At 34.7% G+C, this 144,179-nt stretch overlaps 5 protein-coding genes and 2 pseudogenes across 6 annotated transcripts in view; 1 reads left to right on the top strand and 6 right to left on the bottom strand.

The window, feature by feature from the left end:
• Positions 1 to 42,614, bottom strand: part of LOC120139779 (ferredoxin-dependent glutamate synthase, chloroplastic) — a 67,526-nt gene extending 24,912 nt beyond the window's left edge. The window contains exons 1-12 of one of the 2 annotated variants that reach the window (XM_039154913.1): positions 42,336 to 42,614; positions 41,128 to 41,440; positions 39,491 to 39,933; positions 39,249 to 39,380; positions 38,059 to 38,157; positions 37,578 to 37,648; positions 36,398 to 36,494; positions 35,933 to 36,025; positions 28,988 to 29,133; positions 11,672 to 11,831; positions 11,143 to 11,253; positions 10,817 to 11,032 (exon numbers count right to left, since the gene is read on the bottom strand). In XM_039154913.1, the coding sequence (XP_039010844.1) occupies positions 10,817 to 11,032; positions 11,143 to 11,253; positions 11,672 to 11,831; positions 28,988 to 29,133; positions 35,933 to 36,025; positions 36,398 to 36,494; positions 37,578 to 37,648; positions 38,059 to 38,157; positions 39,249 to 39,380; positions 39,491 to 39,933; positions 41,128 to 41,440; positions 42,336 to 42,614 (2,160 nt within the window). Of the gene's footprint in view, positions 1 to 10,816; positions 11,033 to 11,142; positions 11,254 to 11,671; positions 11,832 to 28,987; positions 29,134 to 35,932; positions 36,026 to 36,397; positions 36,495 to 37,577; positions 37,649 to 38,058; positions 38,158 to 39,248; positions 39,381 to 39,490; positions 39,936 to 41,127; positions 41,441 to 42,335 lie in introns of those variants that run through there. The other variant, XM_039154914.1, reaches the window with a different exon arrangement.
• A 10,772-nt stretch (positions 42,615 to 53,386) lies between these two features.
• LOC120139755 (phosphatidylinositol 4-phosphate 5-kinase 5-like) lies at positions 53,387 to 53,986 on the bottom strand. The gene is made up of 2 exons (XM_039154896.1): positions 53,853 to 53,986; positions 53,387 to 53,778 (listed from the first exon to the last, which is right to left on the bottom strand). The coding sequence occupies exons 1-2, from the start codon at positions 53,879 to 53,881 to the stop codon at positions 53,490 to 53,492; spliced, it is 318 nt and encodes a 105-aa protein (XP_039010827.1). The 5' UTR covers positions 53,882 to 53,986; the 3' UTR covers positions 53,387 to 53,489.
• A 1,531-nt stretch (positions 53,987 to 55,517) lies between these two features.
• LOC120139775 (phosphatidylinositol 4-phosphate 5-kinase 5-like) lies at positions 55,518 to 70,053 on the bottom strand. Its single transcript, XM_039154910.1, has 4 exons — positions 69,881 to 70,053; positions 69,541 to 69,808; positions 67,285 to 67,344; positions 55,518 to 55,937 (listed from the first exon to the last, which is right to left on the bottom strand). Exons 1-4 carry the CDS (start codon positions 70,051 to 70,053, stop codon positions 55,518 to 55,520), a joined length of 921 nt encoding a protein of 306 aa, XP_039010841.1.
• Positions 70,054 to 71,460: 1,407 nt separating this feature from the next.
• On the bottom strand, positions 71,461 to 75,269 carry LOC120139751 (annotated as a pseudogene).
• Positions 75,270 to 93,973: 18,704 nt separating this feature from the next.
• Positions 93,974 to 98,716, top strand: LOC120139745 (probable plastid-lipid-associated protein 12, chloroplastic). Its single transcript, XM_039154889.1, has 11 exons — positions 93,974 to 94,264; positions 94,345 to 94,398; positions 94,623 to 94,697; positions 95,302 to 95,421; positions 96,045 to 96,236; positions 96,335 to 96,418; positions 96,518 to 96,610; positions 96,805 to 96,858; positions 96,988 to 97,064; positions 98,196 to 98,303; positions 98,378 to 98,716. The coding sequence occupies exons 1-11, from the start codon at positions 94,034 to 94,036 to the stop codon at positions 98,460 to 98,462; spliced, it is 1,173 nt and encodes a 390-aa protein (XP_039010820.1). The 5' UTR covers positions 93,974 to 94,033; the 3' UTR covers positions 98,463 to 98,716.
• Positions 98,717 to 100,585: 1,869 nt separating this feature from the next.
• On the bottom strand, positions 100,586 to 118,530 carry LOC120139746 (annotated as a pseudogene).
• On the bottom strand, positions 117,566 to 118,370 carry LOC120139748 (protein EARLY RESPONSIVE TO DEHYDRATION 15-like). The gene is made up of 2 exons (XM_039154890.1): positions 117,985 to 118,370; positions 117,566 to 117,834 (listed from the first exon to the last, which is right to left on the bottom strand). The coding sequence occupies exons 1-2, from the start codon at positions 118,316 to 118,318 to the stop codon at positions 117,770 to 117,772; spliced, it is 399 nt and encodes a 132-aa protein (XP_039010821.1). The 5' UTR covers positions 118,319 to 118,370; the 3' UTR covers positions 117,566 to 117,769.
• Positions 118,531 to 144,179: the final 25,649 nt, after the last annotated feature.

Below are 144,179 nucleotides of genomic sequence, written 5' to 3'. Positions count from 1 at the left end.
GAATCCAAGCTAGAACATTGTAAGGAGTCTATTCTAAGGAGGTTAGGAGGGAGTATGTTAAAGGGAGTGAAGTTGTCTCCTGCACAGGGGTCTAAGGGTGGTTTGATTAGTATGTGGAATGAGAATATGTTCAAAGTCACCAATCAACATGTGCACAGCAGGTTTTTGGCATTGGTGGGGTATTTTTTGAATGATCAAAAGGAGTTCGTATTTATTAAGTATACGGCCCGGCTATTGAAGACGAAAAGGAGGATTTTTTTGGGGAGTTGTTGTGTTTTGTAGTTTCGTTGAATTTACCAGTTTGTATAGGGGGGATTTTAATGCGTATATTGATCCGGAAGAAAAGCTAGGGAAAGCTCAGAACTGGCATACTTTAAATATTTTCAGAACTTTTGTGCAGAGAGCTAAGCTCATTGATCTGCCCATGTCAGGAGGGTCTTTTACATGGAGTACTTTTAGAGAAGATTCAACATGGGTTAGGCTTGATCGGTTCTTGTTAAGTGACAGTTTTCTCAACTGTTTTCCTAAGATTTCACAGAGACTTCTTTCGATCTCTATGTCTGATCATAAACCGGTTTTGCTGGAAGATGTTTGTATAAATTGGGGCCCAAAACCTTTTAGATTCTTCAATTATCTTTTACAGGAGCAAGGCTTTGATGATTTTGTGGTTAATCTTGTGGCAGTTGAGAAGAATAAGAGGAATTTTGGGGGAATTTTCAGAATGCTTCAAAACGCTAAAAACCAGATTAGAAGTTGGCCTGGAATCAACAATGTTGGGCTGTCAGACTCCATTTCGGTTCTTGAAGGGAAGATAGAGAATTGGGAAAGGAAGTCGCAAGGTGGAATCTTGTCCAAAGGGGAGTGGGATCAGATGGTAGAATGTAAAAAGGAGTTGTGGAGGCTGTTAAGGAATGAGGAGAGCATCTGGTGTCAGAAGTCCAGGAGTAGGTGGATTAAGGATGGGGACAGAAATACGAGGTTCTTTCACTTGAGTGCTTTGACAAGAAATAGGATCAACACTATTCATTCATTGAAAATTAAGGGAGAATTTATCTCGGACTCAGGAAAAATTAGAAGCAGTGTGTTCAATTTCTTCAAGACGGCTTACAACACTAATTCAGCAATGGAGGTTGAGTGCCTAAATATGGATTTTGCACAACTTTCTGCAATTCAGAGTACAGCTTTGGAGGTGGAATTCTCTGAGCAAGAAGTGTGGCAAGTAATCTCTTCTTCGGATAGTGCAAAAGGCCCTAGCCCGGATGGTTTTACCATGGGTTTTTATAAGAAATATTGGGAAAATCTTAAGGAGAAGATCATGGAGTTTTTCTCTGATTTCTATCAAGGTAAGTCATGGGAGCATGGAGTCAATCATGCGTTTATAACCTTGATTCCTAAGAAAGGTACTCCCGAGAGCATTGAAGATTATAGACCCATTAGTCTTGTGGGTAGCTTGTACAAAATCCTCTCAAAAGTTCTATCAAAAAGACTTATTTCTTGTATCAAGGATATCATTAGTCCGTCTCAATTCGCTTTTATTCCGGGTTGACAATTGTTGGACTGTGCATTTTTAGCTAATGAAGGAATTGATTTTTGGAGGAAGCAAGGACTTAAAGGGGTTGTTTTCAAAGTGGATTTCAGTAGAGCTTACGATACTGTTGAATGGCAGATTCTTCAAAGGCTAATGAAAGAGATGGGGTTTGGAGAGAGGTGGTGTTCTTGGATCTTTCAATGTATCTCTACAGCTTCTATTTCGGTTCTAGTGAATGGGTCTCCTACTAAGGAGTTTTCTATTGCTAAAGGCTTGAGGCAAGGGTGTAGCCTTTCTCCTCTTTTGTTCAATTTGGTCGGGGAATTACTTCATAGGATGTTGACTAAAGCAGTGGATTTGGGTCTGTTCGAAGGTTTCTCCTTTGGTAAAAATCAAAATTCATTCTCTTTATCCCATCTTCAGTTTGCAGATGACTTAATTATTTTTTGCCGAGCATCAATTACGCAGATTCAGAATGTTAGAAGAATTTTGAGGATTTTCAGCTTAATGACGGGGCTCCATCTAAACTTAGCCAAAAGCAAACTTTTCGGAATTAATGTGGAGAGTGACATCCTTGAAGATTGGGCTAAGGAGATTGGTTGTTCTGTTGGTTCATTTCCCACGGAATACTTAGGCCTTCCTTTGGGGGCGAAAACGAATTCGGAGAAGTTATGGGATCCGGTTATTGTCAACGTTAATAAGAAATTGGCGGGTTGGAAAGGTGCTTCTTTATCTATGGCTGGTAGATTGGTATTAATAAAGTCGGTGTTGACAGGAAGTTATTCTATCATTTTTTTTAAAGACATACAAGTTGGAAAACATGAGTGAGAAAGGTAGAGAGAGAGTGAGGGAGAGTTCGAAGGGTTCTATTCGTTCGGTCAGGAGTAGGTCTTTGCTGGGAGAAATATCGTGGGTTGCATTCGTGGATAATCTTAGCAGGCGAGTGCAGAGAAGTGCTTTATGGGATCGTTTTAGTCATTATGGTAAGGTGATTAAGGTGTTCATTCCGTTTGTTAATAGGAGACCATATTACAAGGATAGTACGTTTGCCTTTGTGCATTTTGCTAGCAAAGATGATTTGCATCTAGCAATTGAAAAGATGAATAATGTCTCGATCGATGGGAGGAGAATATCGGTGTCAATTGCCAAATATCAGAAGAAAAGTATTTCGAGGAGTCTCAATCGTACTAGTGGGGCGAGGTCTTCAGATGCTGGTGTGGATGGGTTGCTCAGGAAACTACCATCTCAAGCTGCAGGTTCTGGAAAGAAGGAGATGATGAATAAGTTTCATAATGGAAGGACATACAAGGAGGCGGTTGTGGGTGCAAAGGAAGTTGAGGGCCAGTTAATGGGGAGCTTTGGAGCTAAGGAGGGGAAGAAGCAGTTAGAAGTTTTTATTCCAATGGAGGATAGATCATGGCTGAGATCGTCGTTGACAGGTATTTGTAAGCCATTATTTGAAGTTGAGTTTGTGGAAAGGGCGTTAAGGACAGAAGGAATCAATGTCAAAGTGGTTCAATGGGGTTATGCAAAAAAAGCCTGTCTGGTAGTTTTCCAGACTGCTGAGGAGAAAGCTGTAACGATGGATAACAAATGGGAGACCTTGTCCTGGTTCGAGAGGTTGGAGCACGTTATGGAAGAAGAGGGTGTGCCATTACCTTACTGTGCAGTGTCTATGATTGGTGTTCCTCTCAACTGTTGGTCAGTTCCTTTCTTCACAAGCTTGGCGTCGAAATGGGGTAAACTAGTTAAGATACAGGAACAAACTATTAACAAAGTGGATTTTAGAGTAGCTCACATGCTATTGAGGGTTGAAAGTCCCTTTGATATTCCTCCCCACGTTATTATAAATACATATGGGAGACCGTTCATGGTTAAGATTAAGGTGGAAGGAAGTGATGATTTTTTCCCGGAGTTAGAGGATATGGTTGAAGATGACGGAACAGTGGCTTCTAGGGAGAAGAATTTGCCGGACTGGAGCCAGCAGGATGTCCAGGAGGGACAGGAAGAGCAGTGGGGTGATCAGTCCTTGTCAGACTCTCAGGGTAGGGTTGAAGCATGGGTTCGGGGTGATAAACAAGGAGTTGACACGATTATCGATGGAAATTTGAAAATTATAGAAGGGACAGATCATTTGTTGGCTGTTGACTTTTGTTCTGAGGAGGTAGCAGCAGCAGGTGATGTTCCCGGTCAACAGAGAGTGTCAGAGGATTTTAATGAAGAAAGAGAAAAGGAGAGATCCGTGGAAGGTGTCACCTTGGGCCAGGATAAGGGTGTACAAGAGAATGGGCTTAATACCAGCTTGGTCAGAAGTCAAACAAGTGGGCCTGAGCAAGGGAGTTTAAGGTCGAACACTGTCCGTTTCCAGTCTGCAAAAATGTCAATTGGAGATCTGTCTGATTCAAGCTTGCAGAATCGGTCCATATCACCGGCGAGACGTTGCCATATTGGGAAATGTGCGTCAGTAAGTAACATTGAAAGAGGTTTTTATAAGAATGTTTATTCTAGGAGGTGGGAAGTTAAGAGTTGCAATGGCAGGGAGATAGTCTCCTTTGCAGAGAACGAGAATGAGGGGGTGGCAGAGGCTTTGGAGTGTTGGAATGTGTCCAAATTGTTGGGGGTGAAATTTAAAGGAGGTGAGGAAGCTTTTATGGCTAAAATGGTTCCGATGGTGAATGATCTTATTTCGAAGGAGGGTCAGTAGATGTAGCTGGGTTGTAAGGTTATGATAAATTAATAATGGTTGCGTGGTCGATGATGTCTTGGAATGTTAGAGGTTTGGGTAGAAGAGTGAAAGCTCGAGCTATTAGGAGGTTTGTTGATGAGAAGAAACCTACAATTTTATTTTTGCAAGAGTCCAAATTGGAGGTTGTCAGCCATTTGTTAGTGAGGAAAATGGGGGGGGATTTTTCTTACTGGTTCGGCAGTAGCTCCTTCCATAGGTTCTGCTGGTGGATTAATAACCTTGTGGAATCAGAAGGTATTGGTGCTGGAAGATATAGGCATTTATAGCAGATTTGTAGCAATAAAAGGGACTATGGAGGGACTTTCAGGAAGTTGTTGTTTCATTAATGTGTATGGCCCTAGTCTGGATGCAGAAAAAGAGACATTTTTCAGGGAGCTATTATCTTTTCTGGATAATGTGGATTGCCCTTTATGCTTAGGTGGTGACTTCAATGTAGTTTTGTCAAAGGAGGAAAAAGGAGCTGTGAATTCGGTGACTATGAATATTTTTAGGGATTTTGTGAGCAAGGCAAATTTGCTTGATTTGCCATTGTCAGGAGGTCGTTTTACATGGTGTAATAATAGGGAAACTCCTACGTTCGAGAGGTTGGATCGGTTTTTGGTTGACCATAGATTTGTAAGTTTGTTCCCGAAGCTTAGTCAATCATTGCAGCCGTTTAGTCAATCATAATATTATTCTGCTAGAGAACAAGGATTGCAATTGGGGCCTGAAGCCGTTTAGGTTATTTAACTATGTTATGGAGGAGGAGGGCTTTACCGAGATGATGGGTAAGGAGCTGGATAATATATGTAAAGAGGAAAAGGGGAAGTCCATGTCTAAGGTGCTTAAGCGGGTGAAGGGAGTGGTTATGAGATGGTCTGGGAAGGGGTATTTAGAGTTGCCTGGAAAAATCAAACTGTTGGAGAAAAGAATTCAAGTTATGGAGTTGGATCTGCAACAAGGCCTTCCTTCGGTGACAATGAGGTCAATAATTGAAGCAAAGAGAGATCTATGGGAGTTCCAAAAGAAAGAAGAATCGAGACTGAAATGGAGATTGGAGGGAGATAAGAACACCAGATTTTTCCATCATTCTGCCACAGTTAGAGGAAGAAATAATGGCATTAAGTCCCTTTTAGTGGGTAATGAAGTCATAGAAGATCCTACCTTAATTAGAAATTCGGTGGTAGAGTTCTTCAAGGGTCTGTTTTCTAAGGAAAATTCTTTGGAGGCTGAGGATATGAATCTGGATTTTTTAAAATTATCGGAAGGGCAAAGTTTAGCACTTGAAAAGCCATTTTCGGAAGAAGTTTGGAGAGCAATTGGTGATTCGGATAGTAACAAAGCTCCTGGCCTGGATGGTTTGAATTTAGGTTTTTTCAAGAAATTCTGGTCTAATTTGAAAGATGATATTATGTTGTTTTTTAATGAATTTTTCGAGGGGAAGGAGTGGGACTTGGAGGTGAATCATTCCTTTATTTCTCTTATTCCTAAGAAGATTAACCCGGAGGGGATGGGGGATTTTAGGCCAATTAGCCTTGTGGGAGGGCTATATAAAATTCTGTCTAAGGTCTTGGCTAGGAGGTTCAATTTGTGCATTAATGACATTATTAGTCCGTCCCAATTTGCATTTATCCAAGGGAGAAACATTCTGGATTGTTCCTTCATAGCGAATGAAGGAATCAACTTCTGGTGGAAGAAAGGGCTGAAGGGGGTGGTCTTTAAGGTGGATTTCAAGAGAGCTTACGATTCAGTTGATTGGCTGATCTTATTGAAAATATTGGGTAAAATGGGGTTTGGCGAAAAATGGCGGTCTTGGATGTTTCAGTGCATGTCTACAGCTTCTATTTCTGTTCTACTGAATGGGACTCCTACTGAGAAAATTCAAATAAAAAGAGGCCTTAGACAGGGGTGTTCGTTATCACCCTTGCTGTTTAATTTGGGTGGTGAATTGCTTCATTTGCTGCTAACTAAAGCAGTGGATTTGGGATTATTTTCAGGTTTTGAGTTGGGAACTCATGATCGTTCTTTCAAACTCTCGCATCTACAATTTGCGGATGACCTAATTATTTTTACAAAGGCCTCAATTCGGGATTTGAAGAATGTTAGAAGGGTGCTTTTGATTTACGAAGTATTGGTGGGGTTGAAGATTAATCTAGTCAAGAGCAGAATTTTTGGAATTAATATTGAGGATGATGTGCTTTGTTGATTGGTCTAAGGAAATTGGTTGTTCAGTGGGTAAATTTCCAACAGACTATTTAGGCTTGCCTCTGGGGTCTAAGAGAAATTCTATTGCAATGTGGGAGCCAATCGTGCAGAATTTCTATAAAAGGTTGTCTGGTTGGAAGGTAAATTCTCTAGCATTAGCAGGGAGGGTGGTGTTGATCAAATCTGTTTTGTGCTCTCTCCCCACTTATTTCCTTTCTTTATTTCGAATTCCAGCTTCGGTGATGCAGAAATTAAATTCTATAATGGCTGCCTTTTTATGGGGGGGGGGGGTCGACTGATAAAAGAAACATACATTGGGTGAACTGGGGATTGGTCAGCAAACCAAGAAGGTTGGGGGGCCTTGGGATCCCGAACTTAGCTATATTGAACAGAGCATTGTTGGGTAAATGGGTATGGAAGTTTGCCTCTGAAAAGGATTCATGGTGGAAGAGAGTTGTTTGCTGTGTGAATAATTTGGACCTGAACTCCAAAATTTTAGAGTTCTTTGACTGCTCGTGCATCTTGGATTTGGAGAGGAGTGATTAATAACTTCTTTTCCAATGATGAGTTTGGTGAATGCATTAGGAGTAATTTGCGGTGGAAAACGGGAAATGGCCGTTCTGTGGTATTTTGGAATGATGTTTGGTTGGGAGAAGTCCCCCTTAAAGTTCTGTTCCCTAGACTTTATGCTCTTTCAACGAATAAAGAGGGGAAAGTAGTGGAGTTTAGGGAGGAACAGGCTGCAGGATGGGTGTGGGATATTCAATTCAGAAGGAATCTGGCGGATTGGGAGATTGACCAATGGTTGCATCTGATTTTTATGCTGAATAACACCTCTTTGTCCCATGATGAGGAAGATTGCTGGATTTGGTTAGGGAACGGAGAGGGTTGTTTCTCTACTAATTCTTGTGTAAAAATTTTCCATGGCTCGGATGGTACTGAGGGGAATCAAGATGTTTGGGACAGGAAAATTTGGGTAGGGATAACCCCTCCTCGTGTTGAAACCTTCTTATGGCAAGTAGTTCATCTGAGATTGGCGGTTAAGGAGGAACTGTTAAAGCGTGGAGTGGCTGGAATTGTAGATTCCTTATGTCCGTTGTGTGGCAGATTTGGGGAAACTGTTTCTCATCTTTTTCTGCATTGTGAGGTTGCTTGGGGACTGTGGGCCAGATTTTTGAATATGTGGGATGTTGCTTGGGTGATTCCTAATAATCCCTTAGATTGTATCACTCAGTGGGATGAGCTTCTTCCGAACTCTAGTATTTGGAAAGTCATTCCAAGGGCAGTCTTGTGGACGGTGTGGAAAATCAGGAACGAGGTTATTTTTAAGAATGGGAAGCTAGATGTGGTGTTGTTCTTTATTGCTCGTTTTAGAATAGTTTCTTGGTTTGCTGCTAGTTTTGATATGCTGATTCCTTTTGACTCCCTTGTGGGTGATCTAACACTTGCTGATTTAATGGTTAGTCACAAAGCAAGATCCAATCCGTCTTGCTGGGTTCCTCCTCCAGTTGGTTTTATTAAGATTAATGTTGATGGAGCGATGGTGAAGGGGTGGAACAAAGGAGGTATAGGAGGTCTGATTAGGGACAGCAGTGGTAGGTTGATTCATTGGTTTTCTGAAAAGGTTGGGGGTGGACCTCCGATTCTGGCAGAACTTTTGGCGATTAAGAGAGGATTGTGTTTGCTTATTGATTCAGGTGAGGTTCTTAATCAGAGAATTATTTTAGAATTGGACTCTACTAACGCGCTGAAGTGGATTAAAAATCCGGAATTAAGCACCCCTTTATTCCAATCATTGGTGAAGGAGATCGTCTCTATTATGGAAGGGATGGATATTATGTTAAGGCTAATCTTGAGGGCTGCCAATTGGGAAGCGGACAGTTTAGCTAAAGATGGAATTGGTTGATTAGCTGCCTTTGTATTTGAGGAGTTGGAGTGTATGTTTCATTTTGTTTCTGCAGGTTTTTGTTCTCAGTATTATGTAATTTGTGTCTACGCTTTCCAGCTGATAGTGGTTTTTAAGTCTTATGCTTTCTGGGAAGGTTTATTTTGTTGTAAGAGTGGGTAATGTACTTCTCTTCTGTTTAATAAAATTATAGGTGCTCTTTTCCTCCTTTCATTACCCTTCATGTTACTTTCATAACATGGAGGGTAAAAAGGAGGTTTTTATGAGGCCTCATCTTCTATAAAAAAAAAAAGTCTGTGTTGTCATCCTTACCTATTTTTTACCTTTCTATTTTCAAGATGCCTTCTTCTATTTGTCAGAGGTTAAATTCATTGATGTCGGATTTTTTATGGGGGAGTAGGGGCGACAAGAAGAGAATGCACTGGGTGCGCTGGGACTATGTATGCAAGCCGTTGAGTGGAGGAGGATTGGGAGTGGTGGATCTGAAGGTTACAAATCGAGCGTTATTGGGCAAGTGGGTTTGGAAGTTTGCCAATGACAAGAATTCGATGTGGAAGAAACTATTATGCAGCAAACACAATGTGAGCTGTCATTCCATGGATATTAATAGTGCTTGCTTTCGTAAAGACTCTTGGATATGGAGGGGAATTGTGAATAACTATTTAAAGGAGGATGTCATTGGAGGTTGCCTTAGATCTCATGCTAAGCTTCAAATAGGTAATGGTAAATCTATTTCTTTTTGGAGTGATACGTGGATAGGGGATTTCCCTTTAAAACTTCGGTTTCCTAGAATATATGCCCTTTCTTCAGATAAATTGGGTAAGGTAGCTGATTTTGGGAGTTTCGATTTGTCTGGATGGGTTTGGAATATCAAGACCAGGAGGAACCTTTGTGATTGGGAGGTTGAGCAGTTCGTTGAGTTGTTGGACACCATAAAAAATATTAAACTAATGGAGCCTTTGGAAGACTGTTTGTTGTGGGTTGGTTCGGGTGATGGGCAGTTTTCTGTTAAAGCATGCAGGAATGCTTTGTCAGTTCCTCTTAAGGACTCAGTTCAGTGGGAAAAAGTCGTCTGGCAAGGTTTAGTTCCTCCTCGAGTGGAGACTTTCCTTTGGCAATTGTCACATCAAAAAGTAGCTGTGAGAGTGGAGTTGTTGAGAAGGGGGGTTGATTTAGGGGAAAACATTCTCTGCCCGTTGTGTAATCAAGGGGTTGAATCTATTCAGCATCTATTTATTCATTGTCCTGTATCCTGGGAACTATGGATGAAAATTATTGGGTATTGGGGTATTCGGCTTGCTCTGCCGCAAGACCCTCCTAATTTACTCAGTTCGTGGGCCGAATTGAGGCCTTATTCTGCTATATGGAAGTTTATTCCAGGGGCAGTTTTTTGGTCCATTTGGAAGATAAGGAATGAGATCATCTTCGACAAAGGAAAGTTGGACAGTATCTCTTTGTTTTTCACGGTTCGATTCAGAGTAGCTAAGTGGTTTGTAGCCAAGTATCCACTTCTTTCAACTCAGGTTGATTTCTTAATTGGGGACCCCTCTGTGGCTGACAACCTTTCAGACTCTAAGGTTTTGGTCAGTAGTGTGGTCTGCTGGATTCCTCCTCCACTGGATTTCTTTAAGATGAATGTGGACGGGGCGGTGAGTAGTGTGGGGATGGTGGCAGGTATTGGGGGAATTCTAAGGGACTGGAATCGGGTTATTCTGACTTCATTTTCAGTAAATGCAGGTCCTAATACTCCTATCCTAGCAGAATTGAAGGCTATCAAGAAAGGCATTGACATCTTTGTTTCATCTGTATGGGCTTCGAAGGGTAGGCTCATTATTGAAAGTGATTCAAAGACAGCAGTGGATTGGATTATAGATCAGAGTTCAGTCCCTATTTACTTGTCTAACTTTGTGAAGGAGATTGTGTCTGCTATTTCTGGAAATCAGTTCATTATCAGGTGGATTCCTAGGTGTTGTAATTGTGAGGCGGACAAGCTAGCGAAGGAGGGGATTGGCTGATTGTATTGCTTTTAGTTGGTTTGTATGTCTTGGAGGGGAGGTCTTGCAGGAGTGTATCAAGTCTTATGTATTTTTGTAGGAGTGTTTTTAAATTTTATGTAATGGTATTATCATTAATAAATTGATGTACTCTTTTCCTCCTTCTACTAGAGGGTCCTTGCCTTAGGGCAGTGGACTTCTTACAGGGAGGTTTTTAATGAGGCATCCTATTCCTATCAAAAAAAAAAAAAAGTTTGGCCAGAGATATATAAGATGAAAGGAGAAGATGTCATTCTTTGGAAAGGGAGATTACAGTAAGTTACAAGGTACCAATAATCAGAGATATGAAACAGTGTTCTTCGCTGATTACATACTCAAATCACAGTTAAACTAGTTCTCAAAGTGAAGAGCCTTTACTGATTCATAGGTTTACATGCGAGTATAAAATGGTTCAATACCAGCTCATCAGCGCGATCAGAGAGCACAAGAAGTTGGGAACCATTACGAACAGCTTCATCAGCAGCTTCACATAGTTTGTAAAGAGTCTTGTCCAATGAACCTTCAATCCCTCTACGTATATCAAAAAAAGTAGGCAAGACTTGGGCCTTTAGCTGGGGATCCTTCAGCAATGATTCAAGCTCCCCTTCATTCAGTACAGGACTAGATAAAGTGACCTGGTACGGACAACAATTTTCATAGCGGGAAATGATTAAAAATTTAACCGGTTCCAATTTGACAAGAACCAGTTGATGGCATAAAATATAAATTTTGGAAATGTACAAACCTGAGAAGCATTTTCAGGTCCAACTTCCAATATATTTCCTCGTTTTCCAATATTGACTTCAAGAGACATAACTAATCCTTCCCGAAGAGGGTCAATGGCTGGATTTGTGACCTGAATATAAAAAATTATAAAGCAAATGAATTCAAAACATCAGATACATGAAATTTGCAACTGTCAAGTGTGATTTTGCTCTTGAACCTCAGTGCAAACAACTTAATTATCTTGCATGGTAAACCTTGAGCATAAATAGTTGCTTAGAGTTCCTCAGGAATTAGTGCATAATCTTTTAATGTTAATCAAACTCAATCTTAACCATGTACTGCAGATATTCCTTTGGCGTCTTAAAATAAAGATGAATAAAAAAAATTGTCCAAAAAGGAGAAAAAACCCCCAAAGAATGCCAACTTAGAAAACAAAATATAGGTAACCAAGCATATAGCAAAATCAAACACTTAAAACACCATATCATTGTAGGATCTCTAGGCAGCAAAGTTATACGTTCATTAACATGATTAAAATTATAGCAAACCTGTGCAAAACGCTGCTTAAAATAATCATAAAGCATGTGTGGCTTTTGAGACAATATTGCCAATGGAATGTCATCACCCATGCAAAATGTTGGCTCCTTTCCTTGTGCAGCCATACTCTCAATGACCATCTGAACATCCTCACTTGAATAACCAAAAGCCCTAAGACATCACATTATAAAAAATAATAAGAATAGTTCAAATCATCAAATTTTGCATATTTAATCATAGACTAATTTATGGTCACTAGAAACCAACATATTCCAATCACACTATATTAATCTTTTTTTTTTATAGAAATGGGAGACCTCATTAAAACCCTCCTTCATAACCTATGAAATATAACTATTTCACAAGACATTGGAAGGAGGAAAATAGTGTCTCGAATTTTTAATGAATATCAAAGCCATATTACATTAAAGTTAACATCAATCACCCTATTGTTGCCACTTTCATACCTATACAAAAAAAACCCATAACTAACCTCTCAACCTACATACAACCCCACTCATCCAATTCCCTCTTTCGCCACTTATCTGCATCCCAATTGGCCCCTCTGGAAATATGCCTAACAATCACATCCCTATCCCTAATTAACAATATAATCTCTTTTGACATAAGACTCAATGAATCAGGACAACCACCCTGGTTTTTGATCCAATTTACCACAGATAGGCAATCACATTCTAAAATTAGTCTCCTGTTATTACACCATATAGATTCTATAAAAAGCAATAATCCCCTTTTAATTGCCAACAGTTCAGCTACTGCAGGAGGACCCTACCCAATAGCCTCGGAGGACTCCAACGTCAAGCCCCCTGAGTCTTTGAGAATCCCACCAATGCCCCCTTTTAACCAATCACCACTGATAGCACCATCCACGTACAATTTGAAGAAACCCACAGGAGGCGGAAACCATACAGACCGAGATAAAACCAAACTCTTATGGCTGCCACACTGATCCGCAACAGATGGGTCACCAATTAAACAATCAAAGAGGAGAAATGTTGGTGTTTAGCAGAAAACCAGGCCACCAATCTATACCTCGCAAGGAAGAAAAGATTAAGTTGATCCTTAGACCCTCCTTCAAAAACTAATTGATTCCTATACTTCCATATAGACCACATTACTGCTCTTGGAATAAATTTCCAGATTTCAAACTTCGAAACCAACCCCCACTACGCCTGAAGAAACAAAGCAGGAACAAAATGAATAGGAGATTGAATATTCTAAAAGCGCAAAAACCTGCACCATAGATCCCAGGACACAGAACAGGTGAAAAACAAATGAGAAACCGACTCTGGAAACAACCCGCATAAAGGACAGTAATTGTCCTCAATACCAGGAACCTACCTCTTCAACAACTCACACTTAACTACCAACATCTTATGCACAACATGCCAAAGGAAGGATTCCACCCTAGGAGGGACGAGACCACTCCAAACCATACTAACCCAATCCTGACCAGTCCCCAACGCCTCAGACCAGCCCTTTAGACAAGACCTCACCGAGTAAGCACCATCACCACACCCTTTCCACAACAAACAATCAACTCTCCTCTGATCAATACACACACTCTCCAATAAGTTCATCAAATTGAGCCACACATCCAATTCCCAATCTACTAGGTTTCTCCTCAATTTGATCTCCCAAACCCAAGATGACGAGCAAAACGAACCAAAGTCTGAAATTTCCCCCTTTATTAACAGATAAGACAAACATTCTAGGGAACCTATTCTTTAACGGCATCCGACCAATCCACACGTCATGCCAAAATAAAATAGACTTCCCATCCCCAACTTTCAAAGACAACAACTTTCGAGCAGACTCACCCAAAGCATCCTCTTTCAGCCAGCTTTGAACAACATTCTTCCACAACCAAGAAGCATGGCTAGGAAACTCCTTCAAGATAATATCATTACAATCCAAATTGTAATTACAACATATCATTTTTTTCCACCATGAATCTTTTTCAGAAGAGAATTTCCACACCCATTTACCCAAAAGGGCTCTATTCACTAACTGAAGATTAGATATTCCCAGCCCCCCCCCCCCCACATTCCTTTGGGGAAAAAATAGTAGACCACTTAACCCAATGCAACTTTTTCCTCTCAGCCGAACCTCCCCAAAGGAATCTAGCCATGATAGAGTTTAAATTTTTCAAAACCGATGCTGGAATTCTAAAAATTGACAGAAAATATATAGGCAGCGAACTAAGCATAGATTTGACAAGAATTGTTTTGCCAGCCAACGAAAGGGAGGAAGCTTTCCACCCAGTCAACAAAGACTGAAATCTCCTATCCACCGACTCCCACATTGCAGCCGAATTCCTCTGAGCATCTAGGGGAATTCCAAGATAATCCGTTGGGAAAGTGCCAACTGAACACCCAATAGAAGCAACCCAATCTTTTAACACCACCTCGTCCACATTAATACCATATACCTTACTTTTAACTAGGTTGATTTGAAGCCCCGTTAACATCTCGAAAATCAGCAGAACCCTCCTAACATTCTTCAATTGACCAACTGAGGCCCTACAAAAAATCAAGAGGTCATTTGCGAATTGTAAGTGAGAAAGTTCAAAAGAATGGCCAGGTTTCCCGATAGTGAATCCAGCAAACAGACCAAAATTAGCTGCTTTAGACAGAAGACGACTAAGAAGCTCTCCAACCAAATTGAATAATGGGGGGAGATGGAACAACCTTGTCAAAGCCATCTGGAAATCTTGAATTACTCCGTGGGAGAACCATTAACTAACACAGAAACCGTGGCCGACGAAATACATTGACGAACCCAAGAGCACTATTTTTCCCCAAAACCCATGAGATCCATAACTTTTAATAACAATGTCCAATCAACCGAGTCGTATGCTTTCCTGAAATCAACTTTGAAGGCAACACCAACTAAACCTTTCCTCTTCCAATACTCAATACCTTCATTTGTTATGAACGAACAGTCCAAAATCTGCCTACCCGAGATAAATGTGAACTGGGAAGGCCCAATTAATAACTCCATGCACCCTCTAGGTCTCCTAGCTAACGTTTTAGATAAGATTTTGTAAAGTCCCCCAACAAGACTGATTGGGCGAAAATCCTCAATGCATTCAGGACCCAACTTCTTAGGGATCAATGTGATAAAAGAGTGATTAATCCCTCTTTCCCACTATTTTCCAGCAAAGAAATCACTACAAAACCTCATTACTTCATCCTTCAGGTTCAGCCAAAATTTTTTAAGATAACTCAATTTCAACCTATTTGGCCCCGAAGGTTTGTTAGGATCAAACTCTGACACTATTCCCCATATTTCTTCCTCTGAAAATAGTACTTCCAATCGTTGAGCAATGTCTGGACTAAGTTTGGTAAAACCAACGTTTATCTCCTCTGCCTCTAGTATTTTTCGAATTATAAGCCGCTTTAAAGAAATCAAGGATGTGGGCTCCAATAACGCTCTGATCCGAACACTGCTCCCCATTAATCTTCAGGGAGAAGATAGAATTGACCCTAACTCTACTGGATGCACACTGATGAAAGAACCTGGAATTTCGGTCCCTTTCCAATAACCATTTACACCTCGACTTCTTATGCCAAATTCGTTCCTACCTATGGTAGAGCCTCCATAATTCATTTTTAGCCTTCACGATCGAGTCAAAAGAGACAGAATGCGATCCCTACTGCAAAGCCAAGTCCATCTCATGAATGGATTTCTCAAGAGCCGAGATTTTCCCTGGTAGTTCAGAGTGTCTATTTCCGGACCAAACTTTAACAACTGCCTTAACTCCTTTCAACAGGTATGTTATTCCTCTTCGTCTCCTCCCCATCTTCAATTCACCAATTTTTGCTTTTACCATTTCTTGGAAACTTTCTTCCTCCATCAGGTAATTGAATAGTTTAAAAGATCTAAAAACGTTTTGTCAACAAGAAACCTATCCAGCCTCACCACCGATTGCTCCGCTCTATTATTCCCCCAAGTGAAAGTATCACCACTCAATGGAAGATCAATCAAATTCGCGATCTGAACAAATTCAGAGAACACCCTAATTGAGTGAGTGTTTTGAGACCTAACTACTTTTTCTTCCGAATTCAAATAAACATTGAAATCCCCACCAACACAGATAGGCCAAACAGCTTGATCAATAAACGAGTATAGCTCATCAAAAAAACCTTCCTTTTCCGCTTCAATGGAAGGATCATACACGTTGACAAACCAGCACTTAGAGCCCGATTCTTTAAATTTCCCTGATAACGCAACAAATCTGTTAACGACAAACTGATCCAGTACTTCAATCTTTTAATCGTCCCATAGACTTAACAACCCACCTGCAGACCCCACTGACGAAACCACAACACATCCTTGCAATAACCTCCCTCTTAATCTCCTCAGCAAAGACGGATTCACCAATTGGACTTTGGTTTCCTGCAAAAAAACCACCAAAGGCTTCTTTTCTACGATCTTACGCTTAACCGCCCTCACCTTTTCCTTTCTCCCCAAGCCTCGAACATTCCAGGAAAGACACGAAAACTTTAACATAAATAAAATTAAAAAACAAATACCTCTACAGGACGAGACAGGGACTAACGTCCATCCCCCTCCTTAACCCCTCTTCCTGATTGTGCAAAGTTCTTCGCAATTGCTTTCTTTCCTCCCCTAAAGGTTATACCTAACTAACTTACCTCCCAAGTAGCGTTGACTTCCTCATCAACCTCCAGTAATGGCAACGTCCTGTCCCCGCCACCGAACAACACCTATCCCGTTTTCCCCCAGACCTCTTGTATACTCTCTCAAACCTCTTTTCTTTGCTGATGCCATTGACCACTAGCCGAAACATTACACTCGAAATGAAAAGCATCCCTTCCCAATTTTCTATCATCTGATTGCACCGGCAGAGAAAACACAGCTTCAGACTCCTCCCCTACTCCATTCAGACCTAACTTTTGTTTAGTCTTACCTATAACACCTTCTTTGATCAACATGTCTCTAACCTCCAGACCCTCCGAGCCATCTCCCACAAGTATCGTTGGGCTATGATCCAGAGATCCACCTTCATCCCTAATCACACCATAATTTATTGAGTACCGGCCTAGCAGGGTGTATAAACCCGATTCTCCTTCTTGTTACTTCAATAGAATTATCATCGGAACATCCCTTTTTTGGTGAACTCCTTGGTTCCATCTTGGTCAACATCCGTCATATTCCTTACAAAAAAAGTATCCTCAGTAGCCGACGTTGCCTCCAATCGGGATCTCAAAAGCATTTTCTCTGTCGATCTCGACTTAACCTGTCCTCGGCTACCACCATCGGTCACTGGTTGCTTCCGATTCCCACCAGACCCATCATTGACAGTTTCCTTCGCAACACCGTAGGAAACCGAAGGCCTATGATGATTCGTTTGGTTAAAATCGACGTTAGTTTTTTTATCCGGTTGTGATTTGCGAACCCGTTGTTGCCTCCTAGTCGCCATCTTTGAATCGGATCTCTCGGGAATAGCCATTAACCAAAGTCTGACCTCTCCTTTGGCTAATCCCAAAGTTGAGAATACATTGTATGACCCCCGGGAGCAACCTAACTCGGCTCCGAGACGATCCAGCGATTGTCATAGGAGATCGAAACATTCTAAGCCGTCCGATTTATGGAGAAGTCAACTGGGTTATTGGAGTTGAAGTGAGTCAACCAAGGTTGTGAGAATTGCAAAAATTAATCAGAAATTCAAACAACGTGCTGCAGTTACAATCCGCTGTACAACACCCCTTGAACGAAATGGGACTGAACGAGAGAAAAAAATCAGAAAATCTCAAACACCCACGGCAACGTCTAAGAAAACTGGCACGTCTAAACCACCCACCAGTTGGGTTTTAGACGCTATGAACCAGTTTGGACGATGATGCCATCGGTCGTTCTAATAGGCGCAAAACAACTGAGGAGAAGCGACGGGATCCAACCTCAGTCGATGTTGTTCAAGGGAGATTCACGGAAAATAATAAGGAAACTCGACACTAGGATAAGGGGTTTTGGTCGTGATTCTACGTTGAGCTCGATGATAAGTCGTCGTCGAAAACGGACAACCGTAGGCGGCGGCGACGACGGTAGTGAACAACGTTTAGATTTGCGTCGATTGAATGATCTTATCTCAAATCTAAGCCCAGATTTGGAAACCCCAAGAGCAGACGATCATAACTGAGAAAAAGGCGACTAATGGGGGTCGGAGTGTGGCGGTGAACGGCAGACGGTGTTCAAACAGACTTTTGAATTTTAACTCTCACCAACATGGATGAGGTTTTCAATGAAAGAAAATTTTGAAATCGTCTGGAAGAGAGAAGCGGGTGCTTCTCTCACTAGAAGTCAAAAAATGCGGCTCTTGACTTTTCCATCCCCACATTTCTCAATATTCTCATGTATTGTTGTATTATGTATAAAAGAGATCCATATTTTTTTTATAGAAATAGGTCTCATTAAAAACCTCCCTCTTAGTTGTCTCTTGTGGAATAGGCAACTAGCGGAAGGAGGAGAAGAGTACCTCATCTTATTGATAAACCATAATTAGATAAGATTACAACTTACATAATAAACTTCCCGAAATAAAATACAAACCAAAACAACCATAAAGCTCTAAACATCAACCAATCCTCTCCTTAACTAACTTGTCTGCCTCCCAATTGCAGCTCCTAGGAATCCATCTAACAATAATACCCCTAGCATAAACTAAGGCCCCAATTTCCCCAACCAAAGTACAGAAAAACGTTGGGGCAGAAAATGGCATCAAAATCCAATCAACTGTTGTTTTACAATCACTCTCTAGGATTAGTCTTCCCTTCAATGCCCATTCAGAAGAAAGGAATAAATCAATTCCTTGTTTAATAGCTTTCAGCTCGGTTAACGTAGGAGGACCAGGTCCCACAGCAATAGAAAATGTGGTTAAAGTAGAACAATTCGAATCTTTCAAAACTCATCCAATTCCACCCTGCAGCCCATCACCTCTTACCGCTCTATCAACATTGAATTTAAAGAAATCAAAAGGAGGCGGAGACCAACAGAGAACCTTCTTCTTTTTATAGGATTTAATAGATAATCTGTCTACAGGCGATGGATCCCCTACTAGTAAGTCAACCTGAATATTAGCATGAGGGAATTTAGCTAAAAACCATTTAGCCAACCTAAATCTAGAAATGAAGAACAGAGATGAAGTGTCTAATTTCTAGTTTTCAAACACCACTGAATTCTAGCTTTCCATAAAGACCATAAAACAACTCCTGTAATAAACTTCCAAATAGTAGAATACTCCCTTAGATAAGACCAAGAACAAACTAGGGAAGAAGGTTCTTGTGGCAAAACTGAAGATATATCCCAAAACCTTAAAAATCTATTCCACAACTCCTCTGTAACCGAGCAAGATATAAAAAGATGTTGAATTGTTTCCTCATACTTATGACATAAAGGACATAGAACATCTTCCAGAGTAACCCCTCTTTTCTTTAGTTCCACTCTAATCGCTAATTTCCTGTGAGTAATCTGCCATAGAAATGTTTCCACTCTAGGAGACATTCCAGATCACACCCACTTCTTCCACTGAAAAGTACCTCCAGTTCTGCTAGAAATAGTCATTCTACAAGATTTTACCGAAAACAAACCGTCACCTTTCCCCGACCACGCAAGAAAATCATCCACAGATTCAGTCAGGACCATGTTATCAATCAAAAGCATTAAAGAAATCCACAGATCCAATTCCCAGTCACAAAGATTCCTCCTTAGCGGAATGTTTCACACCCAACCATTATTTTCAAAGCCACCATATTCAGCCACTTTTCCCCTTTTATTAGTCGAAAGAGCAAAAATCCTAGGAAATTGAATCTTTAAAGAAGATCCATTGACCCAAACATCATTTCAAAAATCAATTGAACTACCGTTCCCCACTTGGATCTTCGAATTGGACCTCAAGCACTCCCCTATCTCATCCTTTTTCTCATAGTTCTTCAGAATACCTCTCCATAACCAAGAATCTTGAGGAGAAACAGCCTTGCATATTGACAGAAATAAATTACTGACATTATGCTTACAGCAAATTAATTTTTTCCACCGAGAGTCTTTCTCATTTGCATACTTCCAAACCCATTTCCCAAGCAAAACTCTATTAACCAAACTCAAGTCCAAGACTCCCAAGCCACCCTCTTCAAATGGTTGACATACCGTACTCCAATGAACCCAATGAACCCGTTTCTTGGTTGTTTCTTCACCCCACAGGAATCTAGCCATTACTGAGTTTAGTTTCTAGTTTACCTTAAACGGAATTTTGAAAATAGAGAGGTAGAAAATAGGTAAAGAAGACAACACCGATTTCACCAACACTAATCTTCCAGCCATCGATAAAGCGGCAGCTTTTCAACCTGCTAATTTGATGTAAACTTTCTGTAATACTGGCTCCCATAACAACTCTAAATTTTTCTTTGCTCCTATTGGTAAACCAAGATAAGCCATAGGAAAAGATCCCACCCCACAGCATGCTTCGAGTGCATATCCTTTTAAAATATCCTCTGCCATATTAACACCAAACAGTTTACTCTTAGACAGATTAAGGTGTAACCCTGATATTAAGCTGAACACCCTCAATACTCTCTTGATATTAAGAATTTGGGTTAAAGAGTCTCTGCAGAATAGGATTAGATCATCTGCAAACTGGAGATGTGTCAAATTAAAAAGATTCTCTTCCTTACCGATACTGAACCCTTCGAAAAGACCAAAATCAGCAGCTTTACTCAACATTAAATTTAAGAGCTCACCAACAATATTAAATAGGAGAGGGGACAAACTACAACCTTGCCTCAACCCCTTGCCCATCTAAAATTCTTCTGTTGGAGAACCATTAACTAGAACCGATATTGAAGCAGAAGAAATACAATAATCAATCCAAGAAATCCATTTGTCTCCAAAACATATTACCTTCAATAATCTCAAAATAATTGGCCATTCCACTTAATCATAGGCTCTACAAAAATTCACTTTGAAAACAATTCCTTTCTTTCCTTTTTTCCCTCCAATAATCTATTGATTCATTGGCCATAAAAGCACAATCAAGAAGCTGCCTACCTGGAATAAAGGCGAACAGCGAAGGGCTGATCAAACCTTTAATAACAGAAACCAGCCTTCTCGATAAGATTTTGGAGATTATTTTTGTATAAGCTGCCAACTAGACTTATTGGTCTGTAGTCTTCAATACCTTTAGGATTTAGTTTCTTAGGAACCAATGTAATAAAAGCATGATTTACCCCATGCTCCCAACTCCCCCCTCTGTGAAAATCATCTACAAACTTCATAAGATGATCATTCAGGATAGGCCAAATTTTTTTAAAAAACCCATGGTGAAACTGTCTGGACCCGGGGTTTTGGAACTGTCCGAATGAAACACTGTTTCCTAAACTTCTTGTTCTGAAAATTTTACCTTAAGACCATTTTTCTGCTCCTCTGATAATTTCACAAAATTAAGATTAATATCCTCTACCTATAGCGTAGCTTTTGTACTGTAATTCTCCTTAAAATAATCAAAGACAGTTTTTCAGCTTATCCGGATCAGAAATTTCTTCATCAGCCACTTTTAATGCCGAAATTGAATTCATTTTGCTTCTATTAATTGTTGTTAAGTGGAAAAACTTCGTATTCCTATCCCCTTCCTTGATCCACTTCAGTCTTGATCTCTGTAACCAAATACTCTCTTCCCTTCTGTGCAACTTCCACAATTCGTTCCTGGACAGAATCAACATATCCCGTTCTTGAATGGAAATCCCTCCTTATAACTTCAATTCCAGACCATTTATCTTGCCTTCTAATTCTGAAATATCTTCAGAAATCCTCCTTTGATTCCTATAGGGCCTTTTCCTGATCTTCTGTTTTGTTCCTTGAAGTAAAGTATATAGTCCCCTTCGACCATTAGCCTTCTTCACTTTAGACAATGAATTTTCAACCAACTCAACATACCCATCTTCCTCTAACAAGTAGTTGAATAATCGAACAGGCTTAAGTCCCCAATTGTTGCATTCTACTAACACCACTGGATTATGGTCCGAAAGTGATTTGGGTAACATTTTCTGGATCACATTTGGAAATTGATTTAGGAAGTAACCACTAATAATAAACCGATCAAGCCTTACCCAAGTAGGAGACTCTCTATTGTTGCACCAAGTATATCTTCCTCCAACTAACGGTAAATCCATAAGATTAAAATGTTGAACAAAGGATCTAAACACATCCATGGAATGCCAATTTTGTGATACACCACATTTCTCCTCTGTATCCAAATACGCATTAAAATCCCCCCTATGCAAACTGGCAGATTTAAACTCTGTACAAAACACATCAGTTCCCTGAAAAACTCCTTATCCGTCTCTACTGACGGACCATACACATTTATTAAAACACATTCAAAGTTAAACATCTTGAACTTCCCTGATAATGCTATGTATTTGTTCTGATTATGTTCCGCACTGACCTCAAAAAAATTCTCATTCCACAAACATATCAATCCACCTGCAGAACCATTGCTGGATGAAAGATACGACCTTTCAATAGATTACCCCCTAACTTCCTCCATAGACCACTAATACAAACATTCAGTTTTGACTCCTGTAAAAATAGAATGAACGACTTCTCTCTATTAACAAGTTTGGCCACTGCTCTGATTTTCTCTCTTCTTCCAAGACCTTTAATATTCCATGTGATTTCTTTTAACTTTGACATTTGAATTGAATATCATAAACTCCAAAACAAACCAATAGAAACCATCAGGATCTCCTTGAAGACCCCTTCATCTCCATCTTAAATATCTCCTCCTCTAATAATTACTGCCCCCTTTAAAGGTAATCCCCAACAAGTCACAGACCTCCCTAGTAGCAGCAGCTTCATATAGACCTCCCTAAATCTGGAAATGACTCCCTGACTAGTTCCAACGAATCCCTGACCAGTTCCAACGAATCCCTGACCATACTTCTAAACACCCTTCTATAGACTATCATAAAAGCTAATAGACACTTCAGTATTCGAGCATACACTAACTGAGCGACGTGGAGCAATTCTCAAATTTCTCTGATTAATAAGACTTTTTGACCTAGGAATACACTGAACCTGATGTTTGGTTGGAACTAGATGAATCACCTTTGCTTTAATATGACCATCCCTCTAAAGTCCTGAAGTGCTTCCCTCTTGATTCCCATAATTCCTATTCCTTACACTCGAACTTGAGAAGCTTTCCTCATTGAAGCTACACAAATTATCCTCCGTGACCTTCTTCATTTTCTTTAAACCTTCCGATTGATCAACTGAAAATTTACCCCTCTACATCCTTATGAATCTGTAAATTGGAAACGAGATCCCCATCCAGACTTCTCGTACCAACAGCCTTTTCTATATTCATTTCAGCACCTTGTTCACTTAGAACACTTCCTTCTCCCCCTGTGAATTATCTTCCACCACCTTATCCTCCCCCTCATCAGCAACAAGCATATGATTTGCAGAACTGACATTGGGTTGCAAAATAAACTTATCCCCAACCCATTTTAAATTATATGCAGGCCCACGAGGAACCATTTTCTTAATTGATGAAAAAGCAACCTCATTGTCTTCTGATTTGACTATGTCCACCAGGTCAAATGTATCTCTCAATCCCAGGCCCACGTGATTACCCTTCTGGTTTGTCCTAATTTCCAAGAAACCTGACAACCCACAATCAGAATTATCTACTGTTGACTTACTCGATTGGACATGTCCCCCACTGACTCCATTCACTCCACTGTTCTGCCCATAATTCAACCAAGAAATGAATTTAAGCCTAGCATCCTCTGTGACGTCCTCCGTATCTGCTGCCAAAGTAGGACGTCTTCAATCCCCCTCCTCAGACAAGACATAACCACTGTTCCTTTTTTTTGAAAATTTCTCCATCTTCCTCCCCGCTTCTTCTGGTTTATTCAAAATAGACCCCAATGAGATCTTAACTTTGAACGATCTGCCATAAGAGCCTATCATCACCGTATCAGGAACATCAAAAGGACTTTCCACCCTGAGCAGAACTTTCGCCGACGAGAGGTCTGATCTTCTCTCTGAATCCTCATTAAAACATAAAAACTGACCCCACTTCCCAGTAAGTTTTCTCATGAATGCCTCATTCCAACACAGTAGAGGCAATCCAAATAACTCTATCTGGCAAAGGGCCAACGAAACTCCATCCTTGTTCAGAACTGGGGCCAACCAGTCTAAGCATAAGAACAACTCTTTCTTTTTATTCATCCATACCTATGAGAACTCCTCCACCGAATTGAAAGTAATGATGCACGCATTCCATGCGTAACCCCATCTTACAACCTAAACTTCCATACCCTCTATCTCCAAAGCTTCCTTCAACGAGTCATGGTCAAAAGAAGATTTCATTATCCCTGTTAATGATCGTTTAACCCATTCCGAGTTATCTGATGGAATATGCATCTCCCAAACGTTTCTCACACCAGGTGCATTCTGCTTGTTACCCGCCAAGTTTGCCCCTGACACTGGTTCTCTTCTCAAATTATATTCAAAATTCACCACATCCTTATACGATCTACCAGCCCTCATGCTTCTCAACGACTCAGCATTCCTCCTAGTTTTTGAAATATCCCTTTCCCCTGACTTGATCTCCAACATCCTCTTCCCCTCCGCAGTTTCCCTCCTTTTAACCTTTTGATACTTAGCAATCCCTACTGAGACTCTTCTCCCATCAATCCACTTCCCATTCACGAATTGGATTGCCTTATTTCTACTTTCCTCACCAGCAAATTGGACAAATGCAAAAGTGTAATACTTATAATTTGGTTTTTCTAAAAAACGGGGGATGATAATCCTCAGAATCTGACCATAAGGACTAAAATAATCCCTTAACACCCCTCTTGAAACACTCTTACTAAGATTATCAATGAACACTGTCCATTCCTCATCAACGACATTGGACTTTTTCAAATTTACTCTCGCTCTCTCTCTACCTATCGCACTCATTCTCTCTATTTTTTTCAGCAAGAGATCCATATTTAAAACTATACTCGGTGGAAGAGTGAGAATTTGTATTAAATAAGAGAGAAGCACATCTTTTCGTGTTACTAACCCTGTATTTTGCCTTATAATATTGTCAGAAGCAGTTGGGTAGTAGTAGTAGATAGGTCTTATGAATCTTTGCAATCTACATAGAAGTTTATCTTTAAAATCCTATTAGAAGTTAGCTTCTCAGTCTATTTAAACTCTTGTAATCTCCTACTTCATGAATCATATTTTTTCTTGTGGTAACTCCATTATTCTTTCCTTCTCCCTTGATTTATTTTCTTAGATTAAACATGGTATCAGATTAGGTTTTGTTCCTGGTCAAAAAATTCTTTTTTCATCCATTGAAACATGTTGGCACATCCTATTAGTTCAACCGAGATAACCAGCCCTATTACGCATGAACATGTTGTCGACAATGTTGCTGTTACAGCGAGTTGCAGAATTTTCACCCAAGCTATATACTAAATGGGAAAAACTACTTGAAGTGGTCCCAGTTGGTTCATACCTTTCTCAAAGGCAGGGGAAATTAAGCCACTTACTTGAAGATAATCTTAGATGACTTAAGAATAAAGTGGGAGGTACATGAGAGGCTTTTCTGTGATAATAAATCAACTATCAATATTATTTTTTATAGGAATTGAAGGCCTCGTTAAAAACCTCCTTCATGATTAAAGGAGCTTGTAAAGAAACTCCTTAATCAGCGGGAGGAGGAAAAGAGTGCCTTAAGATTTCATTAAGCATTAGAAAAAACAAAATACAACCAGAGAGCCACCCCCAACATAAACAGAACACCACAAACAACCGAAAACACCCCTAAACAACAACACTGACTCAGCTTAATCCAAATTAGCTACAACAACAACCTCAAAAAAGACTGACCAGACTAAAAGCCTAAACTTGGCCCGAAAGAGCCACAAAAGCCAAAAGTATCAACTGACTCAAACCATAGAAGCCAAATTAACACAAAAGCCATGAGTTTCCACATGATAAGAATACAGAAAAGCAAGCAACGAAAACACTCTATCCGCCTTTATGCCACTTATAACTCGTCTTGTCGACTGAGACCATCCGAACCTCCAACTCCAATAACAATAATCATATGCGAATCACCTGAAACTTCCACTACTTCCCCTGCTATAATTTTCCGAAATCAAAAACATTACTGAGCCTTTAGACTCAAAACCCAATTCTTTCCCGAACTGTAAGGAATCGTTCGCTTCCTTCTTTTGAGTCTGCCCCAATGCTGGAAAGTCAGAATCATATAGGAATCTGCCTTCAAGTTCAGACAATTCTTCCTCGTGTTGCACCTTCTTCTGATTAAACTTGCTTCGGCAGTATCTAGTCTTTGGGGAACCGAATAATTCTTTTGAACTGTTTGGAGAGAACTATACTTATAGTTTTTCCCCTCCTTTGCTCTTTGGATCTGCCTGGAATTGTGCGTGAAAAAACCGTCCCTCAATTGTGATGACAAGCACAGGCTCTAGTCCAAAACCTCACCTGCTATCCCTGATTTGGTTGTTCCATCCATCCGGTCCACCATAACCCCATCCTGTTGGACTTCCTCGCCCTTGGATTTTCTGATAGCATAATTATTTGTAAGGCCCATATTATTCACATCCTCCACCACCTTTGACTTTAAACGACCATCCAAGATGGGCACATCAATTAAATAATCCTTCCTTCCCTCAATAGCACGTGCTGACATACAACTTTTCCTGTTGTCATTTTCTACCTCTCTCCGCATGATCCAGCACAGTCTCATGTTCCACCACTTCCTCGATTTTCGATTGAACCATCCCCTGACCAGCAATAATATTCCTCAGACCCATAATTATTTCCTCCCCTATGTTCCCTTCCTCCTCTTCCTCACCCAACAAGTTGTTGCCTCTAGATCTATTCCCCATACAACATAATAGAGTGTCTTCTTCCTCAGAACACCTATCGGAATTCTTCTCCTCCGATGAGTGCACGCGTCTGCCTACTTCTTCAGCACATACCTCCAACTCGGGAGACTTTACTGGCGAGACATTGACGAGCTCCCCCACCAAGGATAACGGGGAGGCAACTGCCTTATCCAACAAAGACGAGTCTACCCAGACAGAATCTGGACTGAAACAAGGATCAAACTCAGAAACATAAACTGTAAAGATCAATTCCCCGACTTTCAACTCAACGGTTTCTTCCACTCGTGCTTGGCAGTTCGTAATAATCTGAAACAAAGCCCTATCAAACGAACCTGGATTTAATGTACCTTCCTCAATGGAGATAAGTTCTCCCCATTTGTCTGCAATATTTCTGAAGGTGGAATGACTCCACAGAAACGGTGGTATCCCTTTGCACGATAGCCAAGCCCGACGGCTGCTGCTCTGAAAATTTTTCGACCACACTTCCACTTTGTCAAAACAGTTATTCAAAGCCCCAATCTGATTCTTAAGAGTATAATCCCTACTCTCTTCATCTTCAAAAATGATTAAAATAGCTAACCCGCTTAACCTAATAATTTTCGGACCTAATATGCCTTCCTTGTGCATAACAGTAGCCAACTCTTTCATTTTTATAAACTTTCTGCACCAACCTACCAAGCTATCTTTGAGAGTTAAGAGTTTATCCTTGTCAACACAACCAACAATGGGAGCCTCTGAAAGCCTAACATCCTCCACTATACTCTTGGCCTCGACTAGTTTTGGACCATAAAACTTCTTTCTCCAGAAAGCATCACGAGGTTGAAATCTCGCCATGAAAACTCTATCTTCATTACCTTGAATCCTAGATCTATCAGCACCTTTGATAGCCTTCCTCGCGTCCTGCAATCTGGAGAAGCGAACAAAGCCAAACCTACTTCCTCCCTGCTTCTTTTGTTGGGGATGAAAGAATCAACCACCTCACCATAATTATCGAATATTACCCAAAGACCTTGATGATGAAGAAATTCTGGAATATTGAAGATGATCACCGTAACGCAATTATTCCCAACAGATCTTTTCACCTTACCCGCCATAAGCAATAGTGTATGAGATTCAAAGAAAGAAAATTTTGAAATCGCCTAACCTAGAGAGAAGCAGGAGCTTCTCCCACTAGAGTTACTATCAATATTATTCATAATCCTGTTCAACATGATCGAACATAGCATATTGAAATTGATAGACATTCCATTAAGGAAAAATTGGACAATGGTCTAATTTGTACTCTATTCATCTCTACCAAGGATCAATTGGCAGATGTGCTCACGAAGAAGCAGACAAACAAGGTTTTTCAAGTAATTCTAAACAAACTGAGAATGACAAATATTCACTCACCAGCTTGAGGGGGAGTGTCAGAAGCAGTTGTGTAATAGTAGCAGTAGTAGTCTCATTTTTTAGGACTCTTTATGAAAAGAAAGATAAGTTCTGCAAGTCTTTGTAATTTAGATAGAAGTTTATCTTTTAGGTCCTATTAGAAGTCAGCTACTCGGTCTATTTAAACTCTTGTAATCTCTTACTTCAGAAATCAATTTTTTTCTTGCATTTACTCCATTATTCTTTCCTTCTCTCTAGATTAATATTTCTTACATTACAGCACATATTCTCCGATTTTTATTGTTATTAAGTCACCATCCAGAATCCGCATTATAACATATGACCATAAAGAAATCTGGAATTAAATATTTGAAGTTTTGTCAGCAATGAAATATAATCACTTAATGCAAATGCAAAAGTAATTTTTCTTCTCTATGTACCAGTGTAAATCTCGGAACCGGTATATTGTTAAATTAATGTGATTTTCTTGAGGATCAATGGGATGCTAACATATCCATGAGGTACCAGACTTATCCACTATGGTAAAAGAGTGAGCAAGAAGCACATATAACTAAATAGACCCAATAGGCTTTTTTCTATATGACACCAAATCCATGCCAATCTAATTACTTTACTGAAGCCTTTAGAAATTTTAGATCTCAGTAAACAAACTTCAATCAGCAAAAAAAAGAAATGCATCCCTTTTAGAATGATAATGTTTCCTTAGATATGAGCTTGCTTTTAACTAACAAGAACATAACTTATTTTAGCGTGCAAAATTGTAGAAGCGATGTTCCAAATCAAAAGAAAATCACCACTGGCCACGTAAGACATATCAATCAAGAATCAAACAAATCCAAATAAAGCTCTCATAAAATGATTAGTAGCTAGAGATGCTAAAGGGCTAAGAACATTAAAGGAAATAAAAGCAGTCTCATTTGCATTTATCACAGCGCCACCATGAACACAACTCAAAGTGTCTGATGGAAGTTGAATACTTACTGTTGGCGTCTTAAAGTCGTTTCACTGTCCAAAACTGTTGTGGAGAGGAAATTTACTGGCTTCAAGGGTCGCATGTTCTCACTAACCCATTTTCCATATGGATTTGCTGCAGCTACTCGCTTTTTGACCTCGGTATTCTCATATACCTATAAATTATAGAACTTAAGATGTAAGCTAGAAGAATAATAGAAAAATTACCCAACCGCCGATTGGCACTGTTATGTATTTTATTTTCTGTTATTTTAACTATTCTGGAAAAAGATAACAGAAAACATGTCTACCAAACAGATTCCTTTTCCAAAGAGAGAGGAAAAAAAGTCTCAAATTCTTTGAAGCTAGAATTTTTTGCTTTCCTTGTTTTTGAAGATAATATTTTTGCTTCTAGCACTTAAACAAGTGATTGGTGTCTATGTATTAAGAAATATAAACATATTCAAATAAATATTATAAATGAAATTAATTAATTTGTTAAACAATATACTAAATTTAACATAAAAATGATAATGTATTTTAATTATTTAGCTAAAATTAAATACTACAAAAATTAAACAAGTGATTGGTACTTATGTATTAAGAAATATAAACCTATGTATCAAGGAAATTTGTGCAGTGGTGGTGAATAAAAATGTAATTGTAATGTATATTCAGAGATGTTGCAACTTGTAATTGGAAGGCTGACGAGCTTGCAAAATCGGGAATTGGGTAACTGTTTGTAGTTCAGCCTACTAATTTGCTGTGTATAGGATGTTTGGGTTGTTTTGTAAGGGGGGCAAGTCTTGCTAATTTAGGGATATGGTTTTTGATGAGATGTCAGCAGATTGTTGGTCATTTTTTAGGTTGTATTTTGGTTGTGTATGGTTGTAATGAACTCTTGATGTACTTGGTATTTAAGGAATAAAATTTTGAGGTACTTTTTTCCTCCTTCCAATGTCCGTTAAGCTATTTTCATAGCTTGATGGGTATTTTTTTTATAAGAATAGAAGGCCTCATTAAAAAAACCCTTCATGATTAATGGAACTCTTAGAAAAGCTCCTTAATCAGCGTAAGGAGAAAAAGAGTGCCTTAGAATTTCATTAATAACAAAAAGTGTTTAGCAATTACAACACCCAAACACACGTACATAGAAATTAGAAAACCAGAAAACAACCCTAAATCATAACACTAACAACATTAAATCAACCTATTCCAGCCTTAGTTAGGGCATTAGCCTCATGGTTAGTTGTCCTATCAACCCATCTAACAACACGTCAAAAACTTTAAGCCTATCAACAATATCTTTTACAATAGAAACATAAACATCTGGACATGAATCAACATTCTTAACCCAGTCCACTGCCACCTTGCTATCACTCTCAATAATCAAACGATCCTTGATCATCCCTCGAAAAGAGACAAAGAACAATAAACCCTTTTGAATAGCTTTAAGCTCCATCAAGGTAGGAGGCCTCGGACCAGAAGACTCCTTGAAAGAACCTAAGATTGAACCAAAATCATCTTTTAAAACTCCACCTAACCCACTTCTCTTCCAGTCTCTGGTAGTAGCAGCATTAACATTCAATTTGATAAAGCCTTTGGGAGGATGAGACCAAAGGATCTTAGATACAATCGGTTTTAAAAATGAGGAACAAGAATCCCCTAAGGAATGATCAGAAATGAGTGAATCCTTAGGAATAGACATATCCTTATGCTTAGCTAAGAACCATGAAGCAAGCCTAAACCTTGCTAAGAAGAATAATTCGGCCTAATCTAACTTCCCCCCTTCGAACACAATAGAATTCCTTATTTTCCAAGTGGTCCAGAGGACAACCCTTGGAATAAATGACCAGATAGCAGAGTTGGTCTTCAAATCATTCCATGCTAGGAGAAAGCTTTTAGCATTTGCATGAAAAACATAATTGAGCCTCCAAAACTTCATAAATTTATTCCATAAAGACCACACAACAAAACAAGTAAAAAATAAATGAGAGGAAAACTCTTCCACCATCTTGTAAAGAGGACATAAATCATCTTCAATACCCTGAGCTCCTCTTTTAACCAGTTCTATCTTTACTGTCAGCTTCTGATGAACAACCTGTCATACGAATGACTCCACTCTTGGAGGAAGCAGACCCCTCCAAATTACATTTTTTCCAAAAATAGACCTCCTCCGAACCCGAAGAACACAATTTAACACAAGAACTAACAGAATACACCCCATCCCCAGTGCCTTTCCATATCAGAACATCATTAGATTCTATAAATAGGGAGAAGTTCGAAATGACTGCCATCAAATTAGACCACTTTTCAAATTCCCAATCATTCAAATTTTTCTCAATTGAACATCCCAAAACCAACTCATAGATCTATATTCACCAAATTCAAATAATTTGCAATACTTGTTTGAGGAAACAGAAAACAGTCTGGGAAAAATGACCAAAAGAGGATAATCCATAGCCCAAACATCTTGCCAAAACCGAATAAACTTTCCATCACCAACTTAAAAACTACACATGCTTCTAAACTTAGAACCAATAGGGTCTTCATTGAAATGGTTATTTACCACAGATCTCCAAATCCAAGAAGCTATAGGAGGAACCTTGTTGTCAAACTGTAATAAAGATGAATCAATGTTATATTTACTACATATAATTTTCCTCCAAATAGAGTTTCTGTCATTTGCAAACCTCCAAGACCATTTCCCTACAAGTGCTCTATTCATCGAGTTAATATTTAGAACACCTAGGCCACCCTCATACTTTGATTTACACACAGTGGACCAATTAACCCAATGTATCTTGCTTTTACCATTACCCCCTACCATAAGAAATTTGACATAATTGAATTGAGGGTTTTGTAAACCGAGGCTAGAATTTTAAACAATGACAAGAAATAAGTTGGAAGCGAGCATAGGACCAACTTAACCAGTACCGACCTCCCTGCTAAAGAAAGAGAGGAGGCCTTCTAACCAGCAAGTTTGTTGTAGAAATTTTTAACCACTGGATCCCAAAGAGCTGAAGAATTCCTATTAGCACCAAGAGGAAGTCCTAGGTAATCTGAAGGAAAGCACCCAACAGAACATCAAATAGTCCTTGCCCACTCCTGAACTTCCTCTTCATTCAAATTAATACCAAACAGTTTGCTTTTCTTTAGATTCAACTGTAGTCCAGACATAACTTCAAACACTCTAAGAACCCTCTTCAAATTCAAAATTTGCATCTTCGAAGCTCCACAAAAGATGATAAGATCATCAGCAAATTGCAAATGTGTTAAATTAAGAGACCCCTCCTCCCTACCTATAACCAATCCAGAAAATAATCCCTCTGAAACTGCCTTTAGTAATAATAAATTAAGAAATTCCCCTACTAAATTGAACAACAATGGCGATAAAGAACAACCCTGGCGAAGACCCTTTGCCATTGGGAATTCCTCAGAAGGAACCCATTAACCAATACTGAAACGGTAGTTGTCGTAACACATTTCCTAATCCAACCACTCCATCTAGAACCAAAACCCATCTTCTCCATTACTTTGAACATAATAGGTCAATCAACTGTATCATAAGCCTTTTTGAAGTCAACCTTAAAAACGCATCCCTTGAGTCCTTTTTTCCTCCAAAAATATATTCCTTCATTAGCAATAAGAGAACAGTCCAAGATTTGACGACCGGGGATGAAAGCAAGTAGCTTGATGGGTATGAAGGGAGGTTTTAACGAGGCCTCTCATTTTTATAAAAAAAATATTATAAATGAAATTAATTAATTTGCTAAACAATATATTAAATTTAACATAAAAATGATAATGTATTTTAATTATTTAGCTAAAATTAAATACTACAAAAATTAAAAAGGTAAACTAGAAACAAACTGGAAAAAAAATAAAGTAAATAACAATACTTCAAGACTATAATATTATATTACATATTATTTAAATGATCTCTCTATATGGTAGCAATGAAGAATAGTATCAAGTATTATTATTTAAATATATGCTAACATTATAATATATCCTCTGATATAGTTGAATACTTTCTTTTATTATTAATTAAACTAAATTAAATTTAATACTAAATAAAATTATTTAATAATATCATTTTAGGTTATATTAAAATAATGTATAATATAGAATTAATTTTAAATATGAAACATCATTTTTTTTTATAGGAATTGCAGGCCTCGTTAAAAACCTCCTTCATGATTAAAGGAGCTTATAGAGAAGCTCCTTAATCAGCGGAAGGAGGAAAAGAGTACCTTAAGATTTTATTAACCATAGAAAGAACACGATACAACTAGGGAGCCACCCCCAATATGAACAAAACACCAAAAACAACCACCAACAATCCTACCAGAACCAGCCTAATCCAACAAAGCAACAACAACAGCCTAAAAAAGACTGGCCAAACAAAAAACCTAAACGAGGCCCGATAGGCACTCAATCAAACAAAACAACCAGAAAAAAGCCAAGGGTGACAGCTGACTAAAACCATAAAAGCCAACTTCTAACTCAAAGGCCACGGAGCTTTCACATGAAAAGAAAACAAAAAAAACACGCATATGGCCGCCTTTCCACCACATCACCACGTCTTGTTAGCTAAAGACCATCCGAACTTCCAGCTCCAGACAAAAAGCATGGTGTAGATCACCTGAACCTTCTACTCCTTCCCCCGCCATCGTCTTCCGACAATAGATACACTACTGCGCCATTAGACTCACAACCCAAATCTTTCCCAAAAGGCAAGGAATTGAACGTATCCTTCTGTTGAGACTGCCCCAATGCTGGAAAATCAGATTCATAAGTGAATCTGCCATCAAAAACAGACACCTCTTCCTCCCAATGCACCTTACTCTGATGGCTCTTGCTTCGGGAACCCCTATACTTTCTTTTAGGAGCTGTAAAATTCCCTTGAAAAAAATGTTTAGCTCTAAATTTGTTGCCAGAACAGCCCTCGTGAATCCCTTCCTCCACCTCCCTTATCTCAACCCGACCATCCAATATGGGGAAATCATTAAAATAATCCTTTGAGCCTACAAAAGCACATGCAAACTCACTATTTTTCCTAAAGGCAACTTCATTATCCCTCTCCACGTGAACCAACAGATCCACTTTATCCTTTAGGCTCACATCTTCCAATTCCTTTGACACTAAGAGACCATCATGTATGGGAGAATTAATTAAAAAATCCTTACTCTCCACAAAACCACGTGCAGGCAAACAAGTGTCCTTAAAGACATCCACTGCTTCTCTCTCTGCATGCACCAGCAATGTCTTGTGTTCCCCCACTCCCTCCATTTGGGAAAGAACCATCCTCTGACCCCCAATGTCGCTCCTCGGACCCATCATCAAAGCCTCTCCTATGTTCATGACCTCCACACCCTCACCCGACAGGATGCTGCCTCTAGCACTAGTCCCCAAACAGCAGAAAAAATTTTCTTCATTCTCATAACACCTCACGGCCGACTGCACCTCCGAAGAGTGAATGGAACTTCCAGCTTCTTCAGAACCCTCTTCCAGCTCAGGAAACTTAACTGGAAAGGCACCAACGAGCTCCCTTACCTTGGATAACGGGGATACGACTGCCTCTTCAAAAGAAGACGACTCTACCCACTTAATAAAAATTATGCACCATCCTAACAAGCTGTCTTTGAGAGTTGAGAATTTACTGTCGTCAACAGAACCAGCAATGGGAGCCACCATGTGACTAACATCCTTCCTTACATTGTTTCCCTCGACTGAATAAGGACCAGAGAACTTCTTCCTCCAGAAAACATCACGAGGAAGATATCTCGCCATGAATACTCTAATTTTGTTGCCTTGAATCCAAGATCTATCAACACAGTTGATAGCCTTCCTCGCGACCTCCAGTCTGGTGAAACGAACAAAACCAAACCTACTTCCTCCCTTGCTTCTTTTATTGGGGATGAAATCCACCACCTCGCCATATTTATCGAAAAATAACCAAAGACCTTTGTAATGAAAACTCTCTGGAATGTTGAAAATGATCACAGTGACAGTTTTTCCCAACCGGAACTCTCACCTTACTCGCCATTAAGACAAATGATAAGGAATGAAAATAGAAAAACTTATCTAAAACACCTGATTTTTAGAGAGAAGGAGGAGCTTCTCTCACTAAGTACTCCAAAATAGAGTTCTTCGCTTCTATATGAAACAACATCATTTAATATTATTAGATATGTTACATAAAAAATATTATACAATTTATTAAATATTAATTATTTTAAATTTTACTATGAGATAATCTAAAATTGCTATTAAAGTATTTTGGTATAATAATTAATTTCTCTAAAGACTAAAATAAATTGTATTATTGAATATAATTTCAGTATATTAATTCACATTACTATTCTAAATTAAGTATTACATCTTTACACTAATTAACTAATCACATATCTAACATTACATTCTATTATAACATTATTTGAAAGTTATTAAAGTGAAAGATTCAAGATTACTACAAAAGTATCAAATAATATGCTTAATAATAAGATACTTTTCCTTAATAAATAATAATATAAATGTTATTATCATATAATTGTTTAAATCTTACATAGCAAATTGAATTATTACATTTTAAAAAATATGTATTTCAAAAAGCATGACAAAATTACAAACATGTTTGATGTTTACAAATTTTTTGAAACAAAACAAGTTCTTTTAAAAAAATTACAATTATCAAATAACCCCATAGAATGCTCACATATACATATATTTTGGGGGGGGGGAACTAAATAATTTCTTGAAAATAAATTATAGGATGCAAAAACATACCATATCCCAGTATGACATATAGGTTGATTTTAAAAGACAAAAGGCATATTTCAAAATAAACCAAACAATTTTTTAATAGTTAATAATTAACTGACCAATTACCACTATAATCATTATGAACACACTTTCAATGCAAAAGTTGGTCATACACCATATCAAACCACAATAAGTTGCAATACAAACCTGACCACTTAATAAATCAGCAGTTATCATCATGCCGGGACCTAAACGACCCTTCATAATAACTTTTGAATCATCCACCGGTAGAACACCAACCTAATAAAAGAATAAACATTGGTCAATGTTCTTATACAGTGATCCAAAACCATAATTTAAATGCATAAATCATCAACAAGGTAGGAAGCTAATTATATACGTGTCAATTTAATATGTAACAAGATATTATAAACTACGTGGAGCAAGAAGAAAAAAATAATGAAAGTTGAGTTTATTGGACATTTAAAATAGCTCAGACATGCCTCAGATGCAAGTCACTAAGGATCAAAACACACCTGTGTCGAGTTCAGAAAAAAATAATGAAAGTTGAGTTCAACACATGCCTCAGATGCAAATCAACCTAATATACTATAAACTATTGCTTAAAAGATCAATCATAAAGAATAGCAGTCACCAAGGATCAAAACACACCTCAGATGCAACATATACAACATTGTCAATTGTCCTCCAATACCTAGCAGGGCGAAGTCCATTCCGATCAAGATATGCCCCAACGGTTTTTCCATCACTGAACCACATGAATTAAAATAGTAAGTATCAGAAATTGGAACAAAAATGGGGGGAAAGGTGAGAGGAAAGTGCAAATAAGTAACATAAAATGCATATGGATTTATGAGCCAAAGGTTTAACCCAAACTGTACAGTTGAATTTAACAATCTGATCTCATCAAAAACACATTTCTTTCTTGAAAATAAATTAGGAACTCTAATTACTATTTATCTATCATTTTCTTTGTTCTACTGGATAGACACCAAAAGAGAAGTATATTACAGATCAACATAAACAGCAAATCCACTTAACATGGTAGACCATAATATCAGAAGTGTGTTTTTTTTTTGGATAAAAATATGGAAGGCCTCGTTAAAAACCCCCTTCATAACCTTCAAACTACATCTGTAGCTTGACGGACATTGGAAGGAGGAAAAGAGTGCCTCAAATTTATTACTGAAATACTTATAACAATACCAGTACAATACAGCCAATATCCACAACAATACATAACCCGACCAACACATAAAACACCCAATACAACGACCACCATAAAAACAAAGACTAAACAAAAATACCCCCCTACGGGACAATATCAACCAATTCCAGCCTTAGCCAGCCCATCCGCCTCCCAATTGGCGGATCTCAAAGTGTTAACCACAATCCTTAACACAGAGGTCAGATTAACCAGTCTTTAAAGTTTGAGGTATTTAATTTTCCCATTAAAATAAAAGAGGACATATATAGCTATCACTCAATTCAAAATATGTTTCATTCCATCAAAGGAATACAATGTTCATGATCCACCAGCTATTAAGTGTAATCATAGAGATACAAGTCAATGATTGTTAACAGCAACGACAGAATACATATGCATAAATGCGAGCGAGCATACACAAACATGTATCTATGTATGTATCCATGCCATTCCACCAAAATCATGCATTTCATAAAATATGCTGTTGACACAAGACCAAACTGCTTTACTTGTTCGAGACTTCTAGTTAATTTAAAAGATTAAGACCCACTATAATTACTAGGAGACATTGGCAATAAGACTAGAAATCCCCTAAAAGGGTATACAAGTCCCTGAAAGCATTACCTAAACAGGAGCAAGGCAGGCCCATCCCAAGCTTCCATCTGACCCTTGTAATAGTCATAAAAGTCTACAACCTAAGGTAAAACAATTAACTTAGTATTGTCTGCATATTTAATCCGCTAGTAATGAGAAATAGGATAATTAGAGACATGTTACAAATGGGATAAAAACACTATCAAAAATTGACTGTGAAAGCACCAAAAGGAAAAAAAGAATGAAACAGTATAGGATATTGGTGGGGCAAAATTAAGAGTTGTAAAATCAAGAGGAATCATTAAACTGACAAAAAAATGATATATACTTGATTAGCTATCTGATTTACTTATGCTAAAAAGTAATCTGGAATCGAAACAACCTGGCTAAAACTCAGAATTTATTATACTTAGCCAAAGAGAAGAAATTTTGTTTACTGAAGAATAATAACATTGCCCCCCATAGCAGAATTTATAAGCAACTTGAATAATCAGCAGTCTCAAGCAAATACCTCAGGATATTTAGCTGTCAATGTGGGATGATTCTTGTATGCCTCTGGGACAAGAATCATGAGAGCTTCATCTGGACTACGGCCACTTCGTATCAATAACTGGACAAAATAAAGAGAATCATTTCAAACTCTCCAACAGCTCATGCACGAAAGTGATTATAAGCATGTGGGAAACATGGTTTTGCAAAAAAATTATGATGGCTCAAATGCAGAAGCATACTTTTGGCACATCCTAGTGAATGTATCGATATATAATACCACTAGGAAATGGTTATTACTCCACGAAAGCTGAAGCAATGAAAACATTAGTTCCATTATGTACCTCATCCAAATTCTCCCCATAATTACACTTTTAGACCATCAAACTCCCAGCGTAGTATATAGTAATTGAATGAAAAGGTTTGCTTAGTGGACAACCAAGGCTGAAATAAAAGCTAATATAGAACCCATTTTGCAACACTTCTAGGCCCATGGTTCTATACAACACTGAAAAGGCCTTTGCTAAAATGCAAACTGCAAGACATTCTATCACATCAAACTGAGAAAAATAATTTCACCACTTTACCCTCATATGAGCACTTTAGGAGATAAAAATTATCCATAACGGTTTTGAGTCAAGTAAGGATTTGGCTTAATCAAAAGTTTATTGCTGAAGGATCATTTCTAGCCTTTTAACATTTGCACACAAGAACCTATTCCCTCCACAAAGACGCATAGTCTTATCTTCCCCAATACAGCCCAATCACAAACAAGGAAATAGTAATGCAATTCTATCAGTATATATTTAACTGATGGAAAATTTTCATTTGTTGTATTTCCAATAAGTAAATGTCACCCTTATTAAAAGAAATTACCAGCTTGTGCCAGCAGTCAAACTAAGAATCAGATTTCACAACTACAACATATTAGGTAAAACAAAAGGAAATCCTATTTTTTATGGTAAAAAGAAGGTCAAGGCCTAAGGGAATTAGGAAGGTGAGTTTGCATGTGCTGGAGATCGAACCATCAGAGCTTAGCTCTAGGTTAACCAATCATGATACAGTATAATTCCAATAGTATACTACAGCATTGCAGGAATCCACCTCCTGAGATAGGTGGGTGAACCATCAGAGATTAGCTCTAGGTTCACCAATCATGACAGTATAATTCCAATAGAATACTATGACATTAATCAAGTTTATAGCTCATACTTCAGCTGTACTATCAAGATTTGCCGAGTCAGATGCCTTTGGGTTACCAAAAGGGCGAATTTCATTTTCCCTTCCACGCCAAACAGGGGCCTTCAAAGAGGTTTCACGAGATTGCATCCAATTCAAGTTCCCCTGCATATGTTTCAGAGTAGAACACAGAGAATAAACCTTGTTCATCAATCATATTTTTCATAATGGAAATAATATTTTTAGACAAACATGAAATTTATAGAGAAACTAACTTGTACGGTATTGATCTCTCCGTTATGACCAAGAAACCTCATTGGTTGAGCAAGAGGCCATCTAGGACTAGTATTTGTACTATACCTTCGGTGATAAATGGCAAATGGAGACTTATAGAGTTCATTCTGAAGGTCAGAATAAAATAACCCAAGAACTTCTGAACGAAGCATGCCTTTGTAAACAATGGTTTGATTGGACAAAGAACAGAAATAAAGATCACTTCCCCAAGTCTCTGAGGCAGTTGCTCTTTCAATTAGTTTTCGGCAGATGTATAGTTCCCGTTCAATGTCATCGATGTTCTCTTCCTTGACAACTCTAACAAATATCTGTTGTATATTGGGCATGGCTTCTTTCGCATAAAAACCAACCACTGATGTATTTACAGGAACAGACCTCCATCCAAGCACCTCGAGACCCTCTTGTCTAAAAATATTTACAATAACTACAGAAGCAATAAGAACTAGTCAAAAACTAGAATAGATTAAATGAAACAGAAATTAGAATATATTGTACAGATTTGAGAAAATCTATCTCCACGCGATTAACACTCTCTGTATGTGATGGAAACCCACAAAGGCTACAAAACTAGAGGTAATAAATAAGTACATAGGAAGATATGTCATATGTGTTTGCAAAAGCTATTAAGTGATTAAACTGTGTTTTGATACCTCTTTGAAGATGTTTAATCAATTTGGAACTAAATCTTACATCCAATTAAACTGATCTATCACTCCACTTCATCTTAACAAAGCCATAATGATGGCTAACAGAATAATATGGTTAGGAAATGAGTAGCTCTTTAGTTCAAAATTAAATAAGAACCGACATATGAGGAAATTGAAAGAAAAGAAAAATGAGTTTAAATCTCTTAAACATGTGGATTACAAATATTAAAGGAATTTAGTTCTACATCTATTTCATTGGTTTCATTTTTAGTTGGGTACCAATTCTTTATCTTAATTCCAAAACAAATGCAGCAACAAAAGCTTGATCACAACAATTAAATTTACAAAATTCAACCATAACTGAAATTCGAGTTTCTCAAATGTTCACATGGGTTCTCAAAGAAAAATATCTAATTTGAATTACACATTAATGGTCCATCAAAAGCTTGATCATATTAATCCTCGTTGGAAGTAAAGGGGAAAAGTCAAAACTAGTTTCTTCTTCCCTTCTTATAAAGTTTCCTTTAATTTCTACTCAAAACCTTACACAGTCAAAATTCTAGATGAATACACACCTGCTAAACCCTTAGAATACAGCACCCACTACCACTGAATACTGATATCTGTTTTGTAATTTTCATGCCATGATCAAATTAGTTCAATATATAACTTTTATCTCAGAACTTGTGTCCATACTCCAAATCATAATAAGTTCTAGCCCACATTTGGAAACTAATGGCTCTACAACATCCCAAGAAGTCCTAGTAGCTCTCATCGTAATCCTTGATCCTTATTTATCATAACTAAATCCCAATTGGGCTATTTTATATCTACATGAAAGATCAAAAGCTTCACTCATATCTGAATAATATTCAAAATTAAAGTATCAATACAATCCGTTCATACATGTGCCCCAATTCTAGGAAACATAGAAAAACAAACCAGCTGATGTAATTAAGGTCAATAATTACCTTTTTTGGCTTCTTCTATAAGGCTATTGTCTTTGGGAAGAAAAATCATCCCAACACCAGTGTGCAACTTATCAAAGGATGCCATTCCTTGATTTTCAGCCCAGTTGTCAAATAGATCCCAAGGAATTGAAGTCATCAATCCTGAACCATCGCCAGAATCATTATCTGCTCCACAACCCCCACGATGCTCCATGCAACCAAGAGCTATAAGGGCATCCTTAACAACTCCGTGTGATGCTTTCTTTTCCAAATTGGCAATGAATCCAACACCACAAGCTCCTCTTTCTGATATTATGTCCTCTAAATTTGCAACCTAAACAAAATTCAGATCATAAGGAGAGAAAAGAGATCACATGAAAACAAAAGGTTTTCCATACCATCTTGAAACAAAACCAAGAGAAAATATCAAAAACAAATACAAAGTAAAAGAGATTATAAACAAATAAAACTTCAAATCACAGGGATCATGTATTTCTTCAGGCAGTAACTAGGGGAGAAAATAACAACTCTATGATAGTATAATCATATCGGATGAGGCAATAAGTGGTGGAAGATGTAACATCACTCTTTCACCCTCATACCTCGAGTATACATATCATAAGGTATACCAAACCTAAACATGATCCTAGATACTCAAAAAATGAGTCATTCCACCCATGACACAGAGTATTGGTTACAACAACATAAGCAACAAGTAGTGGTTAATAGTCCAGTACTCCTCCTACGGTATAGGAAACTTTGTCAACCATCAGCAAATGAACACTCTGGAAATCATATTGAACGATGAAAGATGAAGAAAACCTTCTATAGGACACATTGACGTCCATTGTAACTACTGAAACTCGAGCCTTAAGAAAGGACTTCAAATAGTAAGCATCGTATGTTTATTACAGTATAACTCGTGCTACTTAATTCTATGAAATCACGTAGACTTTAGACGACAATAGTACATAGTATTACATGAAAAACTAAAAACTGAGTACTACTTTGATTTAACTCCTCATTAACAATAAGCGGTTTGAATTGTTAATTTTCCAATTAACTTTACTTTCAAGGGGTAAGAAAATGATCAAGTAATTCGTATGAGAAAACAAACATTTTTAAGAAAAGGTAAAGCCTTTGGTTCACTCGTAGCCACGCAGTTGTTGGGTTTAAGTCAAAACAAGAAAACAGCAGAAAATAAGATTGATAGAGAGTGGAAATTCCACCTTGGGTTGAGGAGCGGATAATCGATGATCAGAATCGGTAGCAGTAGTAGTCGGAAGATGATGGAGAACGGCCCCGACAGAATTGTTTGCGGAAGCGGAGGTTGAGAAGTGGCGGATAGAGCGAGTGTTGAGGGAGAGGTGGAGTCTCCGCCTGGGAGTAGTGGGTTTGGATTTATTAGAGTAGAAGCCGAGGAAGTCGACGAGGAGAAAGCCATTGTCGGCGGGGAAGAGGGGAGTCTTTCGGTGAAGAAGAGGAGATAGGGAATGAAGGTTAGCCATGATTGTGGGGATGGGGCGGATAGAGGAATATAAATATTTACGTGGATTTGAATGAAAGAAAAAAAAAGGGAAGAATTGAAGGATAAACAAAAACCAAAATGGGTGGAGCAGCCAAGCCACCCGCTTCTCCACTTCCCTCCTGTCTACTTCCTGCTTTCCTTCCGCTTCTCATTCATGCTTACGTCATTCATTTTGACTTTCTGTGGTAATCCTCTGTTACTCGCCACACCTTACTATCACTTTTTTTTTGGTTTTTATTATTTAATTATGTTTTAAAAATTATATTTAATTGGTTTTATTTTAATCACTGATTATTAAAAAATTAACAGTGATGCAGATGCATATGTATATGTAGAGATATAATTTTTTTCAAAACTAATTTTGCATATTAATTAATATACTTATTAATATTGTTATTATTATTATTATTATTATTTTATTAACAGTATTTTATTTTACATTTTGTAGGCCCAATATATTATAAACCCGAAGTCCAACAAAGCCCAAAATCCATTTAGCCTACCAGGAATCAATGCAGCCCGCTTAGCAACAAAGCCCACCTGGTTTCAAGCCCAGAACGAAGCTCGCATGAGCCCAAACCCGGCTAGGGTTTTCACCCTTAGCATCAGTCGTCGCTCATCATCAGCCGTTGGATCTATGGGAGATCCAATTGTTTGCATGCATCATCAGCTAGGGTTTCTGGACCCTCTCCACTATCGCTGCTCATTCCTGACCGTTGGATTTGTGTTTGATCCAACGGCCCAAATGAGATAGAGCCATAGGGTTTCAACATAACCCTATCTTCTACCATTCAACCGCCATCATTGCTACCTCCTATTGCACTATCGACTGCCGCAGTCTGCTCCTGTCGCCATCGTCGTTTCAACCTGTCATCAACATATCAGTCAGATCACTATTAGGCCAAGAAAATAGTAAAAAAATCCTAAATATTTTTTTACTTGTATAAAGACAAAATAAAGTCAAATCTGAGGCTATCAACTCAAAATAGGTCACTCATATTCTAACTCAAAATAGGTCACTCGTATTCTATCTTCTCGGTAGCAGCACAAGTCATCATCAACCATCAACATGCAAGAAGATTAAGAAGAGAGAGAGGCGATTCGAAAAAAAGAGGAAAAAAGACAGAGAGAATTCGAACAAGGCCAAAAAATAAGGGGGAAAAGAGAGAAAAGTGAACCAAAAAAACTTTCGAACAAAAAAATACCTTTTAAATATATCTAACCATTGGAAGCCTCACTGGAACCAAGAAATCCACCACCTAAGGTAAAACTTTTTCCTTTTTTTAGATTTTTAGGGTTTTGGATGTGGTTAATTTTAGGATTTTGGGTGTTCAAGGGATTGGGTTTCAAAGGAAAAAGAGAGAAAAGAGCAAAGGGTTTTCTTTGGTTTGGTTTCCCATGCCATCACCACTGATTTACGACAACTGTGAATTTCAAATTTTTCCCCACGACGAAGAAAGGAGGAGAAGAGAGTTTAGAGCTTTTTTCTCTCTCTCTCTCTCTCCCATGGCCTAAAAAGAAAATGAAAAATGAGAGTGGGTAACCGATTTTGGCTTAGGTTTTATCCATATATATTGTGCACAAAATGACGTAGTTTCGGGGGGTAAACGAGTATTTTGGGAGTTTTTTTAACCTCATTCGGACCTCTTGTGTTTTGTAATCTTCCATTTTGGCCATTAAATAAAGATTATTGCATGTTTTGTTTCAAGCTTTAACTTTTGCCATGTTCATGTTTTAGTCACTACCTATCCATTGTTTATTTTGTATAAATGCCTATTGTAACAACTAAATTATGGATTTAATACATTTCAGTCCTCATAAATTTGTTTAAACTCTTGGATGTTGATTTAGCATAGTTTTATTTTGGTCACTATTTTGTATGGATGCCTTTAGGTAGAATTGTTATTTACCCTCCATGTTTCTGGTTTAGTCTATTTTAGTCCTTAATATTATTTATGGTCTATTTTTGTTTCCAGTACCTTTATTGTTTAGTCTGTTCGATTATGGCTCTTGTTTGTTATTGGTATTGTTGTTTGGTCCTTCAAGTCATTGTTAATATCATTTTGGTCCTTTGAATCACCAAATATGCCTAGTTTATGTTGTTTGTATTCTAATATGTAATATTTCCTTGTTTTTATTCTAGTCATTTATGTATATAGATAAATATTTTGTATATTATGGTTTTATATTAAGTAGATATCATTAGCCCTTTTTGTAATAGATATTTCTTTTTTATATATATATATTTCAATTCATATTTATTTTTCATCATACTCGTGTATTTATTGATATTTTACTCGAACATTTTCGAGAACACTTATTTGTAGAATGGGAATGGAAAGCATTGCTTGATCGAAGTAGTGTAATCTGATACGACGTTCGAACGAAATATAAACTTGAAGAACTCGAGCTTTTATATATATATATATATATATATATATATATATATATTTATTAAAATGATAATAATACTTTTATTTTTATTTTATGTTTTATAATATATTATTTTTATTTTTATCTTTATTTTTTATTTTGTTTTATTTAATTTTAGTATTGACGATGTATGTTTTTGAAAAACCATAAATTATTTCATGCAAATTTTGATATTAATATAACATTTTAAATAATTTAAAGATATAATATTCTTTTACAGATAAGAAATATGTGAGATAGTTTTCCCGATGGAGGATTGCAAATCTCTATATTTCTTTTTAAGACAAAGAATTTTCTTTAATAATTGATTCAGAATAAATTATTCAATGTTCAATAAAATGATCGTACTTTAAATATTGATTTAAATTTATGATGTCCACCATTTATGACAACGTGTAAGCGATTAGTACCAATATTTTTTGACGTTGTGGGGGTGCTTATACTTCCCCATACGTAATCGATTCCCAAACCTTTTAAAAATAAATTTTTGGTAACGCAAACCAATTTGTGTCTTTAAAATGATTTTTTTAAAATTGTTTTAAAAGGCGTTTTTAGGTATTCGACCTACCTAACCCAAAAGGTCGATAGCGGCTCCAATTCGTGATAATTTATTCAACATCCCAATTTTCTTAATAAAGTCATGATTTTTTTAAAACAATTTTTTTTTAAAAATGGTTATGACAGGTTGATGACTCTGCTGGGGACTTTAGAGAGTCAAGTTGTCAGTCGCTTATACATTGTTGTTGTGGTGGAAATCATGAGTTTGAGTCTTTAGATAATTTATGATCCATTTATTGAAGTTTTTTTAATTTCTTTATTTCTTTAAATCATCGTACTAAAGTTTTAATTTATGTTTTAAACTTTGTCAATGTTTTTTTCAAGTTTTTTCATTTTCCTTTTGAGTTAAAGGTTTGTACGTTTCTCCTCACACACATCACGAGCATTTACATGACATGAGCTCTAGACCCGAGCTTCGTTCCAAGTAAGTCAGGGTGAATGCTTTACTCTTGTAAGAATTTATTCTTCATATGAGTTTTAGTAAATAACCACTAAGATACATATGCCTTATACCTTCGTAGGGATTTATTCCTCGTATGGGTATAAGGAAGTGAATCCCTTCGAATTGAACTCAGTCTGTTTATGCCTATAATGGGTTAGCATTGAGGGTTTGGTAGCCTAAGGGGGTACCAACAACAAGGACAATTCGAGTATCTTTTCTAGCTAGAGCTGATACCATGCATGCATTGAACCATAGAACTGTTACCCTAGGTATAACTATACCGAACCTTTGTCCGTCAATAGGTGCCAATGTAACACCCCCAACCCGTACCCGACCCGGATACGAGTCCGAGGTGTCACATTGACTTTTCAAACTTTGACTCATGAAAAAAACTCGAGAAAATTTAAAACTTTCATTAAAGTCACAGCGGTTTGTTTAACTCAATCAATTAGTACATGTCAACTATATTCAATATACACAATACATCTAATTCAAGACATCTTTTCTGATCTGATCTTCGGTAAGAAGTAACTGACCGATCTTGCTCCTTTTCACTTTTCTTCTAGCTTTTCAGAACCTACGTGTGAAACACTCACGCGCTAAGTCGATGACTTAGTGAGGCATAAAAAACATATAACCACTACTAATGCATTCATAATCTATACTTATTATATCATACAAAATCATACATTCTGTCATGCAACCACTATCCACTTGTACACACACAACATTCACATATTCTTATAACAGGTTTCATAGCACAAAACATGTAAATCATATGTAAGGTATTTATTATTATCTCTTTATTAGTCTTATTTTCGTTCTTTATCTTTTTGTCATATGTTCTTGCATCAATTCCTCTTAACTAAGCTATATACACATCATCATATCATATATATCACTTCACACCATAAAGATTACAAACCAATCACATACTATCATGCAAGGTTCTTTTATATTATTTCCTTTATTAGCCCATGTACACATGTGAGAACCATAGATATGTGAGTCTATAGAGGTTGTGCACTAATGTTGTCACCACAGCTCGTATAATTGCACCGAAGTACCACGTAGAATTGCACCGGAGTGCCGCGTAGAATTGCACCGTAGTGCCATATAATAATGTCCATAAGGACCACATATCATTCCTTAAGAATCATATACATATACTAGGGATCAAGTATGTGTCTCACAAGACTTCACACATGTTCCAAAGAATATATATATATCCCGAAGGACTGCGTAGACCCTCGACTCTTGGCATGCCAACTATACCTCTAGCTCTCAAGACACATAACATGGGCATTTTCTTTTATACTTATCATTTCACATAACACATAGTTCACTTTCACATATCGCATAGCTTATATAACTTTTCGTGTCATTTTACATTTCTTGACACCTTGCTTACATTCTATTATTATGACTTTTCATAATTACATATACACAATCTTATAGTTCATTCGCATGGCTCATCATAAATTTTCATAAGATCGCACCCATTCACGTAGTTTATTTCCATATAATTCACCTGTACCTATTTGGTTTCTCATATAATCTCAGAGTCTTATAATATTTCATACGGCCTCATACATCACATCACCTATATACATACTCAAATACTTATAGTTATATAGTACTTAAATTATTCCTATTCACATCATTCATGGTCATATTTATAAACATGCATTTTATATTCTATATGCATATAATCACTTTATATCCAAATCTCCTAAGTGATATATTATTCTCAGTTCCTTTTATAGTTCAGTCTTATCTAGTTTTCCTCCATTCTCCATAAATCTTATAACTCTAATGCACAATTTCCCATAATTGATCATATCATTACTTACTTGTCTCATTTATATTTTTATTATTTATATAACCTTTACACATGTTTACCTAATTCAGTTTCACATACTTATCGCATATGCAAGTCTTTTAATAATTTATCATCAAAAGCTCCTATAACATCTTCCTATAGCTTCATAGATCTTTACTATATAATTGGTCTTACATATCCCTATAACCAGTTCTATCAATATCTCCTAATATATATATATCTATTAATCTCATATTGTTCTATAGGTCAATGTTATTTAACTTATCTCACATTTTATTAAATCCCTTAAGTTGATTCCACCAATTTCCTTATATCTAAATCAGGTAATTTATATCTTGTTCCATATTTTATGTCACTTTCTCTTGTTAACACATAAGTCGTGGTTACCTTACATAATTTGTGATTCTATAACTTATATCACATGTTCATATAACAATTTTCCTATAATACATAAATAATTGTCATATAACTCATATCATATAAATTCATACCACATAACATATAATACGAACAAAACATATTCACACAATATCAAACATAATCATACTTCTACTCCTACAATCATATTGGAAACAGACTTGTCGCGAGTCCAATTTCCATATTCAATACGTATATTATAATAATATGCACTCACATGGCCTCACTAGTCAATACCGATCTCTTATCTTTTTCCTTGATCGATCTTACTTGCCAAATATTATGGAATTGCTTTACGCTTAGAATCTACATAAATGTACATTTTAAGGCAACACCTTGTAATTGGATACTAGCAACTTACACGAACCTATTAAACCAATATTCACAACTTTCCTTTAGGGGGAATCGGTTCCCTCCTATGGGGGTATCGGTTCCCCCATGACATTCTGTAAATTCTGGTTCGTTTGAGGGGGTATCGGTTCCCCTTGAATGGGTATCGATTCCCCTAGCCCAGAAATCACATTTTGAGCTCGAAAATCACTTCATTTTCAGTTCCACACTTCCTATTTCATTTCCTTTAATATTCTTAACTCAAATATACATACTTAAACTAATAAATTTTCATTCAATATCTCTTTAACTTAAAAAATCCACTCCTCCACATAGCATTCAAGAATCATACCAATTTTTCCATGTTACCCAAACTTAATTCTAACACTTCTAGCTTCTTATTCTCATAGATGACAAGTCAAATTCAACTTCCAATTTGAGTAATGAACTCTATTTCAAAATTTCATTCAAAAACTCTTAATCTTTAATCTCTCCTAATTCCACCATCCTTTGTTTTTAAGATGATTTAAGCTTACCTAAAGCTTAATTATCATCCAATAATCATAACCAAATCCTAAATTCAGCTAAATATCAACTAACAAGAGATCTTACCTTTGCTTATGGCTTCACGGTGGAAAAGAAGAGAATGAAGAAGAGAAGTCTGGAACTCTCTCATATTTCCCACGCTTTATAATACTCAAAAAGGGAAGATAAAAAAATCTTTCCCATGAAAAGACCATTTTACCCCTTTAGTTCATCCATCTTTACTATTTAATCCAATATTAAAATTCTTTACTTAACTCCCAAGACTTTTAATTTATTTCTAAATTGAGCACAAAACTTTTAAAATTTGCAATTTAGTCACTGACCCTGATTTAGGATGTTACAGCCAAAATAGGTGTGCACGAAGGAGAAACCTACTCTAACATTTTTATTTATTTATTTATTTATTTATTTATTTTCGAATGGGTGGAATAGATTTAATCTTTTCGAATAGAAACATGCGATTTAGAAATTATATGCGGCTAGGTTCTAATTGCTAAATAAATATACAAGGATAAAAAACATGTTTGGGTAGGACCCATTTTGATAAATTTTAATTGGGCAGATAACATGGAGATAGGTTCAATATATTTACTGTCTTATATTTTTGCTAAATTTACACATCTGTTTCGACTAACTGTTTTGTTTGTTTTGTTTTGTTTTATTATTTTTCATTTTTCATACTGTATGTGCATAACATTAGAAAAAGGCGATTGATCTGTGAGTGTCGATAAAGTTGAAAGACTTTCACGATGGAGAAAAGTTTCCTAAACAAAGAAGATAATCATGTGGATGTACAAAAATTGGTCCGAAGCAAAGCAAAAAGAGCGAGGATATAGTCTACCAAGGCACTATGTGTCAGAACTGTCTGATTACACACCGACTTCCATAAAGCAAAATGAGCTTCAAGGGTTGAAAATGATATGGGAAGGTTGGAATTTTGCTGAGAAGCAGGTATTTCAACAAGTTTATGGAGACATATTCCATCTGATGTATGTAAATGTAGACCTGATCCTGGTTCGAAGCGTGATACAATTCTGGAATCCAGCTTATAGTTGCTTCACATTCAATCGGGATGACATGACTCCAACACCGGAAGAATACCACTTTTTGTTAAATTTGCCGAACGTTAAAGTTGACAAGATCTATTCCTGGTCAATAAAAGGACCATCATTTAAATCAAAACTCGCAAAGATTTCAGGTACAAGTGACAAGTGGGTGAATGATCGCCTGCAGTGAAAGGGAGAAAGTGAAGGTGTAAGCGATTATGTACCAATATTTCTGAGCACTGTAGGAGTGCTTATCATTCCCCACGTGTAATAGATTCCCGATCCTTTTAAAAATAAATTTCTGGTAACGCAGACCAATTTGTGTCTTTAAAATGATTTTTTTGGAAATTGTTTTAAAAGACGTTTTTAGGTATTCGACCTACCTAACCCAAAGGTCGATGGCGGCTCCAATTCGTGATAATTAATTCAACATCCTAATTTTCTAAATAAAGTCATGATTATTTTTTAAAACAAAAGTTTTTAAAAAATGGTTATAACAGTATCACTATAAGGTAATGTCACATCATCATTAAAAAATTAAATATCACGTCAACAATTTTATTACTTTTTAAATTACGGTGACCAAAATGAAACCAAAACGTAACGTTGGATATGATTTAAAAATAATAATAATAAGATGATCAAAACAAAATAAAAATTATGATTGAGGTACTAAACAAATAACTTACCATAATTTTAAAATTATTTTATTTATATGTATTATTAGTTTATCATGTTGTCTAGCTTTTCGGATTCTTACCGTAGAATCTTTCACGGATAATTTTTAATGTCTTTATGATTTAATGCATGTAAAAGTGTTTCAATAAAAATACAAAAAATAAATGTACATGTAGATACAAAATGTGTTAATTTTAAAAGTAATCGCCATAAGACAGCTTTCATTAGACAACAAGGTTTCAAAAGGTTTTATTTCACCGTAAGATATGAAATTTAGAATTAAATTGCATTAAAACAAAGCTCAAAGGTGCAATTATAATATTTTAAAGCAATTTAATGTAATTGATAACCAAATTAAATTTACAAAGAAACTTGGAGTGACTGCAGCAATGATTTCCCCCAAAGAAGTAAAAATGCACGGACCTTGACATTGGATTGACCCGACCCGTCGAGATGATATTTAACCCAAAAAATTGATTATTATTATTTTTATTTATTTCATCATGCTCCCCTCTCTAAAAAAAAGCTAAAGTGCGTGAGCTTCTCTATAGAATACTGGTCAATCATCGTCGTTCGTCGTCGATACTCATCATTGTTCACCATTGTCACCTGTGATCATTTGGGCCCAAAATTCACGTAGTGCCTTGTCTCACTGCTCGGATATGAATCCAACCTCAGTTTCACAAGGGGATGCCTAGAACAGTGTAGATCTACGTTTGAAAGTTTTATTGACCTCTCGTTGATCTCCCTTCTCCGTTGTTGGATCAGCCTAGTCTCGAAATATGTGGTTCCCCCACCACTATGAAGCCCTCCATTGTTTGGGTTATCGAATGAGATTTCTGGTCACCAGAAATTGTTGCACACTAAAAGGAATGGTCCTCTATTTTTTTAGGGTTTACCTTATATTCATTTTATAATTTTCGTTGTCTGCCCCTCTAATCCCCTTTATCTTTTGTTTTTAGGGTTTCTCTCTTATCCCTTTAAACATTGCGTTTTGAAGATATTTTTTTATTAAAATGGGTATTTTTCAAAGATTTTTTTTGTATTTGTGGAGATGTACAAAATTTGCGCAAGTAATTCCTAGCAAGGGAGGACTTTCTCTGAAATGACCGACGACGTGGAGCTCTTGGAGGAGGAGAACCACTAGAGTGTCAGCGCGTCTTCTCACATACGCCAGCTGTGAATAGCTAGCATGGATCCTTCTGAAAGGCGACGTTTACTTGGTCTTGGATCTCTAGGGTTTCTTGATGCATTTAGAGTTGGGGCCTTTTGGACTTGTATAGGCATTTGGGTGTGGGTTTTAGTCTAATGCTTGAGTCATTGGTAATCGGATTTATAAACAAATGAATAAATAAATAAATAAATAAATAAATAAGATATTTATTTATTTTTAAAGGTATCCGAAATAGGTTGAAACAGGTAAAAGGAGACAAAAATGATGGTTTAGAATAGGGATGGCAAACGGGTACAGTTTCGTGGATTCCGCACCGCATCCGCTCCAATTGGAGCGGGGATGGGTATAATTTTAGTGGGTAGTGGGCGGGTGTGGATTTATAAAGTGATACCCGTCGTGGGTGGTGGGCGGGTAATGGGTTTGAGATATTACCCGCCCCATATCCAGCCCGCATCCGCCCGCCCCACATCCGCCCGCCCAGCTAAATATCTATTAAATTTTGGACCATTATGAATTTAGGTGTAATTTTCGAGACTAATTTATAAATTTTAATATTGTATAATATATAACATATAATTTATCCAAATATTAAGGATATTTAGTCTTTAATCTGGTCTTTAATTAGGGAAATATTCGGCTCTTTGATTAAACCCATAATCCCACTAACCACGTTACTTTCCATGTTCTTTAGCCCATGTTGCCTATCCAAACACAAATTAGCCGTACTATAAGCATTAACATCAAAAGCAGCAGTTTCCATGTTCTTTAGCCCCTCAAAACCCATATTAGGCGCACTATGAGCATTAACATCGAAAGCAACACAACAATCCAGCTCTGCGACTACATGCTCCGTACAATCTGTCTCCATAACATTTGTAGAGCTACTCCTCTGACAAATTGAAGCATGCACTGCTACCCCATCACGAACTGTCTGGGAACCAACTCCAACATCCCATTAGATTGCTGTCAGACGGGTCTAGATGGGTATGTCGCTAGTGGGTAGTGGGTGTGGGGATGGATTTGAAAATGTACCGGCGTGGGCGGGTGGTGGATTGAAAAATATTAGGTGGGTATGGGGATGGGGGAAGGGGTATCCGTACCTGACCCGCCCGTTTGCCATCCCTAGTTTAGAAGAGGATGTGATAAAAATAGGGTTTGCAAATGGAAATTTGCTTGAACTTTTCTAGCTAAAATGCAATCTGCATGTTCACTGAAGTACACAACATTCCCATAAATGTATCTAATTGGTACTTTAGAATTACACTACATAATAGATCAACTACAACAAATGTTTTGTGATAAATAAGCATTACCTTAAAGCTTATAGCTAACTCAATCCATAGACTCATGGAAGACATCATTTTGTTCATGTTCACAGCTGAAAACTGCTAAGTGTCTTCATCAAAAACTTTAAAAATGAAGTCCCGAAATCGTCTTGAGTACTGCTTCGGATCCACAGCTGATATTGAAGTAGGGTCATACTGAATGGATTTATATGCATGCTCAAGCTTTTTGGTTATGTCATAATCTTGAAGTATGACGATGATGCCAAAGAAAATCACAACTTCGTAAAACTCCCCCGTCCGTTCTCCGACGAGTTGTAGTTCAAACTCCGGTTTCCTTATCGTTCTTTCGGCTCTTGCTGGCATGTTAATACCTAGCTTGATGCTAGCCCACCTGCAATGTTCCTGATTTACGATTAAAACATGCCTTGAATACATAGAAATACAAAAGCAACAATCATCTTTTACCTCTTAGGGTCTAGAAGAAGTTGGTCCATATCAGTTCTGGGAATATGATGAGCTGCATCATTCTGTGACTTGCCTGAAAAGATGAAAATATGTATTTCACCTCTTAGGGTTTAGAAGAATAAACTTTGTCATTAATCTTAAGAAGAGAAGAAAGATAACCGGATGAAGATCGTCTCTTGAAAGGAACTAGCTCTCCGTTTGGTGATGTTTCTCTAAAATGAAGACCTACTAAAAGACTATAGTCCATTGTTCTTTCTTGTTCAAGAAACTCACAGTCCCTGTCGATTTGCCTGTGAAGAGGGTACGTATATGAATATTGTCGGTATAATTTAGATAAATACAGTACAAGTGGGATTGTATTTACCAACAAAACTCTTGAAACCAAGATTTTTTCAGTTTGAATATGAAATTGAGATCAAGATCCTTAAGTATAGTGATGTTATCGATCTCAGACTCGGCCTTATCTGTTATGCGTCCTAAAGAAGACCCTTTCAAGTCAAATCGTCTGTGAATTGTATAGTCGGAGCGTAAGAGGTTCCCCATAATAATGAATCGTACCTGGATCGTTCACCCTATCATCTGCTAAAACTTTTTAGAAGAGAAAAAAATAAGGCACAATGACAAAATTAGTCCTTAATGTTTGCACAAATGGTCATTCTGGTTCCTATTTTCTTTGGAGCATTTTAACCCCAATGTTTCATTTTTTTTCAAAATAACCCATTTTAGATGGAAACTGTTAGTTAACTAATAGTCAGCGTAGGTTGCTAATATGTCATTTTCATATGTGTTTAATTACTGATGTGATATATGTCACGACATTCAAAATGATGACGTGTCATATGCCAGATTATCCAAAATGATTTTGTGACATGTGTCACATCACCTAACGTATAACTTGACATGTACTATATCACCTAAATTTATGATGTGATATATATCACATCATCTGAAGTGATGACATGATATATATTACGCAATCAATTAAATACGTGTGAAAATATCACATCAGCAACATGTATTGTCCGTTAATCAATTAACGGTTTCAATCTAATGTGAGCTATTTTGACCAAAAATGAAATATTGGGGCTAAAATATTCCAAAAAAAAATAGTAAGAGCCAAAGTAACCATTTGAGTAAAAGTTAGGGCCTAATTTTGACATTATGCCAAAAAATATTAATAGTTACTAACCTTTTTTGAGCTGGGCCATTGAGTTTTACACAGTGCAAGCCGTAATATTTTATTACCAAAGTATTGTCAAAGGATCTGCAATGGTTAAAATAGGCTGAAAGCATCCTTAAAAACACCTGTAAAACAAATCAATAAAGTTGCAGACTTTGGGTTTCAACTTTTAAACTATTAAAAGGGGACGAGGAAACAAAAACTCACTTTCGTTTTAGACTTCTTCATTGTTTTGATCATGTATCGATCATCATTGGTGAGATAAAAGAAGCTATCACTTTTACCAGGGGAAGATAGTTCCCTAAGTGCATCGTTCCCACAAATGGATATCATGTAATCTGCAGGGTCTACCTTGAACAATTTCCTCAAACTCCTTTTACACAGATGATAATGTGAATTTACTTAGCATGAAATAATCTCTTTAAACTAATTATGCATAATGATTGTATAATATCTAACCTGAATACTACTGGAGAATAATTCTTTCATCTGAACTCACAAGATTGATGTGGTGGAGTGTATTTACTGCCTTCAGGAGGAAACCTGGTCCAGATTTTCTCCTTGGGGTCAAAAGCTGAAGCCTTGAGATCAAAACCAATGGCTGGTGCAGGTCTTCCTACAGAATGCCTGATCCCCAGTTGCAGATTGAGCATGAGTTCATAGTTCCTATGACCTTTGTATATTGACTCCCCCTGTCTTTTTCCTAGTTTAGGTACTTTCAAAGGCAACCCAAGGTTGAACTTTGGGTTTGTATCATCATACAACTCGTAATCCAAATCTCTTAAATTATTTCCATCACCATCATGTAGATGCTCGTTTTTGTCCGGGGCTAGGTCGCAGTAGACCCGAAGCAGAGTAGTTGGAGGCCCAAACCAATGACCCGGAAAAGCAGCCAACGTGAAACCCTGGAAAACCAAAAAAATAGTTATCATGAATTAACCACTAGAAACTATAAATGGTGGTTTTAATTTTCAATTAACCAATAAAGAAAAGGGAGTTTTTTAGGGTGATGAAAAAAAAGGGGATGGCTATTACGAAAAGGAGGGGGACCAGACATAGAAAAAAAATGAGCACAGAGTAAAAAAGAGGGGACCAGACATAGAAAAAAAGAGAGCACAGAGTAAAAAAGAGGGAACCAGACATAGAAAAAGGAGAGCACAGAGTAAAAACGAGGGAGAATAGACATACAGAAAAGGGAGGATTTAGAACGAGAGAAAGCAAAGACCATTGTAACAGAGAAAGAGAACAAAGATCAGATTTATTTTATTTTATTTACACACCAGAACAAATAGAAAATGGAAACTGTGTAAACAACGTTCAGGGATTCAGAGATCAAGCAGTGTAATCGGGGCCTTCCCTATCTTTTTTCGAAAGCAATATAAGCAATTTGTAAGCAAGTTATTTTTCTTTTTCTTTTTCGAAATATCCATTCATGCTATGTGTGGTTCTTTATTTTTCTTTCGAAACCAATAAAATAACAGAGAAAGGAATTAGAAAAGTACCTTGGTTATGAATGACAGTAGAGCCTCAGCGATTCCATCTTAGGCATTCGGGATTTAATTGTTAGGATTAAGGATCCGTGGTTAGCATTATTAAGCCAAATAAATCCTAAATTAAACAACCTACAAGAAAATAAATTAGAGGTATGAGGGGATTTCGGGTTACCTTCGTCGGGTTTTCGTTGGAGTCGAGATCATCGGAGTAGAAATTATGGGTCGATTTGGTGAGTCTTAGTTTCAGGTTTGTGGTCTAGAGAGAAAAACAAGGAGTTAGATTAATTTGGGGCTTTACCCGGTGGTTGAACAGTGGTCGTTTGGTGTGTAGAAAACATGGTAGAGAGATGGAGAGGGTTCAAGGGTTGAGCGGCGTTGTGCGTGGCCGAGGGAGAGATGAAGAGTGGAGATAAGGGGATGGAGTTAAACACTATGCGCCTGTTCCACGTGAATGAGGTTTAGTTTTAAGTTTTATTTGTTTAGGATTTATATTAAATATGTTGGGTTTTTGCGTAAGGTTACAGTAGGGTTAGTATTTGGTTTCCATATTAAATGTTTAGGATAAAATTAGGTTTTAGTCTTCTTATTTTGGCATGTTTGTATTTCAGTCACTTGTAAGTCTATATTCGAATTTTAACATTTTGTGTTTGCCCTAATTTCGTTATTTTTCCAGTTTTAGTTTTAGTTATAATTTTGTTGAGTTATTCACGTGTAGACCCTTTGTTGTGGATGTGTTTTTATTTAAGTCTCTGGTTTATTTTTTATTTGTATGCTGAATTTTACATTTATTTAAATTTAGTCATATTTTTAAATATGTATATACATGTTTTTTTTTAATTTGTAGTTTAGCATGTCATGTTTTTATTTTTATATTTAAGTCACATTTGTACATAATATGTTAATATGCATAATTTATGATTTTTAATTGAAATATACATATATAATTTTTTGTATGTCACGGTGTATGATGTTTTTAATTTTGTTTAATCAATTTTGACATGACATCTTTTTTTACATGAATTGTATGATATCCTCACACATAACTCGACACTATTACATAATTGGATTAAGGGTAATACCCTTTTAATTTAAAATTGTTTTAAGTGGGTTGTCTTAACTGATTAGAGATCCGCTTTGACGATTTTAAATTAAAAGTGTATCCCATTAGTGACACCTAAAAATTGATTCATCACTTTAAAATTTGGGAACGAAAGAAAATGAAATGTTCGTTTATTTAAATTTATCGAGAAAAGGTTGTTATAGCTTTTAAGATTTGGTCTCGATATTTGTAAATAATCGAACATTCTTTATCTTTCTAAAACGACTTGGTAATTTTAATTTAATTTATTTGAGTGCTTTTGAATATTGTAAAATTCATATTTGTTGTTTTATGGGATTAAAAGTCAAATTAAGTTTGAATTTGTAAAGTTCATTGCAAAGACGTTAATTAATCGACTAGGTACCGATTTAGGGCACTGTGGGGGTTCTAATCCTTCCCCGCACGTAACCGACTCCCGAACTCGGATTTGGGTAACGCAGACCTTAATTTGTTGTTTTAATTAAAATTAATTTTTATTTAAAATAAAAAACATTTTGGGTGCCCAATTACACCCTAAATAAGACTCTTTGAACCGTATATTTTCGATCGTAAAGGAAATCCAATTTTTTTTTTTAAAACGAGAGGTTTTTAAATCACATTTGTTTTTAAATTAAAAATAAATTGAAAGAGATAATTCAAAAATTGATGTGGTTTTCAAAATCATTTTTTTTCACCTTTAAGAAAAAATTGTTTCGACAGCTTTGCGACTCTGCTGGGGACTTTTTTTAGAGAGTCAGGTCGATAGTCGATTAATTAATTGTCTTTGCAATTGAAAATTATAAATTCGTTTTAATTTGGTTTTTGATCCCTTGTTTGGTTTTTTTTTTGTATTTTGTTTTTTTTAATTTAATTCGATTAGCTGATAAATAGTTGTACTGATTTGTTTGCTGATGGTTTCAGATTAATTGTGTGAATTTAGGAAATTTTGAGTGTTTTTATTGTGTGTTTTTTTGCTTTTCCTCACACACTGCACAGCTGCATTTTCATGACATGAGCTAAAACCCCGCTCCATCCTAATTAAGTAGGAGTGAGAGACTATGCCCTCGTGTGGTTTTCACCTCCGCATGGGATAGTGGATCGCTCCTGGAGCTCACGCCTTATGGTCCTCGTGATGGTAATCACCTCCGCATGGACATAAGGAGGTATGTTCCCTCGAAATTGAATTCGATCCCCTAAAGCCTGTGATGGGCCAGAATTGAGGGTTCGACAGCCCAAGGGGGCACCGACAAGGAAAATTCGAGAACCTATTACTTTAGAACCGAACCCAGCATATAGTAAACATAGAGCCCGAACTTAGGTCGAGCCTAACCCGAACCTTAAGAGTCCCGTGAGGAGGGTACACAAGGAAAAGCTTTTTGAGTCATTTATTTTTGTTTTTCGAATAAATTCATGCGAACTAGATATCATGTGGTTAGGTTTATTTTTCGAACAAGCATGCGAATTAGATATCATGCGGTTAAGATTTCTTTTTTTAATAACAAAACATGGGGGTAGATATCATGTTGGGTAGAATCTACTAAAACATGATTGGGTAGCCAACATGTGAGGGTAGGTTTTATTTAATGATTATGATACTTATTATTTTGTTGTTGATATTATGTGTACTAACCCATTTTTGTTCTATGTCTATTTTATTTTGATTTTATTGCATTTGCATCTTCATGTCATCACAAGGTGTTAATTCGCAAGTGATTGACTAATAAGAAGGCTGGACATATTGAGACAAGAAATTCTCAACCATATAGTCAAAACCGGGAGATCCAAAGATGTTCAAATGATCCACGAAGAAGGACATCTGATGAATGAAGAAATCTGAAGCTGATTGAAGACTTCCTTTAAAGGAGTGAAGGCCAAGATATTCCCTCAGAAGATAGATATAGTTATACCAAGGACAAGAAGACCCTTCACAAAGATATGAAGATCACTTCATATTGAAAGTAAAAATGGAGACCTCAAGATTCAATTTAAAGACATCTGGCATCATCAAAAGTGATAAAGTACACCGAAAACTTTGGGTGCAATATTAGATTCCATGAAGAGTACGGCTCAAGAAAATGAAGGAATGAAGAATCACATTTATATTTTGACTACACAGTGTACTGAATTCTTGTTGTCTAAATGAAGTTTGTTCTATGGTGGTCACTTTTGGAATTAACACCTTGTGCATTTGCATTTGCATTCATATTTGCATTCGTATTAGCTTCAATTTATTTATTTTGCTATTGTTGCTTTTTGTCATTTTGCTATCTTATTTGTACTCGCCTGTTTTTTATGTTGTTTTTCTCTTTGTCCACATTGTATGATCATGACATATTCAAAAGGTATTGATTTGTGAGTGGTCATCATAGTAAAAGGTTTTCATGACGGACAAGGGGTTTCGTGATCAAACAAACTATAACATAGTCAAGAAATGGCATCCTGAGAAAGCTTCAAAAATAGTGGAGAGTTGCGCACATAAAGATCATATGTCTGACGAAAAGCACAATGAGATAAGAGAGATAAAAGAGCAAATGTCCAAGATGATGGATAGAATAGATGTTTTGTCCAAAAGAAGAGAGACTTCTACAAAAGAAAAGAAAGAACTCAATGAAAACAATCTCAAGGTGCCAGATACGCAAGGGACTACTTTAGAACCTGTTGATTCTAGCCAGTATGAGAAATCACGCACAATCATTGTTCGTATCAACAAGTTGTTTGGAAATGCCAAGGAAATAGTGGCAACTATAGAAGTTCAGAAGGATGAAAAGAAGACATGCAGTCAAAACTCGTTGGTGCTTGATATACTACTCCCAACATCAGGGAAAATAAAACTGGAAACTCCAGTTGAACCCAAGTTGAGAGGTGCTCTCGTTGTGATTTCATCCCAATATCATATAAGGAATTGTATGATGAATTGTTAGAAGCCCAAGAAGTGGCCCCGCATTCTATGAAACCTTTGCAACCTCCATATCCAAGTTGGTATGACATCAACGTTCGTTGTGAATATCATGCTGTAATTCAAGGACATTCTATTGAGAATTGTTCTACCTTCAAACGTCGAGTCCAACTTCTACTAGATCATGGAGTATTGGAGATTAAAATTGAAAGGACAACCCAGTTTGAAAACGGATTATCCTATTGAGTTTGAACCAAAAGTGACCAAAGATAAGGGTATCAGTGAGGACATCCAAGAAGAAAATTGTTTCTCAAAATATGAAACTATGATTCACCATTTAAGGGGTGAAAATGATAAATTGAGTAGAGAGATGGAAGCCATACGAGATGATTTTCAAAGGATCAGTCAAGCTTTTAAATATGCTGGTATGGGAAATGTCCCAGATGAGTGGATAACAGGAGTCACTAAACTGAAGAATGACATTGAACAGTGGAGAAGGAATTGTAAGGTGCAGGAAGGTCGAGCCGAGAAGTTTTCTCATGATTTACAAATTGCAGAAAAAAGACGCAATATAGTTGTTGATAATTTGGGAAGATATCAGGTCAAAAATCAGATGTTGAATAGGTCCATTGCCAATATGGAAATTTTATATCAACGCCACAAGCGGGAGAATGACGCTGAGCTAGAAGCCGTTAGAGTGAAGAACGAGAAATTGATGAAGATTATGGATGATTGCAGTGATCTTATACAAGAGCTTCATAACCACAATGACTTTCTTACAAGGAAGATTCAACAGTAGTGTCTACAGCTTCGAGAATCGGCACTCAAGATAGAGAAAAGAGACAACGTCATGAAAGAAGCTATGACCCAAGCAAGCAATGTGGCTCAGAAATAGGTTGATTTAGCTGGCTTTGCAAGAGAATTAAAGCATATTGACAACTCGACCCCCGAGCATGAGTGGAAATTAAATTGGCTTTTGAAGGAGATAGAAAAGTTCGGAGTGAAAGCTGTCCATTATATGTAAAGTTTGTTTGATGTATCGAGACCTTTGCGTTCAATGAAAGTTATTTTAAGATGATCACTCTGGAATGACACCTTTTGTATTTGCATTTGGCATTTGCATTTGCATTACATGTGTTTATTTAAGCATTTTACATGCATTAATTATAAAAACACATAAATAATTTATGGAAGGTTATGTGACAGTAATAACAAGATCATTCATTCATTCTACTTCCTCATCGTCATGAACAAACAAATGGAAACAATTGAGCAATCTCATAAGGAATCACAAGATCAGTTGCAAGAACATTTAGTCGGGTCACAACAACATATGAGGAATCAAGCATCGCGTTCTCTGCAAGGGGTATCAAATCAAATGATTCAGATGTTGGAAACTAAGGCTGCTGATAGAGAGGAAATCATTGATAAAGGATACCAGTTTCACCAGACTAATACGTCGAGAATCATAATCTACCCTGAAGCATCGAACTCAAACCAAGGGAAGAGCCTCGTCAATTATGAGCAATTTGAAGACAAATTCAGGTGGTTAAATGAAGCCATTAAAGATATAAAGGTTGTTAATGCCCCTCACAAGGAGTTAGAAACTAGAGAACTCAGTTTGGTCCCTGATTTGGTTATCCCACGTGAATTTAGGGTGCCTAATTTTGAGAAATATGACGACACTAGTTGTCCCCTAATTCATCTAAAGATGTTTTGTAGAAAGATGGAAGGGTACCTAAATAATGACAATCTGTTGATTCATTACTTCCATGATAGTCTTGCTGGGCCAGCTGTAGTATGATATAATCATTTGAATAAAGAACAAATCAAGACATGGGTCAACCTAGCTGATGATTTTCTGGAACAATATCAATATATTAAAGGCTTAGCCCCAAAACGTCATGACCTTCAAAGGATAAGAATGAAAGCTACTGAGAGCTTTAAAGAATATGCCCTAAGATGGAGAGGAGTGGCATCACAAGTTCAACCTCCTTTTTTAGAAGAAGAAATATCATATATGTTTCACGATTCTCTTCCAGCTCCTTTCTTTGAGTTAATGCTAGGAAAGTCGACGAATAACTTCAAGGATCTTATGAAAGCAGGGGAGTTAATTGAGGATGCAATCAGTAAAGGAAACTTGAAAGACACTTCTAAAAACCCAACCGATCAAAAGGAACAAACTGATGAGGTGAATGAATGTTACGTCCAGAGCTCTCAAAGCCATAAAAGAAAAGGGGCAGCGGGTTACTCGAGACATCCAAAGAAAGTCCCAAGATCAAAAAATGCTTTTAAAGTATTCCAAACTCCTATCTCAGATATGTATCCCCATTTGATTGAAGGTCAATACCTCACACCGAGGCCAGTGAAAGTGCAACCAAACCCTTCTGCTCATAGCTATGATCAAGATAGTGTCTGTGATTTCCACTTGGGGGCATTGGGACATTCTACGGGAAACTGTAGGCCGCTGTTAAAGGAGATAGAGATGCTTGTGGCAAATGGGACGTTAACAGAGGAATTGGTGGAACAGTGGATGACGAGCTTGAGTGGGGCATCAAAGAACAATATGTAACATCCGTTTGAGTTAAGTACCACGACATTAGATGGGTAATGGGGCATCCTAATTAGGAAGAGATCATTTCATTCATCATGGAGCTTTATTTCATTTGCAACATCATGTTTGAACTTGTTTTTCATCCTTTCTCAGTTTTTTATAATGATGTTTAAATAAATTCATGTTACTTTGATGATGGTGAGAATTGAATCGAATTTGCAACTTGAAATTATTTGAATACCTACTGAATTAAAAACTCTGTAAATGATTAGAGTTATAAATCTTTGACAAGATGACAAGGTTGAAACCTGATAAAACAAAGACCTTTACCTTATCTCCAGAAGATACAATCGAACACTATACCCTTCTATTGCAGGGACCGATATAGCCTTCTTCTATCATAAGGAGATGAACAATAGGTTTGGTATTCAGGTATGTATAGGAGTGGATAACATGGGGCATCTTTTGTGTATGATGTTACAAAACCGACTAGATTACACTTCTGTTGATGACGATCAATGATGATTATGATCCTTACAGATGGAATAGTCGAGTAGGTGAATCTAGTTTAGGTCAGTTGCTTGGAAATTGAACTCTAACGATGAGATTTTCTGACTTTCAACAACACCTAGACTATGACAGGTTCTTCTTGACAAGCTTAAGAAATTGGACCCGTATACCCAAATTATAATATTATATGTATACAATAAAGCTTGAGCTGTCCCTCTAGAGAAATTGGTTAAACTCCCCGGCTTTATGGACATAATTTAGCTAGCCTAATAAAGGTGATGATATTATATATATACAATAAAGCTGAGCTATTCCGCTAAAGCAATTGGTTATAGAGGAAACTCGAAAGCCCTGGCTTTATGAATAGATTATATTCAAACCATGACCTTGATCGGGTACCTAGCAATTTGGTGTATGCTCCACTGTGATTGTCAAGTCAAAGAATTTGTGATGAGATGAACCCTTCAGCTAGCCCGATAGAGGCAAATTACAATAAAGCTGATTTCAGCTAGCCAGACAATGGCAAATTAAATCAATTTTATGAATAAGGAGATTCGGTAAAAATGGACTAAGGGAGTTAAGGAACACATGTTATAGTCAATTTCACACGGGCACTCAGGAATTTCATTTTTTAGACCGATATTTCTGCACTACCTTTGTTAGAGGAGTCTACGAGGCTTGAACAAATGGAAGATTTCAGAGAACTAAAATAGAAGTGTTCTAGAAAGTCTAGTAATTGATTATGCAAGTTGCGTCATTTTGTCCGTATCCGATTAAAATACCAAGCCAAGAAAGAGGTGCATGTTAAAATGTTCACGAAGACTGAGAAAGAAATGAAATTTTGGTGGTCTAAATCTTAAAAAAAGGAAAGCCAACCTGATGCCAACTCATCAATTTCGGCACTTGTCAAAGAGTTATAACTCTGAAAACATTAAAAAGAGCTATTGATTCTTTTTTTATATTCTTTGAACTCATGTTTATGATTTGATTTAATTGTGAGCTTGAATTAAGGGGTAATTTTTTATAAAATTCTTTCATTCTTTGATCCCTAAAATAAGAGAAAGAGAAAAACATTTTCAAACAGGACAATCTCAAATGTCAAAGGTCCTTGAAGCTGGAAAGATTTATTCTGCCTCTGTTGTAGAAAAAATAAATGATGCCAGAATAGTGAAGCATTTCACAGTATTGAAAGCAAGTGGTCCGAGAGATTAGAAAGACTAAAGAATACAACTTGTAACATTTCCTTGTGACGTTGTTAGTAACCCGCCAAGAAGAAGATGGTCTCATTATTCGGAAGGGGCATTATCCCAGCTTGTATAAAAATGCAAGACATTTTGTTAAAAGAGTTGACCACTTCTTAAGTGTTTGTGGAGACATGAAGAGAAGCCCTCGAGCTATTTGATAATACTGTTGTTTAGTGACACCAGATTGAGACTATTCAAGTTATGATATGTTGGGCACAAAGAAATCCATGAGTACCCACTTTGGGCCATGACTAGAAATTCAGATCATGTAGGGATGACAAGATTTAAACCAAGAAGATATTGAGAATGGGTCTCACAACTTGAAGTGTCAGGGGCAGACCGTGAATTTGAGCAGAACTTAAGTTATAGAGGAAGTCAACCGAGCATCAATCAATGGCAGAGTCCTTAAAGAACAACTTAGAAATCGTAATTGAACCAAGGACATAAATGGGGCAACACAGTGGTATTTCTGATCATAGCAAGAAGTTGAGAGAGAAAGCAATTTCTCTGAAATGAAGATAGAAAATGAAGACAACAAGAAGATAGAAGAAGATCAGAAAGCTCTTCAAAAATGCAAGTTGGAAATTATGAGTTGTTATACGGATATCTAAAGCAAATCCCGAAGAGGAATGATCAAGTAAAAGAAGATTGAGTTCGCCACTTTTGAAGTCAAATGAAGATTGAATCGATATTTATGCATTCATGAGAACATCATTTGCATAAAAGAAAATGCATTACACTGATACATTTCATTGCATTCGTGTTTCATGCATAAACATATGGTTTTGACAGATCTTCCAGTGAAAAGAGAAGATGCAGGATGTTAAAATCTCGATAATTGAAAGGTAGAAGTTAAACATCAAATACAAGGAATCATGTTTAGAGAGACAGAACCTGAGGAACGTAGGGGTCAATCCGTAAAGGAAGTATTACTTTGAAACGGGGAATGAGGCCCGACCTTTAAGTCATTTTATGAAGCGAAATAAGAAGGATTTCTCATTAAAATATGAAATTTGAGATTTTGAAAAATAAGAAAGGTTTCTTATCTAGTAAACAATTTAAGTTCTTCGGGACCATCAGTAAGTCTTTTGAGCATGATGATTAAAAATCCTTCGGGCCATCCATAAGACCTTTGGGTAGGATGTTTTCACATGAGTTTGATAAATAAGAAAGTGATGTTTTAAGAAAATGAAACCTTTGAAAACTAAAAAGGATTTTTTTCCAAAATTTCGCACTTAGTAAGTCCTTCGGGCCATTAATAAGTCTTTCGAGCATGATGCTTAAATCCTTAGGGCCATCGGTAAGTCTTTCGAGCATGATGATTAAATCTTTAGGGTAATTTGTAAGCCTTCACAGAAGAGCAGTAAAGCAAACCCATCAGTAAGTGCCATCAGTAAGTCTTTCGAGCATGATGATGAAGTTCTTCGGGCCATCAGTAAGTATTTCGAGCATGATGATTAAATCCTTCGGGTATTTTGTAAGCCTTCACCGAAGAGTAGTGAAGCAAATCCATCAGTAAGTGCTATCAGTAAGTCATTCGAGCATGATGATTAAATCATTAGGGCCATCAGTAAGTCTTTCGAGCATGATGATTAAATCATTCGGGTCATTTGTAAGTCTTTCGAGCAAGATGATAAGTCCTTCGGGCCATTTTAAGCCTTCTCGGAAGAGCGTTGGAGCAATCCATCAGATCATTAGATGTGGGAGGAAAGTGAAGGTTCTCGAGTACAAAGAAGCGGATCAATTGATTAAAAGAAAATGCGCACGATGATTCATTAACCAATTCAAAGTCTTAGGAAGAGATAGGTTCAGATGGCAGTCAAGTCCAAGAAGGTTCTTATATCTAGTTGTTGCGAGACAAGCTCCCGCAAGAGAAATGGATTCTCAAAGATTCTCTTAAATTCTAATTTTTTCGAGTATAATGTTTTTCAAATCTTCAAGCATACATTAATGAGTGGCAACGTTTGATTTTCAGGTTTAACCTTCGAAGTTGAGCCTTCATGGAAGAATAGTGAAGCAGAATCACACCAAAAGATTGTTCGAGTTCTACTCCCTGAAACAAGAGGGAGCAAACCCGTAGGCAAAAGATTGTTCGAGTTCTACTCCCTGAAGTAAGAGGGAGAGAACCCGTAGGTAGAAGATTGTTCGAGTTCTATTCCCTAAAGCAAGAGGGAGCGAACTCGTAAACAGAAGATTGTTCGAGTTCTACTCCCTGAAGCAATAGGGAGTGAACCCATTTTTAGAAGATTATTCGAGTTCTTTAATCCCTGAACAAGAAGAAGCAGACATATCATTCGAAGATTTTTCAAGTTTCATTTATCCCGAAGTAACAGTAGAGTGCTTTAATCTTTTGAAGTTCTCAAGACCGGACAAACTCGATCATCTTTTGATCTTTGTTCTATTCTCGTTACACGATAATGAGCAAAGAGGGGCAGCTGTAGATGCTCATTTTTGTCCGGGGCTAGGTCGCAGTAGACCCGAAGCAGAGCAGTTGGAGGACCAAACCAATGACCCGGCAGAGCAGCCCACGTGAAGCCCTGGAAAACCAAAAAAATAGTTATCATGAATTAACCACTAGAAACTGTAAATTTTAATTTTCAATTAACCAATAAAGAAAAGGGAGTTTTTTAGGGTGATGAAAAAAAAGGGATGGCTATTACGAAAAGGAGGGGGACCAGATATAGAAAAAAAAAGAGCACAGAGTAAAAAAGAGGGGACCAGACATAGAAAAAAAGAGAGCACAGAGTAAAAAAAAGGGAACCAGACATAGAAAAAGGAGAGCACAGAGTAAAAACGAGGGAGAATAGACATACAGAAAAGGGAGGATTTAGAACGAGAGAAAGCAAAGACCATTTTAACAGAGAAAGAGAACAAAGATCAGATTTATTTTATTTTATTTACACACCAGAACAAATAGAAAACGGAAGCTGTGTAAACAACGTTCAGGGATTCAGAGATCAAGCAGTGTAATCGGGGCATTCCCTATCTTTTTTCGAAAGCAATACAAGTAATTTGTAAGCAAGTTATTTTTCTTTTTATTTTTCGAAATATCCAGTCATGCTATGTGTGGTTCTTTATTTTCCTTTCGAAACCAATAAAATAACAGAGAAAGGAATTAGAAAAGTACCTTGGTTGTGAATGACGGTAGAGCCTCAGCGATTCCATCTTAGGCATTCGGGATTTAATTGTTAGGATTAAGGATCCGTGGTTAGCATTATTAAGCCAAATAAATCCTAAATTAAACAACCTATAAGAAAATAAATTAGAGGTATGAGGGGGTTTCGGGTTACCTTCGTCGGGTTCTCGTTGGAGTCGAGATCATCGGAGTAGAAATTATGGGTCGATTTGGTGAGTCTTAGTTTTGGGTTTGTGGTCTAGAGAGAAAACCAAGGAGTTAGATTGATTTGGGGCTTTACCCAGTGGTTGAACAGTGGTCGTTTGGTGTGTAGAAAACATGGCCGAGAGATGGAGAGGGTTCAAGGGTTGAGCGGCGTTGTGCGTGGCCGAGGGAGAGATGAAGAGTGGAGAGAAGGGGAGGGAGCTAAACACTGTGCTCCTGTTCCACGTGAATGAGGTTTAGTTTTAAGTTTTATTTGTTTAGGATTTATATTAAATATGTTGGGTTTTTGCGTAAGGTTACAGTAGGGTTAGTATTTGGTTTCCATATTAAATGTTTAGGATAAAATTAGGTTTTAGTCTTCTTATTTTGGCATGTTTGTATTTCAGTCACTTGTAAGTCTATATTCGAATTTAACATTTTGTGTTTTGTCCTAATTCGTTATTTTTCAGTTTTAGTTTAGTTATAATTTTGTTGAGTTATTCACGTGTAGACCTTTGTTGTGGATGTTTTTATTTAAGTCTCTGGTTTATTTTTTATTTGTATGCTGAATTTTACATTTATTTAAATTTAGTCATATTTTTAAATATGTATATACATGTTTTTTTTAATTTGTATGATATCCTCACACATAACTCGACACTATTACATAATTGGATTAAGGGTAATACCCTTTTAATTTAAAATTATTTTAAGTGGGTTGTCTTAATTGATTAGAGATCCGCTTTGACGATTTTAAATTAAAAGTGTATCCCATTAGTGACACCTAAAAATTGATTCATCACTTTAAAATTTGGGAACGAAAGAAAAGGAAATGTTCGTTTATTTAAATTTATCGAGAAAAGGTTGTTATAGCTTTTAAGATTTGGTCTCGATATTTGAATAATCGAACATTCTTTATCTTTCTAAAACGACTTGGTAATTTAATTTAATTTATTTGAGTGCTTTTGAATATTGTAAAATTTATATTTGTTGTTTTATGGGATTAAAAGTCAAATTAAATTTGAATTTGTAAAGTTCATTGCAAAGACGTTAATTAATCGACTAGGTACCGATTTAGGGCGCTGTGGGGGTGCTAATTCTTCCCCGCATGTAACCGACTCCCGAACTCGGATTTTGGTAACGCATACCTTAATTTATTGTTTTAATTAAAATTAATTTTTATTTAAAATAACAAACATTTTTGGGTGCCCAATCACACCCTAAATAAAGATTGGTGGCGACTCTTTGAACGGTATATTTTCGATCGTAAAGGAAATCTAATTTTTTTTTGAAACGAGAGGTTTTTAAATCACATTTGTTTTTAAATTAAAATTTAATTGAAAGAGATAATTTAAAAATTGATGTGGTTTTCAAAATCATTTTTTTCACCTTTAAGAAAAAATCATTTCGACACATCATTCTCCCATAAGCTGGCTTTATCCAATGGCCTCTCTACACCTCGACGCCATTCGCCATCGAACAAATCTCCATTCGAATAATGCATTGTGCCATGACCATGTTTCAAGTTCATCACCCAGTTTCCCTTGTATGTGTCCCCATTGGCTCCAATATATACACCAATTCCATCCATGTATCCAGTTTTAAACTCTCCTTCATAACTAGCACCAGAGGGCCAGTAAACCTTCCCCTCCCCATAGTTTGTGCCATTCTCAAGTATTTCCCTTGTCCATCGGGGAAATTATCATGCCATTGCCCTGTGTAATCCCCGTTCGGAAGAATTTTCTGCAAAGTACGGTTCCCCTGATGTGCTAACATTTTTAGCAGTATCGTCGTCTTCAACATCGTTTTGAGCTACGTTCGCCACTGATGTTATCCCGAAAATGCTATTTGCACGCTTTTTTGCAGCTTGAGTCTTGCGCATGGTGGCCCCCCATGCTTTCAGAACACTACTTTGCTCTTTGTTCATTTTCTGCAAATTCTTCTACACACTAATCATTGAAATCTAAGTACAATTATATGCAAGATAATCATTACTACATTGAAAAGAAAATGATGATCAGATTCGATGATGCAACAACAAATTATCCAAAACATAGAACAAAAGACGTCTTTAATGAACAAATTGTATTACAATTCTCCTTTCCTTCATGTATTAAATTCAATCTTTTGTTGTCGGATCATAACTAACAAATAACTGTATAAGCAACATGCATGAGATTTGCATTATTATATTTAAGTGAAGATTACGTGTTGAAATACCCGCATTAGTCTTTAGTTTGTAACTTTTTTTACTATGGGTTTTAATTTCCTGCCTAAAGAAGGCAAGGGACAGGACATAAATCTCTCCTATGTTCTCCCTTTGTGAGTCAAAGGGTGACTTATTTGTCTCCTAAACATCTAAAGCCGTAACATTTGGAAAGGACACATGAAACTACGATGTTTGTTTTACTATTTTAGTTCAACCAAAACAAAATGTTGCTATTACTTTTCATGGCCTTCCAACATCCGTTTACACATTTGGCATTGAAAGAAGATCGTGATTGGTTCTTTCCATAATATTGTAATATTCAATTAATTACTATAGGGTAGTAAAGTAAGATATATATAGCTAATTTATGCTTTATTTTGTACCAAAAAAAAAAGGAAGATAAGGATCTTGATGTATGAAACTATTAAATAGCCTTTCATTTTACTGATTCGATATAGATTGAATTGCAATTTTATAGTATAAAGTATATTAGTTTGTTTTTCTCTACTAATGTTTCAAATGTAACGATTTGATCATTAATATTATCGATTTATAACAAATCAATTATTAGGTTATAAAATGTTAACGTAGAGCGTTAACCGATGACCTGACATAGTACAACCATGTTGACTGACCGTTTGACTCCCGTTAAGGTATTTCTTCAATGAACGTCTTCATGTCCGACCACCAAGAACAACCAAGAAATCAAAACGTTCCGAGTAGAAAGCTGACGAGAAAAGGTCCGATTCTGCAGATGTTGAGGAGGTGAAGAAGACCGGAGAAGACGAAAAGAAGCAACTTTCCCAGCAAACTCTTTATTGGATTTCTTGGCCAAAAAGGGGTTGACCATATAATAATATTTTTGATCCAGGTTTGCCATGGGATGGTAATCAGTTATTAGATTGTCTGAACCTACAGTGAACTTTTAACTCCTGGAAAGACCGACCATCTTTTAACTAACAACCAACTGCTACAATCATATCCACTTGAGGGATATTAAAAAAAAACACATATTTCTTAAAGACTTAGTACGGTTTGAAGTTTAATTAAGCAGAACATACAATGTCTAGTGCTGAACAACCAGTTTTGACCACATGAACGTAATACTGTTCATATAAATAGAGGTTGCCATTAAATGTATACCTGAAGTAACCATTGAAATCCTTAGTCCAGCAAATCAGACACAGTAGTCCTTCTGAAGGCATCAACTTGAGCCAACCGAGCCGCTAATACCTATTGGGGAATATGTTATCTGCTTTCATTCTCTCCCTGATCCGTAAGCCGGAGCTTTGCCATTTATATACGCTTCAACAGAGATTGGAACTGACGTAGTCGAGTGACATATCCTGCCTGTCTCATTCTATGGAACATTTTTCCGCATTATGGATATCACCCCTCTTAGCATACTGCTCCATCACAGCCATGAAAGAAGCAAACAAGGGTTTATTCTCCTTTTGTTGGCATGCCTTTTGCAAGATCAAGTCGGCCTTTTCCACTTCCCCTGCTTCAACATAAAGCTTCACAGTGCATCCCAAGTCAATGGCCCAATCTGGCACCCATTATCAGCCATTCGTTTACAAGATCTTTCCCTTTTTGCAGCATCTTATGGTCTGAGTATACCTTCAACAGCTGGTATAACATTAGCGGGAAGCTTTTTTGATGTTGCTAACAGCCTATCAAAAACTGCCTCTGATTTTCAATTTGACCAACTTTCCCCAAGCTTCAATGGCAGCCATACACTCTTCAAAGCGGGGGTTTGATTCAGAGACCTTCCAAATTCTTTCCACTTCATCAGCTTTCCAAGTTCAGCATATAGAGGAAGCAAAAACTTGCAACCTGAACGGTTCTCCTTTATGTTGTCCCCTTCCAACACCTTCAAAACTCCTCAGCTTTTTCTGCAAGACCGCTGAGACATAGTGCTTAGCCAGGATGGACTGTGTATAGATGTCTGGTTCAAGACCTTCAGCTTTCATTGTCTCGACAATTTGATCCATCCCGGCTATGTCATTACATAAACCTTTCGTCAATTAATTCTATAAGTAAAGGGTGAAAGTTTGACATTTTCTTCTCCATTAACAACAGCACATCAGCTATTTTTTTCTTGTCAAGCCTCTTATAGAGGAGTAGCAGTTGGTTGCAAGCAAATGCAGTAATTGGGAATTCTAAGTCCTTCATTTTGTTAAAGACCTCCTCCGCTTTCTTCAAATGGTTAGAAACAACACAATTAGCCAGTAGGGTTCTGTACATTAACCTCTCCCCTGAAAGCTTTCGGGATAGTCGAATGTAGTCTTCTGCCTTTTGGACCACGTATCTTGGCAATCAAATCAAGACGAGAAGCATAATCTCTCTCGACAAGTCAAGCTGCTTCTTCATCTCCAGCCACTCAGAGAGCTGCAAAAAATCTGTGTAAGCAAACATATAGGAAAACAAAATGCAATTAAGTAAAACCGACAACTTCCATAACCAGAACCATACACAATAGAATATCATTTCAATTTAGGCATTTAAATAAATATCAAGTAACCCGGCAAATGGAGTAAGGACAAAGGTGCCTGAACGGGGTAAGATTAGAAGAAAAAAAATATCAACTGACCTAGAAAATCCATACCATTTAAGCAGTTGAAATTGCAAGACTGCAAAATATGCCGTGTAAAAACTAGAAGCCGAAGCAACTTTAAAGTAATGGTAATCACATTCCCTTTGAGCCTTCAGATAATACAAGCAAAACCCAAAACAGGGAAATGACTTTCTCTTAAAGAGATTTTCATCTGTCTCCTAGCTAAAGGAGAAATAAAAGTGAGCCAATTCCAAGGAGAATATAAACTAAAGTCACGATTTTCAGAACAATTTTAGCGCCAAATTATCAATCACAATAGCTGCCAGAGGCTTAGCAGTATCATCATATGAATGTAAGGTTGTTGCAAGAACACCTGCAACTAGAAAACTAGATGAGAACCTAAAGTTCTAATAATCAGTGTAGTTTTCAAATGAGAGCAATTGATGAGTGCACAAGAAAACAATGCATCCAGCAGACATGATTGATGAATGCACAATGACTACTCCTTTCCCAAAGTGATATACTAATACATGAGTAAATAAAAAGAAACCAAAGTTTCAATATAATAATGCAACATTGCATCCAAGAAACCAAATCTTTACTTGTTTGAAAGGTTTGTACTTGAGTTAACAAGAGGTCTTACACACATACTTACAAACCAGAGGTTGATTGCTTCCACATTTACAGCATAGCATCAGCACAAAATAGATTTCTTGTTCAGCTCAATTTTTGAAAAGTTTAAACTGATATGCTTTACTGTCTAACTAATACCATGAAACCTTGAACAATCAAGTGATGTTTACCGTGACAAATAAGATACAGAATTTGAAGAAAGCAATAAAATTTCACTTCGTTGCTTTATTGAGAAAAGGATAAACAGATTTGCCTAATCATATTTAGTTTTACACTCTTTCCACTTACAAACAACAGTTTAGTGTTTACAATTTATTTAACATTTTTATAAAATCTTATTGAAATAATTTTTAACAGATAACTTACCTAAATCCTAAAATCACATTGAAAAACCTATATGCTGAGAAGGTAGTTTCATACACAACAAGGTGACCTTAATTAATGAAAATAAATTCTCAAAATAGATACAATGATAAGTCAAATCACTGCAATGCCCTGCCATACATTTTGCGCTTGCGAAGATTGAGCACTGCGAATGAATCTCATCTCTGCTAATACTTTTCCCTTCCTCACCCAATTATCAGAGCCTTATAAATAGAAACCTGCAGCTGAGATAATAGCTTTGAATAGTTCCGAGTTAGTTCTCCGTGAAGATGACTTCTTATCAAGAACATCCGTCTCAGCCTCAAACAATTCCAGTTCATTTGAAGCAGTTTCTTCAATATCACCGATAATTCTTTATCAGAATCCAATCCATCTTCAGTTTCATCCTTAACAATATGATCTCCTTTGGTCTCAGCATTAGCAGGTGTTTCAAGTTCAGAAAAACCATCAAAGTCATCTTCCTCCCCACTGCTTTCAGCACCAGCTTGGGAAGAAAGGCCACATCTTCGAACAGAGAAATAAGTGGATGCATCTTGAGTGGTAAATCTCAATAAAGATAGACCTTTATCGGATATTGCTTGAGAAGAACAAAAAGTAGTAGCGGTTTCTTCAATTAAGTAACTTGAAGCTCGTAATTGAGCAGAAGCAGCATAAGAAGCTCGAACGTTGATCCTTGATTCCCTGGAACCAGGCAAAATAATACATGATTCACTATCTTTAAACCAAAAAATCATGAAAAAGAAACGGTATTTTCTAATTTCAAAAGCTAAATATCAAATTAAAAAAGATGGAGACAGAGAGAGAAAGAGAATGAAGATTGATGAAATTTTTTGTTGATATTTAATAATTCCACAGTTAAACAAAATAATGAACATGTTCAAAAATAGAGAAGATTGAATAAAATTCAATCTATTCATCCAAATGGTATCAAGCAATTTTCAGCATTTCTCATGTCAATCTCTAGCACAAACTATTTATCATGCAAGAAATGGCCAGGAACGTAAGTGCAGAGTTGATTGGGTTCAGCTTAAGTTATTAGTTTATACCAAATAAACCAGATATATATATACATATGAAACAACCCAATATTATTTGCCTTGCCTTCTTTTTCTCCTTGCAAGTTTTCTCGGTAAACAAACACAGAGGAAAAGGAGCGAAAACAAGTAAGTGAAATGCAGAAAACATATATATACAAAGTAAAATGAGAAAGAGAAAGGTACTTGAGCGGCTTAGGAAGTCGGCGTAGTGCCCACATGGTGAAGAAGCGAAGCAGAAAATGACGAAAACCAAACTCTGTTTTGTCTTAGAATCTCAGCACCACGACTCTCTGTCTGCCTTAAACCCTAAAAACCCAAGACCACGGAGTTGCTCTGTTTCCCGTAATACATTAAGGGGGCTTTTTGGGTCGGGATTGTGAGATTCAGAATAGAATCTATATTTTTTTGTTTGGTGGATCGGGAATTTCATTATCGGTAATGTTTTATTATCAATAGTAGATTTTTTTAAGTATATTATCAGGAATGTCATTATCCCTTCCTTTAGGTATTGTTGGATTACCGGCGTTTTGGACTAAAATATCCTTAAATTTTTTTTTCAAAAATATTATTATTCTGTCATTAAATAATAAAAATTCTACGAAGGTTAAATTACAAATTTATCCTTAAACTATTTTAGATTTTAAAAAAGTCTATAATTAATTTTTTTATGAAGTTCATGGGTAAAATTTTAGGTTAAAATAAAATTTTAGTCTTTTATTAAACTTTTTTATATTTTTAATTTTGTAAAATAATTATATAAATTTTATGAATTTAAATTTTTTAAAGAAAATATATAAATATTTTCTAAATTGTTGAAAAAAAACAAATATATAATAAGAACAATTTGGTTAAATATACATTTCAATAATCTTTTATTCCTTTAACCAAACACGATAATCTTACATTCATGCTAAACCAACCAAACACAAAATACAATATTATCAGTAATCATATTCCCTGGTAATCTTACATTCCGTGAACCAAACACATATTACCAGGGAATATGATTACTGAGAATGTTGTATTTTGTGTTTGGTTGGTTTAGCAGGAATGTAAGATTACCGTGTTTGATTAAAGGAATAAAAAATTATTGGAATGTATATTTTACCAAATATTCATTGTTCTCTATTTTTAACAAGTAAAATTCTAAATATTTAAATAAAAATTATTTACATAAAAATTATATCTGTTGATAATATATTACTTGAGTATCTAAATGTATCATACATTATTTTAATTTTAATTAATATTAAATTTTACATAATTTATGTAAAAATATATTAATGTTTACATTGTGGAAACTAGCTTCAGTTTATAAGTGACGCGTTCACTGGAAGGTTTCTTGTATTTTTCAATCGACAAGGTTTACATTCTTCTATATACAATAATTTATCATAGATATTCATAATAATAAAAATATGTAAATTATTTTTGTTATCTAAGATATAATATTTATTATATCTTCTATATACAATAATTTATTTATTTATCTTTTATATTTATACTTAATTCTGCATACTTTATCATTATTATTTATCTCATGAATTTATATTACAAAAACATAATTCAAATAAGTAAGAAAATAATAATCTTGTGATATAAGACACATGTTTGATTGATTTTACTATGCATCTGCTGGCCTAAGATACATGCATTACTTTATAACATTCCCCTTTATCTTAGATGTCATTTGAATAATATATGCATTCATTGCATTAGTAACTTAATAATAGACATACTGCTCATAGGCTCATTGTAACACCCCCAACCCGTATCCGACCCGGATACGAGTCCGAAGTGTCACATTGACTTTTCAAACATTTATTCGTATAAAATAGTGAGTAATTTAAAAACTTTGATAACAGTTAACTCATTCAAAACGTTTACAAATATATCAGAGTTCATACAATTTATATCTTTAGACTACATGCCAACTACACTCTATAACCAGTACATATATTTTCTGATCTGACATTTGGTAAGGAGAACTGACATGTCTTGCTCCGCATTACTCTTTACTCTTCTCGAAACCTACGTGTGAAACAATCACACGCTAAGTCGAAGACTTAGTGAGGCATAAAAACTTATAAGGTAAACGGTAACTAATAATCATACCTAAACAATTCTTACTATCATTTCATACCACTCATACTTTTACATGTAACGAATATATGCATACATATATGTCCTTATCATTCATATATCTTATCTCATGTTCCTATGATCTCTTATGTCCATATCATATAACATATACCATAACCAATTTCACATACACATACTATGTCATGTAAACCATATATATATATTATCATAAAACACGTACACTCAATCAATTATATTATCATCTTCATTTCTTTATTATTTTATCACTATCATTGATTCCTTTCATCATATAGTCTTATAAGTTACCATTTGTACAATCAATATAACACATGAAATTCCACAAGTGAACAAACATATTATCCTATCACTTTATTAATATTATCTATTTAATAGCCCATGATACTCATGTGAGAACTAAAGATATGCGAGTACATAGAGGTTGTGCACTAATGCTGTCACCACAGCTCATATAATTGCACCGAAGTGCCACGTAGAATTGCACCGGAGTGCGTAGAATTGCACCGTAGTGCCATATAATAATGTCCCGAAGGACCACATATCACTCCTTAAGAATCATATACATATACTAGGGATCAAGTATGTGTCTCACTAGACTTCACACATGTTTCAAAGAATACATATATATCCCGAAGGACCACATATCCTCCTAAGAATCATATACATATACTAGGGATCAAGTATGTGTCTCACCAGACTTCACACATGTTCCAAAGAATACATATATCCGAAGGACCACATATCACTCCTTAAGAATCATATACATATACTAGGGATCAAGTATGTGTCTCACCAGACTTCACACATGTTCCAAAGAATACATATATATCCCGAAGGACCACATAGACCCTCGACTCTTGCATGCAACTATACCCCTAGCTCTCATGACACATAACATGGGCATTCTTTATATCCTTTTACATATTCTGTAACCATATCATATTATAAGCTCATGGTTTCATTCATATACATGTAATCACGTAGTTTCTTTCATGTAATTCATGTCACTTTTCATATGAATTCATATTCATATGTCACATAGGATTAACCCTCATGTATCACATATACTTTTCTCTTTCATATGGCTCTATAACATTTCTCATGTGTTCATATGACATGTAACTCATGTCATCTTATCATGTTACACATAGATATCTTACAATACATACAAACATATCAATACCTATATTATCTATATACCTATCACTTCATTATCCTTATTATTCTTATCATCACCATTAATCCCTTTTACTACCATATTCATATCAATAACACATTACTCATGCACACATATAAATCAACAAATACATACTTCTATGAATTCATGTTTTCACTATTGGAAATAGACTTATCACAAGTCTTATTTCCCTTGAACCTCATATACTAGAGAATGTGCACTCACCTTAGCTTTGCTTTGATTCGATTATAATCCTTCAATTGATCCGGAACGGGATCACGTTCTACATCTACATCTACATCATCATACATAGATCTATATTAGTATTATAACTAATATACTCTAATGGTTCACTCTTTAGACCAAGAGAAAAGTCAATTTCATCTTTAATGAAGGTATGCATCGATGCACTACTGATGCATCGGTGCATAAAATGTATTCGATGTTGTATTATTACTGGGAGCATCGATGCTGCCTTATGCATCGATGCACAATTGCATTCGATGTTTCCTATTAATGGGATGCATCGATGCACTACTTATGCATCGATGCACAAATTGCATTCGATGTATTATTTTAAAAGAGTGCATCGATGCACTACCAATGCATCGATGCACCTTCAAATAATTTCTGGTTTTAACATTGATGCATCGGTGCACTATGAATATGCATCGATGCACTCGGCCCAGAACCTCTTTTTGAACCCGAAAATCCTTCTTTTGGATTAAATCCTTCATATTTCCACCCCTTTCATATTCCTAACTTTCATATACATAATTAAACTCATTAATATTCATTATCTCATCTTTAAAATATCCTCTCTCTTAGGAATTTCAAGAATCATACCCTATTTTCCACATGTTTCAAATCCAATTCTACACTAATACTTCTTAATTAAGCTGATGGCAAGTCAATCCAACTTTAGAACTTCAAAAAACATTTCTATAACAAAAGTTTATTTATAAACCCTTAATAGAAATTCCTTTCTAATTCTATCTCTTTGGTGTTTTAAACTTATATAAGCTTTCCTTAAGCTTATAACCCTCAAAGACTCAAATCCAACTTAAAACTTTCAAGAAATCAAAAGCTAAATCAAACTTACCTTTGCTCTTGGCTTCCACGTGAAGAAGAAGAAGAAGAAGGAGAGAGAATTCTGGAGAATTCTCTCCCTTTCCACGTATATAATTCCTTTTTTCCTTAAATGATCAAATGACCATTTTACCCTTTATTTCCTTTAATAATTACTAATAACCTTCATCTATATATCCAATAATCATTGAACTATTTCATCTTCTACTTTAGTCATCAATTCTGAAACTTTACAATTTGGTCACTAATCCTAATTTGGGATGTTACAAATCTCCCTCCTTTTAAAAAAATTTGTCCTCGAATTTTCACTGCACATCCTGAAAAGGACATATCTTCTAACGTTCTCATGCTGCTTTCTGAACTTAATCTTTTGTATCATCTTTAATAACTTGGTTCTTATCTTTTCAATTATTCGACTACCTTTTTACTTTATATCCTATCATGTCACTTATCAGATAGACAATAACATTAATTTCTTATTACTCCAACTCATAAATCAAATCAAATTCCTTGCCAATCTTCAATGTCTTTCAAGAATCACCAAACTTTTATTTCATCCTTACTTGACTGACTCTAAAACTTCCTTACTACATAAATCTTTATTCATTTCTCTGACTACATCCACTTGACCAAGAAACATAACCTTAAATCTTCATCATAACTGATTAAACATACACTTTGCATAACTAAACAATTTCTCATATTACCTGACATACCTTTCTTACTTCTGGTTAAACTTATAACCTATATCTCAACATAATCTTTATCACATCTAATTCTTTAAACTTCCTTTCATTTTCTTCATAACTCAAAATATTCTTATACGCCAATCATATCTTTCTTCCATGTTCACATACTCTTTTCCTATCACTTAAATTATCACTGATTACAGTCTTTATTATCTTTATAATTTTACTATCAACTTCACTTATACAAAACCTCATTCTTATCATATCTTTCTTGTATTTTCTTCCTTCAAAATTTTCTTTAAAACATATAAATATTTATCTCCTTGCCTATATCATATTTATATGATCAAAATATACAACCACATCCAGATTCGTATCTCATTTAATTAACTTACTTTATGTTTCCTTCAAATCGGATAATTCTAACATCCATGCCATTACAGCTAAAATAGCAACTTTTCAATCTAGGGCGTAAGCCCTGATCAAATTAATCTTACACATCATTTCAGTTAAAAACAACCCAGTGTAATTCACTTATTGAACCCATACTCTCATTCATATACAGTATTATGCCTTGTCTTATTACCTTCATCGAACCATTCATATAAATTCTTTGCAGTCGGAATTATTTTCAATAGTTTACTCAACTAATCAATAAACATTCAGTCTCATACATTTCACTTCCATTATTCAAGCTAACATTCTAACTTCCTTTATTTATAAACTGATCATTGATGTACCCATACTTAAACTCTTCTTATCAATCCTTAGTTTACTCAAACATTTGAATCCTCACTTCCTTCACTCTATCACTTTACTAATCACAGTATACAACTGTATCAGATTCACTTCATATTTGGTTATCATAACCTACCATATCTTGAATCTTGTAATTTCAATACATTCCGTCCCATAATCTTGTTAGCCCACGCTAACTCTTTCCATCTAAATACAAAAAAAAATCTACCTCACTTGATACATTTAAAATACTTCTTATCCTTCACATTATTTAATTTCTAGCAAAACAATCCATTCCTTGATCTTTATCCATTATCCTTTTATAATCGCATTGTCTTATACATAAAAACCATATCATGTTCTTCATAATCTCATGCTCTTTATATCACATATATTTATCCATAACCATCACTCCTTATCACATTTTCATTACTTGATAGTCAACTTTACTCGCACAAAACCTTATTCTTTACCATTTTATACTTATGTTTTCTCCACTTGTTTAAAAAAAATCACCAGATTTCAATACTTTTTTTTCTGCTCGATTTACATAACTTCTAAAAGAGCTTTTAACCCAATTCACAAGGGTTCTTTAACCCTGACTTATCCTCGATTAACTCTTGTTTAATCTTTCAAGATCAACCCTACTGTTGGAGTCTGTCGAACTCTCATCTGATTTGATTCTCTGACGGAGAATACAACTAATTCATGTCTGGTTTAAAGTTGAACCAGAATCTCTACCTTTCTTTGATGGTGCGAAAATTCTATGAAGCACTAATTCTCTTAATCATCTAAGATTTATTTCTCCAAACTTTCGTTATGAGCTTTTTCCCTTTAAAGCTTTAACACAATTAAACATTTCTTGAAACGATACAAATTCAAACCAGTAACACTCTTTAATTAAGGCGCAAGTCCTAACAAAATATCACATGTATCATTTCAGTCGGAATTAACTCAGCAGCAATTCTGCTTAGCTTAATAAACTTATAATCATACTCATACAAGGTGTAATTCCCTGTTTCAAGCTCATGTATTCCAGTTTCATCTATAAACTGGTCATCAATGCACTTATTCTTGAACTCTTATACAATTCTAATCACATCATTTAATCTTTAACGTTCTTATGGTGACAATTGTCCACCATACTCTAACTTACCAAAGTAGTAACAAAAATACTCAATTCAACATCTTCACTTTGAAGAAATGAAAACTTCTATCATATCATTCAACCAAAGGTCTATAACAATAGAACCTTCCTCAAATCCACCTTGAACTTGGGTGCTCGCAACTTTATCAACTAATTTGATACATTCATTCTATGAGTTAAAGAAGTATAAATTGAAAACACATCAGAACATTCTTCAATCATGAAGAATAATTTTCCAAATTTTATACAGGCATTTCCTGAGGTGTTCGCTCTTCTCCTGCCTGGCCAGGGAGGTGAATGCTATTACCTTCAGGTTTATTACCTTTCACTTCTTTCGAAGCTCTTATTATCATACTTCTATTATCACATAATAATCTATTTTTTTATTAGCAAGACAGCATACTCCTTACACTATCAGATCAGAATTTTTCACTTTGAGTTGGCATGTACACTTTTTAAAACACTTCTGACTTCGATTTAAGCCTAGAATCAGCTAAACCGTAGCTCTGATACCATTAAATGTAACACCCCCAACCCGTATCTGACCTGGATACGAGTCCGAAGTGTCACATTGACTTTTTAAACATTTATTCGTATAAAATAGTGAGTAATTTAAAAACTTTGATAACAGTTAACTCATTCAAAACGTTTACAAAATATATCAGAGTTCATACAATTTATATCTTTAGACTACATGCCAACTACACTCTATAACCAGTACATATATTTTCTGATCTGACATTTGGTAAGGAGAACTGACCTGTCTTGCTCGCATTACTCTTTACTCTTCTCGAAACCTACGTGTGAAACAATCACACGCTAAGTCGAAGACTTAGTGAGGCATAAAAACTTATAAGGTAAATGGTAACTAATAATCATACCTAAACAATCCTTACTATCATTTCATACCACTCATACTTTTACATGTAACGAATATATGCATACATATATGTCCTTATCATTCATATATCTTATCTCATGTTCCTATGATCTCTTATGTCCATATCATATAACATATACCATAACCAATTGCACATACACATACCATGTCTGTAAACCATATATATATTATCATAAAACACCCACTCAATCATATATTATCATCTTCATTTCTTTCTTATTTTATCACTATCATTGATTCCTTTCATCATATAGTCTTATAAGTTACCATTTGTACAATCAAATCACACATGAAATTCCACAAGGGAACAAACATATTATCCTATCACTTTATTAATATTATCTATTTAATAGCCCATGATACTCATGTGAGAACTAAAGATATGCGAGTACATAGAGGTTGTGCACTAATGCTGTCACCACAGCTCATATAATTGCACCGAAGTGCCACGTAGAATTGCACCGAGTGCCGCGTAGAATTGCACCGTAGTGCCATATAATAATGTCCCGAAGGACCACATATCACTCCTTAAGAATCATATACATATACTAGGGATCAAGTATGTGTCTCACCAGACTTCACACATGTTCCAAGAATACATATATATCCGAAGGACCACATATCACTCCTTAAGAATATATACATATACTAGGGATCAAGTATGTGTCTCACCAGACTTTACACATGTTCCAAAGAATACATATATCCCGAAGGACCACATATCACTCCTTAAGAAATCATATACTATACTAGGGATCAAGTATGTGTCTCACCAGACTTCACATGTTCCAAGAATACATATATATCCCGAAGGACCACATAGACCCTCGACTCTTGGCATGCCAACTATACCCTAGCTCTCATGACACATAACATGGGCATTATTTTATATCCTTTACATATTCATGTAACCATATCATATATCATATAAGCTCATGGTTTCATTCACATACATGTAATCACGTAGTTCTTTCATGTAATTATGTCTTTTCATATGAATTCATATTCATAGTCACATAGGATTAACCCTCATGTATCACATATACTTTCTCTTTCATATTGCTCATAACATTTTCTCATGTGTTCATATGACATATAACTCATTGTCATCTATCATGTTACCACATAGACATATCTTACAATACATACAAACATATCAATACCTATATTCATATATACCTATCACTTCATTATCCTTATTATTATTCTTATCATCACCATTAATCCCTTTTACTTACCATACATATCAAACACATATACTCATGAACATATAAATCATAACAAATACATACTTCTATGAATTCATGTTTTTCACTATTAGAAATAGACTTATCACAAGTCTTATTTCCCTTGAACCTCATATACTAGAGAATGTGCACTCACCTTAGCTTTGCTTTGATTCGATTATAATCCTTCAATTGATCCGGAACGGGATCACGTTCTACATCTACATCATCATACATAGATCTATTAGTATTATAACTAATATACTCTAATGGTTCACTCTTTAGACCAAGAGAAAAGTCAATTTCATCTTTTAATGAAGGATGCATCGATGCACTACTGATGCATCGGTGCATAAAATGTATTCGATGTTGTATTATTACTGGGATGCATCGATGCATGCCTTATGCATCGATGCATGCCTTATGCATCGATGCACTAATTGCATTCGATGTTTCCTTATTAATGGGATGCTTCGATGCACTACTTATGCATCGATGCACAAATTGCATTCGAGGTATTTATTTAAAAGAGTGCATCGATGCACTACCAATGCATCGATGCACATTCAAACAATTTCTGGGTTTTAACATTGATGCATCGGTGCACTATGAATAGCATCGATGCACTCGGCCCAGAACCTCTTTTTGAACCCGAAAAATCCTTCTTTTGGATTAAATCCTTCATATTTCCACCCCTTTCATATTCCTAACTTCATATACATAATTTAAACTCATTAATATTCATTTATCTCATCTTTAACCTTAATATCCTCTCTTTAGGAATTTCAAGAATCATACCCTATTTTCCACATGTTTCAAATCCAATTCTAACACTTAATACTTCTTAATTAAGCTGACGGCAAGTCAAATCCAACTTTAGAACTTCAAAAACCTTTCTATAACAAAGTTTATTTATAAACCCTTAATAGAATTCCTTTCTAATTCTATCTCTTTGGTGTTTTAAACTATATAAGCTTTCCTTAAGCTTATAACCCTCAAAGACTCAAATCCAACTTAAAACTTTCAAGAAATCAAAGCTAAATCAAACTTACCTTTGCTCTTGGCTTCCACGTGAAGAAGAAGAAGAGAAGGAGAAGAGAATTCTGGAGAATTCTCTCCCATTCCACGTATATAATTCCATTTTTTCCTTAAATGATCAAATGACCATTTTACCCTTTATTTCCTTTAATAATTACTAAAAACCTTCATCATATATATCCAATAATCATTGAACTATTTCATTCTCTACTTTAGTCATCAATTCTGAAACTTTACAATTTGGTCACTAATCCATAATTTGGGATGTTACAAATCTCCCTCCTTTTAAAAAAATTGTCCTCGAATTTTCACTGCACATCCTGAAAAGGACATATCTTCTAACGTCTCATGCTGCTTTCTGAACTTAATCTTTTGTATCATCTTTAATAACTTGGTTCTTATCTTTTCAATTATTCGACTACCTTTTTACTTTATATATCCATCATGTCATTATCAGATAGACAATAACATTAATTATTACTCCAACTCATAAATCAATCAAATTCCTTGCCAATCTTCAATTGTCTTTCAGAATCACCAAACTTTTATTTCATCCTACTTGACTGACTCTAAAACTCCTTACATATAAATCTTTATTCATTTCTCTGACTACATCCACTTGACCAAGAAACATAACCTTAAATCTTCATCATAACTGATTAAACATACACTTTGCATAACTAAACAATTTCTCATATTACCTGACATACCTTTCTTACTTCTGGTTAAACTTATAACCTATATCTCAACATAATCTTTATCATCATTCTTTAAACTCATCCTTTCATTTCTTCATAACTCAAATATTCTATACGCCAATCATATCTTTCTTCCATGTTCACATACTCTTTTCCTATCACTTAAACTTATCACTGATTACCAGTCTTTATTATATCTTTATAATTTACTAATCAACTTCACTTATACAAAACCTCATTCTTATCATATCTTTCTTGTATTTTTCCTTCAAAATTTCTTTAAAACATATAAATATTTATCTCCTTGCCTATATCATTTATATGATCAAAATATACAACCACATCCAGATTCGTATCTCATTTAATTAACTTACTTTATGTTTCCTTCAAATCGGATAATTCTAACATCCATGCCATTACAGCTAATTAATAGCAACTTTCAATCTAGGGCGTAAGCCCTGATCAAATTAATCTTAACATCATTTCAGTTAAAAACAACCCAGTGTAATTCACTTATTGAACCCATACTCTCATTCATATACAGTATTATGCCTTGTCTTCTTTATTACCTTCATCGAACCATTCATATAAATTCTTTGCAGTCGGAAATTATTTCAACAATAGTTACTCAACTAATCAAATAAAACATTCAGTATCATACACCATTTCACTTCCATTTCAAGCTTAACATTCTAACTTCCTTATTTATAAACTGATCATGATGTACCCATACTTAAATCTTCTTATCAATCCTTAGTTTACTCAAACATTTGAATCCTCACTTCCTTCACTCTATCACTTTACTATAATCACAGTATACAACTGTATCCAGATTCACTTCATATTTGGTATCATAAACTACCATATCTTGAAATCTTGTAATTCAATACATTCCGTCCCATAATCTTGTTAGCCAACGCTAAATCTTTCCATCTTAAATACAAAAAACAATATCTACCTCACTTGATACATTTAAAATACTTCTTATCCTTCACATTATTTAATTTCTAGCAAAACACTAATCCATTCCTTGATCTTTATCCATTATCCTTTTATAATCCGCATTGTCTTATACATAACTAAACCATATCATGTTCTTCATAATCCCATGCTCTTTTATATCACATATATTATCCATAACCATCACTCCTTATCACATTTTCATTACTTTGATAGTCAACTTTACTCGCACAAAACCTATTCTTTACCATTTTATACTTATGTTTTCTCCACTTGTTTAAAAAAAATCACCAGATTTCAATACTTTTCTGCTTCGATTTACAAACTTCTAAAAGAGCTTTAACCCAATTCACAAAGGGTTGTCTTTAACCTGACTTATCCTCGATTAACTCTTTGTTTAATCTTTCAAGATCAACCCTACTGTTGGAGTCTGTCGAACTCTCATCTGATTTGATTCTCTGACGGAGAATAAACTAATTCATGTTGGTTTAAAGTTGAACCAGAATCTCTACCTTTCTTTGATGGTGCGAAAATTCTATGAAGCACTAATTCTCTTAATCATCTAAGATTTTATTTCTCCAAACTTTTCGTTATGAGCTTTTTCCCTTTAAAGCTTTAACACAATTAAACATTTCTTGAAACGATAACAAATTCAAAACCAGTAACACTCTTTTAATTTAAGGCGCAAGTCCTAACAAAATATCACATGTATCATTTTCAGTCGGAATTAACTCAGCAGCAATTCTGCTTAGCTTAATAAACTTATAATCATACTCATACAAGGTGTAATTCCCTTGTTTCAAGCTCATGTATTCCAGTTTCATTTGTTTTATAAACTGGGCATGCCAACTATACCCCTAGCTCTCATGACACATAACATGGGCATTATCTTTTATATCCTTTTACATATTCATGTAACCATATCATATATTCATATAAGCTCATGGTTTCATTCACATATACATGTAATCACGTTTCTTTCATGTAATCATGTCACTTTCATATGAATTCATATTCATATGTCACATAGGATTAACCCTCATGTATCACATATACTTTCTCTTTCATATGGCTCATAACATTTCTCATGTGTTCATATGACATGTAACTCATTGTCATCTTATCATGTTACCACATAGACATATCATCTTACAATACATACAAAACATATCAATACCTATATTCATATATACCTATCACTTCATTATCCTTATTATTATTCTTATCATCACCATTAATCCCTTTTACTTACCATATTCATATCAATAACACATATACTCATGCACACATATAAATCATAACAAATACATACTTCTATGAATTCATGTTTTTCACTATTGGAAATAGACTTATCACAAGTCTTATTTTCCCTTGAACCTCATATACTAGAGAATGTGCACTCACCTTAGCTTTGCTTTGATTCGATTATAATCCTTCAATTGATCCGGAACGGGATCACGTTCTACATCTACATCTACATCATCATACATAGATCTATATTAGTATTATAACTAATATACTCTAATGGTTCACTCTTTAGACCAAGAGAAAAGTCAATTTCATCTTTAATGAAGGTATGCATCGATGCACTACTGATGCATCGGTGCATAAAATGTATTCGATGTTGTATTATTACTGGGATGCATCGATGCATGCCTTATGCATCGATGCACTAATTGCATTCGATGTTTCCTTATTAATGGGATGCTTCGATGCACTACTTATGCATCGATGCACAAATTGCATTCGATGTATTTATTTTAAAAGAGTGCATCGATGCACTACCAATGCATCGATGCACATTCAAACAATTTCTGGGTTTTAACATTGATGCATCGGTGCACTATGAATATGCATCGATGCACTCGGCCCAGAACCTCTTTTTGAACCCGAAAAATCCTTCTTTTTGGATTAAATCCTTCATATTTCCACCCCTTTCATATTCCTAACTTTCATATACATAATTAAACTCATTAATATTCATTTATCTCATCTTTAACCTTAATATCCTCTCCTCTTTAGGAATTTCAAGAATCATACCCTATTTTCCACATGTTTCAAATCCAATTCTAACACTTAATACTTCTTAATTAAGCTGATGGCAAGTCAAATCCAACTTTAGAACTTCAAAAACCTTTCTATAACAAAAGTTCATTTATAAACCCTTAATAGAAATTCCTTTCTAATTCTATCTCTTTGGTGTTTTAAACTTATATAAGCTTTCCTTAAGCTTATATAACCCTCAAAGACTCAAATCCAACTTAAAACTTTCAAGAAATCAAAAGCTAAATCAAACTTACCTTTGCTCTTGGCTTCCACGTGAAGAAGAAGAAGAAGAAAGAAGAAGAAGAAGAAGAAGAAAGGAGAAGAGAATTCTGGAGAATTCTCTCCCTTTCCACGTGTATATAATTCCATTTTTTTCCTTAAATGATCAAATGACCATTTTACCCTTTATTTCCTTTAATAATTACTAAATAACCTTCATCATATATATCCAATAATCATTGAACTATTTCATTCTTCTACTTTAGTCATCAAATTCTGAAACTTTACAATTTGGTCACTAATCCATAATTTGGGATGTTACACTCATAGCATTATCATTTTCAATAGCGTATACATACAATAACCACAATAGTAATATTCATATCCATGTCTTTTCGTCTTCAAGAATTCAACTACCTTTCATCATATCACTAGAAACTATCACAGAGTTCATAACAACAATTGACACACTCGAAGCAAGCGAGAGCGGTGCATATTTGTGACAAAACGATCATGCATTGGTTATTCATATACAAACAAGCTTGGATGAAGCACATGCAACAGCAGCAATCAAGCACGATCTATGCATCACGATAACTATTTGTCACAATTTTCCTTTAGAAATAACAGTAAACATATTTCTCTTAATCCTCTTAAAAATGCGGTATGAATGTACTTTTGGATGGATTACTGCAACTAATTCAATTTTAGAATTTGCATCACCCAGTGATGTGATCAACAAAGAACATTAAAGCATATCAACATCGAAAGAATGATCTAATTTAGTTGCCCTTCAAATCTTCTCATGCTATATCTGCATAAAAGATTTAAGTAATCCAATCAAATGTTGATCAGCGAATTTCCAACACAAATCATGCAATATCATTTGCCAGACTGTCGCTCCCTTACACCCATATCACCCTACCATTGTTGAATCAACTAGGGACTGCGAGGTAAAGTTTATAGCTGAATATAATGACTGTTACCATTTCTTCCTTGAATGATTCTTTAAAGATGATTTAATACCCTAATTCGATTCATCACATCATGTGGTAACTCACAATAAATAACTACTGAGCTACCTTTGCTTCAATACCTAAAAATACAGAACTAAAATCCATTTCCACTATGACACAGTAAAAGGCTAGAATTATCAACAGCATGCAATGCAATTCTTGTAAAGAAATTTGACAAACCAAAATATTGATACGTATGACGGACAATGATATATAATTATGTGCTCAACACAACCACAAATTCAGTATCTTCGGCTCTACAACATGTTTTCAACTGGATATATGTAAATCATGATCAACAGACGACAGTGGCTAACCTGAAGTTCTTGTTCATAGCGTTTAAGTTTTTCCCTACACTCCTTTACTTTCTATAAACCTCTTTGAGACAATGTATCAGGTCAAATAAAATTAAACAACAGGTAATATCATTAAGATACCTTAGATTTTTTCCGCAATTCCAAAATAACATGCAGTCTCTCTTCTAACCTTACTTCCATCAGCGAAATCTGATGAGTCACGAAAAATATCACTTGCCTTTTCCTACCACTACACAATTGTGGAAATGAAAAACCAAAACACACATACACATAAACATGCACGTCTTTCTTTGAGTCTTGGAGGAAAGGAGGATAAAATTGCCCCTAACGAAAGAAGGCTGGTTGGATTCTGTTAAAACACCTTGGATAATGATATTCTCGCTCTAGTGATTACCATGGTAATGCAAGCACAAGAATGCATATGCACACATAACAAATGCATTAGCCTACTCCTAAATGCTATCATATCCATCTTCCTAGACCAGATTTCCTAGAAAAATCAATTCAAAATTCCAACAATGTAGTAGACCTCTATTTTAAGTTCTTCTTGGCCTTGAATCGATCTTTCCATTTCTTTTTTCATATGAAAACAAAACATAACTAGTAAAAAGAAAAGGAGACTACACACAAACATGCATCAAAACAAAGTTGAGGTTGCCTGATTGTAATCATCAACAGAATCAGATAAAAGTCCTCTACTACGATCATTGCTCGTGTAGCTGCAAAATTGAAAATTAGTTTAAAAGACTTCCCATATTAATACACACACACACACATGAAAAAAAAATCTAGAAACATTACTAAAACTGAAGTGATTGATCCAAGGAAAAATATTGAAGCTTAGAGCTGAACTCATAAAGAATAATTAATAGAGTCAACATATTATGAACTACATGAAGACCTTAGAGTAGAAACCATTGACATAAGAAAGCATATAGCAACAACTCATGCAAAGGAAGCACAATAGAATCAGTATCAACATGTGAAGAACTATATTACATAAAATTTAGTGAAGAAAAACAGAAAACATTAAGTAACCAATTAGGGAGTGTTACCCATTCTGTCTCTTTAGTCGTTGCTCCTTGTCCTCATCAACACTTTTATAACTGTTGGTTCTAGCAGGCTCCCTATCTTGATCCAAATTCAACTTATGATCCTTATCCCAATCCTAAACATGCGCCCTTGAACATGATCCTCCACTTCTCTGTTGTGATCGCTATCCAATGAGTATTCTCCAGTTCTCTCATGTTCATGATCCTCATATCCTCTTTCTCTTCCAGAATCATTGTCCCGAGACCGATCACGCTCTCTGGACCTATCACTATATCGATCAAAATACTGTTCTCTACCATGATCTCTTTCTTTGTCCTGTCCTATAGGCATATCCCACTCACTCCTAGGGCGGTCCTGACTAAAATTTGATCTGCCCCCTTTGGTGGTCACTTCATTAACTCTCACAACTCGACCACCAATAGTCTAGTTACAATTTCAAGTTTCAATAATATCAAATCTCTATAAGTATCAAAACAAGAACGGAATCATTTCATGTTCCATGGAACCAACAAGCAATACATTCCTTACCCCAATTGTAGTTGTAATCGCGGCACAACTCTCGACATTTTCTGTCCAGGATCTTTATGATCTTTGGGAGCATCTTCAATACAACCTCATTTCTGTCATCATTTGCTGGACGATTCTTGTTTTCTTGTCTACCCTCTACTTTTCTGACTCGCCCTCGCCCTGTTTACCTTGTCAACTTCGCTTATTACAAACCGGAGGAATCTCGTAAATGCTCGAAAATGATGTCCGTGGATCAATCACAATTGACTAGTACATTCACCGATGATAATCTTCAGTTTTAGCGTAGGATCCTTGAAAGGTCAGGGCTTGGGGATTCAACATGTCTTCCAGAGGCAGTACTCAACATTCCCCCTAACCCGTCAATGTATCAAGCAAGAAAAAAAGCCAAGGCTGTCATGTTTGGTGCTATTGACGAGCTTTTGGCTAAGACCTCCGTAAAACCCAAAGACATTGGAATTTTGATTGTTAACTGCAGTTTGTTTAATCCGACACCATCGTTGTCTGCCATGGTTATCAACCATTACAAGCTTTGAGGGAATATTCAAAGCTACAATTTGGGAGGAATGGGTTGTTGTGAAGGGTTGATCTCAATAGATCTTGCGAAACATCTTCTTCAAGTCCGTCCCAACTCCTATGCACTGGTTATCAGCATGGAGAACATACCCTGAACTGGTACTTTGGAAACGATCGCTCGAAACTTGTATCAAACTGCTTATTCAGGATGGGAGGGGCTGCAATACTGCTCTCTAACAAATGGTCTGATAAAAGAATATCCAAATACTGCACTCACAGGGGTGCAGCACGGGGGAGAAGAAGATTACCGGTCAGAGGCATGCTCACGGGAAAAGTATTTTAACTTTTAGTACGGGAAAAGAAAAATACCGAACACACTAGGAATAACATTCCCATGAATAAAACACTAAAATTTACTGTTGGTATTAAAATATTACATTCACTTGAAAATATTACTTGATCCAAACATGAGTATCATTCATCAGGAAAAAAATTATGCCCGCTAGAAATGCTAAATTCCTTGATCCAAATGGGCTCTAAATGTTTAGTATAAAAAATGCAGTTAATTTTACGGAATAATATATATTTTTAAAAAATTAAGGGTACAGTAAAGCACATACCTATTTATCCGATGATGAAAAGAATTATTATTTTTGTAAAAGATTACGAGTTTAAGTATGACAGAATTATAAACATTTATATTTGATTAAGAATTTTTTAATAGATATTACTTAATATTTATATAAAAAAATAAGGAGTACAGTACACAATTAATTATGAGAGATATAATGTCACCAATTTCTAGTTTTCAAAATCAGGTCTTGGTACTTGCAAAGAATACAGGAGGTTTCACATAAGGATTTGTTGATGAGAATGAAAGTCGACGACATAGAGATGAAGAGAAAAATCGGGTAATTTATATCAAGTTGTAGACGATGGCGAGAGGTATGTTAAAATCATAGTTGAAAATTGAAATAATAATGTTAAATCACGACTCAAAATTCCAAAAATAAATCCCATAAAGATTCTTGACATGGAAATCAAATTTCGCAATGAAAGAAAAATGGCATTTACAATAATCAAATGGAAGAAAAATTACAGGTTAGTGAGTAAGTGATCTTCGATGTCGAATAAATGAGCATTTGACAACGATAATAATGGTAAACAGTGATGGTGATAATAAGAAAGAGATTTAAATATTTTATAAATTTTTTCAAGATTTTAAAAAATTTTAAGATTGTTTTTAAAATATATAATTTTAAGCTATTTTAAAATAATTTTTTTAAAAATTATAAACACCATCTATGTCTGATTTTAATGATTAATAGATTAAACACTTAAAAGAATAAAAAAAGGTTAAATATCTATTTAATAAAAAAATTAAAAACCTAAAATCAATAGTAAATATAATTTAGATATTTATTTTTTAAAGAAGAAAGGAAATGATATCTTAATTCCACGTGGCAAGTTATGGATAAGTGAAGTGTCTTTCAACCCTGAAAACCGGTCTTGATGGATAAATCATAAAACAAAGCTCAACCTCTCAAAACGTAACTCACTGGTCACAGCTCAGGGCTGAGTCTTCAGGGAGTTTCAGAAAGTAAGGCACAAATGGCTGTGGTGACGGTGGGTGCAAATGCAATAAAAAATCTGAACGTATGGTCTCCTTTGAACTTCAACTTCAAGCCTTCTGCAAGTCCTATCCGCAAGACTCTACGAATCTGTCGCTGTTCTCTGGTGAATGAGCAACAAGCTTCCTTTACCGAGCAGGAAAAGCAGCTTATCGACGCACTCATTGGGATCCAAGGCCGAGGCAAATCAGCTTCACCTCGCCAACTCAATGTACAAAACACAATTTTCTTTTTTAATCTCTGCATTAATTCCAATTTTACTAGTAATGACTTTGTTTTCCATCTTCAAAGGATGTAGAGCAAGCTGTTCAAGTTCTGGAAGGCCAAGACGGCGTCAGAGATCCCGTTAGTTTCTTTAACCTCTTCTACTTCAGTCTTATAATCAGTAGCTAAGCAAGGAATTTGTGTTTTTAAGTTGGAATAACAAAAAGGTTTTGGTTTTTAAGTGGGAATTGAAATGAACGCTTGTTAATGTAGTATCTGTTAGCACAGGGTTTTGGTTTCTGTAATTTTAGTACTAAAAAAATGGTAATATTTTCGTGTGATTCTGAATACTTTCTTGCATGTAGACAAGCTCTGATCTAATTGAAGGTCGGTGGCAGTTGATGTTTACGACTAGACCTGGCACAGCATCCCCAATTCAGGTAATTAGTCCTCACTTCTCCAATCACGGACGCAAGATTTTATACGAGGGATGAACTTATAGAATTGTAGGGGACAAAAATAGATTATCGATGAAAAATATACGAAATACATAAATTATATGAGAATTTGAAATTTTCAAGGAGGACTGCCTCCACCAATCCCACTCAGTCTATCCATGTCTTCTCTGATTTATGGACTCTCCAAAAACTGCTCCACTTTATATTATTAACCATCCAACTTACCTCTAGTTTAATTCAACCAATAACTTTACACCACTTTAACAAATTCGTAGGCGAAGACATATAAACATACTATGTGTCTATATATGTTTACAAATAAGTTCCTTTTTGTTTTATGCTAATGAAGTTAGAACCCTTGTCAAATTACAAAATTCTTTAGTATGAAAAGGCTTCAATAGAGCTATAGCATTCTTTATTCTTCCCAAGGCAAAAAAAAAAAACCTTAAAAAATGAAGCTTCAAACTATTACTTCAAGGTAATCGATGTTCTGTTATTGATTATACTATAATGGAAATCAGGTTAGTCCATCTTCCATTTGTATTTCATCTTCTCTTTTCAATGATATGCTTTTTGTTGGCTGTAGAGAACATTTGTTGGGGTTGACCTTTTTAGCGTATTTCAAGAGGTTTATCTTCGGACAAATGATCCACGAGTTTCCAATATCGTAAAGTTTTCTGATTGGATAGGTGAACTAAAAGTAGAGGTATGGTTTCATCGTCTCTGGTGATCAGAGTAGCTTTATTTTTGTGAATTCTTCTTGCATGGACAAACTGTTACAAGACATGAATAAACGTATCTGTTACTCACTGGCTTGCTCAGGTTGTGAACTTGCCTACACTGTGTATTATGTCTAGTATTTCATTCTCAGTGAGATTTTTCTCATTAAACTAACTTTTGGCATGACAAAGGGCAGATGGTTTAGATGTATTTCTTAAGAAAACAAGTCGTATTGTCAATATCTGTTTTAATTGAAATAGCAATATTCTTGCTAATATAGCATCCTTGAATAAGGAGTATGCCATTAGTTTTCTCAAATAGGTTTAGTGCATAATAACCTAGATGCTTATATAACCCATATATCCTTGTTCTCCTCTAGGTCATAATATCCTTAGTATACATTGTTCCTACTCATGTCCAACACACATGGATGAGTGTACACATGATCCTCCAAGTGTATTAAAGGTTTAGAAAAAATGGAGTTTACTATGCATATGTGTATCTGACACACCACAATTTTGGGTGCAATATTATAGACATCAAGTTTGTTCCTTCGTGCAAATCTAAACTTTTCTCGATGACTAGCTTACCATTTTTCTCCTTTTACAGGCAGCAGCATCAATCAAAGATAGAAAACGAATCCTCTTTCGGTTTGACAGAGCAGCCTTTTCCTTTAAATTTTTACCATTTAAGGTACCGTATCCAGTCCCATTTAGACTTCTTGGAGATGAAGCTAAAGGCTGGTTAGACACTACATATTTGTCTCATTCTGGAAATCTCCGCATCTCAAGAGGAAATAAGGTGAAAACATTTGTTTACGTTCATATGTTCTATTTTTATGCTAGTGTTATGGATAAAAGTTTTTGGGAAGGAAGTCCAACAATGTCTCCGTAGTGCAGGGAACTACATTTGTGCTTCAGAAGAAGACTGATCCTAGGCAAACTTTGCTGGCAGCTATTTCCACAGGAACGGGAGTTACAGAGGTAAAATAACAATCTTAGAATTTGCCAACAATATTGGAAAGAGTTGTGTATCTGGGGTAGTCTCCCAGTACTAATCTTTGCCTCTCACAACCTTTTCAGGCTATTGATGAGTTTCTCTCCTTAAGCAAGAGTGTGGCTAAAGATGAACCAGTCCTCTTAGAGGGCGAATGGCAAATGATATGGAGCTCACAGGTGCATTTATAATGCCTCGGGCATCTAAGCTCATAATGAGTAGTGTTATTTTCTTTCCCTTTCTCCATATGTTCATGCCTACCATAACATGCTTCATTCGTCTAAAATCAAATAAATGTAGTCATATTCTTACTTTGGATAATTGTTTCTTAGTTCTGGCTTTGCTCACCTCAGCCCCGACTATCTTGTTGCAGGTAGAAACAGATAGTTGGCTAGAAAATGCCAGCAATGGTCTTATGGGCAGTCAAGTAAGTGACATACAAATGTTATTGTAACTTCGGCTTTGCAATGAAGTCATGGTTTCTGGTAATTCTCTCATTTCTGGAATCTTCTCATCATAGTAATCCAGTTCCTTGCTGTTATTTCAACTGCTTTAGATTGTCAAGAATGGACAGATGAAGTTTCTAGTCAACATCTTACCTGGGATCTGTTTCTCCATGATTGGCAATTTTGTGTAAGTCTCTCACTTTGCTTTAGTGTTGAAAGGATAAAATTTCTTTTTCTTTTATTCCGAAGTTGAAAGGGTAGAAATTTGTTATGCCTCAACAAAAGCACTTTGCCTAAACCAGAACAACATACCTAGAAAAGGCATTGCGAGCCACTTACAAGGCCTCGCCACAATTAAGGATCGCCTCACCCAGGGAGGGCTCGCCAGAGCCGCAAACTCCAGTGACCGGACCCTCCAAATCCCAAGGAGATCTCTAGGATGTGAAGCTCCAATCAGGTCCCATCACTTCCCTAAACTTCAGCAACAACTCCCCAGGATTGAGCCTAGTCATGGCTAGCAACAACTGGTCAATCACAGCTCCTTAGCCTAACTACTTGCCACTCTACCTCTTCCCCCTCATAGTAGGGCATTGATTATGGAAGGACCCCTGATACATCCTGCATTCTCTATACATATGTTGTCTTTCTATGATAAAAGAGAGAGTCTAAGAAAATCGACAATCTCTTCAGTGGCTCTCGACACATTTGTATGAACCACTAACAATCCTTGCATTCCCAAATCATGTGCGACAAAGTTGAACTGGAAAATTCATGTCAATTGCAATTCATTCAACTTCACTAGTTTAGCCAAAGATAAAGGATGAAGACTGATGTCTCCCAGGTATATGGCCCCATCTAACTGTTGGTAGGTTATGAATATATTTCCTAACTATGTTAATTTCCAAAATTTTATGCCAGAACCCAGTCCAGCTCACTAGGTCATGTTGTGAGACAAACCAAAACTGTCATTTTTAGTTACTCACAGGTCCCCCAAAGTGGCCTTAGATTTGAACCCATAGCATACCACATAAATGAGCTATAAGTTTCATAATTTCCCCCTTCATCGAAACAAATCTTTGTTTCTCTGATCTTTCATTTTTGCTTGAAGCATTCATGTATGATATTCGTATACGACACATACTCGAACATTGATTTGGTGATATGACACTTTAAGGACCCTCCAAATACATGAATTTGGAAAAAAAATATGAACATACGATGCAGCATTGGACGTTGACACCTAATTCAAGTAACATTGAAATGCATTAATGTTTCGTTAACTAGTCTAAAACTTGATCTCACAAATTGTTTGATGCAGCAAATCTGGCACAAAGACATATGATGTTACCATGGACGATGCAGCCCTGATTGGTGGTCCATTTGGGTACCCTTTGGAGATGGAGACCAAGATTAATATGGAGCTCTTGTAAGATGGCTCAAATATTTTCTTCTATTTGGTGCAAGCTTAACTAATTGCAAATACTAAATGTGCATTTGCAGATATAATGATGACAAGATCAGGATTTCCAAGGGGTACAATAATATTTTATTTGTCCACCTTAGGACATCAGATGGATCAAAATAGATAAAGAACAACAGAGATTTGGATCACCCCCTTGGTGGGTGATTTTCAGGCCTTAATCCGTGGAAGATGGGTCGAGGAAACTTGTTGTAATTATCAGGAAGGGAATCGATGTGCATAGCAGTTGACAAATATGACTCAGGGTATAGATATGGAAGATCCACCACAGAGTATCTCATCTTTATTACAAGCTGATGCTTGTGGGGGAGGTGTCATTAGAAATTACTTTCATGTTATTTTGTTCTAATCTACGTACCGGAAATAAACATGAAAATGAAGAATTAGTGAACTGCTAATTGTACTTCTCATGAAGTTCGCAAGTCCATTTATGCTGTTGTGTATATTGCATCTCAACACTGTAATAGGCCTTTTATCAAATTTACTATTCTGAAATTTTAAAATGCGCATTCAATGCACACGAAATTGTGATTGTTTTTGTTTTACAATTCTTTCGATTAGGCGATAGCATCGTGCTAACTTCGATGTTTCTCCTACTCAGAGATAGATCGAGAGGCTGGGATCAATGGAGTTAAAGACTTTCTTATATAATTTAATTATTCTTTTATATTTTCTATTGATAATTTAATTTTATCATTTTAAAATTTTATATTTCTTTTTTATATAATATTTTTCACTCATCCCTTCTCTTATCCTCATATTTCCAAAGTTCAATTTGCATGCATTAAAATCAGGTCCAATAATGCTCTTAGTTCATGTACTAATCTTTTTAAAATTAAACAAGTCCTCAAAACTTCAATTAAAACTAATTGTGTTCTTGAAATTCAACTAAAAAATTAATTATTTTCTTGATTTATGTCATATCATCATTTTAACGTAGACAAACACATTAGTATAATGGACTTTTACATTTTTATTATTAACTATTACGATAATATTATAATTATCAACGTTTGTTTAAATGATAAAATTGAAACAATTATATGAAAGTGATGTAATAAGAAAAACAATAATAACATTGCTGAATTTTAGGGATAAAATGATCCCTTAAGCCAAAAATAATTGAATAATATGATGGTTTGTTTTATATTATAAAAATATTTTCGTACCAAGTACATTCTTCCTAAACTACTAATAGTACATTACTGTATGGTTATAAGATTAATCACGTTACAATTCACACTTTAATTAATAAACAATATTTTTAAAATATTTTCAATTTGTAAAGTTCAAGGTTCAAATTGCTTTTGTTCGCATGTCATTAAATTATTTGTTTGTGTCAAAGGAGCACCATTAGCAAGGGATCACCTGCACAGTTAACTTAAAATGCAATACTTGTTTCTTTAATGAACACATGTATTCATAGGACCTTACTTGTATTAAGCCCGTAAACATTATAATTATTGCTATTCTTTTTTATTTATTTTAATTTACAATATATCTCATCAATGAGCTCTGTTTTTGTATAAGTAATTTACTCTGCTTAACTAATGGATTATTTATTATGAATGTTTTTAAAATTGTACATGTTTATCAAAAAATTTTTGGACAAACTATGTATTTTGTCACCCACATATTTTTGTGGTTCTATTTTAGTTAGTTACTTATTTTTTTCAAAAATCATATATGATGTTACATTTTTATTCCATTTTGGTCATTGGTTGTTAAAAATGATAAGAACTACTGACACGATAATATTTTTCAATGATGATGTGGAATTAACTTATGGTGACACGCCACCTTCACAGTTAATTTTATTATTGGTGGGTGACCAAAACATAACATTAAGTATGTTGACTTTGTCCTAAATCATGTAGGGTTAAATTCATAGAATTTGTAAGTCTTAGGACTAGATATATAATTGTACCAATTAAAAATAGACACGTCTCCTCCGTTATCAGTAAAATGGACAGTGACTAAATTGCAACTAATCTGTCTGGTGACCAAAATTGAACATATTGAATAGTATAGTGACTAATAGGTAGTTTACCCTAAATATAAAAGAGGAAACCGTTTTATTTCACCTGGAAAAGGGCTAAGCAGCAAACATTCAAATCTGTAAAATACAATGAACAGATAAGAATTATTTGGCCTATATGTTGGCTTCTTCATAACACCTATATGTAGAGGACATTAAAATGGTGTGTGTGTGTGTGTGTCTATATATATATTAGTTTAATTGAAAGTAATTGAGTATTTTTCCTGCTTGTTTGGGAAAAACAGCCCCCAATGTTTCTCATATTCGGGTTCTTTCTCGTTCTCATCAAACATGGCAAACAAGTAAGCTTCTATAGCTTTTCCGGGTTTCTTCGGAGTCCCCTGTCCCTGATTCACATGTCGAACCAAGTTCGTGTTATAAGTCCTTGCATTATCGACACTGGTGGCTTGTCCACCGTCCAACGGCCAACCGGTTTCCGAAACAACGATGTCCAGAGCTCCCCCACCAGCCTTCTCCAAGGCAGAGTAAAAGGCGTCGAGCATCGCATCGAAAAGGTTCTGGTACTTCAGCGAACCATCCGTCACTACAACGGATGGAGCCGTAAAGAGAGCAAAGTCAAGACCAACATGTTCAGGATCACCAATGTGGCTAAAGTAAGTGTATGTGTTAACAAGTAATGGAGCTTGATTGTCCCTCAAGAAACCTATGACCGGACCGAGAAGTTGCTGGTATTCGGGATGAAAAGCACCATTGGACGGAGGGGAAGATTCTTGAAGAGCGGCAAAAAACGTCGCGGTAGAAACTTTGATCTGATCTCCTAGGCCTTGTCCGACTATTGCATTACGAATGTTCTGCATCGCCGGGAAAAGAAACTGAGCGAATGAATCCGAATGCTTCACTTCGTTCCCGACGGCTATGTATCGAAAAATAACGGTGCTGTATTTCTTGACGTTGTCTTGGACCCATTGATCTGCATTGGCTTGACTGGCGGCAACATGTTCAAGGTCCGGATTCGGAACATCTAACAGCAGATTGATGTTGGTACCTCCGAGGGCTTGCAGAGCCTCTTCGTCCGGAGCGTAGAGTCGCATTCGTTGGATGTTTTTTTGCTGATAAAGGTTATGACTTCTGCTTTAGGCAGCAAATTTTGAGCCTTCATTCCATAGCAAACACCAACTTCGGCTCCTGCAATCCATTAATTCCACATTTGCTTAATTTTAAGGCGATAAAAAATGTTTCTACCTCTTTATTAAATAATCACTTTTGATCTTTATTTTTTCTTTTTGAAGTATTTTGATTCCAACATTTTGTTTTAGAGTAAAAAGGTCCCTAACATTTGATTAAATAATCACTTTGGCTCTTTTTTTAGCATTTTGGTCTCAATGTTTTATTTTAAGCCAAAAAGGTCCCTATTTTGGAGTACTATCCGTTTGTTGACTAACGATTTTCATTCACATAATGACCTTTTTGCCTCAAAATGAAACGAAGAGAGTTAAAATATTCAGAAAAAAGAGTAAAAGTGATTATTTAATCAAACGTTAGAACCATCTTTTTATATTATGCCTAATATTAACTTGCTCTTAGGAAATCAAACTTATATATATTAATACATCAAGTGGTCATAAAGTAATGTCCTCCCTAAAGGTCTTAAGTTAGAGTAGCTGCATTTTCAGGGTGTGTACGTTATCAATAATTAAGAAAATTCTGAACATATTATCTTGTAATCACGAGTACTATTAAAGTAAAACACACAAAGAGAATATGAAGAGAGACCTGTGGTCTTGAAGATAGCCAGTAACAACCCGAAAAGCAGAAGCAAAGTTGAAGGCATGAAGGTGGAACAAGCTTTGGCATTCGCCATTGCCATGGACGAAGAAAACAAGCTAAGCTACTTTCCAAATTCCAAGGCAATAAAAATTTACTACGTACTCTTTTAGGAACTGCTGCGATGCGCTAATACTTGGCACCCTTTTTATAGCAAAATACAACTAATGTTAGGTTTTGGCACGTCTATTACTCCATGGAAATTTATGCTGCACAAATAAAAGTCTTTGAATCATTCCAGCCTAGTTTTGCATGTTTTCCGGGAGTTTGATTGACCTAGGTTTTTGTTAGAGAAAAGTCTAACTCAATCTAATTTTCCATTTGGGTAACTACGTATTTAGTCACTCTTCTATTCTTCTGCTTCTATTTTGATCACTCTTCTTTTTTAAAATCATATCTAATATTTATATTTTGGTTTCGTTTTGGTTCCAAAACAGAACTAAAGTAAAACACTAAGTATGATTTTGAAAATAATAATAATTGAGTGACCAAAATTAAATCGCAAAAATAGAAGAGTGACTAAATATGTAGTTTACCCTCTCTATTTCAGTCAGCAATAATATACAACTTATAAGTCATGGGTTCGAGCACCAGCGATTGCAAAGGTGATTGAACGTTCATTGCCAAATGATTAAGAGTATTTAATACAGATACTACTTTATAATCACTTTAACTTAATTTTAAAAAAAACGCTTACAAGTCAATTTCACTAGATCAGAGGTGAAGCCATAACATAATTAACATTTTTCCTTACGGCGTTGTTGAATTATAATTATTTTAGGTAGCCAAAATACAATTTTAAAATCATATTAACTTGTATCTTTATAATTTTATAGGGACCGAACAATATTTCTATTAATTTAAGGGAGGTCAAATGAAATTCCCTTATATCTTTATAATTTGTTAGGGACTAAACTATATTTTTTTTCTTGGATTTAATTTCTTAAGTTAGGGCTCTTTTCTCTTTATTATATTTTCATTATTTTCAAATAAAATAAACTAATTTGTATTGAACAAAACAAAAATTTGATCTTATTTCTAAATCAAAAACCGATGACAATTAAAAAATTTCAACAATCTCACATTATATTTTAAATATTTTTCAACTCTTATTTTATTTTAAAATAAATGTATTTTTATTAATTCACTCAATATTTCATGAGTTTGTCCTATAAGCATCAATATCTATTATTATAATTTTATTTTCTTTCTATGAAATCATGATGGAGGATTTATCGAAAAAATACTTAATTGATTTATATTTACTGTGTGAAGTCACATATATACAAGGTTTAATAAGTAGAATTACTGTTAAAATTAATTTTCAATAATTTTTAAAATAAATATTTAGTTCCGTTATTAACTCTTCGATTCGGTTAATTATTATTTTGGCTTCATTTGGGTCCATAGCCACCACAAGACTATATTTGTGGGGCGGTAAACGAGTCGAGTTGAGTTCAAGTATTGTTGGTCTCAACTTGAAATTTTCAAATTTAAGCTTAACTCGACTTGAAAGCTCGCAAGCTTAAAATTAATAAACTTGACTTGAACTTTAAATAAATAATTAAAGCTTATTCTGTATTGAAAAAAGCAACATATGAATATTAATATTATTAATAATTTAATTTAAAAATAAAAATATTTTTTTCAAGTTGTTCATAAACTTTTCGAGTCGGATATCAAATAACTCACTTTGAATTGTTAAGAACTCAAATTGAATTAAAACATAAATAAAATATATTTAAATTTAATATTGATCAAACTTCAACTAAATCACATTTAAATAATTTATTATTTGTCTCGTCTAATGTATAGTCGTATACTTATAAATAGCATCAACGTTTTGTGAATGACAGTGGTTTAAAGAGGGTCCATAAATTGACTACTCCGTAATGAACGCAGAGAAAAATAAGTGAAGAGTGTAATGATGTAGGGTTATAAGTCGATTTCGCAACTAGACTTGGTCCACGTTTGAATATTACAAGAATTGATGATATGTAGGGCAGTCTTTTACTATAGGGTAAACTATTACTTTTATTTAGTTTTGGTTTTTAAATTATATATATATATATTTTAAAAAAATCATACTTAATATTTAGTTTTAAATTAAAAAATTGAACATAACTACTAAAATATCATTTTTTATTTTTTCAATGATAATGTAACAGTATTTTATATTGATACGTCAACATTATCATTAGTTTTTGATGACATGGTACCAAAATGAAACCTAAACTAAACATTATGCATGATTTTGAAAAATAATTTAGGTACCAAAATAGAACAAAAGTAATAATTTAAGTACTGAACTTGTAGTTTACCCGTTATTATATCAGCCAATGGTTTTGATGACCTGTTAGGCGGGCAAGCTCGGCGGAATATTCCCACTTCCACCATACTAGTCAGTCGCCTCCGCGTCTTGTTGTCTGTGCGGGATTCACGCCTATTTTAGGACCGGCTAATATTTATGAATTTATCATGAAATATTTTTTATTTAATTTATTAATTGTATCTATCTTAATTACCTTTTCTCGATCTGTAATTAATTAGTATGGACATATTAATTTTTTTATTACTAGTCATATTAATTTAACAAGATATTAAAATATAATTTTTTTTAAAGAAAAAATGTCAAAGTAAATATAATAAATTTCTAAAAACTTTAATGTAGTAAAGCATATAATGGACTCCTATATAGGATTGTAAATGAGACGAGATAGATTACGAGTTATTCGAGATCGACTCGATCAAAACTTGATTAACTCTCAAATTAAATAGACTCGACTCGATCGAGCTTGAACTTGACTTAAACTCTTAACGAGTTGAAACGAACTACTTGATATCCGATTGGAAAAACTTACAAGCAACTCGAAAAAGTAATATATTAACTTTTTAAGAAATTTAAATTAAATTATTATTAATATTAACATTTATATGTTGTTTTTTTTATATATATATATATATATATATATATATATAATATAAGACTTTCATATACTAATGTTTAGGTTTGAGCTTCAATCAAACTAAGTCTGAGACTATTTTTTAGTTTAAGTTTTTTCGAGCTCGAGCTCCAATTTTATTTATTTCGAGTTGAGCTTGAAAGTTTCAAGCTCGTGGGCTTCGACTCGAGTTGCTCTCCAATTTTTTATTTCAAGTTCGAGTCGAGCTTGACAATTTTAAGCTCGTGAACTTTCAAGTCGAGTCGAGTTCAAATTTACACTTTTTAAGTCAAATCAAACTCAACACTACTCAAACTTGACTCGGCTCGTTTCCAGTCCTAATCCTATTCATTCAATATTTCTCGTGCTAAGTTCCCGTTCCATGAATGTGATGTCTTCATATATCGGATCATCTCTACATTTTACATTGATTTTGGTTCTACGTATTCCCCGTCAATTTTAACCTTGACTGGATAATGTAACACCCACAACCCGTATCCGACCCGAATACGAATTCGAGGTGTCACATTGACTTTTCAAAACTTGTACTTTTAAAAGATAATTGAAATTAAACATACATTTGAAATGAAATAATGGAACCTTGGTCAAAAATAAATAAACATAAATTAGCTTATATTGAAATTAAAACTCAATAATTTACATAAATAGAGTAGTATATGTTTACAAAAACAATAAGAGCAAATGTGGTTCAAAACTTTAAATACATGCCAACAACATTTAATCCAACAAAGAAACCTACTGTTTAGATTGCTTCTGATCTGAGCCTTGATAGAAATATGTTGTCTTGACTTCTTATCCTCGCTTTTCTATCTTCTTCGATCATATGTGTGAAACACTCACACGCTAAGTCATTGACTTAGTGAGGCATATATGCATAAAGGAAACATTAAACATGCAATCATATACTTAATTTCTATAAACAACATAGTGTACATAAACCATTATGCATTTCATAAAACAAGACATATATAATATCATGCATTATTTATTTATGTTATTTCTTTTTTAGCCCATGGTATATCTTTGAGAACTTAAGGTATGTTAGTGCATTGAGGTTGTGCACAAATGTTGTCACCGCAGCTCATATAAATTGCATCAAAGTGCCAGGTAGAAATGTCCCGAAGGTCCACGTATATTTGTCCCAAATGACCGTGTAGAACCCTCGACTCTTGACATGCCAATTATATCCTTAGCTCTCATATCACATACTTATGGACTTTACCTTTTATACCATTTCACATAGCTTATCACATAGACATGTAATCACTTAGGCCATTTTCACATAGATTATGGTCACATAGACATATGCTTGTACTCATGTACACATAGAAACTATATCAACAATATGCTTGTATTCTTGAAATCATGCAATCAAAACATTGGAAATAGACTCATCGCAAGTCTCATTTCCATAAATATCTTATACATAGTAGTATGCACTCACCTTAGCCTCACTAGTCAAAGTATAACTCTTATTTCTCTCTTGATTGATTATAACTCGCCGATTCTTCCGGAACTTGCTTGTGTTTGATATCTACACAAATATACGATCGAAATGAATGTCGAAATTTGAATCACTAATAATCAATCATCCAAACTTAAGCTCAAAGAGACACTTGATTCACAAATTTATTCTAAATAGTATCGGTACCCCAGGCCCAATACCGATACTTCCTCACTATGGTATCGATATTATACTTTAGTATCGATACTCATCCTACATTCTAGAATTTAACCTCTAAAAATGCTACCGATACTTGTCCATTAGTATCGATACTGTAACATCCCAAACATCAGATTAGTGATCAAATTGTGAGATTTTAGAATTCGGTGACTAAATTAGATAAATGGAAAAGTTTAAAGACTTAATTGAAATATTTTGTGTAGGATGAATATCAAAGGAAGGAAAACTGGAAGGGTAAAAAGGTATTTTAACAAGAATATGAATTGAAAATTTAGCCATGAGATTCTTATAACATGTGGAAAGAGAGGGTTAGGGGATTAATCTTCAGAAATTTCTCTGTTCTTCATCCTCCTCTCTTTCTTCTTCTCCGTGAGCTATTGAAGAAGTTAAGAACTCCTTTAGTTTAATAATTCTGGTAAATTAGATATGCTTTAGATTCTTGAAAGGTTAGGAAAACTAAAGGAAGGTTTAAAGTAGTTTAAAATCCAAAGGATAACAAGTTATGAGGGATTGAAGGTATGGAGTTTTTAAGTGAAAATTTGAATAAGAACACTTAAATGAATTTAGAAGCTGGATTTGACTTGTCATAGGCGTGAATAATAAATAATAAGTGTTAAAACTGAGTTTGGATTTTGTTGAAAAATCGGTAAGATTCTTAGTTTCAAGAATTTTAATGAGATATTGAAGGTATTAAGGTGTAAGAATGATAAAAGATAGTTAAAATGATTGTAGTTGAGTTTGGTAGTGGAAAAGATACTTTAAATATGGAAATTAAGTAAAGTGTTGATGATTTTTCGGGTGAAAGAAGTTTGTTCTGGGTAGGGGGTATCGGTACTAGATTAGTTGATACCGATACTACACAACTATTATAGGTTATTATGTTGTGTAGGTATCGATACTGCATGAACAATACTGATACCATAAGACCATTTTAGACAATATCTTCATGAGGTATCGATACCGAAAGGGTAGTATCGATACCATAGGTATCGATTCCAGAAAGCATGTATCAATACCTAGGAACATCGAATCGAATTTGGGTACAGATACTCGGGTACAATATCGATACCATTATAAGGGAAGCATCAATACTATTACTTGGGTACTGATACTACTTCATAAGGAAAATGCGAATTATGTTCATCAATTAGCTTAAGTTATTAAAATCGAGTTATAATGTTTAGGATTTTGACGATGGTTTTGGAAATTATATTTATGTAGATATCGAGCATAAACAAGTTCCAGAACAATTAACAAATAAGAACGATCGAGGAAAAGACAAAGAGATATAGGTGAGTGCATAAGTATAGAATGATTATAGTATGATATTTAAATTAGACTTGTGATAAGTATAGTTTTTACCTATTTAATACATGATTGCAATACATGATATGATACATGACATGAACTCATATGTTATGCCTTATATGACCATGATCTACCTGACTATGTATAAGAAGTTTATATAAGCGATGTGATAAAAGTTAAGAATTTATATGTCTACGAGATATAAACTATGTGAATTGTGAAAAGCCCATGTTATTTAAATGAGAGCTATAGAAATAATTGGCATGCCAAGAGTCGAGGGTCTACGTGGTCCTTCGGGACATATATGTAATCCTTTGGAACATATATGCGGTCATTTGAGACACATATTTGGTCATTTGGAATATGTATATGGTTCTTAAGGAGATTTCTATGTGGTCCTTATTGACATTGTATGTAACACCCCTAACTCATATCCGACCCGAATACAAGTCTGAGGTGTCACATTGACTTTTCAAACTTTTATTCGTATAAAATAGTGAGTAATTTAAAAACTTTTATAACATTTAACTTATTCAAAACGATTACAAAACTATTCAGAGCTTATACAATATATATTTTTGAATACATGCCAACTAGAACTTTATATTAAGTACATATTAATCACCTCTTTTCTGATCTGACATTGAGTAAGGAGAACTGACCTGTCTTACTCCACATCGCTCTTTACTCTTCTCCATACCTACGTGTAAATCACTTACATGCTAAGTCATTGACTTAGTGAGGCATATAAACATATAATAAAAACAATAGAACATTTCATATAACAAAACACATACATGTACAAATATTATCATTAACATATTTTTCATATGCATTTTTACGTAATAAATATACTCATGCACATATATCATCATATAATACCATACATTCTTCCAATCAATACCTATTTCATCTTATGAATATGCATTCTCAACATTTGATCATGACATTTCAATATGCATATATCTATTACACGATAACATATATAATCATATCATGCACATACGAAACTTACCTTCTTGTACCACTTTCACTTTAAAGTTTGTATTTCAATTGCCCATGTATATTATTGAGAATAGAGGTATTTGAGTGCATTGAGGTTGTGCACTAATGCTGTCACCACAACTCGTATCAATTCCCTCATGGGGCACCGAACCTTAGTTCAGTATTCGTCCCGAAGGACTATTATCTATGTCCCGTAGGACTCCTACATCCCGAAGGACTACGTCCCGAAGGACTACGTCCCGAAGGACTACGTCCCGAAGGACTACGTCCCGAAGGACTACGTCCCGAAGGACTACGTCCCGAAGGACTACGTCCCGAAGGACTACGTCCCGAAGGACTATTATACCCTCGACTCTTGGCATGCCAATTACACCTATAGTTCTCATATCGTATACTATGGGCATTATTCTTAGATTTTATATGTTCATGTACTCATGTCATTTCTCTTGTGATCATGTAGCTCATGTCATGTTCTCATATCACATATCATATCACATGTATTCACGTAGATCATTTCATATGACTCATATCAGTTCTCATATTTTCATATAACCATGCATGTCATGTCGAGTAACATATATCATATATTGCATTTTCACGTAAGCATGTAACTTATGTAACATATCATCCATCCATTTCTATGTACTAATGCACACATAGTAATCACATAACATTTTAGAAGTTACTTCTTACCATAGTAACTCTATCATTGGCTCATCGCAAGCCAATGTTCATTCAATAACATAAACACAATTTAAATTGCACTCACCTTAGCTTTGCTTTGATTTGATTATAATCCTTCAATTGATCCGGAACGGGATCACGTTCTATATCTACATCATCATACATAGATCTATATTAGTATTATAACTAATATACTCTAATGGTTCACTCTTTAGACTAAGAGAAAAGGCAATTTCTTCTTTAATGAAGGTATGCATCGATGCTACTGATGGGGCATAAAATGCATTCGATGTTGTATTATACTGGGATGCATCGATGCACTACTTATGCATCGATGCACGAATTGCATTCGATGTATTTATTTTAAAAGAGTGCATCGATGCACTTCCTGTGCATCGATACACCTTCAAACGATTTCTGGGTTTTAACCTTGATGCATCGATGCACTATGAATGTGCATCGATGCACTCTACCCAGAACCTCTTTTTAAACCCGAAAATTCATTCATTTTGGATTAAATCATTCATGTTTCATCCCCTTTTTTCCTTCTTAACTCTAGTACACATACTTAAACCAATATATACTCATTTATTTCATCTTAAACCTTAATATTCTCTCATCTTTATTAACTTCAAGAATTATACCAGATTTTTAACATGTTTTAAATCTAATTCTAACACTCCATATTCCTTAATTAGATTGATGACAAGTCAAATTCCTTCTCAAAATTCACTTACTAACTCTTTTCCAGAATTTCCTTTAAAAACTCATTTTCTTTAATCTTTCCTAACTTCTTTATCTTTTGATTTTAGAACAACTTAAGCTTTCCATAAGCTTAAGTATTACCTAATGATCAAAACCCACTCTTAAAATTAATAAATAATCAACTAACAAGGAATCTTACCTTTGCAAGCTTGGCGCTTCTCTCTCTCGTACATGAAGAAGAAGAAGAAGAAGATGATGATGAAGAGAATATCTCTTCATCCTTATCCCCTCTAACATATATATCCTTATCATATCTATTTTTAATTCATTTATTAGTCAAATGATCATTTTGCCCTCTACTTCATTTGATAATTACTAACAACTTTTAGGATTTATTTCCAGATAAATCATTGAACTAATCCATTCTTCTACTTTAATCACCAAATTTCTAAAACTTTACCATTTAGTCACTAACCCATAGTTTGGGATGTTACATTGTATATGGCACTTCTGTGTATTTCTACGCGGCATTTCGGTGCATTTCTTCATGGCACTTCGGTGCATTTATATGAGCTGTGGTGAGAGCATTAGTGTACAACCTCAATACACTCACATACCTTAAGTTCTCAGTATTGTATAATGGGCTAATGAAAGTATTAATATGAATTTATAATTGCTATTATGATAAGATTATGTATGGAATGCATGGTTATGTCAGTTGCATTGAATGAATATATAAATGTATTGTATTTCATTTCATTATAGTATTATTACATATTATGCCTCACTAAGTAGATGACTTAGCGTATGAGTGTTTCACACGTAGGATCCAAGAAATTAGACGAGCAATGATAGATAGTTGGGATAGCATCATTCCTGCAGATATCATATCAAAAGAAACTTAAACAGTAGGTTATTTTGTTATAAAAGTTAATGTTAGCATATAATCAAAAGTTTAAGTTGTTTATGCTCTGATTATTTTGTAAGCTTTTGTATAAACTTATGTAAATTATTGAATTTCTTAATATAAGTTTATATGTTTTATTATTTTGTACAAGTATATTGTTTTGAAAAGTCAATGTGACATCTCGGACTCGTATCCGGGTCGGGTACGGGTTGGGATGTTAGAGATACCCTTGGTATCGATGATACTCCATCGATATCGATATCGATTAAAGCATTTCATCCAATTTTACCTTATGGTATCGATACTGTTCTTCCAGTATCAATACCCAAACCCAGATTCACATATTTTTGCTTTGAAGTATCGATATTGTTCATCCAGTACCAATACCCCTTGCCCAAAATTTACTTATTTCAACTCGAAAATTTACCAACAATTACTTAAATCTTCCATTTTTATCTCCTTTTAAGCATACAAACTTAACTACACTTATTAAGACTAATTTATATCACTTTAACACACTTAAACATCCAAAATTCCACAATATCACTTGAAACTAAAAATCTTCCCAATTATTCAATATGTTCTAAATCCATTTCTAACACTTCAGATTTCTTATTTCAGCTCATGACAAGTCAAATTTCACTTCAAAATCCATTTATTAACTCTTCCTCAATAATTCACTCAAAAACCCTTTTTACTTAATCTCCCATAACTTGTATATCTTTTAGTTTCTTCTTCTCTTTAAGCTTACTTAAGCTTTCCTAATACTCCAAGAATCAAAACCAACTTGAAAATGAAAGGAACGTTAACATGAGACCAACTCACCTTACCAAAGTAGTCACGGGAAGAGAAGAAGAAGTTGACCCAAAGTCTCCATCCTCCTCCACGTGTATATAAAACACCATAATAAATTTTTTAATTTTCTTATCAAATGACCATCATGCCCTTCCACATTCTCCTTTGCTATTCAATCCTACAATGATATTTCCAATTAAGTCCCTAAACTTTTTAATTTATCAAAATTGATCACAAATTTCCAAAAATTTACATTATGGTCACTAACCCGATATTTGGGATGTTACAGATAAAATGCCATCTCTCGTATTACATGTTTGTGTAACATATCACAATAGATATAATTCTACATTTCATACAAAAATCCTTGAGTATTGTTTACAAATGTCTGCCCAAATTAAGGTAACTCAGTAGTTAAAGTGATGGTTGGCTATCTTTGGAAATCCTAAGTTCGAACGTCATAGATTGAAAATTTGTTTAAGCTTTTATTGTCAAATAGTGGAAAATTTATAGAATATATTATCTTATAATCATCTTAGATTATTCCAAAAAAAGAAAACATGTCTCTCACATTATTTATATACATCCTTCGTACTTTAGAATTTCTAGAAAAAGTTAGAAAAATAATTTTCAAATCTCTTGAGAAAATGTCTCAAATGTATTTCAATATGACCTATGGCAGATCCACGTAACCTATTAGGATTAAATCTACTGTCAGTCGGCTATATCTCCTTAACCTGCCAACCTACAAATAATCATAATAACCTTACGTCTAACACTAACATTAAGAATCACTATAAAAGGGAATTGGAACCATCTCCTTCAGCCCTCTTCTATCTCTTTATAGAGACAAAAAAATTTAGATATAGGCCAACAGTCGTCTAACAATCGACTGCGACTCATCATTCTTACCTCAATTTGATGCAACTCAAATCCTCAGCATACTTTACATGATATTTATATCGAGAAGAAATATATTCATACATTTAATATTCAATTTTCAGATGGTTAACTCCGTACGAGTAATTGTATTTTTAACATTCAAAATTCAAACCGTTACATTTTCTTTTTTTACCATGTCACACAAAAGATTACCCTATTAAATAAATTTTTAATGGCTCATTTTAACATTTTTTTAATAGTTTGATATGATTAAAACGTAACATTTATTAATAACTTTCCTTTTTACTACTGAAATCATTTTATATATTCCACATTCTAATTGACTCGATTTTAACTTTTTAAAATACATTAACTTAATTATAACATTACTTATAATTAGGGGTGCACAAAAAATCCGAATATCCGAATATCCGAAAAAATATCCGAAACCGGTTTTGGGAAAAACCGGTTTTTTTTAACCGGATTAGATTTTTTAAACCGGTTATTTTAACCGGTTTGGAGAAAAAAAACCTAGACCGGTTTTTTACGGATAAAAAACCGGTTTGAAAAAATCGGTTTAAAAAACCGGTTTTTATCCGAAAAAAACCGGTATGGGTTTAAAAACTAGTTAATATAGCCGTTGGGGGGTTTGTGATCGTTTTTGACCTTTTTTTCTTTAAAAAATTACCATTTTACCACCCTAAACATGTATAAATAGGTTGGGGATGTATTTGGTTGATTACAAATTCCTCAAATCTTATTACACACACAAACATCTCTCAAATCTTACTTTTGTAATTTTGTTCATCATGAGACACAACTGAATCTTCCGTCGGGGGAAACCTTGAAGTCGTGAGAGTGATCGAACACACTCGAAACAAAGACATTTGGGATCACTACGATTTATGTGAGATGTCAAATGGCTCGAGGAGGGCGCGTTGTAAACTTGTCTAAAGTTTCTTGCATCGGAAGGAAACACAACGTTGAAGAACCATTTGACAAAATCATGCAAGGCACTTCGCTCAAGATCGGATCCTAGTCAATCGAATCTTACACCGCAAGGTGGTGTTTTTGTTTACGACAACGAAAAATTACGAGAAGCGTTTACAAAGTTTGTGATTACAAAAGCATTGCCGTTCGACCACTTTGATGATGAAGATTTCACGACAACAATTCAACAACTAATGCAACCACGTTATACTCAAGTAAGTCGTACTACCCTTAGAAGAGATGCTATAAAAATGTGGCGTACGGCGAGGGGAAAAAATGATTTTAGGATTCCAAGAACACCGTTATGGTGTGTCGCTTACATGTGACGTTTGGAGTTCCCCTCATAATACTGGAAATTCTTTTTAGCCGTTTACGTCACATTGGTTAGATCAAGATAATTGGCAAATGATGAAAAGGACAATCGCGTTTGAATATTCGGTGAGCCGCATACCGGTGTTAATTTATTTACACTTTTAAAAAGGGTAATTTGTCTTATAATTAGAAAATAAAGTTTTTCTATATCCTTTGATAATGCATCGAATAATACAACGCGGTTCCCAGATTGAAAATATTAACTTTCACCGATTTTAGACGGTGCGTTTTTTCATACCCGTTGCGTTGCACACTAATTAATTTATCCGTGCAAGCCGGTTGGAGGTTATTGAGCCGATTAGATTAGAATTCAAAACAATGATAAAATTGGTTCTTTGTAACAACAACAAAAGACTAAATGATTATAAACGATTTTGTAAGTCCGTTAATAAAAAAACTTTGGGTCCTAATTTGGATTGTCCAACTCGTTGGAACTCAACTTGGACGATGATGCATACTGCCTTAAGGCAAAGGGAAACATTGCAAACATTTCACGATCGGCTTTTCGAGAGGGGTCATGTCCCAAACATTTATCCGGATTCGAGTTGGGAAACTATAGGCAAAATAACCGATTTGCTTGAGGTTTTTAAAAATGCAACAACTTTTTTATCCGGTGTTTATTACCCTACTAGCCCGTTGGTTCTTAATCAAATATTTTTGTTGGCTACCCGACTAAATGACTTTGAATTTGAAACCGAAGTTTTCAGAAATTGGCTTTGCAATGAAGGAAAAACTTTTAAAATATTTTAAGGAGATTCCCCCCATTTTTACTGTGCCGCCGCTTTAAACCCAACGTTAATGTTGGGGGGTTGAAACACTAATGAACAAATTGCGTTTGCTTTTAATCTAACCGATGATGAACCCAACTTTGTCCAAAACCAAATAATTATTTTAACAAATGTTTCGAGACATGTTTGCAATTTATTTAAATAAATACGGATCAAGTAGTGTAATACACGATCAAATGAGAATGAATGCGGAATCATCTAGTAGACGTCCAAGTAACATAAATTTGAATCTTTTTAACACTCTTGTAAATTCCCAATCCAAACGATCACGTACTACCACCCCAAGTAGCGAGTTGGGAAATATATGTCATGCGATTTTTCTATCAAAAATGACATTTGAAGAGTTTGAAAGTTTGGATATTTTGGCTTGGTGGAAAGAAAAGGAAGCACAATTTTCGATTCTAGCCGCCATGGCCCGTGATTTACTAACAGTCCAAGCTTCTACGGTAGCTTCGGAATCCGCTTTTTCTGTTAGTGGCAGGGTTATATCGCAACGGAGATCAAGACTAAGTCCCGAGTCGGTGGAAGTATGCATTTGTTTAAAGGATTATTGGATGGAGCGGCTCGTAAGCAACATATCACCACTAGAAGATGCAATTGATGCGATTTGGAAGCAAACTTACACATTGAAGAAGTCGAACTTGGAATATCCCCTCCAAACGAAGAAGGCGAAGATGATGAAGAAGAGATGGCAATGTAGTTTATTTTATAACTTTATTTCAATTATCGAACTTGAAGTTTTTAAGTATTTGAATTTATCGAACTTGGAAGTTTTTAAGTATTTGAATTTATCAAACTTGGAAGTATTTAAGTATTTCAATTATGTTGAGTTAATTAAGTATTTCAATTAAGTATTTAAATTTATCGAACTTGAGGTTTGATGCTTTCTTTATTCTCTTGATTCTAGTTGCTTGATGTTTCTTATCTTTGATCAATGGCTTCTAAGCTTGCTTAATACACTTTGAATCACTTCTGAACTTTAGTGATAATTAATGAAGATAATATAGCCGTTTAAGTGTGAAAACATTTAATAAAAATGCTTGGAGCGTGGGGGAATCGGTACCCTCATAGGGAATCGGTTCCCTAAGTGTAAAATTCAAATATTTCGACCGTTGAATAGGGGGGAATCGGTACCCCCTATGGGGGAATCGGTTCCCTCCGAGCATTCTGGAAATCTCGGAGCCAAACCATTCAGTGAGGAATCGGTACCCCCTTGGGGGGGAATCGGTTCCCTATGAGTAATCTGGAATATTAAAATCGGTTTTTTTATAACCGGTTTTTTAAAAAAACCGGTTTTTTTAAAACCGAAACCGGTTACACCGGTTAGGATATCCGGCCCTCCAAACCGGTTAAAAACTGAACCGGTTATTTTATAAACCGGGTTTTTTTCTATGAGAAAAAACCGGATCGGATAAAAACCGATCCGGATCGGTTTGAAATCCGACAAATGTTCATCTCTACTTATAATGAGTATTGAACTCACACCTAAGGAGGAAAGAAAGTGTCAACAAAAAACTTTTAATCATATGCTCTAAAGATTATTGACATTATATATATATTTTTATAGATATATAATGATTATATTAAAATATTGTATTCGTAACTAATTTTTTTTAACTTCGTTTTGTTTTATAATTTAATATAAAGATATTTTTAATAACATTTCGTTATAATAAATTATGTCATTTATAAATTAAATAATTATAATTATAATATTTATTTTTGTTCTTAATTTTTTATATAATATAGTTATAACCATGCATTTTTTTTGTTTTTAATTAATTATTAATATATGATTTATTAATTTATTAATTCAGATCGAATTTTATAAAGACTTATTATAAGAACGATATTCTCAACCAAATTTACTTTATTCAAAAATTCATGATCTTTTCTTTCCATATATATGGATATAAGTTTGCAGGCAAATGTTTTCTAGACAATGTGATAAAATATAATTGCACCTATAGTTTTGAGGGAATGATATTTTGGTCTAAGATAGTTGCTACAGGACTCGGCGGAAGAAACTCAGACGATACAACATCTTTAAGAAGATGCTTGGACGATAAGATGTCTTTGACAATACTGTAACATTACCTGTTTTTATGTATACAAGCAGTTAGGAGGAAGAAATTGTGTTTTCCAGACGTCTTTCAGAAAATGATGTTTCGTACGGACGTCCTCCAACATATATTGTAACAACCACACTATCTGATAAAAAAGTTTCCTCCATACTCTACATAGAATTTTTTTATCACTATCTGAGCAATTTAACCAGGTCTGCGAGATGATAAAAGAAGATTTTTAAAAAATTTTACAATTTTTCTTACACTTTTGTTCTTCAATTTTCTGCTAACTAGAAACATGAACAACGACTGATGCAGGAGCTATATGACCTTGCTCTTTAGATGTTACAGTTAAACTAACTGGAAATTACACCACCGTCGTGCCTGAGAGACTGTAACCTGCATAGATAACGGGATTCTTTCAGCGGCAGCAGTTGCTCTTAGGGTTCACTTGATTGCATCAACCTCAGATTCTTCATCACAGTTTCACCTTCCTTCTCAAACCCTATTTGAATCAACGAGATCGTAAAACATATGACCCACAATTTTCTTTTATTTCAAGATAATCTATTAATATTCTTCGGTTCATTCTCTGTTTCCAAACTTGTAAGCGTTTTACCATTCTCAATGTAATCGGCAGAGTTTATATCCGTACCGGTATTAGACAGCGAAGGAGGTGATGTGCTTTCCATTTCGTAAGACTGGACCAATTCATCCAACTGAAGATTGATATCGAAGAGATCTTCATCGGCAATAAGGTCGAAGGTATCGGGAAGCAAATCGGCAATGTTGGTGCCATCATCCTCGGCATAGTTATAGAAACCATCCTCATCCTGGTGCTGGTTCATCCAATAGTCCCGGTACCATGTTGATGTTGTAACCAGTTGCCACCATTCCGGTGAGAAATCCTCCACTTGGCGATAAACAGCCGGAATAAAGAGAGGGGCATTTGGGTTCAATCTCGACCTTCCTCCGGAAACTAGAGCCATTCTATATATTGCTTTTACTTGTCACTTTATTCTGTACCACAGATATTCAAGAATTTAAACCAAATCAACAGATGAAAGCTCAACAGATAGTCAAGAATCAAGATGAAAACATTTTCATCTTTTCTTACTTCACAACCAGTAGCGGAACCAAAGCATGCATGCCTATTTTGAAATCCGAATTTTCTTTGATTAATTATTTACCTACTTCAATGATGATTACCACACTGAAATTTTAGTCGTGCCTATTCGATTAAAATTTATATTATTAATGTATATCTATCCATACTCAAAAAATATTTTTGGATCCGATATTATTAACAACGTATTTCAATGAGTAATTTTGAAAATAGAATCCAAAATTTATCAAAAAAGAGTTACCGGGCACTTTCCCAATAGCTATCTTTTATCTGAGTTCTTCACGATCATCAACCATTCTTCAAAGCATATGAAGTCAATCTATGTAGAAGACTGTAATCGCTATCACCAAGTTTTCATTTCTTGATTCTCGTAACAGATCAGCGACACAAACTATTTTGAAATTCCTCACAAATGTTGAAATTCTCCATGACAAGTAAATTTATTTTTCAAATTTTCAAAATCTTGATATTCCTCTATGAAATTCTTCATCTAAACATACTTTTATAGAGTTCGTCACTCATATCACTTATGAAAACACTAAATTGTAAGTCAAGAGGTAAAAGAAAAAGGATTCCATCGATCCAAGCACGCAAAAACTGTGAAAGATTCGTACCTTACAAGCAGCGAAATCCAAGATTTTCTGTTCTGATTTGGCAGCTGATCCGTTGAAGATGGGACCTTTATATATATATAGGGCGGGGGACCGAACCTGTTTAGGTTCGGGTATGAAAGGATAAGGTTTCGTTTACAGAAGCAAGAACTTGGAGAGAGAAAGGTGGTGGCCGGTGGCCGCGGACGGGTGGGTCAGGTCAACAACCCTTGTCGGTTCTTGGTAGACCTGTAAGCGTGTTTGCCTTTTCTTCACTTTTGACTTCCACTATTTTCTACTTACTTGTAAAATTGATTGAAATCGATTTGAGTCAAAATTATTTTAGACATACGCTGTGGTGATTTGAAACCGGCTCGAGTTAGAATTGATGTTGACCTGAACCCAAGTTGGTCATGGAAATTATAGATCTGAACCCAAACTGCACCTGATCTGAGAATGATTTAAACCTGAATTGAACCGAAAATATGATATTCGTACTCGAACTGCATCCCACTGATATGAACTCGTATCCGAGATTCACCTGGTAAATAACTGGTATTACTCCTATTTTCAACGTGACTTGTTATGAACCTGACATGTAATTGACTTAACTTGTAAATGACCCGACATATTATTAAACTGATTTAATATTTACCTGACTTATAAGTAATAAGTTACAATTAATATAATTATGTTATTTTAAATTTATAATAAACTTATGATAATTAAATTAATATTATTATTTTTTGAAATTTAGTTTTTATATTAATTATAATTTGTATATTATAAATTTGGTTTTTATTTTAATTCTAATTCTTTATATTCTTTATAATTCTTATATTATAAATTTTATTTATAATCATTAAATTAAATTTAGATATTGTCTTATTGAACATGATTTTATTAAATTATATAAATTGAGTTAAAATATTCATAAATCTAATTTACTTTTTGTGAAAATTGATTAATAATTTAAGTATAACTTAACTTAAAATTTTAAAATAAATATATATGAGTTGAAATGATGAACTTATTGAAGATTTGAAACTTGAATAACATAACAAATACTAAAACAAAAAATTTATAAATGAATAAGTTAATTTTATCACACTTGAATACACTAAAATTACAATAAAATCAACTAAAAAATAAATTTATGTTGAAATAAATGCTCTCAGATCTTATAACTAAGGTTTTACAAGGCTAAAAGCCTAATTTTACTACTAGAAATATCATCATCGAGCCTTTATACCTAAATGCTGCTAACATGTTTAATTATGGGTAACTTTCTACCTTTAAAATCCAAATTGCCACCAACATAATTTAACATGAGTAACTATTTAGATAAAAATTTACAAGGTACAAAAATTGATTAAAGTCAGACCAACAACAATAATTTACAAGGCATAAGTGAGTAATAGACATCAGCAACTGACAAGCATCACTGTATCAATTCAACAAGCATCATTGCATCAATTCAACAAGCATCCTACATTAAGAAAGCATACAATCAGTGGTAAAGCCAAAGGGAATTCGATGGCCAACAGTGCCAAACATTTCTGAATTTAGCAAACCCTTACAAATATCGAGTAGAAGTAAGAAATACCAAACATAAGCAAATAATATAAAATAGAATCAAGCAGAATGAAGAACCAACTATTGCTTCTTGTAAGGCACCCTACAAAAAAAAAATAATTATTAATTAACTATTTGAAACTTCTATTAAATAAACATAATAAATATAAAATATTAAGTTACCTTTGAAGGGAAGAAACAAGACAGAATCTCCAATTCCAATGGTTTTAGTGACCATTAGACACCCTAAAAATTTAAAAGGAAAATTAAAATAATTAATAAACAATTTGAAATATTAATGACATTAACATAAAAAACAATTTGGCTTACCTTTACATAGAAGACTCGTTAACCACAGTAAGTTTTTTTCATCCTTATCCTCCGACTCAAAACCATACAACCAATTACGGGTTGTTACAAAAATCTCAACGTTTTTAGGTAAGAGTTTAGCTCTTAATTTGTTTAAAATTCGACCCCCATACGAAAGGACGATTCAGATGCAACTGAAGTAATTGGAATAGCCAATATATCTCTCGCCATGTGAGAAAGTACCGAATATGAAATACTTTGATTTTTCCAATACTCCAAAATATCAAATTCAGTTTCTCCAGTATGAGGGACAAGATGAAAAATGATGTAAGAATCAACATCAGATCATCCACTCCTTGAAGCAGCTAAATTGAGATCAAAAGTCTGAAAAATAAAAGACAAAAATTAGTAAATGAAAACAAGAAATAAATAAGATAAAATTCAACTCAAAATTGTAATAACTAACTAGAAATAGATATGATTTTCTAAATGTTCAAGGCCAATTGGAACCTGAGTCATTTCTGCCTAAGGATGTTTACTTTGGACAGAAGAAGAGGAAGAACCACAAGGTTCATTTTTTGAATAAAATACATATAACTCAAGAAACTCATTATAAATGAGACTTACCCTCCGTTGAACCTCATCCTCAATATAAAAAACATTGTACAACTCTTTCAGAAGTTGTAATTTATATCAAGGATCAAGTAAAACATCAAAAGATAGAATCATTGAGTTATCAGACCAATATTTCTCATATAGTTCAAGCATGGGTCCTGCCATTGCTGAAATACCTTCACAGGGATCATTATGAGCATCACACAATAATTTTTTAATTGCAACAACGTTAGCCAAATACAAGTTAGAAGTGGGCTACTTAGAACCAGATAACAGAGTAGAATTTCATAAAAAGGCTCAAGAAACTCAAATTGTTTGAACAATTTCCCACTCATGATCAATAATAAAATCCAACTTATTTTCCCAATTAACAAATAAGCTAATTGCTAATCTAGCCTCAAGTGCCCTATGAATCATCAAGTAAGTAGAATTCCATCGAGTAGGAACATCTAATACTAGCTTACCAAAGAAAGAAGAATCACAGTCTTTAACAACTAATTCAAATGCACAAAGTCAAGAATCAGAAGAATCAATAAACTTAACAATCTCACGTAGTTTAATAACAGAAGAATCAATTACCTTCAAACCTTTTTGAACTATCAAGTTCAAAATGTGGGCAACACACCTTATATGGAAGTACTTACCATTGCAGGGAAGAGGAGAAATGACATTCAAATCATCTTTCAGTCTTCTGACCATTTTATCATTTGTAGAAGCATTATCAAGTGTAATGAAATTTTTTTTCAAGACCCCACTCACATATCATCTTTTTAAAAAACTTAAAGATTGACTCACCATCATGAGGAGGAAGAAAACGACGAAAATTAAGTATTTTAGATTGAAGTTTCCATTTATTATCAACATAATAAGCAGTAAGAGAAAAAGAAGAACGTGAAGTGCAGGCAGACGAACCCTCACATGTAAAACAAACATGACTTGAAATAATATACATTCAATCAAGTAGCAAATTTTTATGTTTTTCATGCTCCAACTTGCAATACTTAGTAACAGTATACCTAGATATATCCTTAACAGAGGAATTAAGGCAACGATGCAAATCCCTAAGTTTTTCATGCTCAACAATACTATATGCATAACCATGACACAAAATAGCCTCAGCAAACAATTCACAATATTTGTTTTGATAAAAAGAACTTACCAAAGTAGGATTTTTCAGCAAGATATTCCTTATAAGATTGGCATTTCTCAGTATGCCTTATAGAGTTAGATGCACTAATATAAGAATCAATTTTATACCTTTTATTTTTGCAATACTTACACTTGGTATAAACAGAACCATTGACAGATTTTATGAAGGTGTAATGCTCCCAAATAGGAGAAGTTCTTCTCCCGAACTCGACTGAACATTTAGCCTTCCTCTTAGATGATTTACTGATATCAATTACTTCTGACAGCATATCATTTGCATCACCTTGCAAAAAAAAAAAAAAACTAGGGTTAGTATACAAAATTAAAAAGTTTAAATATATATAGATATATATAAAGAATATACAAAAAAATGGGCAGTTTACCTCTTTCAGAATGCTCTTTATTTTGATCTGTTGGGTTTTCTCCTACAAAACAAATAAAGAATATATTAATTCAAATATTAAAATAAAAAAAAGAAAAAAATAATGAGAAATACCTGAATAATTCAACTAGTAAGACAAAATATCAATAAAAGAGTAGAAAAATAAAGGTTTCAAATAGTTTGGATTCGGGTTTGGATTTGGGTTTGGGTTTGGATTTAGATTTGGGTTCAGATTTAGGGTTCTAGTTCTAGTTTGATTTCATGTTCAGGTTCGAGATTGGGTTTGGGTTCAGGTTTGGGTTCGGTATTAGGTTTGGGTTTAGGTTTAGGTTCTGGTTAGGGTTTGGGTTTGAGTTAGGGCTTAGAGAAGATGAAAAGTGGTGGGTTTGATCTAAACAAACAGTTTGGGTTTTGATTGTCAGTGTTTGTAAGGATCAAAGAAGGGTTTTAGGATGAACAAGGATGAATTGATGTTTGGGTTTGGTGTTTGATCGAAAAAACCAAGTTGGTTTTAAGTTTTTGGTGTTTGTAAGGGTTTGGGGAAGAACACAGATGAAAAATGGATGAACTTTTGGGAGTTTGATCAAAAAAATAGGAATGGGCTTAGGTTTTGGTGTTTGTGAATATCAAATAATGGTTTGGGGAAGAACTGGAATGAACAAAAAATGAATTTTTGGGTGTTTGATCGAAAAAATATGAAATGGTTTGGGTTTTGGTGTTTCTGAAGATCAAATGAGAGTTTTTGGGATGAATACGGATGAACAAAGGTTGAAATTATGGGAGTTTGATCGAAAAAAACACGAAATGGTTTCGGTTTTGGTGTTTGTAAATATCAAATGAGGTTTTTGGGATGAACACGGATGAAAAGTTATAAAATCCCAAACTATGGGTTAGTGACCAAATTATAAAAGTTCAAAAGTTAATGACTAAAGTATAATTTATTGAAAAGTGTAGGGACTTATATGGAAATTTTGATGAAGGATTAAATTACAAAGAATAATGATTGGAAGAGTATATTAGTCATTTGACAAGTAAACGATTAATAGATATTTTCTGATGATTTATATCAGAAAATGATAGGAAGAGTATAGTTTATCCAGAAAACTCTCCATTCTTCCTTCTTCTTTCTCTTCCCAGTGAACCTCCAAGGAAAATGTGAGTTTTCTTGTTAGCTGATTATTTGTTGATTTTAAGTGTGGATTTTGATCCTTGGGTGATACTTAAGCTTAAGGAAAGCGTAAGTTATCTTAAAATCAAAAGATGAAGCAGTTATGAAAGATTAAAGAGAAGGGGTTTCTAAATGAATTTATGAAAAAGAGTTAATAAAGGAACTTTGAGATAGAATTTGACTTATCATCAACTAAATTAAGAGATATGAAGTGATAGAATTGGATTTAGAACATATTGAAAAATTAGTATGATTATTGATTTCTATATGGAGAAAGGAATTTTGAGGTTTAAGATATGATAAATGAGTATAAATTTGTTTAAGCATGTGTATATGAGTTGAGAACATGAAAGGAGAGGAAACATGAAGTGTGAAAGGTGAAAAAAGTGAATTTTCGGGCTTAAAATATGATTTTTGGGCAGAGTGTATCGATACACATTCAACATATACCGATACACTCTTGAATAAAAAAACATCGAATGCAATAAGTGTATCGATACACAGGTAGTGTATCGATACCCCCTTGAAATAGAAATTATGAATGTAATTTTTGTACCAATATATAGGCAGTGTACCGATACACTCAAAGGGAAATGAAAACAGATCTTTCTTTTAGTCTAAGAAATGAAAGATCGAATCATAATATTTGGAATGCTGATATGGATATTATATGTATGATTGTGTAGATATTGAGCACAAGCAAGTTCTTAAACGACCGCAAAGTTAGGATCAATCCAAAGGGATAAATCATAGAAGTGGATTGGGATATATAAAGTGTCAAGGTGAGTGCAAATTTAATTGTACTTATGTTATCGAATAAACATTGGCTTGCGATGAGCCAGTGACAGAGTTACTATGGTAAGAAGTGACTCCTAAAATGTTATTTGATTTATGATTCTTATGTGTGCATGAGTACATGAAAATGGGTATATGTGTCATATGTTATTATATGTGACATGATCTCATGATTACATGTATATGTAATATGTGATATTGAACTACATGAATGTATGAAATTATAATACAAGCTATGTGGTATTGACATAAATGATTATAGGAATATGTAATATAAGATATGTGAATTCAATATAAGTGAATACATGAAAATAGTATATAATTAATGTGAGATAAGTTATATGGCTTTTATATACGAACTATATGAAAGTATGTACATGAATTCATGTATAAGTTTCTATGTTATTCTACGTGACATGTGATATATGTTATATGATATGAACTTATGTGATATGGGTTATATGACAAGAATGATATACAAGTGATATGAACTGTTATAAATGATAATGCCCATGATAGGTGACATGAGAGCTATAGGTAAAGTTGGCATGCCAAGAGTCGAGGGTTACCTATGTTCTTCGGGACATATGGACTGATTACCTATGTTCTTCAGGACATATGGATTGATTACCATTGTTATTCGAGATATATGGACTGATTACATATGTTCTTCGGGATATATGGACAGATTATTATACGAGTTATGGTGACAACATATTGTAAACAACCACAAAGTACTCATATATCTTGAGTTCTCAATAATATACATGGGCCTATAAAAGATATCAAAAGTGTTTGCATTATAATATAATATTATGTGTGTTTCTTTGTGAAATGATAAGTACAAGATCATATGATAAAATGGTTAAAGATAATGATGGTATATGTACATGTATGCATTATGTTATAAGAAATGTTCTATGGTTTCTATTATATATTTTATATGTCTCACTAAGTCAACGACTTAGCGTGTGATTGTTTCATACATAGGTTAAGAGAAGAGAAAGAATGATAAAAATTAAGCAAGGCATGTCAGTTTCTCATTTCCAAAGATCAGATCAGAAAAGAATTTAATAGTATGTATTTTGTAATATTGATTGTGGTTGGCATGTAAATAAAGATTTGAATCTGATATACTGTAATTGGTTTTGTAAAATCATATGATTGTATTTTATGTAAATTATTCAGTTGTATTTAGTAAAAGATTTAAAATTATTCACTATTTTATACAAGTAAATGTTTTCAAAAGTCAATGTGATACATCGGATTCGTATTCGGGTCGGGTACGGGTTGGGGGTGTTACATTTAATGGTAGCAAAGCTACAGTTTAGTCGATTCTAGGCTTAAATTGAAGTCAAAAGTGTTTTAAAAAGTATACATGCCAACACAAAGTGAAAAAATTTCTGATATGATAGTGTAAGGAGTTTGATGTCTTGTTAATAGAGTTAAATTGTTATGTTAAATGTTTGAATATGAGAACTTCCAAAGTGAAGCGAAAGGCGATAAACCTGCAGGTAATAGTAATTTACCTTCCCTGGCCAAACAGGATGAAGATCGAACACTTCAGGGAGTGCCTGTATAAGATTAGAGAATGCTTTTCATGATGTTGAATGATATTCTGATGTGTTTTCAGTTTTATTCTTCTTTAACTCATAGAATGAATGCATCAAAATAGTTAAAAGAGTTAAGAGCACCCGAGTTCAAGGGTGAATTTGAGGAAGGTTTTGTTGTTATAGACCTTTGGTTAAATGATATGAAGATAACGTTAGAAGGATTTCATTTCTCCAAAGTAGAGAAGTTAAATTGAGTAGTTTCGTTACTACGTGGGTAAGCTAGAGTATGGTGGATAAATGTCACCATAAGAATATTATAAGATCAAGTGATGGAGAATATTATTTTGGAAGAGTTTAAGGATATGTACATCAGTGATCAGTTTATAAGACAAAGTTAAACGTAATGTATGAATTTGAACCAAGGAATTTGTTTTATGGATGAGTAAGAATGAAGATTTAATAAGTTAAGGAAAAGGAGGATGAGTTATTTTGACTGTGAAGAATATATATAAGGATGTTCTGCTGAAGGTTTACGTTTTTGATAAAAAGAAATGAGTGGAATAACAAAGTAGTGTAATAGTGAGTGTATTAAAGTTAAAGGATTTATATGTTTGACGGAAATTAAGGATTGACAGAAAAGGTTGAAATGATAAAGAGGGTTAATTATAAGTGATATGAAAGGAATGTGGGAGCATAAGGGAAAATATATCATCTATGATGAAAGATTTACTGAAGAGGTAATGTGTGAAAATGAATAGGAGACGTGTAGACAATATCTTTATCTATTAAGTGCAGTGAAAATTCGAGGATGAATTTTCTTAAGGGATGAGATTTGTAACATCCCAAACTATGGGTTAGTGACCAAATTGTAAAAGTTCAAAAGTTAATGACTAAAGTAGAATTTATTGAAAAGTACAGGGACTTATATAGAAATTTTGATGAAGGATAAAATTATAAAGAATGATGATTGGAAGGGTATATTAGTCACTTGACAAGTAAATGATTAATAGATATTTTCTGATGATTTATATCAGTAAAAGATAGGAAGAGTAGAGTTTATCCAGAAAACTCACCCTTCTTCTTTCTCTTCCCCGTGAACCTCCAAGGCAAAGGTGAGTTTTCTTGTTAGCTGATTATTTGTTGATTTTAAGTGTGTGTTTTGATCCTTGGGTGATACTTAAGCTTAAGGAAAGCTTAAATTGTCTTAAAATCAAAAAAATGAAGAAGTTATGAAAGATTAAAGAGAAGGAGTTTCTAAATGAATTTCTGAAAAAAGAGTTAATAAAAGAACTTTGAGATAGAATTTGACTTGTCATCAACTAAATTAAGAGATCTGAAGTGATAGAATTGGATTTAGAGCATATTAAAAAATTAGTTTGATTATTGATTTCTATATGGAGAAAGGAATTTTAAGGTTTAATATGTGATAAATGAGTATAAATTGGTTTAAGCATGTGTATATGAGTTGAGAACATGAAAGGGGAGGAAACATGAAGTATGGAAGCTGAAAAGAGTGAATTTTCAGGCTTAAAATATGATTTCTGGGCAAAGTGTATCGATATTCATTCAACATTTACCGATACACTCTTGAATAAAAAAACTTCGAATACAATAAATTTATCCCCCTTGTAATGGAAAATTACGAATATATTTTGTGTACCGATACATAGACAGTGTACCGATACACTGCAAAGGGAAATGAAAATAGATCTATCTTTTAGTCTAAGAAATGAAGGATCAAATCATAATATTTGGAATGTTGATATGGATATTATATGTATGATTGTGTAGATATTGAACACAAGCAAGTTTTGAAACGACCACAAAGTTAGGATCAATCCAAAGGGATAAATCATAGAAGTGGATTTGGATATATAAAGTGTCAAGGTTAGTGCAAATTTAATTATACTTATGTTATCAAATAAACATTGGCTTGCGATGAGCCAGTGACTGAGTTACTATGGTAAGAAGTGACTCCTAAAATGTTATTTGATTTGTGATTCTTATTTGTGCATTAGTACATGAAAAATGGCTATATGTGTCATATGTTATTATATGTGACATGATCTACATGTATATGTAATATGTGATACTGAACTACATGAATGCATGAAATTATAATACCAGCTATGCAGTATTGACATAAATGATTATAGGAATATGTAATATAAGATACGTGAATTCAATATAAGTGAATACATAGAAATAGTATATAATTAATGTGAGATAAGTTATATGGCTTTTATATACGGACTATATGAAAGTATGTACATGAATACATGTATAATTTTCTATGTTATTCTACGTGATATGTGATATATGTTATATGATATGAACCTACGTGATATGGGTTATATGACAAGAATGATATACAAGTGATATGAATTGTTATAAATGATAGTGCCCATGATAGGTGACATGAGAGCTATAGGTATAGTTGGCATGCCAAGAGTCGAGGGTTACCTATGTTCTTCGGGACATATGGACTGATTACCTATGTTCTTCAGGACATATTAACTGATTACCTATGTTCTTCGGGACATATGGACTACTTATGTTCTTCGGGACATATGAACATATTATTATACGAGCTATGGTGACAACATATGTGTACACAACCTCAAAGTACTCATATACCTTGAGTTCTCAATAATGTGCATAGGCCTATAAATGATATTAAAAGTGTTTGCATTATTATATAATGTTATGTTTGTTTCTTTGTGAAATGATAAGTACAAGATCATATGATAAATGGGTTAATGATAGGGATCATGATAATGATGGTATATATACATGTATGCATTATGTTATATGAAATGTTCTATGGTTTCTATTATATGTTTTATATGCCTCACTAAGTCAACTACTTAGCGTGTGATTGTTTCACACGTAGGTTCCGAGAAGAGGAAGAATGATAAAAGTTAAGCAAGACAGGTCAGTTTCTCATTTCAAAGATCCGATCAGAAAAGAATTTAATAGTATGTATTTTGTAATACTGATTGTGGTTGGCATGTAAATAAAGATTTGAATCCGATATGCTCTAATCGGTTTTGTAAAACCATATTATTGTATTTTATGTAAATTATTCAGTTGTATTTAGTGAAAGATTTAAAATTATTCACTATTTTATACAAGTAAATGTTTTGAAGTCAATGTGACACCTCAGATTCGTATCCGGGTCGGGTACGGGTTGGGGGTGTTATAAAAGTTATGAACACGGATGAATTTCTAGAGATAAGGCAGAGGAGTTTAAGAGAACCAGATAGTTAGAAAGAGAGAGCAAAATAACAAAATGAGAAAAAGAAAGGAAAATGGTTGGAAAATGAAAAATTTTGCCTTTTATACGGGTTCGTTTAGGTTTCAGGTTTGGGTTTTGACTCGTGTGTTTTTTAACTTCATTTGGCATTGTAGAGTTGTCTCCTATTTTTAAAGTTGTTCAATTTAGTCCAAATTTAATGATGTAATATATTAATTTAAGTTTCATATTTAAAATTTCTTCAATTTTGTCCAAATTTATTGTTACAATTTATTAATTTAAGCTTCTTATTTAAAATTTGTTCAATTTGATCATTATATATTTTCCAATTCTTTCAATTAATATATATGTTTATATTAATAAATTAATATATAGGTTATATATATTAATGAACTATATAATATAAACTATATATACTATATAGTTTATATATACTAATGAACTATATAATGTATAGTTTATATATACTATATAGTTTATATATACTAATGAACTATATATATATATATATATTTATATATAATACTAATATATATATATAGTTTGTATATACCATATACTTATATATATATATAGTTTTTATATATAGTTCATTTGTAAACTATGTAGTATATATAAACTATATATGTAATATATATAAATAGTTTATTAATTAATGTATTCAACTATATATGTAACATCCCAATCATGGATCAGTTACCAAAATGTAAGAATTTAAAACTGTAACACCCCAATTTAGGGGTTAAATTTTAGGAATTATAAAGTATTGGGTTCAAAAGAATTATGGAGAAAATTTATGGACTTTAGTTATAATTTTTCCTCCCTTGTTTATTATAAATTTAAGAGATTTATAAAATATGTTAGTTTATTATTGTGAAATGATATGAAGTGGTTGGAAAATAATTGTTCAATCATACTAGTATTTTATTAAACAAATTGAGGGCCACTCAATAAGAGATATACTTTTTTTAAGTAAGGATAATGTAGCCATGGTTGGAATCCATTGCTTTCAGCTTCCATTTTCGGCCAGCTTTTGTATACATCAAACCTTGGTATTATTTTTAACTCATGCCAACTGAAAAGAAAGAAAAAAAAATCATACGAAATGGTACGCAAGAAGATCAAAGTGTGGAGGGATTGAAATCGAAGAGAACTGGGATAAGCTTTATTGGGCAATCTAGGTGATTCTCAAGCTAGGGCCTCTCCTGACAACACTTCTGCACATGGTTCTGAAATGAATTAGGGATAAGCTTCCCCAAACACATCCTCTTCCTAACCCTTGGGGTAACACTGTTGGTGGTGGTAAGTTTCAGCCTTATGTTCCCCATTAAAGCATATTTTCCTTCTAGCCATACTCGGTGGTTCAACGTTCATATTTTTTTTATTATATGCACATGGAAATCCTGTTGTAGAGAACAAGGAAAGTAGAATCCAAAATGCTACTGGTTGTCAATAAATAAATAAATCAAAGAAGTACGATCCTTAAAGCCGATGGTATAAGTAACTGTGGTTATGTGGATTTGATCAATGTTTGAAATGAAACATAATATCCAGTTTATTCAAAAGTGGGGTAAATGATTTGTTTGAGACTCATCTAATCATAGCTTATTGTCCACCTTTGCATGATTTTGAATTACTTTTGAAAATCACGTGGGTTTTGGGGGATTGTTATTAAAGTGAGAAAGGGAAATCACAAGGTAAGCCATCCAAGTTGTTAAAAGCTCAACCTTGTCTCTTAGCTTTCATATTGTTATGATTATGGCATAATGGTTTTATTAAAATCGATTTAGTCCCTAATTTTAGTAATTAAAAATTATATTAACTCCTAAAGTTTTTAGTTTTAACAATTGTGTCCTCAAATTATTAGTTAGATTCTAATAAGTTATTTTTATGGCGAGGAAAATTTTTTGAAGTTGTATTTGTACGATAGATCGTCCGTGTTCGTTAGAAAAAGATTGGAAGCTAGAAATCAAGTTGGTGAGCTGGAATTCAAGAGTAAAATTTTTGGTTTTGTTGATATCCTTAATCCGATTCCGCAGTTCGTTTTTCAAAATTCGAACACGAAGACCTCGAAATTGCCAGTCAAACCTGATGACTTTGATTTTGACCAAAAATTCCAAATTTTTGGAAAGTCATATTTTATGCTTTTGACGTCCTGAATCCGAATCCGAAGTCCGTTTCGCCAAATTCGAACCCGATAAGTTGTTTTTGACTGATTTATCACCCGATTGGATCCGTTTTTCGAAATTAAGCTCAGTTTTTTATGTAATTTCTATTGATATGCTTTTGAGGAAATATTGGAATATGATTTCAAGATCGAGGGAGTTCGAATGGAATTTTTATGGTCGATCAGTATGTCACGAAAATCGAGGTAATACTTTACTACCTCTTTATGCTTTATGGAACATGTGAATATTGGTAAATGCATGAATACGATAATATTGGTCTCATATGTGTAGTTAATTAATCTCTACACTCGATCCGACTACGATAAAAAAATTCGGTAATTGATTATGGTTCAGATGACTTTTAAAAGAAATTGATGGATTGTTAGAATTAAAATTACAAGTTGTGTTTAGTGATAAAGGAATTAGCTTGGATATGTAACATATAAATTATTTCATCAAAGGTACTTGGATGGGAAATTATGATAATATTCAGGTAGGGTAAAATTACAGAAATACCCTTATATTGTAAGATGACAAGAATTATTCCTGGAAGTTGATTAATAACTCTGAAAGGATATATTTATTTGATAAAACTACAGATGTGCATAAAAAATGCTAATTTGCTTAGAAAATTTGGATAACCGGTTTTTAACCTAATAGGGTTTATGCAAGATACTAGAAGTCTGTTAAGGAATCATTTCAAGATCAAAGAATGTTTCGGGAAAGCAATTAACCATTGGATCTCTAAAGTATAATGATTTTCGTTAAGAGTTAATACCAAAATTATCTGGTTAAGAAATTACGAAAATGCCCTTGAGAAGTAAAAATAGTCCAAGTTGACTCTGAATGAGGAAGTAACATGAGAATTGTTTTTAAACCGATCAATTACTGATTTGATTGTTGAGATCCTATTTTTGTATAGAAAATTCCTGATAATGCGTTAGTAACATCTGAGAAGGCATTTAACCTGGAAATCTCCGACTTGAGTAAGTACATGAAGAATAATAATTTATCGATGGTGATATTTTGTCGGAATAGTTCGAATGAACTGAAGTAAGTGATAGGATTAAATTAAATAATAAGATCGAACGAAAGGAATGATTGAAATACATTGGATATGTAAAATGACCAAAATACCCCTGGAATGGAAATGACTCAAGAATGTCACCAAGCTTAGGAATGAATGGATATACTCAAGCTTTGAAATGAATAGAAAAATGTTGAGCACCAAAATGCCCTTATTAACTAGACTAAATAAATGTTTTGGATTAAATAAGAAATCCAAATAAACATAGGTGTTGTACTACCCCTAAAAGTTATGGAACATAACTTAAGTGAGTTGATCAACCCTAATACTATGTATATATCTGAATGGCATAGATATTACTTGAATGCGTGTTCGTCTTCTCAAGTTTGGATAGATGATAATTCTGGAAGTACTTTGCTCAGATCAACTCTAGAACACATTCGGTACTAAGAAGTGGATATTTGTGAGACAAATCAACCACGAATACCATAATGACTCCAGTATATGACTAAATTAAACTGAAAGGAAATACAATATGTATCTGAAATTTAGAAACGTCTAAATTAATCTGGAAAATTCTAAAGTATCCGATATAGATTTGATTGTTAAACGAACTAAGTAACCTCAAAAGCTAAGGATTAAATATGTGATTGGATGAGTCTGGAAACACTGTTGAACTTACATGATGAATTGTCTTTATGGGTTATGAACCATAAATCAAGTACGTCCATATTTCCTGATATCGTTGAAACGTGGAAATGAAATAAAGACCGTTAGAAGATCTATTCAGCGATGATTATGGGGATGATCTATGGATCTGCATTATGGTATTAAAGAGTGAATACACTGGAAGGATAATAAATTGACTTGTTGACATGCATCAGTTTAAGAGTTATGTAACTCGAGTTGTTTGATAATACGATCGATAGTCATAGATTGTAAATGACTTGAATCTTTGATTCTATATTTTAATCTAAAATCACTTTGGTCATGTTTGAAAACACAAGTAACGCAGAAGGAAAAGATTCTGAATACCTCATTTGGTTAAATTGGGCTGAAATCCTATGAATTCAAAGTATATTCCTGAATACCCTTGATTGTTTGGGTAATGGAATCACTTGCAGTAAATCTGAATTTAGAATTATTTCAGATTTAGAATTATTTTGTATAAAGGTTCCTGAACGTTTTCCTGATCACATGGAAAATTAGTGGAATTCTTAAGTATCAATCTGAAATGTCTGATTAGATCGGTTAGAAATCGATTTCTTCAATAAGATCTTATTCCTGGAATCCGATCAAATTGCACAAGTTCATGTTATCCATTCCAATAACTACAAAATGCATCTGAAAAATATTTTGATTCTCAGGTGTGTTCCTTATATTTTGAAAAATTATTTTATTGTTTTAACATGTGGTACACTGAAATCTATGGTTACTGTTTTATGGATACACCGACTTAACGGTGATGGCTTATGGATTTGTATGATTGTATAAACTGTAACTTGGAGATACAAATTTGTAAAGTACAGCTCTGATCAAGCTGGAAAATTTTTATGGACCTATTGTGACTCTTAGGTAGGCTCTGCGGGCCTGAGATCATTCTCGGGTAGGCCATGCAGCCCTAAGATATGTTCTTAGGTCCCGTGGCCCCGAACTTTCTTGGGTAGGCTCTCAGGCCCTAAGATGATCCCTTAGGTTAACTCTTTGTAAGATGGATTTTAAAATACGAGTTTAAAAAGCTCCACTACAATATGGTTTATGGGATTTTACTGAACTATCATTTGATTAGTGTACCGATTATGATTTTATCGTACTGATGGAACACACTAGACATCCTATTCGACCTCATGAAAACGTGATAGTATGAAAGGATTTTTATGAACTGAGATTCATGGCTTCTACTCGATGAACTACTAATGGGACCCCAAATTATTCCGCAATTGGTATACGTTTGATTCAATAAGGAAATTATGGCTTTCCATTTATCTGCATGTCATGTAGCATCATCTGGTAGTTTTGTATTACTGAGCTTTCCGAAGCTCACTCTATTACTCACCATTGTAGGTTAAAAGAATTGTACCAGTGCATCTATCAAATTCAGTAAGGGAGTTCTTCCGACGTTGTTTGCAAAGTATGATACATGTGATTAGGGGGCATGTAGATTGTATTTTGATTTATATATATGAGTTTACATGTTTTGATAAAAAAAGTTTTAAATTTTCCGCTATTTTAAGGTGGGTTGCTCCGGTGGCCCTAATGTGATACTCGAGATCGGATCGGGCTATCCGCATCGGTCTGAGGGGATTACATTTAGTGGTATCAGAGATTTGGTTTGTGTCAAAATTTTCAAGATAGACTGTCCGGTCGAATGTCAAAATATGTCTGATTAGTACATGCCCCTAGACTACAATCGTACCTCTCTGAGCGGGAACTCCAAGGTTGAGTCCCTATCTATAACGAGCAAACCGAAGTTTCTATCCGTTAAGGCTCTACCTTTTCAAAAAGGAATATCAATAACGTCTATCAAAATTCTATAAAGTACCTCACGAGCCATGTGAGAGTACTCATTTGAGAAATTTCGAACCAACTCCAGAAATGAAATTGGGACATGTTATCGCTCTATGGGCCTATTCTCGTAACCAATGCTGAATTGATTCTAAAAGGATAAATTTATTCTGATTCTTTATTTGGAATGAGGGAGAGTTATGACGAAAATGTATACTCAGCTGGTTAAGGATTAGTAAAGAACCCCTACTTCTGTAAAAAATTGTAACAACCCTAAAAAAATGAAAAACAATTATTATAATTGTGTAATTTGGCGAAATTTGGGGATTAAATTAAAATTTTTTAAAACTTGTAGGCCATTTTAGAAGTGAAGGAAATTTGGGGACCAAGCCCTGAATTTACCCAGGAAGTGTCGATAGACTTGTCTATTAAACGGGTTTTCTGATTTCAATCAGAAAACACAAATGCTTAATTTACAAAGTTTTCCTCGTCCCGCACCCCTACTTTCAAGTCCGATTCCGAAGTCGTCCGACCTCCGATCGTCAAATTAAAACCACCATCGTATTCATCTTCGACTCGTGAACAAAGCCCAATAAACCAATTATAGGGAAACACTGCCAAACGCTGTGAATTTTGAGTCAAAGTCTCGACTTTTTTTAGCACCACCGCCGAGAAAATCATAAATTCATCTTCGATCGTTGATCCGTTTTCGACACCTCCCGCACCATCGTGTTACTTGCATCGTTCCGAGTCCATCGGTGTTCACCGTTTCTCCATCGTCGCCGGCGAGTGGTGGGGTGAAGCGGTCAAAGTTTCGAATTTGTTGAAATCGAGCTCTCCACCGTTCAAAATTTTGAACCGAGCTTTGTAAGTATCTCAAGATCGCTTAAAATAATTTTTGGAAAATTTTTGGGAATTTTTAGGACACCGGGGAGCTTAAAAACAGTGATTGACCGGTTTGGGTGTTAGTTTTGTAAATATTTGTAGAAGGTGGCTAGATTTGTAATTAATTATTGTTAGGTGATATTGTCTGTCCCGACGATGTAATTATTTTAAAATGGTATTATTTTGGGAATTATTTTGAAAAAGGTGATATTTTGGAAATTATTTCAAAAAAAGTGATATTTTGGGAATTATTTCGAAAAAAATGATATTTTGGGAATTATTTTGAAAAAGGTGATATTATGGGAATTATTTCGAAAAATGTGTTATTTTCATAATAGTCGACTGTGGACTTTTGAGAACCTTTGACCAAAACTTTGCCCGCTTTAAAAAGCTATTAAACGACCTTTGATTTTGTTCGAGTATACTTAATCTGACATTTTTCACCGTGCCGAATTCGTTTCCGAAGTCCGTTTTGCCAAATTCGAACCTGAAGGCCTCCAAATCATCAGTCAAACCCGTTGACTTTGATTTTAACCAAGAATTTGAATTTTCGAAAAGTCATACTTTATGTTTTTCGATGTCCTAATTCTGATTCCGCAATCCGTTTGGTCAAATTCAGACTCGAAATCCTCCAAATTGATAGTCAAACCCGAAAAATGCTTATATACTTAAGAATTTTAGCTTTGATCAATTAAGTAAGATTTTGGGGTTGATAAATTATTATTGTTTGAAGGTACAAGAGACTCTCCGAATCGTTCGATAGCTCGACCCAGCTCTTCTAGATCAGTTAAACCATGTGTGCCAGTATTCACCCGTAAGACCCGTAAATTTTATGATTTTAGAGATTAATTATGTTATCCTTTAGTAATATAGTGTTATTATAAATTAGGTTCGAAAACTATAGCAGAGCGTGGTGAGACCAGCAATCAGTAGATCTACTACTTGAACCTATTATCGAGGTGTGTTCCCTATTTATTACTGAACTATTTTATTTGTTTTAATATGTGGTACACTGAATTCTTTGGTTACTGTTTTATTGATGCACCGATTTAATGTGATGGTTTATGGATTATGACTGCTATCTGATTTTTGTTTTGAAATGATATATGATTACCATGTTTATGGATTTATGGAATTTATGTCACGGTGCAATTAAAATTTTGGAATACGAATTTATAAAGTACAGCTCTGATCAAGCTGGAAAATTTTACGGACCTAATGTGACTCTTAAGTAGGCTCTGCGACCCTAAGATGTGTTCTTAGGTAGGCCCCACGGCCCCAAAAATCTATCTTGGGTAGGCTTTCAGGCCCTAAGATGTTTCGTTAGGGTAACTCTTTTATGAGATTTACTGCAATATAATTTTTATGAGATTTACTGGACTATGATTTGTTTAGTGTACCTATCATGATTTTATAGTAATGTTGGGACACACTGAGCCTAGCTCACTTTTCGAAAATGTTTTCCCCTTTCAGATACTGTTGGTTAGATTCACCTGATTGAGCACTTGGAGGATCAACATATCTCTTGAAGTATATCTGATTGTAATGTTTTTATCTTTCAAGTTGACTTTATTTTGGTGACATGTACCTTATTTTAAAGTATTGGATTTTATAATGATTTCTCCTTTGCTATTTATATTTGGTTTATCGTAAATTTGGATTTTTAAGACATGTTTAAATTAATTTGTTTTTTTCATTATATTTATGAGTTGTATTTTTATAGTATAAATTATTATAATTTCATAAACGTCATTTATAAAGTGATTTTTACCATGATTGAATAATGGTTTCAGAATAATATCTTTAAGAATCATGAATGTGATTCACTAGACTTAGTCGAAACTCATAGACCGGGTCTAGGGTGTTACAAAAATATTTGAAGATATGGAAGAACTGATGAAATTTTCATTACTACAACTCTGTGATATGAATGAATTTCGAGGACGAAATTCTTTTAAGGAGTGAAAAATTGTAACACCTCAATTTAGGAGTTAAATTTTAGGAATTATAAAGTATTGGGTTCAAAAGAATTATGGAGAAAATTTATGGACTTTAGTTATAATTTTTCCTCCCTTGTTTATTATAAATTTAAGAGATTTATAAAATACGTTAGTTTATTATTGTGAAATGATATGAAGTGGTTGGAAAATAATTTCAATCATACTAGTATTTTATTAAACAAATTGAGGGCCACTCAATAAGAGATATACTTTTTTTAAGTAAGGATAATGTAGATATGGTTGGAATCCATTGCTTTCAGTTTCCACTTTCGGCCAGCTTTTGTATACATCAAAGCCTTGGTATTATTTTTAACTGATGCCAACTGGAAAGAAAGAAAAAAAAATCATACGAAATGGCACGCAAGAAGGTCAGAGTGTGGAGGGATTGAAATCGAAGAGAACTGGGATAAGCTTTATTGGGCAATCTAGGTGATTCTCAAGCTAGGGCCTCTCCTGACAACACTTCTACACATGGTTCTGAAATGAATTACGGATAAGCTTCCCCAAACACATCCTCTTCCTAACCCTTGGGGCAACACTGTTGGTGGTGGTAAGTTTCAGCCTTATGTTCCCCATTAAAGCATATTTTCCTTCTAGCCATACTCGGTGGTTCAATGTTCATATTTTTTTATTATATGCACATGGAAATCCTGTTGTAGAGAGCAAGGAAAGTAGAATCCAAAATGCTATTGGTTGTCAATAAATAAATAAATCAAAGAAGTACGATCCTTAAAGCTGATGGTATAAGTAACTGTGGTTATATGGATTTGATCAATGTTTGAAATGAAACATCATATCCAGTTTATTCAAAAGTGGGGTAAATGATTTGTTTGAGACTCATCTAATCATAGCTTATTGTCCACCTTTGCATGATTCTGAATTATTTTTGAAAATCATGTGGGTTTTGGGGGTTTGTTATTAAAGTGAGAAAGGGAAATTACTAGGTAAACCATCCAAGTTGTTAAAAGCTAAACCTTGTCTCTTAGCTTTCATATTGTTATGATTATGGCATAATGGTTTTATTAAGATCGATTTAGTCCCTAATTTTAGTAATTAAAAATTATATTAACTCCTAAAGTTTTTAGTTTTAACAATTGGGTCCTCAAATTATTAGTTAGATTCTAATAAGTTATTTTTATGGCGAGAAAAATTATTTGAAGTTGTATTTGTACGATAGATCGTCCGTGTTTGTTAGAAAAAGATTGGAAGCTAGAAATCAAGTTGGTGAGCTGGAATTCAAGAGTAAAATTTTGGGTTTTGTTGATATCCTTAATCCGATTCCGCAGTTCGTTTTTCGAAATTCGTACACGAAGACCTCGAAATTGCCAGTCAAACCCGTTGACTTTGATTTTGACCGAAAATTCCAAATTTTTGAAAAGTCATATTTTATGCTTTCGACGTCCTGAATCCGAATTCGAAGTTCGTTTCGCCAAATTCGAACCCGATAAGCTATTTTTGACTGATTATCACCCGATTCGATCCGTTTTTCGAAATTAAGCTCAGTTTTTTTATGTAATTTCTGTTGATATGCATCTTAGGAAATATTGGAATATGATTTCAAGATCGAGGGCGTTCGAATGAATTTTTATGGTCGATCAGTATGTCACGGAAATCGAGGTAATACTTTCTACCTCTTTATGCTTTATGGAACATGTGAATATTGGTAAATGCATGAATAAGATAATATTGGTCTCATATGTGTAGTTAATTAATCTCTACACTCGATCCGACTACGATAAAAAAATTCGGTAACTAATTATGGTTCTGATGACTTTTAAAAGAAATTGATGGATTGTTAGAATTAAAATTACAAGTTGTGTTTAGTGATAAAGGAATCAGCTTGGATCTGTAACATATAAATTATTTCATCAAAGGTACTTGGATGGGAAATTATGATAATATTCAGGTAGGGTAAAATTACGGAAATACCCTTATGTTGTAAGATGACAAGAATTGTTACTGGAAGTTGATTAATAACTCTGAAAGGATATATTGATTCGATAAAACTATAGATGTGCATAAAAAATGCTAGTTTGCTTAGAAAATTTGGATAACCGGTTTTTAACCCAATAAGGTTTATGCAATATACTAGAAGTCTGTTAAGGAATCATTTCAAGATCAAAGAATATTCGGGAAAGCAATTAACCATTGGATCTATAAAGTATAATGATTTTCGTTAAGAGTTAATACCAAAATTATCTGGTTAAGAAATTACAAAAATGCCCTTGAGAAGTAAAAATTGTCCAAGTTGACTCTGAATGAGGAAGTAACATAAGAATTTGTTTTTAAACCAATCAATTACTGATTTGATTGTTGAGATCCTATTTTTGTATGGAAAATTCCTGATAATGCGTTAGTAACATCTGAGAAGGCATTTAACCTGGAAATCTCTGACTTGAGTAAGTACGTGAAGAATAATAATTTATCGATGGTGATATTTTGTCGGAATAGTTCGAAGGAACTGAAGTAAGTGATAGGATTAAATTAAATAATAAGATCGAACGGAAGTAATGATTGAAATACATTGGATATGTAAAATGACCAAAATACTCCTGGAATGGAAATGACTCAAGAATGTCACCAAGCTTAGGAATGAATGGATACACTCAAGCTTTGAAATGAATAGAAAAATGTTGAGCACTAAAATGACCAAAATACCCTTATTGACTAGACTAAATAAATGTTTTGGATTATATAAGAAATTCAAATAAACATAGGTGTTGTACTACCCCTAAAAGTTATGGAACACAACTTAAGTGAGTTGATCAACCCTAATGTTGTATATATATATATCTGAATGGCATAGATATCACTTGAATGTGTGTTCGTCTTCTCAAGTTTGGATAGATGATAATTCTGGAAGTACTTTACTCAGATCAACTCTATAACGCATTCGGTACTAAGAAGTGGATATTTGTGAGACAAATCAACCACGAATACCAGAATAACTCCAGTATATGACTAAATTGAACTGAAAGAAAATACAATATGTATCTAAAATTTAGAAACGTCTAAATTAATCTGGAAAATTCTGAAGTATCCGATATAGATTTGATTGTTAAACGAACTAAGTAACCTCAAAGGTTAAGGATTAAATATGTGATTGGATGAGTTTGGAAACACTGTTGAACTTACATGATGAATTGTCTTTATGGGTTATGAACCATAAATCAAGTACGTCCGTATTTCCTGATATCGTTGAAACGTGGACATGAAATAAATACCGTTGGAAGATCTATTCAGCGATGATTATGGGGATGATCTATGTATCTACATTATGGTATTAAAGAGTGAATACACTGGAAGGACAATGAATTGACTTGTTGACATGCATCAGTTTAAGAGTTGTGTAACTCAAGTTGTTTGATAATACGATCGATAGTCATAGATTGTAAATGACTTGAATCTTCGATTCTATATTTTAATCTAAAATCACTTTGGTCATGTTTGAAAACACAAGTAATGCAAAAGAAAAAGATTCTGAATACCTCATTTGGTTAAATTGGGCTGAAATCCTATGAATTCAAAGTATATTCCTGAATACCCCTGATTGTTTGGGTAATGGAATCACTTGCAGTAAATCTGAATTTAGAATTATTTTGTATAAAGGTTCCTGAACGTTTTCCTATTGCACATGGAAACTTAGTGGAATTCTAAAGTATCAATCTGAAATGTCTGATTAGATTGGTTAGAAATCGATTCTCTTCAATAAGATCTTATTCCTGAAATCCGATTAAATTGCACAAGTTCATGTTATCCATTCCAATAACTACAAAATGCATCTGAAAAATATTTGGATTCTCTAGTGTGTTCCTTATATTTTGAAAATTTGTTTTATTGTTTTAACATAAGGTACACTGAAATCTATGGTTACTATTTTATGGATACACCGACTTAACGGTGATGGCTTACGGTTTTGTATGATTGTATAAACTGTATCTTGGATATACAGATTTGTAAAGTACAACTCTGATCAAGCTGGAAAATTTTTATGGACCTAATGTGACTCTTAGGTAGGCTCTAAGATCATTCTCGGGTAGGCCCTGTGGCCCTAAGATGTGTTATTAGGTAGGCCCCATGGCCCCGAACTTTCTTGGGTAGGCTCTCAGGCCCTAAGATGATCCCTTAGGTTAACTCTTTGTAAGATGGTTTTAAAATACGAGTTTAAAAAGCTCCAGTACAATATGGTTTATGGGATTTTACTGAACTATCATTTGATTAGTGTACCGATTATGATTTTATCGTACTGATGGAACACACTAGACATCCTATTTGACCTCATGAAAACGTGATAGTATGAAAGGATTTTTATGAACTGAGATTCATGGCTTCTACTCGATGAACTACTAATGAGACCCCAAATTATTCCGCAATTGGTATACGTTTGATTTAATAAGGAAATTATGGCTTTTCTATTTATCTGCATGTCATGTAGCATGATAACTTTATAAAAAGACTAATTTTAAGGCCTTTTTGACTTAAGTTATTGTTTGTTTAAGGGTACATATAAGTCATTTTAGATGTATGTAGCTGCATGTAATTGCATTTGTGGTGGTTGTGTTATTTTATTTTATTAAGGTGCTATATGAGGAGGAAGGTGTGGTTTTTAGTGATGTGCAGGAAAAACAAGCAAAAAAGCAAAACAAGCAGATTGAAATGCCTCGGTATTTCTGGCACAGAAAACAACAAAAATATACAGCTGTACGTGGACAGCTGGCTCTGCACATGAAATGATGGTTGTAACAACCTGCTAGGGGACCACTGACACCTGGAGGATAAGGTTCATGCACAACATGTGATTCTAGGGGTATGAGGGGTATTTTGCACCCAACAATATCCCAACAACATCATCATTACCCCTAGATATTTTTATTATATATTACACCTCACAAGAGAGAGAGAGTGTGGAAGAAAGGAGACGCATATTGTAGCATAAAAATCACATTTTTATTTTCCCTTTTCCTTTCTTCTTCCTTGGGTTTTCCTCCATTGATAAAGCTTCAAGGAGTGGCGAGCTAGGCGCCGAGAGGAGCTAGCAAGCTAAGGCGGTTCGTGGTGGATGAGGAGACCTCCGGTGGCACGCGTCGAAGGCTCTTTCTCACTTCCATTTGTTGTTATTTTTATTTATTTTATTTGTGGGTTGTTGGAATGAATATTTTATGGATTTTTCTATGAATATTTCAAACCCTACCATGAACTAACTTATTTGGTGGTGGTTGGTTTAATGGATGTTTAAACTTTATTTTTAATGGTATATTTAAGTTTATTTTGGTTCTTTATTTGCTTTGCTTGTGAATGCTTCACCATCTAGGCTTGTAAGAGTCATGGAAATGTCCATTTCTTAGATGAAGGTTAGGTGTTCGGAAGAATCCTAAGCTAAAAATACTTGTAAGTATTCGGAAGAAACGCAAGATAAGATCCTCATAAGCAATGGGTTATGGTATTTTCAAGGGGCTTTGAACCGGCCTAGGAATATTATAACCTAATCCCTTAGATCTCGGAAGAGACTAGGATAGGATTTCAACGACTAAAAAGGGTGACTTTATCAATAGGTTAGGCTATCCAACATCGTTGAGTGAGAGCAGATACCTTGGCATCCTATTCTGTTAGGTTCCTGTGAGAACATTTTAGGAAAGCCCTGTCGAGTAAGTGAAGTCCAGAAAACTTAAATATACTTGAGAAATAAGTTTAGAATCCTTAGATCAATCCCTACCATTCATTCTATTGAAAGCTTGTCAAGTGAGGAT

The sequence above is a fragment of the Hibiscus syriacus genome, unplaced genomic scaffold (assembly GCF_006381635.1).
Source record: "Hibiscus syriacus cultivar Baekdansim isolate YM2019G1 unplaced genomic scaffold, ASM638163v2 tig00110773_pilon, whole genome shotgun sequence".
In the NCBI taxonomy this organism is placed as follows: Eukaryota; Viridiplantae; Streptophyta; class Magnoliopsida; order Malvales; family Malvaceae; genus Hibiscus; species Hibiscus syriacus.
This window is presented reverse-complemented; position numbering and strand designations above follow the sequence as displayed.

Bases quoted from the DNA above. Each gene is read 5' to 3' on its own strand.
- LOC120139745 (XM_039154889.1), top strand. From the start codon at position 94,034: ATGGCTGTGGTGACGGTGGGTGCAAATGCAATAAAAAATCTGAACGTA. The intron at 95,422-96,044 runs GTATGGTTTCAT...CTCCTTTTACAG, and splicing joins TAGGTGAACTAAAAGTAGAG to GCAGCAGCATCAATCAAAGA. The intron at 97,065-98,195 runs GTAAGTCTCTCA...TGTTTGATGCAG, and splicing joins TCCATGATTGGCAATTTTGT to CAAATCTGGCACAAAGACAT.
- LOC120139748 (XM_039154890.1), bottom strand. From the start codon at position 118,318: ATGGCTCTAGTTTCCGGAGGAAGGTCGAGATTGAACCCAAATGCCCCT. The intron at 117,835-117,984 runs GTACGGATATAA...TGATTCAAATAG, and splicing joins TCCTTCGCTGTCTAATACCG to GGTTTGAGAAGGAAGGTGAA.
- LOC120139755 (XM_039154896.1), bottom strand. From the start codon at position 53,881: ATGGACCAACTTCTTCTAGACCCTAAGAG. The intron at 53,779-53,852 runs GTAAAAGATGAT...GGAACATTGCAG, and splicing joins CTTCTTCTAGACCCTAAGAG to GTGGGCTAGCATCAAGCTAG.
- LOC120139775 (XM_039154910.1), bottom strand. From the start codon at position 70,053: ATGAACAAAGAGCAAAGTAGTGTTCTGAAAGCATGGGGGGCCACCATG. The intron at 69,809-69,880 runs GTACTTTGCAGA...CCGATGGACAAG, and splicing joins GTTAGCACATCAGGGGAACC to GGAAATACTTGAGAATGGCA. The intron at 67,345-69,540 runs GTGTCGAAATGA...TTGGTTTTCCAG, and splicing joins CCAGCTTATGGGAGAATGAT to GGCTTCACGTGGGCTGCTCT.